The sequence below is a fragment of the Herpailurus yagouaroundi genome, unplaced genomic scaffold (assembly GCF_014898765.1).
Source record: "Herpailurus yagouaroundi ecotype Mexico unplaced genomic scaffold, PumYag 250, whole genome shotgun sequence".
In the NCBI taxonomy this organism is placed as follows: Eukaryota; Metazoa; Chordata; class Mammalia; order Carnivora; family Felidae; genus Herpailurus; species Herpailurus yagouaroundi.
The window spans coordinates 23459779-23603957 of record NW_024412467.1 but is presented as its reverse complement, the minus strand read 5'-3'; the positions used below and the strand labels follow the sequence as shown (position 1 = coordinate 23603957).

Below are 144179 nucleotides of genomic sequence, written 5' to 3'. Positions count from 1 at the left end.
TAGGCTTCTCAGGACCCAGCGAGTGACTTGGCCACTGTTGATTTCTAAATAGAATATTCCTGAATAGATCCAGGTCCGACAGCAATTGCACTGGAGGTGGAGAAACTTAGGTGTTGCGACAGGGTAGGATCAGGGAAAGGTGATCAGCTTTAAAGTTACTCAAAAGCCCTTCTGGATACAGTCCCCTTGCCTGGCTCCTGGCAAAGCAGGTCTATCTACCAAATGCTCTTTCCTCCCCAAAAGATTGAAAGGCTTGCTCCCAGAAGAGAATGTTCCTGAACAGATCAAGGGAAACCCATGGGCTCACAGAAAAGAAGTGCTCACTATCTTAGGTTTATTCTTCTCTGCCTACTATGAATATGGCAGTTTAAAAAGGTATATAAAGAATTTTCATTGTTAATCTCCAGGAAATGGCTCTTAGCTTCTAGAGCAGAAGCCACTTTAATTTTTAAGGATCTATAAAACAATGGCTGAAACTCTTGCATCTCTTCACAACTTCTAGGAATCTTGCACAGGAGAGCAAGATCCACACCCTTCTCTAAAGTTGGAAGCTACTTCAAGCCATTGCGCAGAGGCAACGTCCTTACAAAAAAAGGAAAGGCAGGCTGGAGTGAGGGCCAAATCCCTGTGCTTGGGCATTTTCTCTGTGTTCTTTACCTCAACCTCATACCTGCTTCAGAGAGAGGATTCAGTTTGTGATTTCCTTGATGAGGAAACAGGTTCTCAGACAATGTAAGGCACTTTCAAAGTCAAACAACTCCTGCCCTTCCTGCTGTGCCTGGAGCCCCTGGAGAGCTGGATTTTGCAGGAGTGAGGGTGGCATGTGCAGTGGGAGTGTTAAAGGGACTTTAACCCTTTTGTGTTTGTGAATGAAGTCAAGTCAGGCTGTGCATTCTTCCCCAGTAGTCTAAGAATTTCTTTTGAGAAATAAAATATTTTATGTTATGCTTTTTGATAGCCTGTGTGGGATAAAGTTAAAAGAGAAAGTTAGGCTTTACTGTTATTTTCCCAGAAATGGTCATTCTGTGATTTTCAGGATCCAAATCCAACTGGCCTTCCTTGAAAGACAGTGAGGGCCTCAAGCACCCGCGGCTGCCACAACCCCCCTCCCCACCTTGTGAAGCACCAGGTGGCTCCATGTGACCAAATCCAGCAGGTAGAATGCTCCCGTGCTCAACAAGCTCTCTCTGTGCTCCCAGCCATGGGCAATGAGAGATGGGGCACTGTGTCTCCTTTGATGCACATGCAAAATGAGATTCAGAGAGGTTAGCAGATTCCCCCCAGTACTTAGACTTTGGCCCCAGTGGCCTGATGGCAGGTTTCCATGGCAGAGAGTGGTACAGTAGGAACAGGTCACCTGTCATCTAATGGGGCCACCAGGGGGCTGGTTGAATGAGAGACCTGGGACCCCCTGGGTCTCTGTCCAAGGCCTGGCCAAGGCAGATTCTTCTTTCCTGTTTTCCAAAGAAAGGCTGAGTGCCACTTCCCTGATTTTACCAGGTGACTTAGGGCTGAGGTGGGGGTCCCAAGGAGGCTGTAAAATTAGACCCTTCTGACAAGGTGAATATGATGTACTCACATTTTCTCAAGGTGAAAACTCACACCCAGGAGGCAGCGGTGGCAGTCTTTACCCCTGGAAATTCTATTAATGTTGAAGTATGAAATGCAATGAATATATACCATGGTGTCTTTTTGTTTGATAAAAAAAAAAGGGCAAAAACAAATCTCAGCTCCAAACTATTCCAGCAATATAGGACTTCTCTGAAACAATCTCCAAAAGAGCATCCCCCTCACCACCAAGATCATTTCTCTTCCTGATCATGAATTGCAAAGAAAAGAAGCAAATAGGAGAAAGAAGAGGGAAGCATTTCAGATTGTACAGACAGGTTTCTGGTTCAGCCTTTTTAACAAGGAAGTCCATACAAAAACAAACAAAACAAAATGCAAATTAAAATGCAACCTTGAGAGCTGTGTGTTTATTCTAAATTTGTCACGATTTGCATTACTGTTTGATATATCTTTGCAACATCTTGAGGCTCTAATTGTGACTTTCTTTTTTCCCAGTTAGATTTTCTGCTCTTTTGAAGTTAGGAAATGTCAGTGGTTTCTTTCAAGCATCTTTGGGCAAGACTTTTTTTTTTTTTTTTTTTAGCGTCAGAGCAGGAAAAGGCCATTCAGCTTATCTTGTTCACTTCCTGAAATCCAAACAAGCTCTCAGAAAACCACATCTCACCCTATCCATTCAGCAAGAGTCTCTGCACTTGGACAGGATATTTCAGAGCCATTTCAACCTTATAAAAACTTTTAGAACTGGTTTGAAAAGTCTCCAAAGATTTTGAGAAATAACTTAGAAAGTTTGAGACTAAAATTGGTGTGGTTATTTCTCTCCTAAGGAAATGATTCAGAAAAATCCTTTCTTTCCTCAGAGAATTCCATTCCAGTTGGCTGTCCAAAGCCCTCCAGTGGACTGATGGCTAATATTTTCAAACTCTTGTCTTAATTCTATTCAGCCATCGAGTGGAGGATGCCTCCAGCTATTCTTGTAACACCCCTCATCCTGACTGAGAAATGGGTTTTGAGATTTGCATGTGATAGAAATGAAGCATTTTGAATGAATCTACTTGCCCTCATCCAGTAGTATCTATTTAAGACTAATTTGCAAAAAAAAAAAAAAAAAAAAAAAGACTCATTTGCAGAACAGAGGGGTTTTCACTATACAAGAACTCCCCCCCAAAAAAAACAAAAAAAAAAAACCCACAAAAGATATGAATTCCAGCTCAAACTCTGCATCTTATTTTGCCAAAAAAAGATTTAAAACTGCCTGTCCTTAAAAAACAGTTACAGGGAGGGTCAGTGGTCAGTACAAATCAACTAAATTTCCAAACACAGCGCCACCTCTTGGCCAATAATCTGTAGTCCTCCTATTTTAATGTGGAATCAAATTACTCCTATTTTAATGTAAAAAAGCAGAAATGTCAAGTAAAATATATTACTAAGGACCAGAAGCAAGCAATGTCCAACCTTCTCAATTGAAATAACAAAGCTCCTTATAATGTACCTGGAGTGGTCTTGGGAACATGACAGCATGGGTTTGTGTGAGTGAGCTCTTAATGCAGTGGCTATTATGGCTACAATTGACTTTAAATGGTGGTGTCTCTGAATAAAAGCAGTTACTCCCAGGGGCCCATGAGGGTTATGTGTGTTTAGGGCTGGCCACCAGGAATCTGTTCGTTGTTATCAATGCAGACAGTAAATGTATTCATCCATCAACCCCAGATGCTCATGTGGAAGCCCTAAACTAACACTCATCAGAGGAGCCAGGCTGGGCTCAGGCCATAGAATGAGCCCAGCCATAGAATGCAAGTTATTATTTTTTTTAAGTTCCATTATCACACCACAAGATTTGTAATCATATTTCATTGTGAGTTAAAAATAAAATCCAGTCCCCAAAATCACAACATTCAATTCTATTAGAACATGATTGCTTGCTATTTTTAAACTAATCCCAGTGACATCATATACATCCAGCTTCTTTGATAAAAGAGAGACAATTCATGAGTGAATCATCAAGATAGATTTTGCTTATCCTTTTAAGCAGCACATTTTTATTTTTAATCATAACCATTTTGGTTACATTTTTTCCCAAAACATATCACAAACTTCCCAGCCTTCTTAATAACTGAGTATTTTCATTGTGGTAAAATATACACAACATAATTTGCCATTCTACCCATTTTAAGTGCAGTTCACTTTTAAGTGCACAGTATTTAAATAGTGTGAAATACATCCAAAAGGTTGTGTGCAACCATCACCACCACCCATAAGAACCAATTATTTTTAACATAAATGAACCTTGTTTTGATGATTCTGACATCATTATAAATATCCAGCATTATTCTGTGTTGTAATATTACTCACGGGGACAAATGAAGGGTTTATGGTTGTTTACCCCATATATTAGACAACCTCCAGTTGCTAAAGTATTGAGGCCTTGAGATAGCATTTTAATTGCTTTCGTTTTTGTTGTTCTTTGTCTTTTCCCATTCGGGTGCGAACCGTCATTTGCTTGTGACACCCACTCTTCCTTAACTTTCTGCGGGGAAAGCCAATAATCACACTTGGTAACTGCTACATACGCATCCTGTGAATGGACTTCATGGTGTGCATTTTTGTGCTTTGGAAAACATTTTTGTTTCTCTCAGGTTCTTAACTTTGTCTTAGATTGCATGATTGACATATATCTGACCTGTAAATAAGGAAAGACCCTTATTCTTGTGAATCTTGGTTGCCTGAAGCTCCCCTTCACATCAAAAGGCAAAATGCAATAATAACATCTGGAAGCCTAGTCCCCACTGTGAAAGCAAAAGAGAAAATTCAATTAAGGAGACAGAAAAATTTAAGTAAAACTCCCTTTTAGGTTATTATCATTTCCTGCCATAGAAATAAAAGACAGATTCTGCCTATATTTGCTCTCAATTTGTCTTGACCATACATTTTGACTTATGGAATTGTTCCTCCTAAATATAGTAAGAAAAGAAATAAACTTTGGCCAAAATCTGAAAATTTAGAGCAACCAGAAATCAGGCAACTCTGGTAAGGATAAATCAGGTGGGAAGGTGATGTTTCCAAATACCTATTTCCTTTCTGCTTCAGTATGTGCTGGGTGGATGAATAAGTACTTTCTCTGAAAGTATCTGCTACAGTTTTGTTTTTGTTTCTGTTTTTTTGTTTTTTCAGTTAAATCAGTGGTTCTCACCTGTTGGTGATTTTTCCCCCAGAGACATTTGGCAAGGTCTGGAGACATTTTTGGTTGTCACAGCTGGGGAGGAGATGCTACTGGCACCCAGTGGGTAGAGGCCAGGGAGGCTGCTAGACATTCTACAGTGCACAGGAGAGTTCCCATAGCACAGAATTATTCAGTCCCAGTATCAATAGTGCTGAGGCTGAGAGCCCTGAATTAAGCAAATCAGAACATAATAGAAGAGATGGTTGCCACAGGGAAAGGCCACAGAGAGGAAAGCAGTAACTATAAGTAGGTCACATAAATGCTGCACGTGTCATGAAATATTTGTGGGTTCCTAAAAATTGATTTTTAAACTTGGAGGACTATTGATTATTTGAGTTTGATCCTACAAAACGTGAATAATCCTCCTAAGAAGTGGAAGCTGTCCGGGCCCCTGGGTGGCTCAGTTGGTTAGGCTACCAACTTCAGCTCAGGTCATGATCTCACAGTCTGTGGATTCGAGCCCCGCATTGGGCTCTGTGCTGACAGCTCAGAGCCTGGATCCTGCTTCAGATTCTGTGTCTCCCTCTCTCTCTGCCCCTCCTCCACTCACACTGTCTCTCTTTCTCTCTCAAAAATTAATAAACATTAAGCAAAACACACACACACACTTTAGTTAGAAGAAGAAGAAGAAGAAGAAGAAGAAGAAGAAGAAGAAGAAGAAGAAGAAAGAAGAAGAAAAGTCAGGATGAGCCAACCTGAGCATTTGGAGAATTGTTATAATTGTATCTGCCTCTAAAGGGAGAGGACAGAGTTGCCTCAGGTCTGGAAAAAGGACCTGACTCTAGCTTAATCTATGTGATTCTCAGAAGAAACATAATTATTTAATAATAATTGAAGAAATGCTCAAACCCCTCATAATCAGGAAAATGCAAGTTAAGAAAATGGAATGCCCTCTTTCACCCTTCAAATAGCTACACTTGAAAAGTATGACAATATAGACTTTTGTTCCTTGTACTTCTATATTGTTATGCATATTTCACTAAGAGTGTGTACTTATATATTACCAAAACAATCATAATTTTTATTTAAAGAATCAAATTCATGTCACAAATATAAAATGACAGGACAAACTATATTTTGTGGCCTATTTGAAGGCATTTTTTGGATGGGATTAACATTTAAATCAATAAACTTTGAGTAAAGCAGATTGTCCTCCATAATATGGATTGTGCCTATAATGTGGGTGGGCCTCATCCAATCGGTTGAAGGTCTAAGAAAAAGACTGACCTCCCTCAAGGAAGAGGGAATTCTGTCAGCCTTTGGACTTGAACTGCAACTTTTCCTTGGGTCTCCAGCCTACTGATGTACCCTGCAAATTTTGGACTTGCCAGCCTCCAAAATCAGGTGTGTCAATTCCCTAAAATAATTCCCTCCCTCTTTCTCTCAATATATATATTGAGATATATTTCTATGTAACTACAGATATATCTGTATAGGTACAGATAGACATATAGAGAGTTGCTTTACACACACACACACACACACACACACACACACACATCCTATTGGTTCTGTTTCTCTGAAGAACCATAACACTAACTAGTTTATAAGAAACAAGTTTGAAGACAATTTAAATTCCCAACATTATTGGAGTCAATAGATTAAAAGCACCATATTCGTATAATGGAATTAAAAATATTCATTAAAATGAATAATTATGTTTATGTCTTTCCACTTGAACAGCTCTTGAACACAAAATGTTGAATATACAAAATAGTATTAAGATGCCACTAATGTAAATTGTAAAAATATAAAACACTACTATCCTTTTATTATGGAAAATATAAGTGTAATGAAAATATAAAAAATGTGATTGGGGAGGATATACATAAAATTACTGAGTTGTGGGTCTGTGGAGGGAGAGGATGAGGAAAGGCAGAATGTGACAAGAAATGGGACTGCGAAGGGCTCAAAGAAAACTCCCATTTCATTAGTAATGTTTGGGGGGGTTGGGTTTTTTTGTTTTTTTTTTTTTTTTTTTGAGAGACAGAGACAGAGCGTGAGCATCAGAGAGAGAGAGGGACAGAGGATCCAAAGAGGAAGTGGGCTTTGTGCTGACAGCAACAAGCCCGATGCAGGGTTTGAACTCAAAACCATGAGATCATGACCTGAGCCGAATTCAGACACTCAACTGACTAGCCACCTAGGCATCCCATGTTTAGTTTTTTTAATAAAAAATACCTGGGGCATATGAAAAGATGTTAGATGGTGCTTGTAGGGTTTGATTTATGCCCCCACACACAAGAGATAGAGATTGAGAGAGAGAGAGAGAGAGAGAGAGAGAGAGAGAAACAGAGAGACAGAGAGACAGAGAGGGAGAGAGAGAGAGAAAGTAAAGAACATACACCCATAACCTATTAATGTGACATTCTTTGGAAAGAAATCTTTGCAGATGTAATCGAGTTAAAGATCTTGAGATGAGATCATCCCAGAGTAGGGTGGGTCCTAAATCTAATGACAAGTTCTTACCATCACAGACTTCAATTCTGCTTCCAAAATTCTGTAACTATTATCCAAAAATATGTTGATATATCTGAGATACATACATCAGGTAAAAGTATGAAGATTAGATCCAATTAGCACAGCAGCACCTAACCAGTTCTTGTCCTTCTTGAGGTGGTACAACACTCTAATTCCAGCATTAGAATATGGTCTTAAAAGCTTCCCACCTGCCCTCTGGCCCTCTCTTCCTCACCTTGGCAATCTTGGGAGCCATGTGCTCCAGATGGCATAGTGACAAGATGTAAGCCTGGATCCCTGCACAACTTTGGGAAGAGATCTGCATTGAAAGCCGCCTGATCTGGATTTTGATAAGCACAAAGCAAACTTCGATTGAGTTACTAAGACCTTGGGGTTAGCTTTTGCAGCACGAGCAGTTTTCCCAACAAATACAAGCCCCAGAAGCATCAATCTCATTATTTAGTCTTTGACCTCCTTGAACAACCGCATTTACAGATCCTTCCATCACTATTATTCCATTAATTATTATGGCTCACTTAGTTCTCTTTTGGATTATTAAACGATTAGTAAACATGCATTAAAATAAATGTATAGCCTGTCCCACTGGAATTTCATAAATACCATTTAATAGCCAAATACTTTACCTCCCACCCCATCTGACTCTGAAGAGCATATTGTAATTAGAACACTATTTGCACAATAATAAAAACAAAGCAGCTTTATGGATTGTGCTGGATACCCGATGTGGTTAAGCCATTCAACTTTGAGTTCTGACAGGCTCAGATTGTTTGTTTAGACCCTTTTCAAAAAGAAAGAGATACGCCATGTGCTATACAAGGTGTGTATGTGCGCATATGTTTGTTACCAATTAAGCCTTGCTTAGTCTTCGTTCTTCCTGACCAAAAATTGGCATTTTTCTATAGATCTCTCTCACACAAGATGTCTCACATGTGATAGAGATGTGACTTAAGGAAGCAGTGAAATGTAGTGAACACAGGCTTTGAAGTTCAGGAGACCTGGGTTCAAATTCTGACATTTACCAGCTATGTATGCTTGAGCAACTCACTCAACTTCTTGATTTCCTCATGTAGAAAATGGGCTAACAGTATTGCCTTGTGGCATTTGTCATGAGTTTTAAAAATCCTTAACAGAGGGGAGCCTGGGTGGCTCAATCAGCTAAGCCTCCGACTTCAGCTCAGGTCATTAATGATCTCCCTGTTAGTGAGTTCGAGTCCCGCATCAGGTTCTGTGCTGACAGCTCAGAGTCTGGAGCCTGCTTCAGATTCTGTGTCTCTCTGTCTCCGCCTGCCCCTCCCCCACTCATTCTCTCTCCCTTTCTCTCTCTCTCTCTCAAAAATAAATAAACTCAAAAAAAAAAAAAAAAAACAAAACAACCCTTAACAGAGAGCTTGTCCAGTCTAAGCCCAGGTTGAATGGTATCTTTTACTGTAGCCCTACTGTCCAGAGGAAATTCCCAAAGGTCCCTTGCCTGGAAGATCAAGGAAGAATACAGGAGATACCCATTGTGATCTCCACCACCATGTCCATGGAATCCTGCCCCCTAGAGGCAGAAGGTGTAATATTACCTATCTTAGAAGCAGACCAAGATGCAGCGCCTGGTGGCTCAGTGGGTTGAGGGTCCTACTCTTGGTTTCTACTCAGGTCATGATCTCTGGGTGGGTTCAAGCCCCGAGTTAGGCTCCACTCAGATGGTGTGGATTCTCTCTCTCTCTCTTGCTCTCGCTCTCTCTGCCCCTCCCTCACTCGTGAGTGTGCGCGCTCTCTCTCTCTCTCTCTCTCAAAAATAAATAAACTTTAAAAAAGAGAAGACGCTGACCAAGTTGACATTGGGGGAATTCGAGGACACCGTTAGGAGCTGATGAAGCACAGGCATTAGAACCAAGCCTTTACAGAGGCGGAGGAGCAGACACCAGGGGTTGGGGGTGAGGAAATTCTGCAGCCAGGAAGGCACTCCCCTTGACAAAAAACAGAGGCCCACCCAGTTAGACAAATCTGAAGACCAAAAGCCACCTGCTTTGACTCAATTCATTGTGTTGTGACCAATTTTCAAGTAGGAATAGCCTGAGTATTGACAAACTTGTCTTAAAATTAAAGCAAAAGACAGATGTCTTGAAGGATACTTATTAAAATGTTTCTGGTCATCCTTGGATGGTGGTACTTGAGGTGATTTCTCACACTTTATTTTACAAAACCTATAAAGCCATTTTCAATAAGAACAGGAACAACAACAATAAACATAGTGGGAATGAGGAAGAGGTACCCAGGGTTCTAGGTTAAAGAACTAACTTCAAATGCCAAATCTACCACCACCAGCTGGAACCTTGAGTGAATCACATAGAACTACCGAGGGCCTCAGTTTCCACATCTGCATGATGGGGATAATGGTATCTACCTCCTAGGATTCTTTGAAGCTTAAAGTAGGTAAGTTATGATATGCGAAACATCTAGAATAGGGCTCAGAAAGCAGTAATTTTTTTTTTTATTTTAACACTGTAAAACAACTTGTTTGGGTCAAGTCATTTTTCATGGAAGGTGTTGACTTTACTGGAAACTGACCATCCCCTTCATCACAATTTTCCACAGGAAGGTCAGAGAAGGGGGACTTTCTACCTCACGTCTTAATGCCTCCAAGACACCGGCAGGGGGAGAAAGGGAAAGGGAAGGGGACTGTGAAAAGCACAGCTGTTGAAATCAGAGGATAATGTCAGTATCCACCCATTCAGATTTTAGCTATCACAGCCAAACTGAGAGTCAGCCCCTAGAGAAGGTGTTTGAAGCCACAGCAACTCTGCAGACCCCCACCCATGCGACCTCACCCCAGGCCTGGCCATCTAGCCCACAGTGTACCCAAGCCAGAGGCAGCAGTGACTCAAACCCATCTCCATTTTAACTTGGCATCCTGGAGTTTTTGAACAGGTTACACAAATGTGTGTGACAAAAATAGGCCAGCATGCCCTGCTCTGCCAGGGGGTCATTGTTGAGGGATGATGTTGGGGAGAGTCAAAACCAGGAACCCAGGCTCAGCACAGGACCCTCTACCTCTACAGTGGGCGTCCTCTCTTTGTTCTTTACTTGTTCCTCTTCTCCATTCATTGTAATCCATCTTTTTCCAAAAGTTGGCAGGTTAGCTGGAGACAAATCCCCCTGGTCAGCTTTTCTGTCTTTTCCATCTTTAGTTTAGATTTCTCCTGAGAGCTGCTAATCCACTCTCGGCTCATCAATAACTTCATCAGCAAATCCTTCCAGATCTTCCTCGCCTCCTTCCCCTACTCAGCTAAGCCGAGAATATGACCTGGCTGCCCTGGGGGTTCCAGCCTCTCCATCTTCCCATCTCCTTCCTCCCAGGGCCTCAATCTTTCTCTCCTTGTTTGCATCCTATGCTCACCATTTACCACTGCAATGAACATGCAGTTGTTTTACCGTGACATCAACCAGTTAGGGACTTTTCCCAGGACTTACAATTTTGTAGCAGAGAGGGATTTTCTACCCGAAGCAGAATGTTGGTCTTGTTTTTAAACATAACAATAACCTGAGGCATGCCAGGGTGGCTCAGTAGGTTGAGCATCTGATTCTTGATTTCAGCTCGGGTCATGGGATTGAGTCCCGAGTCAGGCTCCGAGGTAAGGGTGGAGCTTGCTTGGGTTTCTCTTCCTCTCTCTCTCTCTCTCACACACACACACAATCTCTCTCTCTCTCTCTCTCTCTCTCTCCCTCTGCCCCTCCCCCCCACTCATGTGCACTCTCTGTATTTAAAATAAAAAATAAAAATACATTAAAAGATAAATAAATAAAAATAACAATAAACTGAAAGAACAAGTTACTCTAAAGGTATTTGGCCCAAGGCAGTCATGTCCAGAGAAGCATTTTTCCTATCTATTAATTTGTTCCCTTTCCTTAACCAAATGTGCACACTGCTGTCGGGCCTTGTGACAATAGCTTGTGACCTTCCTCCAAGGGAATGTGTACTTAAAAAGGATCTCCTCTCTGCCCCTCTGGGCTGTGGCTTCTCAAACCACCCTCCACGCCCAAAGGCAGGGTGCTGTAAGAAGGTGAAGAGTAAGCTGGAGGAGACTCACCTGGCCCAGTGTCTTACCCACAGCCTGACGCCACAGTCTGCTACACTCTGAACTGCCAGAAGACCAGCTCTGGGTGCCTCTCTCCTCTCAGCTGGCAGGAACACTTGTTGGATAAAGGCAACATCCTTTTGAGGTTCTGTGTGGACATGCTCGCTCACTTCTCTGGATGCACATGCATCCGGTTTTTCTTAGGAAGCCAGCAAAGTATAGCAATTGGACCTGGTCAGTCTGAGAGCTGCAGGGCTTTGCCCCGCTCTGGTATTTATCTCACTGGCCATGTGACCCTGAATATCTGACCTTCAATTTCTTCCTCTGTAGAATGGTGAACACAATGCCTACTTTGCTAGAATGTTGGGAGAACTGCTTAAAACAAAATAGGTACCAACCAGCATATTTGATGAACCAAGAGTCTTAAAATAAGCATGTGCTCAGGCTGTCCTAGAGATGCACAGGCACCTGCCAGCTCTTGCCGTTTTGCTGTGGCCCTTGCACTCCATGAGCCGTGTCATTTGTATCAAGGTTCTTTATTTTTGTTGCCATCTCATCAACACCCTCCTGTCTGAGTTGCCCCATTAATGATGTCCCCCCTTTCCAATATCCCGGTACAAGATATTTTATCGTTTCTTTCAGCTATTCTTACACCAAGGCTCCATCTGTAACCTCAGCCCTGTTCAGAGTGCTCTCTCAAGGCTCAGCAGTTCCCAGAGTCTGCTCCCAGCGTCCCTGGTCCCAACTCAGGGAGTTCATCTGCATCAGTTCCCTAAACAATGAGAAGCACATTTAGCTCCCTGCAGATTGAGGCAGATTGAGCTGGGCTCTTCCGTTGCCAGTCACAGCGCTGGACTGACAACAAGGACTGATTCAGGCCCAGCAGGTCTTGGCTTGGAATGTTTTGATTGCTAATGTCCAAAGTTGGTCTTCACTCTTTTATGGGAACAAATTCATGCATGCGCCCCAGTGGATAGAGCTGTTTTCCCTGCTTGCTGTGGACACGTGTCACCCTGCTGCTGACCTCCGGCCCCCCATCCCCTGGCCAGTGCCTTTGCCACCAGGGCCCTACTGTCAACAGATTTCTTTCCAGATGTTCACCTGCGTGCCTCTATCAGACCACCTTACACTTTGCAGGGGTTGCTCTCCTTGCTCGTTAATGCTTCTGAGAGCTTTCTCTGAAGCAGCTGGGGTGGGAGGGGAGAATCTGCGGAGAAATGGCGCTTTATAAATCAAAAAATAATAATGGAGTGCATGCTAAGCACTGGAGGCTGGAAAGGGTCTGGCAACCCCAGAGGGCGCGGGAGCAAAGGGGCGCGCTACTAGTGAATGACGACACTGCCCTCTGGTGGCCAGTCTGAACTAGAACCCGGAAAGTGACTGCAATCTCTGGAGCAAGCCCGGCTGGGTTTCCACACAGTGCGGATGAGTTTTCCCACTAACCCCGTAGATACCAAACCATAATTGTACAATGAAAAGAATTCCCCAGGAAACATTAAATCCAGGAGGAAGCATAGTAGAAAAACCTCATTTTTGTACTGTTTCAATTTGTGTGTGTATGTGTGTGTGTGTGTGTGTGTTTGTCCCCAGATAGTAGAACTTCTGAGTAGTTCAGAGCTCACCAAAGAAGCCCAAACTTTCTAGAGTATTTTAAAACGTTGCTTTTCATAAACAAAATATTTAAGCCATTTCTATCACTGTTGTTGAGGGTTACTACTGACCAAAAACGCTTGTGAAACCCCCTAAAAAGAATGGAAGTTTGTACCTCTTTCGCATTAAGTAAAAATGCCAGTTTTCATGTTTAATTTATTCAGACTCTGAACTTCATATATAATATAAACTCAGAATTTAGCTTCTCTCCAAGCCAGAAACCTGGTTTCTGCACTCATCCACATACTGCTTGAGAATGGCATGCTTGAAGTTGAACATAGAAGCCAAGTTTGATGAAGTTGTCTTTAACAGGGCATTTCATTAAAATTTCAATCACTTGCTGTAAATATCTCCAGTCTAGACTGAGGAAAACGCTGTAGCATACTTGAAAGTTGGGGTGGAGTATTGTAGTCCAGGAAGGCATATTCCTTTTGGTATTTCCACCCCCTGGCTGTGTAATCTCAAAACTTTGACTCTATTTCTTCATAACTGAAAGATCCTAGTGTTTTCATTCTACCCCATAATTGTGTGGAAAAGAGGTTAATACGATAGTTTTTATAAAGCACTTTGAACCCCAAGGGAACAGCTTTATGAAAGTTACCTCAGTGAAGTAGAAAAAAATAGACTTACATTTAGATATGATGATCCAAAGTTGGAAGTTCTCAGAAGATTATAGATCAAATCTACCCCTCCCCCAAATGATTAAACTTTGGGCAAACATTAAACTGGTTTTGTGTGTTTATGTTATGGTACTTGAGTGCCTGATGAATAGAAATATTGGTCTGAAGAAAGTGTTGTTTTCTAATAGAGTTATAAGTATCACAGTTAGGAAAACTGAAACCCAAACAAATACACAAAGAAATCATAAGCAAAGGCCTTAACCCGTGCTCTGCAAACTGGGCACTACTCCCACCTTGGATCCTACAGAATACTTACCAGAGGCCCCACCCATATGAAGAAGGATCGATCACGGTGATTAAAGGTTGGAGTGACTCTATGAAGCAGAGGAACAGTAGCAGGGTACCCCAGTTCAGTGGGAAATGATCTCCACATTGAGAGCTCATCTTTCACTAGTTTTCAAGCTGCATTCTTTAAAAAAAAATTGTGGTAAATACACCAACATAAGATTTATCAGCTTAAGCATTTTTAAGTGTATGGTCCAATGGCATTAAGTACATTCACATTGCTGTGCAACTATTACCACTATCCAACCACAGAATCCTTTTCATCTTGCAAATCTGAAGCTCTGTACCTATCAAACAAGCCTTTTCAGCCCCTGGCAGCCACCGTTCTCCTTCCTGTTTCTACTCTAGGGAACTCATCCAGTATTTGCCCTTTTTTGACTGGCTTATTTCACTTAGCTTGATGTCCTCAAAGTTCATCCATTGTCTGGCATGTGTCAGAATTACCTTTTTAAGCCTGAGTAACATTCCGTATGTGTATACACCACGTTTTCATCTGTCAGTGGACACTGGGGTGCTTTCACTTTTTGGCTATTGTGAATAATGCTGCTATGAGCATGACTTACAAATATCTCTTCAAGTCCTTGCTTTCAATTCTTTTGGGTGTATACCTCAAAGTGGAATTGCTAGATCGTCTAGAAATACTATGTTTAATTTATTTTCCATAAGAGCTGCACCATCTCCCATTCCCACCAACAGTGCACGAGGGCTCCAATTTCTCTGCCTCCTTGCCAACACTTATTTTCTGGTTTTTTGACAGAAGCCATCGTGATGGGCATATGAGGTGATAGAGCTACCTTCTTTTGATTAGTGTGATAATTACAATCTCTGGGAGTTTTACAGAAAGATGATTTATTTTCATTTCTTAGACAAGAATAATTTAGTTAGTCAAGATCTACTCAGCACAGTCTTATAACAGGGCCTAGCCTCCATGGGGATTCTCCATTTCTCCTGGCCCACCCATCCCCCAATCTCCTAACCCTGCCCACCTAACCATACAGTAAGAATTGGTGGAGGGAGGGAAGGAGGATACCCAAGACTTGAGGAAACTTGGAGCCCATGTGACCCAGTGCCTGGGTGGCATCTGGAGGGCAACAGCCTCCAGACAAGACCTCACAACTACCTCACACAGCCCAGACACCCTAAACTCATTAGTCTTGAGGTCCAGTGTCCGGTAGCCGCCTGGTTGGCTGGAGCTGTATGCTGATGTGCAACCACACAGTGGTTTCCAAGGGAGCCTGGGAAAAGGGCTGGACCCCAGATTATAAGGGAACAAGACCCTGATAGACAAAAATGACCAAGTGGGAAGCCGCTGTGGCCCTGACCAGGTCTGGGAATGAGTTGGGATGGAAAGTCATCTAAATATAGCCTGTTTATAGCCAGTGATCTGACTTCCTCAGGCACTGCTTATATGACAGTGGTGACTATAGCACAATTATTCTAAACTGGTCATTTTTATCACTGACTTTTTATTTGTACTTGAGCTGATTTTATTGTAGGTAGCAGAGAATTATAACCCCAGACTATTGCTGTGGTTAGAAGATATGCACAGCTTCTCTGGAAAGCTTGGTGTTGAGCCTGTATTGGTGTTTGAATATTTAAAACAAGATAAAAATAATACAAAGGGATCACATCTTTTTTCACATCTCAACATTCATCTTACTTACTTAGTTTCCTACAGAAAAATCCATATTAACTCCTTACTTGTGCAAAGAGTTGCAAATATAAACTTCAGTTATGGGTCCCACTCGAGGGGCTGTGAATGAGAACTCCAGGACCAAGGATCCTGTAAGCATGGGAACTGTCTTCTTAGGGACAGTGTGGAATTCCAGATGTGGTTAGAGCTTCCCCATCTGTAAGCCATAAGAGTGGACTCAGTAAAAACCGCCTGAGTAATAAACTGAGTAATGTTACTCTGTAAAAACCAAGTTACTCAGTAGAAAAAAAACAAAAAACAATCCCATTCCTTCTGGCAGTGAGTAGTCCCCAACCTTGCTACATATGAGAATCGCTTGGGGAGATTTTGGAGAGCTCAGTGCCCAGGCTGCATCCCAGACAGACTGGATGGGATGGGAACCACCAGGTGGGACCTGGGAAGCATCTGTTAGCTGACTCTTGCATGCACATGAGGTACACGATCACTGCCCGGCAAATGCATGGCACCTGGCACTCCAGGGCTGATCTGATATGCAGCGGGAACAGCAACAAGACATTTCAAAAGGAAATAATGGATCAAAGATTCTTTGATTAGGTGCAGTGAGCAGCTGACCTATGAAGAGAATTGTGACTTTTTAGGCAGTGTGAAAGTAAAGAAAAACACAAAACACATCAACAAACAACCGACACCATTACAAAGTAGAGACTTGTGAGCCCCCTTTCACCCAAATACTTCCTTCCCTCACACACTCATTAAAAATCCTCTTAAGGTATGGATTTAAATAATTTTTTTTTCACATTTATTTATTTTTGAGAGACAGAGCACAAGTCGGGGAGGGGCAGAGCTAGAAGGAGACACAGAATCCAAAGCAGGCTCCAGGCTCCAAACTGTCAGCACAGAACCCAATGCGGAGCTCGAACACACAAACTGCGAGATCATGACCTGAGCCAAAGTCCAACGCTTAACCAACTGAGCCACCCAGGCGCCCCTTAAGGTATGGATTTAATCAATTCTCTCCGTAGAGTAAATGATTGTGGAAAACCAAAAGGATGCCCTTGGCTGGAGCACTCAACTTGATCCCTCCTCCCCACAACCCCCAACACACCGGCACACGTGTGCATCTAGACATACTTGCAAATACACATACCCACACATGCTCACACACACAAACACACATGCATGCACGCATGACCACACCCACACGTGCAAACTAATCACTATTTTATGAATCTCCATGTTTATTCGAATCTTAGAAGATTAGGAAGTTCTTCTGCCTTTTAAAAATCCCTTTCCCAGGGCTTCTGGGTTGCTCAGTAGGTTAAATGTCTGACTCTTGGTTTCAACTCAGGTCATGATCTCACGGCTCGTGGGTTCAAGCCCTGCATTAGGCTCTGTGCTGACAGCCCAGAGCCTGGAGCCTCCTTCAGATTATGTGTCTCCCTCTCTCTGTTCCTCCCCGATGCATCCTCTGTCTCTCTCTCCTTCAAAAATAAATAAACATTTTAAAAAATAGTTAAAAAAAAACTTTCCCTAAAATTTGCTAATTCCCAGAGCCCATCTCCTACACTGCTCCTAAAATTAAATCTATACATCTTTTTGATTTTAGGGAATTTCATTTTTAAAAATAGTGAAATAGACGAGGTTATAGAATTAACAAGCACAGGAGATAACAGAGAATCAAAAAATATAGAAAATTATGGAGCCATGGTTCCAACGCTCCTAATTGCCTTTTCTGGGAGATCTGGAACATTCTATCTCTAACTTCTATATGTTTTTCCCAGTGGCTGGCCAGAGAAGCCCAAGAGCTTCAGGTCTTTGCTTTTATTCCTGAGGGTAAAACCCACACCTCACCCCCACCACCATCCTCCTCCAACACTTATCCCTAAGTCCTGAAGGATTCCCTGTCACTAGATCCCCTTTATAGAATCTCTGCCAGCAGGCATATATTAGGCATTTTCTCCCACTGGGCTCTAAGCGCTAAGTTCAAAGACCACCTCTCCCAGAGCAGAAAGTATTTGAGGCATCAGGGAACAAGGAAGGGAAAATTGAGTGACATGGGGTCTTTGCCTCCTGCTCCCTAGACCCTGAGAAGATAAATGGAAGGCTTCCTTCCTGCAAACCCCAAATGGGCCAAGCTGATGGAGGAGAATACTTCACAGCAAAATAACTTTCAGCACTTACTAATTAAGCATGTGACATTGCCATTTATTAAATCTAGTAGAAATTGTTAGAAGTACAAGAGCTAAAAAGAACAAAATACTTGGCAAATGTTGAATTGCTAATGTCAGCTATTAATGTCAAAATATGACAAAATATTGTCAAAATGTGCCACTAGCCTGCCAAAATTTCAGGTTGCTAATGTATCTGCAAGGTCCTTTAATAACAGTTGTTCCAAACATTTGAGCGCATGTGGCCTAGTAGAGAACGCACAATTCTAGGAAGCCTCACTTCCAATTCTGCCAGAAGTAACTTAGGTTGTTCATGCAGCCACTATAGACCTCAGATCTTCATTTGGAAATGAGTGGTAATAACATCTGCCTTAGGCTTGGTGCATCCCCTAAGAATATCTGAGCACTTGTTGAATAGCAACACTATCTGGACTATACTCACATAACAATGTGCTCAACATTATTATCCATCAAGGAAATGCAAATGTGAACCACACTGAGGTAGCACTATGCTCCCACTGAAATGGCTGAAGTAAATAAGGTTGAGCACACCACAAGTTTGTGAGGATAGGGAGCATCTAGAACTCTTATACACCACTAGCGGGGGTGCAAAGTGGTACAACCATTTTGAGACCCATGTGGCAGTTATGGTACTTCCATATGACCCAGCAATCCCATGCCTGGGTATTTACCCAAAGAGATGAATCACATGTCCACACAAAGACTCAAATGCCAACATTCACAGCAGCATTATTCAGATAACAAAGACCTGGAACAACTTAAATACCCTTCAGTTGCTAAAAATAAATAAATAAATAAACAAAGCCTGGAATATCCATAGGATAAAAATTACTGAGCAATCGAAAGGAACAAAATACTTACCCAAGGAGAAACATGAAAGGATCACAAAACATTCTGCTAAATGAAGAAAGTTGACTTCTTTCCCCAAAAAATTATATATTATTTGATTCCATGGATATGAAAGTGTACAAAAGGCAAAACTATAGTGACATAAGGTATCAGTAGTTGTCAGGGGTTGGGATCAGGAGAGGGGATTAAATGTAAGGGGACACAAGGACATTTTGGGGGTAATAGAAATGTTCCATATCTTTATTATGGTGATGGCTGCTATATGAAAGTACCAAATTCATCATACTGTAGTCTACAGTGTGTATGATGTATGCAGTGCGTGCACTTAAAATGCTTGAATTTTATTGTATGTAAATAATGCCTCATTTAAGCTAGAAAAAAATTAAGTCTTCCATGCAACATCCATTTTAATACTATCATTACAGCATTATCCTTGGGGCAAGCAAGTGTTTGCTGGTTCCCACCATGGCCAGTATCACCCACTTGTGGGGCAGATGGCCAAGGTTAAGGATCAGCCTTGGTTCAACTCTACCACCTCTGCACATTCTAAGGGGATAACTGTTTATTTCACTGGCCCACAGGGCAATTACATTGTGAGAACTTTCTGTTTTCAGCAGGAGAACCAAACAAGTGCAGGAGTAAAGTGTGCCGCCCTTTGGGACAGAGTTCAGGGACCAGATGCTGCTGGCACAGAGGTTTCCAGATGCTCCATGCTGTTCTCAGAAAGCTCTGACCTCTACATGGGGTGGAGGAGCCTTACAGGGAGAGAAAGTGCAAGCTGCACAAAAGGAGCAGGTCCTGGGGGCACCTGGGTGGCTCATTCAGTTAAGCGACTGACTTCGACTCAGGTCATGATCTTATGGTTTGTGAGCTCAAGCCTGAGCCCCGCATCGGGCTCCCTACTGTTAGCACAGAGTCGGCTTTGGGTCCTCTGTCCCCCACTCTCTCTCTCTGCCCCTCCCCCCCTTTCTCTCAAAAATAAATATTTAAAAAACGTGTGTGTGTGGAGGGGGTTAAGTCCTGAGTAAGAAAGAATCCTGGAGGAGGTTTCAAATCCAATGCAGGAACATGTAGTAGGGAAAAGCATTCATGAGAAGCAGCATACAGGCTCCTGTTGTGTGAAAACCAAATACAATTCATTCAAAAAACCGAAAGCAAATTCATTCAAGTAACCAAATAGATTGTTTATTTAAATAAACTGACCTTCTCTTCCACTTTATTGAGTAGTGGAGAATTAGTTGTAATGACCTAGCCAACTAATTGGTCATTTTGTTCCCGTGTAGACTTAAACTTAAGGACGTTAGGATGACAGCTGAGTTTGAGTTATTTTGAAAGCAGAACCTGAGGGGCGCTGGGTGGTTCAGTCAAACATCTGACTTTGGCTCAGGTCATGATCTCACGGTTTGTGAGTTCAAGCCCCGTGTCAGGCTCTGCACTGACAACTAGAAGCCTGGAACCTACTTCAGATTCTGTCTCCCTCTCTCTGCCCCTCCCCTGCTCTCTCCCAGAGAGATTCTGTCTCTTGCTCTCTCTCTCTTGCTCTCTCAAATAAATAAATAAATAAATAAACATTGAAGAAGAAGAAGAAGAAGAAGAAGAAGAAGAAGAAGACAAGCAAGCAGAGCCTGAGACAGAGTTTGGATGCAGGTATTTTATAGAGAAAATAGTCAGCAGAGTGAAGGATGGAGAGAGGAAGACCAAAAGAGAAGAAAAGTCCATCAAGACTGTGTTACTGAACTGGCTAATGCAGTGGGAAACTGGGCTCAACTCCCCTGGAGTTCTGAGGAACTGGGAAGAATGTGCCCTAGCATCCTCTCTCCAAAGGAGAGGAAGTTGGGGATTTCTCATGGACTTCCATCTCCCATAGGTGGAAGGTCCCCAGGGGGATTTTGCTCCAGGGCTGAGTGTACCTAGACAAAGCCACTTTCTGTGGTTTAGGAAGAGTCCTGCAGCTGAAAAGGAGCAAGCCAGCTGGAGCATACATTTGCACAGACTTGGAACTGCCCACTGCAGTTGCACTGAATTTAGGTGAGTTGAGGGATGTGGTGCCAGACAGTAAAAGCGTGGGGCAGACACACTCATCCTAAAACTTAGACTAAGTCATCACAAAAACCAAACATGTAGACAAGGTTTAATGGTTTCACTTTAATGGCATCCAATTCCTCCAAGGCAAGCCAGGGGCACACTTCCTGTCCCCAGCCTTGCACTTGCAGTGAAAGCTCCAGATCTAAATGGAAGACAAGATGTACTGGAGGTAATCTGATATTCTAGCCTTATTCCTGAAGTAAGTGGACAGAATATGCACATGTGTAATAAGAGCTCCAGGGGTGACCAGATACTTGCCAAATGACCTGGGGGATTCTCTGTGCTTTTTGAACTTTTCTTTGGAGATAATGAGCAGGTTTCTGCCATTTTTGAAATATCAACTGTATGTGCTCTGCCTTTTCTATGGAGGTCACTTTACCCTAAAGCTTTGAGGAAATGTCTCAGTTCTCCAAAAAGCTTAGATCCTGAACAAACTCTTGTCCTACCAAAAGAGGAGAACCAATCCCCAAGCAGCTCACAGATGGGAAATCAGAAGGCAAGAGAAGTGATTTCAGATAAGCTCTTAATAACGAAACCTTTTATTAGCAATGGTGTTTCCCTATATCACAAATTCCCAGGACCTGGCTAAACACTTTGGGTAACTGAGAGGCCAGCCTATCCCCAGAGAGTATTTGACAATAAAAAGAGCTGCACTAATTTAAACAGTTTCAGAACGGCTGACAAATATGAACAAAGCTCTAGACTAAAGAGTAAAAATGTAAAGGAGCATTTTCATTTTGAGTGGCCAGATTGACTTTAAAACAGAAATAACAGATAAGAGCATCCAATAAATCAAGCTCATAGACACATTTACAATGAAACAATTATCTGGTAAATACTGACCTAGCCTAAGAAAAAGTCTGGGATATCAGATTATCCGAAATGTGCTTCTTTGTTTTCCACTTAGATTTGTGTCTATTCATGGCAGGTGCTGTAAACAGCATGCAGGAAACTCTAAGTGTGTGTGTGTATTTTTAAACAAATTTCTATCTTAAGCCAACTCTTCTGTACTCTGATGTTTTAATATGAATTCATGATCATTTAGTTTAACCTTTGTTAAATGTTTCCCCGAGGCTAAAACACTACATGTATATGTATGTGTGTGTATGTAAGTGTGTGTGAATTCATAGAGAATAGAAAATAATGCCAAAAAAAGAAAGAAAAGAATGCCAGTGAAGATAGGCATAAAGAGAGTTTCCTTATGATACCATAAGTGCTACATATGTGCTGACTACCTTTATGACCACAGCTAGTATCACTGCAATCATATGTGTCAAAACACCATCTCTTCAGTAACCCCAAAGGAGAAGATGCATTTTTCACAAGGGAGAGAATTTCAAAGTTTTCCAAATGGGCTCTCTTACAATGTTTCTCCCCTAACCCAATGACTTGGTGCCATCCTCACCAGACCAATATCCATGTAGCCAGGACATGCTTATGAACTGGCATTAGAGACAATGTGATAGACTATTTCACTGATTCTTTTGGTTTAGAAAGACCATAGGGTAAACTCCAGCCTGGCCACTGAATGACCTTCAACAAGTTACCTAACTGTAGAAGACAGTTATATGGAAAAATCAGTATTATAGCAGGACACATTTCACACTGACTACTATGGAGATTAAATTAGATAATGAGGGTAAATCTCTTAGCACAATTCCAGGCACAAAATATCTGCTCAATTAATAATGACAGCTATGAACATGGTATGCCAGGTAACTTTTCATACACGTAAGCACCAATGCTTGAAAACCTCCTTGATCTGTCTCTGTCTTAGAGCCAGTCTGCTTCTTTGGGCAGCATATTGGAACCTTATTTTACTTTATTTTATTTTACTTTATTTTATTTTATTTTATTTTAATTATTTTCATCTTTATTTATTTTTGAGAGAGAGAGACAGTGTGTGAGCAGGGGAGGAGCAGAGACAGAGGGAGTCACAGAATGTGAAGCAGGCTCCAGGCTCTGAGCTGCCAGCACAGAGCCTGACGCGGGGCTCAAACCCACAAACCATGAGATCATGACCTGAGCCGAAGTCGGACGCTTAACCGACTGAGCCAACCAGGCGCCCTGGAACTTCATTTTAAAATAGCACATGACAGCATAAAACTTAGTAACCCTAATATTCCATGGATTATATCCAAGGAAGCATAGCTATGAGGGAGTTAATGCAGTTTTGCCTGAAAGAATATCCCATGGAATGGATCCTATATACAATGCTATCAGGAAACTGCTGGATATTTTATTTTACAACACAAGCTGAGAAGCTTCTAATTTGTATCACAAACCTCTTTGGGGTTATGGCTAAAGCAGCAGATAAGGAAATTATTAATATTACGTGCCTATATTGGAAAAGAAGGAATATTTCAAATCAATGACTTAAGCTTCCTTCTCAAGAAATTGGGGGCAGAGGGAAGCAAACTGAACCCAAAGTAAAGAAAAGAAAGAAAATAATGAAGATAATAAAAGAAATAAATGAAATAGAAAATAGAAAATGAATAGAGAAAGCCAATGAAACAAAAGCTGGTTCTTTGAGAAGATCAATAAAATTGATAAACATCAAGTCAGTATGATCAGAAAAAAAAGAAAGAAGACACAAATCAAGAATGAGAAAGGTAAAATCATCATAGATTCCAAAGATGTTAAAAGGATCATAGGGAATATTATTAACAACTTTATGCCAACAAAATTAGATGAAATAGGCAAATTCTTTGAAAAACATTAACTTCCAACATTAACTCAGGAAGAAATAAAACTCTGAATAGTCCTATATCTATTACAGAAATTGAATTGAATTTGAAGTTAAAAACCTTCTCACAAAGAAAACTCCAAGAAAGATGGCTTAATTGGTGAATTCTACCAAATATTTAAGTAATATTTTATACAAACTCTTCCAGAATATAGAAATGAAGAAATTCTACCCAGTTTGTTCTATGAAGCCAGAATCTCTCTGAAGCCAAAAGACATTATAACAAAACTAAAGAATAATAATTCTATAAACATAGATGCAAAAATTCTAAATAAAGGTTTAAGTTTTTTATTTGAAACAGAGAGACAGTGGGGGAAAGGCATAGAAAGAGAGAGAGAGAGAGAGAGAGAGAGAGAATCCAAGCAGGCTCCATGCTGTCAATGCAGAGCCCAGCATGGGCTCAAACTTACGAACTGTGAGGTTATGACCAGAGCCAAAACCAAGAGTTGGGCGCTTAACTGACTGAGCTACCCAAGTGCCCCTAAATAATGTTTTAACAAATTAATTCCAAGAATATATACAAGGATAATAAATTATGACCAAGTTGGGTTTATTTGGGGAATGCATATTTGGCTAATAAATGGATCAGTGTAATTCACCTGTTAATAATCTAAAAAGGAAAAGCCACATGATCATATAAATACTTGAACGTATTTAACAAAATCCAATATCCATTCTTGATGAAAACTCTTATAAAACTAGTAGTAGAAGGAAACTTTCTTAACCTGATAAAGGGTATATATGAAGAACTTACACCTATCATTACATTTAATATTGAAAACTTGAATGCTTTTTTTCCTAAGACCAGGAACTAGACAATGTTGTCTGCTCTCACCACTTCTATTGAATATTGTACTAGAGGTTTTAGCCAGTACAATAAGATATGAAAAGAAATAAAAGATACCCAGATTGGATAAGAAGAAGTAAAATTATTTTTATTTGCAGACAGCATGATTGGTTATGCAGAAAATTCAATGGATAATACAAAAATCTATGATAATTGTTGAGTTCACTAAGGTTGCAGGATATAAGATCAATATGCAAAATCAATTTTATTTTTAGAGTAGCAATAAACAATCAGAAACTAAATATTTACAAATGCATTTACAATAGCTTCAAGAAACATGAAATACTTAGGGATAAAATCTGACAAGAGTGAGACCTGAACACTGAAAACCATAAAACATTGATAAAAGAAATTAAAGAAGATATAATTACATGCATAAATACACTATATTCGTGTGTTAGAAGACTCAGTGTTTTTTTTATTTTTTAATGTTATTTATTTTTGAGAGAGAGTGAATGAGAGAGAGAGAGCATGAGCAGGGAAGGGAAAGAGAGAGGGGGAAACAGAAAATCTCAAGCAGGCTCTGCACTGACAGCAGGAAGCTCAACATGGGGCTCACAAACCCTAAGATCATGACCTGAACTGAAGTCGGGCACTTAACTGACTGAGCCACCCAGGTGCCCGGCTTAGTGTTTTTAAGATGTCAATTCTCTCCAAGTTAATTTATAGGTTCAGTGAAATTTCAATTAAAATCCAAGTGGAATTTCTTTGTAGAAATTAACAAACACATTAAAAATTCTTGTGGAAATGTAAAGAATCCAGAATAACCAAAACAATTTGAGAAAGAAAAAAAAAGGACAAATAATACCCAATTTTTGTACTTAATTATAAAACTCCAGTGATCAAAATAACATGGTCTTGAACTCAAGATAGACAAATAGATCAATGAGACAGAATAGAGTCCAAACTACACATATATGTTCATCTGACTTAAGACAAAGACATAAAGTCAGTCCAATGCAAAAGGGATTTTTCCTCCAACAAATAGTGCGGGAACAATTGGTATCCATAGGCAATCAAACAAACTTTTACCCATCCTTGCACCATATGCAAAAATTAACCCCAAAGGCATTATTAACCTAATGAAAAGTTTAAAATAATAAAACTTACAGAAGAAAATAAAAAAGAAAATCTTTGTGACTTTGGGTTAGACAAAGATATATTGGATATGACATTAGAAGAATGATCTATATAAGAACAAATTGATGAACTACAAAATAAAATTTCTGCCATTTGAAAGACACTGTCAAGAGAATAAAAAGGCAAGTCATAGACTAAGATAAAATATTTGCAAATTGTATATCTGACTGAGGACCTGCATTCAAAATATACAAGAACTCACAAAACTCGATGATAAGAAAACAAATGACCTAATAAAAAGGGGCAAGAAATCTAATCAGGTACTTCACCAAAGATATACAGGCTAAAATTAAAAGGTCTAGCCATACCAAGCCTTAGCAAAGATTTAGAGGAACTGGTGAGAATGTCAAATGGCATAATTAATGCAAAAAACAGTTTGGTAGTTTCTTAGTAAGTTAAATATTCTTCTGCCATATGATTCAGCCATTCTACTCCAAGGTAGACACACATACACACACACACACACACACTCACACACACACACACACACACACACACACACACACAAAGAAATTTGATGTCCATTGAAAGGCTTGTACAGTACATGAGTGTTCATAGCAGCTTTATTTGTAATAGGCAAAATTTGGATATAACCCAAATGATTATCAACAGATGACTGCACAAAATGGATTAGTGCTCAACAATACAAATAAATGAACTATTCATATAACATGGATGAATCTTAAAGTAATTGTGTTGCATGAAAAAATCCAGACAAAATGACATATACTGTATTTATATGGAATTCTAAAAAATGCAAACTAATTAGCCTTTAGATCTCTTAGAAAACAGATCAAAGTTTGTATTGGAATGTGGGAGTGAGATTATGGTGATAGTTTCACAGGTATAGGCATGTGTCAAAACTTATCAAAGTGTACACTTTAGTTTTGTGGAATTGTATGTTAATTATATATCGATAAATCTGCTAAAATTATGAGTATATTAGCTATTTTCTATACTAATTGCCAATATATACCTTTTCAATGAAGAATGTGTATAGATTTTTGTAACTGTCTTCTTTTTATTTGATTTATATTTATTAAAGTCTAATCTTACATGTCTTGAGTCTAACAATGAAAAATTAAGGCCTGTATTTTTAATGTTTTGTTTCTATTTCATTTTATTAGTAATTTTTCATTGAACTTCACAAAAGTACCAATTTGAAATGGATTGAAAATCGGGGTGCCTGGGTGGCTCAGTGGGTTGAGCGTCTGACTTCGGCTCAGGTCATGATTTCCCAGTCTGTGAGTTCGAGCCCCACGTCAGGCTCTGTGCTGACAGCTTGGAGCCTGGAGCCTGCTTCAGATTCTGTGTCTCCCTCTCTCTCTCTGCTCCTCCCCTGCTCATGCTCTGTCTCTCTCTGTCTCAGAAATTTAAAAAAAAGTGTTGAAATGGATTGAAAATTAAAACTAACAATTCTAAACACCTGGTGTTTCTTGACCTGTAGATTGAGAAACACTTCTCTGGCATAATTCCTGTCTATTAATCAGGATCAGATCACATGGTCATGCCCTAACAGTAAGACAGTCTGGGAAAGAAAGGAGAGCTACCAACTTTTGTCACATCTGAGGTCACAATATCAAAATGTGTATAGCCCAGAATCGTGGAATAAGGGACCTCTGGAAATCCACTGCTCCATTAAAAACATGAAACAAAACAATAAAACAAAACAAAACTGACAAAAATGTCCAAATCAACCTTTTTTAGAACTCTAGAAATTAAAGGTTTACAACAATCTGAGGAATATTTATTCAAGAATGGATTAATATCATAATTACAGTTAGCTTTACAACATTTAACTTGCCCAATTTTTATTGCCTCCTCCCAAGTTCTGTGGTAGTCTTGAAAATCAGCAGCTTAGCAGTCATTAGGGAGTGTATGCTAGTTTGGAAATTCCCCAAAAAGTTTCATCCTGAGAGCATTGTATTAGACCTGTGTGACAGCTTCCTGAGAAATCCCCATTTTCAAGGCTTGTTATTTAAACTGACTCAGATCTTGTTCAGTGGGAAAAGTTCTATCCCAAGGGCATGTGTCAAAAACAACCAATGAGAATTGTTTAAAATCTCAGTTGCCTCAGTCGGCATCACCACTTGGGACAATCAAGAGCTTGGCCAAAAACTTAAAAGAAAGACCTGGAGAATGAGATATTCATGGGAGTTTGGGGAAACTCTGACATATTTCTGGGAATTTAGAAGGCCATGCACATGTGCAGGGCTATGTGCATGCCCAGGAAAGAACTGAGAAAACTCTAATCTATCAACCTCTGACTGACTTTGAGGCCCTGTGCAAAGCAGGAAATGAAGACTAAGGCAGAGTTCTAAACTTCTGTTGCATTAAAGAAGTGCCCCAACACACAAAGAGAGTCCATCAGCTTTATGTTGGAATCACGTATAAAAATCACTATCTAATTATGAACTCATCACTAAGCTTACATTGAATAGAGACTTCAGCAGCCACTTCATAACAGGGAATACAGATTTTATAAAATTAGTCCACGAATGTGACTAAACAAGATCATCATCATCAACAACAATAATAACAAAGCAACAATGGCAAAGTACAGGGAGAGAAGAATCTGATTTCCAGAGTAACTACATTATGTTATTTAAAATGTCCAATTTTGGGGGCTCAGTCAGTGAAGCATCCAACTTCAGTTCAGGTCATGATCTCACTGTTAGCGAGTTCAAGCCCAAGCCCCATGTTGGGCTCCGTGCTGACAGCTCAGAGCCTGGAGCCTGCTTCAGATTCTTGTCTCCCTTTCTCTGCTCTCTACCCCCCCAAAAAAAATAAACACTAAAAAATTTTTTAAATAATTAAAAACGAAATGTCCAATTTTCAACAAAAAATCATGAGACACTGAAAGAAAAAGGGAAGTATGGCACATATAAAGGAAAAAAAGTAATCAATAGAAATTTTCTGAATTTCTGAAAAAGCAAAATTTTAGAGCTTACTAAAAATTTTTTTTAATAGCTATCACAAATTTATACAAAGAATTAAAGGAAATCATGTTTAAAGAATTAAAGGAACATATGAAAGTAATGACTCACCAAGCAGAGAATATCAACAAGAGACATCAAAAGAGATGGAAATTATGTTTAAAAATTAGTAATTCTATGGTTAAAAAGTTACAACTGAAGTGAATATTTCACTAGAAGGGCTCAATAGCAGATTTAATTTGTAGAAGAAAGAATCAGTAAAAGTGAAAATAGATTAATTTCATTATCTAAGTTTGTGACAAAAAAAATGAAGAAAAATGAGCAGAGTTTCAGATACCTGTGGGATACCATTAAGCATGCCATCATATACTCAGTGGGAGACCCAGAGGGAGAGATGAGACAGAGAAAGGGGAGGGGGGGGGGCAGAAAAAAATATATTTGAAGGAATAATGACCAAACACTTCCCAAATTTGATGAAAAACATCAAGATGCTCAACAGACTTCAAGTAGAATAAACTAAAAGAAGTCCACACCTAGAAACAGAGTCCAACTTCTAAAAGACAAAGAATCTTGACAACAGCAAGGGAAATCAACTTTTTGTGTACAAATGATCCTCAATAAGTTCAGCTGACTTCTGGTCAGAAACCATAGAGGACAGGAAGCAGTGGAATGGTGTATCTAAAGGGCTGAAGAAAAAAGGCTGTTGGCCAAGAATTCTATACGTAGAAAACTATACTTCAAAAATAAAAGGAAAAGCAATTCCAAGATAAACAAAAATTGAAAGAATACGTTTATAGCTAACCTTCCCTACAAGAAATAGTAAAGGAAATCCATGTGTATGTCAATAAAGTAAAATACATATCTCAATAAAGTAATTTAGATAATAATATGAATCATTTAGGCTGAAATGGACAACAGAGAGTAACTTAAGTCCGTATGAAGAGAGAAAGAGCACCAGTAGAGGAACATAGGTAAATATAACATCTTTTGTCTGACCTAAAAGACACTACTGCATAGAGCAATAATTATAAAACTGTGTTGATGGCAAGATAATATATAAAAATATAATTTGTATGATAATAAGAGCACAAAGAAGGAAGAAAGAATAGGGTTATTTTGTAGAAAATCTTTATATATTACTTAAATTAAGTTGGTATTAATACAAAGTAGATTGTTTTAACTTAACATGTTAATTGTAATCCCCAGGAAAATCTCTAAGAAAATAACTAAAAACCATAGTTAAAAAAAAAAACAAGAGAATTAAAATGGCACACTAGAAAATACTTTTTAACACAAAATAAAAGAATGAAAGAGGAATAGAGGGGAAGAAAGACATGACATATAGAAAACAAATAGCCTAAAGACATGCATAAATCCTACTTGATCAATAGTTACATTAAATGCAACTGGGTTAAATACTCCAATTAAAAAGCAGATACTGGCAGAATTAATTTTTTTTTAAGCCACAACATAACTACATAGTACCTACAAGTGACAAACATTGGGTTCAAAGTTAGTTTGCATGGAAAAAGATAGACCAGGAGAGCTGGAGTGGCTATGCTAATATCACATTATACAGACTTCAAGGCAAAAAATATTACCAGCAACAAAGAAAGACACTGTTTAAATGAAAAAAGAGACAATTCATCAGGAAGTCAAAAATTATAAACATATGTGCCTAAGAATAGAGTCCCAAAATACATGAAGCATAAACTTACAAAATTGAAAGGAGAAATAGATAATTCACAGTAACAGTTGGAGAGTTCAATATACCCCTTTTAGTAATGAATAGATCAAAATGGAAAGAGAAGAATTGAGAATGTGTGAACCAACTACACCTAACAAACACGTATAGAACACCTGTTACTGAACTGGGCCCTTGGGCTCTCTAAACAATGGAAATTGACAAGAGGCCGAACAGGAGTTCCAGGCAAGGCTTTATTGGGGCTTATGCTCAAGCACAAGAGAGAGAGCACAGAGGAAAAGTCCTTCAGGCTGGCCCCCAAGGAGAGGTGGGGGAGAGCTTTAAAGAGGCCCAGGTGGGAAAAGGGTGACATTTAAGCATGAAGAGGTGGAGATTTCGTGGCTCCTGTGCACTTAAACGTCGTGCTTCTTCATGTGTCGCGTGTCTAACCGGCAGGTTAATCTCCACCCTTGGGTACGACTTTTAGTATTGTAACAAGGGTACAAGTCAGTGAAAGGCCAGTGCGGGGGGCCATCTTGGCATAGACCGGTTTCATTCTGTCTTCTCCAGTCTTCATAGTAGAGTCCCTCCTTTCACTAAGTCCCTCCTGTTTCCTCATTCCTGCAAGATACGCTACCCAGGAGGCATAGAGCATTAGCTTTACTTTTTATGAGGACAGCCAAGGAATCCTGTATTTTGCAGTTAGAATTGAAGGGACTTTAGTCCAGTCTCTGCTCTGTCTCACACCCAATCACAGCAAAATATACACTCTATACTAATTGTATAGAATGCCCACAGAACATTCTCTAAGATAGACCATAAGTTAGGTCATAAAACAAGTCCTCAATAAATTTCTAAGAAGTAAAATTATACAAACTATGTTCTCTGATCACAATGGCATTAAATTAGGAATCAGTAACAGAAATTTGGGAAACTCACAAATATGTGGAAATTAAGAAACAAACTCTTAAATGACCAATAAGTCAAGAAGAAATCACAAATAAAATCAGAAAATACTTTATGATGAATGAAATTAAAACACAACATACCAAATCTTGGGGATCCAGGAAAAGCAGTGCTTATACCTAACTTATATAACTGTTAACATTTACATTACAGGTGGGTCTGGTCACTATCACAGAAGTAACTTGAGAGTTACACCTATCCAATTGTACCAGCATATCTTAAAACCATTTTAGAACTTTTATGGAATAATTTCTAGGGTACCTATTATGGTTTTTAAAAAAATATCTTCAATGATAGCAATTCTTTGAATTTAAAGGTATTACATAATTTTTGAAAACAGAAGTCATATTAGTGAATAAATTGAGTGGTGAGGCTAAAGATTCCATTGTTGGTCTAAAGAAGTGATACTATTTTGATGAAGGCATTTTCAAAACAGGACAGTGGGTGGTTCCTGAAGAGGAATTCCAAACATGCATGAAGCAAAAAAAAAAAAAAAAAAGGAAAAAAGAAAGATTGGAATAAATGCATAACTATAGAGGACGACTGTTTTGAGTACAACAGTTATTTAAATGTATGCTTTAGGGCACATTTCTAATATAAGTATCCTCAGTGCCTCATTACTTGAAGTATCTCACCATTTCCAAGTGGTTATCATTATATCTGCCCCTGTTTTGTTGGTTCCAAGAGAAATTAGAAATGGTGAATAGACAAATATTGGCCTAGGAGTTTGGTCTTCTAAGTTAAGTTTGTATTGACTAAATGAGTTCCTATTTGATCTTAATTTGATTTTTCCATTGTTTTGACAATTGAACATGTGTTCACAAGTCTAGAGATATGTGCACATGTGGAGATATACCCATACAGAACACAATAGACTATTTTTAAAGCCAGAAAGTCTGTGTGCTATATATACCCATATTTATAAACCTATTTTTTTTTATTTCCCTAGCTGTCTCTGTAGGCTACCAATACCACATAGTAACTGCCAATAACTAATAAAAATAACTATTAAGTTATATGCAATATAAACTACTATATAAAGGCTAAACAGTAAACACTATTTACAGCTTACTATGAGAAAATGGAAACCTCATTGTGCCAATATGAACAAGATCTCCTCTTATCCTGTAATTCAAAGGCTATTACTTTGAAAATTATGAGTCCCAATTGATTGCCATACTAGAAACAATTATTATCTGATCTGTTCTTCTTTATAGTATTAGTAACGTCCTAATATTCTAAAGGACCTTAATCAAACATTCAATGTTTTAAGAAATATCTGGATGTTAGCCAAATTTGTAAGATAGCACAAGCTAGAGCAAAAGAGGTGGTGAGAGGGACATAAGGGAAGTGAAAGCTATTGCAGAAAAACTGACTAGAACCGTGGAATCTGATTATAGGGAGCTTAGAAGGTAGGCTTGGCAGGGGAACAAAGCCGTGTTTCACCTTGGAAAGCCGTGAGGCACTGCACATGACAAAAGCTGCTAATTATGAATGATAAGATTTAGGACAAATAGGAAGCTTTTAGGCAAAAGGATTTTTTAAAAATTCTGTTAAAGTGTGTATAAAAGCAAACCATACATTGTCTTTTGAAACCTTTGGGAAACTTCATAATTTTTAAAATGTAAAGTTCACTTTTATTAAACATATGGGTAAGTTTGAAATTATTCAGAATATTAAAATTAATTTGAAAATAATTAAAATTCAGAAAAACCTCAGGTGTACATCCAAGTTCTGGGCAATATTAACATGTTATAAAAATTGCTCAGGCAATTTACAGTGAACAGGTGTGTGAAGTAATTGACAGGGGAAAAAGTTCAGACATTAATTAGCAAGAATTATGAATATCCTTGTTGAATTGTTTTCTCTCCATTGACATATTTTTAAGCATATGTGTAGAGGAAATTTTTTTCATTATGAATACGCATGGAAAATGAACTCTTACTTATTCATAATACTCAATGCTTTTGCCATTAATTGCTTGATGAGACATGGAAGGAACACAAAAAGAAAAATGCTCTAAACCAAAAGAAAAATGTTATAAATATTTTTGAAAGTTTATTCAGTCTTGCTAATAATGTTGAAATGTCTACTTCCAAATCCAACAAAATAAGGATTCATGCACTCAAAGAGTATCTCTGTTGAAACTTGGAGAGAAAAAAATAATTATGTCAAAAATAGGACCCAAGTCCTACCTTAAGAAGCTTCCAGGAGGAGGGAAGCCAGAACAGAAAAGCAGAATGTTAGAAAATAATATGAGAACTACCATGAGAAACATAGAGGATGGGATAAGGACTCTGCCCTGGAGGAGGAAGGATGGTAGGATTTGGCTTTGAATCAGGTAGTCAAGATTAGAGGCAAACATTGTACTATTTTTTTTAATGTTTTTATTCATTTGTGAGGGACAGAACATGAGTGGGGGAGGGACAGAGAAAGAGGAAGACACAGAATCTGAAGCAGGCTCCAGGCTTGAGCTGTCAGCACAGAGCCTGACACAGGGCTCGAACTCACAAACCACGACCTGAGCCAAAGTCAGACACTTAACCCACTGAGCCACACAGGTGCCCCATAGGGACAAACATTTTAGACAGAGATGGGGTTGTGTAAAGCTGCAGATTTCTAAGGAAGCCTATTGTGCTGGTGCTGTCCAGACACTGTAGGACAGTATGGTAACAAACACCTGGAAGGTGGGAGAGGCTTTGGAAGCAGGTCATGGCAAGAAGCTGGGAAGACTCTGGGGAGAGTGTGAATTTGAAAGCTTGAAGAGCCTGCAAGAGTGTTTCATGAAATCCTAATGACCTTTGAGATGCTTGTGAGTGACGGCCTGAGGAGGAAAGTGAAGAAAATGTTATTTGAAACTGGAGGAAAATGATCTTTTTTATATAGTGGCAGAAATTTAGCAACACTATCACTTGATATAGTAAGTAGAAAACTTATGGAATGAACTGTGTGATCTTAGCTAAGGAGATTTCCAGATACTGTTGAGAGTATTTCTTGGTTTCTTCTTGCTGCTTATGATAAATGTGAGAAAAGAAAGGTAACTAAAGAAGGGACTTCTAAACAAAGAAGAACTTAAAAATTTCAGCCTCTCCAGAAAATAAATGGTACTACAATTAAGAAATGGCTGGGGCATGGGACTCTTGATCTCAAGGTTGTGAGTTCAAGCCCCATGTTGGGTGTAGAGATCACTTTAAAAAATAAAATCTGAAAGAAAGAAGAAAGAAAAGAAAGAAAGAAAGAAAGAAAGAAAGAAAGAAAGAAAGGAAGAAAGAAGAAAGAAAGAAGAAAGAAGGAAGGAAGGAAGGAAGGAAGGGAGGAAGGAAGGAAGAAAGGGAAAGAAAGGAAGAGGAAAGAAAAAGATCAAATCCAGGACACTCTGAAGAAAACATGGTCCAATCATGAAGCCAAATGTTTAAAATCCTCTGTTAAGACCTCAGAAATATTGAAGACAGTACATCAGAGAATCATTCAGTCAAATAATAGGGCTTTTAAGAAGCTTGAGAGTGTTGTTCCTCAAAAGGCTCAGCAGAAGTCCAAGGCAGAGAAGAGTGATTCTCGAAGAGATCTGTGGGGGTGGTTTTTTCTAATGGAGTCAATCCCAATAAAAATTCACAGGTGACCTATACAATTTTTAAAAGATTCACGTCACCAGGTGCACCACCAGCTTGGACTAAGATGGGCAGAGGGAGCACAAAGAGGTAAGGGATTTGAATTCTCAAACTTCTCTGGGCAGGAACTAGGTTGAGGAACCATCTAATAGTCGGCTTATGGGGGAGAAGACTTCTGCCTTCACTTATCTTTACCTATTGGAAGCTTGTAAGAGTTCCCAAGAAGATCCCGATAGCTGTGGTGACTAGGCTTTAGTTGTGACAGCTTAGGTCTGTCCCAGCACGAAGCATGAGACTGACAGGGCACTGAACATTTTCTTCACTTTCATGACACTGTGCACATAGTGTTCATGTGATGGGGTCTCCAGGTACTTGGAGAGCTGGCCTCTTGCGGGAAGCCTGGAGGCAGCACTTGGCAGGAGCAGCTGTTTCAGGGTGGGCTGGAGCAGCAGCAGGGAGGTACCCTCAGGTGGTGTCCTGCCAGGAGAGGCCACTCTCCCTGACATACCATTTCTAAACTTGTGTAAGAATACTTTAGAAGTCTCTACAAATAACTGGGTGAGTTTGAGGGGGTTCAGAGGACCTAAGCTCTGCAGTTGAGGCCATGAGCCAACTAAATACAGATTAGTACCTTTCATGAGACCCTATTTGTACCTGCAACAATGCCTGTGGAACATAAATTAAAAGCTCTTGGAGAAGCCCTGTATGAGGAGCAGGAGAAATAAGTTACTGAAGGAGGAGCATCAGGAACCACTTATCCTCCTGGTGGGTGTGGATCATGAGGTGGGGTTGGTGTCCCCTTTCAGAGCAAGGAGTGCTCAAACGAAAAGATGAAGTGGGTTTCAGTGCCCTCCCTTTGTGCAGGAAGTGAGGGAGATTGACCCACTCAGTTTACTTCAGGAGAGGGCAAGGAGAGGTGGGAATATGATTGGTTCCTATCTCTGAGTCCCAGGCCCTGAAACTCTAGCACTGAGGATTTATTTTTGTAAAAGGGTGGAGATGTCCATTGGGACCTATATTGTTCCAATATTGGAGGGTAAAGGAAAACTGTATCTCTACTCATACCATTTCTGACACTGAATGTGTGGAGGTTTTCCTCATATTAAACAATTCTAGCACAAACTACTTGGAGTTTGCACATACCTCACAGGTTAAAAGCTCAGTCCCACAAGACTGCCCCTAGTTCAGGGGCCAATCACAGGTGATGAGTCCCCAGGTTACCCCCCACTTCTGTATGACATGACTACAAATCTAAGCTCCCTGTGACCCCTTCCTAAGACTCAATAATTTGCTACAATGGTTCACAGAATCCAGGGGAAAACTTCACTCACTATTACCAATTTATTATAAAGGGCATTATAAAGGATACAAATGAACAGCCAGATGAGAAGGTCCATAGGGCAAGGTCCAGAAGGGTCATAAGCACAGAAACTTCTGTCCCTCTGGAGTTTGGGGAAAACCACTCCCCTGGCACATGGATGTGTTCTTGTTCACCAGCTCAGAAACTCTCCAAACCTCTTTGTGTGGGGTTTTTATAGACGTTCCATTATATAGGCATGACAGATAAAATCATTGGCCGTTGGTGATTAACTCAGTCCCCAGCTCCTTTCCCCTCCCTGGAGGTGGAGAAGGGAGGCTGGAAGTTCCAACCTTCAATCACCTGGCTGGTTCCTCTGGCAACTGACCCCATCCTCCAAGAATGACCTCAGTGGCCATAAACTCAGGTATGGTTAGAAGGGGCTGATCATGAATAACAAAAGATACTCACTCTTCTCATCCTTGCTACTCAGGAAATTCCAAGGGTTTTAGGAGCTCTGTGCCAGGAACCAGGGATAAGACCAAATATATATTTATTAAAATATTACAATATCACAAATGATCAATGAGGTTTCCCCACTTTGGGGAAGAAGTCAGAATACCTCACCTAGAGGTCAGAGTGGGGAAAAACCTGGGGCTCATTCTAAAGAGAGGGATAGGATTGTTTTGTGTGAGACAATAGAAAATTCAGTGGGTCTGTCTCAAGCCAGGTAAAGGTGGGCGGTTTTGTTGACACTGAGTATCTCAGTGTTGATCACTGCTGGGCTAACATGTGAATGTTGACATGGGTGTGAATGTTGACATGGGTGTGAATGTCATCCTCAGGCACAAAGGCATGCTTGATGCTGAAGAGTCTCAGCAGCATTTCCGGCCAATGCTGCCCCCAGAAAGCAATGTGGCTGCTGATGACTGGGTGGCCATTATATACTGAAATATTTCAGTGGCAGATTTTCTGAAGCAGGTGCCTTACAAGCATCTGAGGAATATTCACTAAGATACATTAAAGGGATTGAATTGCTAATTGCCTTAATTTATTAAACAGTGTTCTGATGCTAGACACTTTACATATATCTTAGTCAATGTTTTCTATTCGTAGGGAATAAAAATCCTAAATCTTTGTGGGTACATTGCAATCACCATGTTTTCAACTGGGAGAGTTGTTTTCTCCACCTTGGGGCTGGCCAGTGTGCAAATGGATCTGGAGCCCCAAATAAATAGCATGGCATCATTCTTTTAAGGTATGGGTTCTTAATGTCATGGGACTTTTAACGTGTCAGAACTTGTCATAAAAAAGAGTTTGTATTGCATTTACCAAGTCCACTTATTTGAATAATTTAGCTCATCAACCAAAGGATAAATAAAGTCCATGTTTATTTGTCAATATAATACATATATATGACTGTTATACATCTTTATAAGGCAAAGAAATACAGCTGAATTAAACTATGTTCAGAAATAAAAAATATACATGACAAATGCAATCACCACATTGTGAATCCATTTTTATTTCTTATCTACACTACTAAACTTCATCGAAAGGACTCACTGACATCTATCGGATGGGACAAGTACAAAATACATACAATTCAAGATCAGAACACTCAGGTATTAGATGTTCTCTGCTCTCTTGAATAAGTAGTGGTTGAGTTATAAGCCTTCATGGAAGGTGAAACTACACACATAAAGATCACTTATGGAAAGTACACCTGACTGAAATGTATCTAGGAGACATACATAGACCTTCAAATGTGAGAAACTGTTGACTTCGTGCAAGGCAAGGAAGTTGCCTTCATCTGGAAATTGAGCATCTGATAGTCTGATAGTCCAGCTTCAAGTTTCCTTTAGGACAGCAAGCCATTTGCCTTTTGGAAATATAATTTTCATCCCAAAAAGGCTTCAGGGGAGCATTATGATGGATAAGAAGATGGACTTTGATTCTAACTGAAGAAAAAGAGAAAGAAGTAAAAAAAAAAAAATCAAAACAAAGCAAAAGCAAAATAGGGAGCATCACAGCTATTGAGAAGTGAGCCATGCAGCCTAGACCCATGCTGAACTTGCCAGCGGATAGAGAGCTGAACTGAGTTCACTGGGCATGCCTGCTCAGACCCTTGCTTTGCCCTCTTGCCTCACTTGCACAGATGAACTTTCCAAATGAGGTTCCCTCAGGTGGCCTGTAATCCTAACTAAGCAAGCACATGTAGGCATCCTGACACCATTTGCCTAATGCCTAGGGTGGGGGTACCGGGAGCAGAAGGAAGAATAAAGGAATGAAATAAAGAATAAGACCCTCATTTCCCTAATATCAAATACATATTTGGATTTTAAAACAAGAAAAAAATTCTACTCTAGTTTCCATAAAAATAGTGAAAATGTAATAATTCACGTATCTTTCAAAACACATTCACATCCAAGTATGCCACAACAATAGCAGCATGCCTATTTACATTTTTGAGGAAAGAAAGCAAAATAATGTCAAGTCAGACAAAAACTAACTAAAAAACAAACATGAGAATTACCCAATTTTGACTTGGAAATCTTTCCCCAAGGTAGTCCAGGTGAGAATCCATTTCAGATGCTTTTATGTAACAAATTAGGGCATGAGCTCTTTTCTCCCTGATTTTTTGAAATAGCAACAGGTTGTGGGTAAGTGTTGGTGTCTTACAAATTACAAAAGGGGCATGCTTTTTCTTTAATCCTTTGTGAGGTTTGTTTCTCTCTAGGCAGTGGGAAGTGCCACATCAGTGCTTTAATTTCCTCTATTTTCTAAAGCAATGGCTACTGCCTAATGCGAGTGAGTGAAGCCATAACGTCCATTAAGTGGGTGGGGGAGAAGTACAGCCTATCAAATCCTAATGACTTCTTGGAAAAATTGATCACAATAGCCCAAGTCTCGCCAGACTCAGCTTCTCTGGTCCATGCTTGCATCTGGTTTGATTCCTCTGCTGTGCAAAGCCCCCTTTCCCATCAAAGTGGCAATCTACCAAGTTACCAGTGCTTGCTGGAGCAGCCACACATGGGTGTGGAGGGAGGGAACAGGATGAGCAGGAGACCGAAAATCTCCCATTTCACTGTAACTGTAGACTGTAATAATCAACTCTGCGATGCAAACTATACTCAGCTCTCATATAAAAGGCACCCCGCTGGCACGGGGATACCTCCCCATCCAAATGTGGAAATTCAACTCCAAATTCAAAGGAGATTCGTTTTTAAAGTAGAGTCTCCTTTCTAAACCTCTTTTAAAAAAAAAAATCACACCCACTGACTGCAGGGTCATTAGTGGATTAATTTGTCAAAGAAATCGTTCCTTCATTTGGCCTAAGCTGCCGGTCCCACGTGTGTTGGGGTCTGGTGAAAGTTCTCTGCCAGCATGAGTCAGGATGAGAGTTGGATGCAAAAGATCTCCTGCTCTATCTGGTAGAGATTCCACACCACAGGACAGAAAACGCCCTTCCATGAGGGGTTTCAAATCAGACCCTTGCGTCTTATTTAGCATTTGAGTGAATGCCAGCTCTCTGTGGTCTGAGTATTAATGCATGCACTGACTTGTATTTTTCCAGCCTCAGTGAATACCATCAGCTAAAGATAGCACAGTAATATAACACTTCAGTCACAAGGCTTTGTTGTGTTTGTGTGTGTGTGTGTGTGTGTGTGTGTACGTGTTTGTTTGTTTGTTTTTTAAGGAAACCAAATTAACCATTTTAAGCACAGTCACATAACAGGAACAGGAGAAAACCAACCTTGGATAAATGCATAGGCCAAAGGAAAAAAGAAATGCATCATAATGTAAGAGCAAAGCTAGAAAGGAGTCAGTTTTATAGCTAGCATGACCACTAAATTGGCATATGGTCCTAACTAAATTACACATTTTCTTCTGTCTCTACTTCCCTTTTACCTTACACATGAGAATAAGAACATTGCACATTTAGTTATTCATGGGCATGCTATAAGCATCCACTAGGTGCATATGAGCAATAATGGAGAAAAGTCAATGCCAGTTAAAACTGCCCTCACTAACATGGCCATCAAGTCATTCTTATTTCATGTCACTGCTATTGTGACTACCAGAGCCTAGAATGATTTACAGCTAAAAATAAAGACATTATTATAGCTGATCTCAACACAGGAGTTATTTGGAAATAGGAAATATGAGGAAAACTTAAGAGGCTGAATAGTGAGCTTGATGATGGATGTGTAATAGGAATTTAGTGTGGCTTTGCGTGGCCTCCTCTTCGTAAAGAAATGACGCACATGTTTCACCCTTGAGAGGCCCGATGCCCTTCTGTGCTGTATACAGTCAGGCTCATGTCCATTATTAAATATCTGTAATGAAATGCCACATGAGCTCCGGAGCAAGAAGAAGCTTCCAACTGGAAGTTATTCTCATATCCAAAGACTGAGCAGCAGTGTTCCCCTCACCGTTGATTTCTGGATGTTCTTTCTTCACAACCACTGAGCCATGTGAGACTCCACATAGGTGAGATTACCGGTCTTCAGAAATGCTGGAATTTACCTGGAAGCCTGAGTGCTATTTCCCAAGTCATTGCAACACTGGAAGCAAAGCACTGTCCTTCCTTGGCATGCACACGGCCCATGTCTCATTGGTAATGGCAGCATGAGGAAAGTTCTTGTGACTATCAACATTTTTCCAAAGGTTGTAATTCCAAAGACTAACCATAAACAGATACCTCTTGCTCCACCTGTGAAAACCAGAGCATTCATGCAAGCAAATGTACAATCAGAAGACAGCAGGGAGTGTCTTGTGAAATGCACGTCACGCATTTGAAAGTAGAATCAGCTACTCAGAAGAAATTGATGAACTTGGAGAAAGTTCAGGATATATGGAAGATATAACGTCTGATGCCTCTTGCCTCGGGATTCAAAAACAGTTTGTGTTCCAGAAAGTAAATTATTTATCAGTTGGATTCACCTGATTTCAGACCAAATAAAAATAATAGAGTCTGAGAAACTAAATGCTCAAGGGTGTAAAAGACAGAGTTTTTTTCTGGCGATATGATGGCCCCCTTTGAAAGGCATAGTTTAAGGACTGGAAGCAGTTTTCTCCCTCTAAATGTATCCTCCAGATTTAAATGTCTCAAATAAATGTCCGGTATGATTGCTCTAATAAGCTGAGAAAGAGAAGAAATAACGTACCCCCTGCCCCAGTGTCTAAAATCAAAAATTAAAAATTGAAAACTCAAGATGGCAGGGAAGCATCTTTCCCGTTGTGCACTACCATGGGGTCTGGGGAGTTGAGGAAAGGGATGCAGGGCTTGTCTGCACCCCCTGGGACCACAGGACTAGGTGTCCCCCTTAACTGGGTGCTCAGAGTTCAAGTGCAGCGGCTCCACCGCCCCCCCAGGGCCACCCGTCATCACAGGGGTCAAGGCATCAGAACTGCTGATTTTTCCAAAAATCTTCTCAAAGCAGCAGCAACCGCAGCAGTTTTCCTGCAAAGCAAACAAAATATGACTCTTGTTAATTCAGCAGTGCTTTTAAAATTGTAATTAGTTGGTTGTGCGCCTTAGGAAAACCACACATGATTTTTTTATAATGTATGTGTGCATGTGAGAGAAAAAAAGAAACCCCTTGCAGGATTCCACTGCTTACCCGAGTTGGGTTTTTTTTTTTTTCAGTTTATGCAAGATATTTTCGTACTATTTGCAAGATCGAAGGACAAGGCCTCTTTGTTTCATGTGAGGCACAGCCAGCTCCCCAGCTGCTACCACACCATCCATTCTGTCAGCCTGACCCCGCATCAAAGTAAGGCCACAGATTGCGCGTGGGAAAGATTTTCATTTGCTTTATGACCACGTTTGACATAGGCCCGCACAGGTTTGCTGCCCTACATCAAACTCTGAGAAGGTGTCCTAAATTCATGACTCTGAGAAAGTGTCCTAAATTCATAGTTCACGGGTTGGCAAAAGATGGAACGGAAACACAAACGAAATGCCACCAGGTTGATTTTTAGAGTATTTCCTCAATGCATCAAAAAACCTCTAACAAATTGCAGGAGATTTATATGCCTCAATCGACATGATGGATCCTGCCTTATTCACAGGGCCTGGAAGTCATTCTTTTTCCACAGGAATAATCTTCAACCACCAGATTTTAAAAATCAATATTATCACAAAGTTGGTTTTACTCACTAGTAAAGCTTGCCAAAAACCCCATCTTATCCTGGCAGGAAATACTATAAAAAATGACTTAAAAAAAATTCTTTTCAAATGAGGCTGCTCTCAGAGTTAATGTCTTAAGCTTACATTTTAATTTGAAAAAAAGAAAGAGTAAAAAAAGTAAACTGGGAGGCACCCACATCCCATGGACCTTAAACAATGCTTCCTAGGCCTGCAGTGCAACCAAGTTGAAATTCTGTGGCCCACTGGAGCTGAGGTCCCCAGAGAGGAAGGCAGCCAGCCCAAGGGACCGTCTGGAGGCAGACCTGACCACGCTCAAAGGTCTCATCAAGCAATTCAACAAAGACAGTAGCTAACTGTGCCAGTGTCATCAGCTCCAATGTTTTGTCCTCCACATAACTGTCACTGCTTGGGCTGCTACTGGCCTACATTGCCTTGGGTTCAAAGGATCAATGTGGCATGGAAGGATTCTACTGCCTCCCACTACCATTTCTTCCTCTTTCTCTCCCTGCCAGCCCCTGGTGACAGGCATGCCTTGCAGTGCAACCTCCAGTCACCCAATGAATTCATTCCTACCAGGCCTCAAAAGTGACTCCAGTGCTTAGGGTGGGAAGGCAGTTTGTGGCAAACCCTTGAGGTTTGTGGTCACCAGAGACAAAATTGCTGGGGGATGGAGGGAAGGAGAGTTCCCCGCAGACTCTGGTGCCCACCACTCACGGGTGAAGGCCAGGCGGTACCTCAGTAAGCCTGACCACCCAGGCCTGGGAGCAGGGAGCGTCCTTCCTTTCTCCACATTATCACAAGGCACACAGCTACCTTCTACTCTTCCAAAAACTTTACCGTCCTTGCTATCTTTGACCCATGATAGTGGCCTTTGTAAGTAGGAAGCACAAGCCTTCCTGCTGATGTTTCATAGATTTCTACATAAGTGGTAGACTGGGAAGGAATGACCCTTACACCAAAGGCTGAGTGCTTTCCTAACTCTGGCCTGGGACTTTTATTATGATATACTGACTTATTTCTACCCGATCTTATTCTACAAAAGATTTCAAGGCAGCTTGTAAGAATATAGAGTCAAACAGACAAACAAAACCCTCAGGACCAGAGTAAATACAAATGAGAATAAAAGAGTAAGACCAGCAGGCAGCAAGAATGCAGACTCACAAGTCATCAGTCCTACACATTTGTTAAAATTGAGCGGTAACAGTGGCCATGGACTTACTGCCCCAAGTGAGAGAACTGGCTTGCTGGAGGGTAAATGGCCCCCCAACAAGGACATATATGTTGAGATTTCTAAAAGTTCTCTGTAATAAGTGCAAGGCTTTAGGCTTCTCCTTTAGGGCATAAATCAAGCTAGCTTTTGATTCAATCAAAAGTATTCATGTGTAAATCCATCTCTTAATAATTCTGACAAAATTCTAAGCAGGGTACAGGCTGTGTATGAAGTGGTATGGTTCCTCCAGCTCCAAGACTGGGCCAATACCAGGAAGCAGTTCAGGAAAGAAAAACAAGCATGGGCTTTAAATTCAGGGACACCTGAGAAGTCATGCTGTACCATTTACGTGACTTTGGGGGAGTTATTTAGTGTGTGGGTCTCGAGACTGGTTTCCCCATCAACACAAAAAAGGTATTACTTCTTCTGATCCCAATTGTAAGGACTACCAGAGATGGTTTTGTTCAATTACTGGCACCTACTGAGATAATTATCAAGTACCTACTATGTGCCAGGCTCTGGTATCCAGGCTTTGCATGGATTATCTTGTTGGAGCCACTCAACAAGCATAGGAAGTAAGACTATCCCCAACCCACAAAACAGGAAATTGAGGTTTCTGTGCTAGAAAATGGCAGAGCCAGGCTGCACACACAGCAGTCCAAAATTGGAGCCCTCCCCCTCAGTAGAAACACTGCCCTGCTTCCCACATAGTCAGTGCAACACACATTTGGTTTCTTTCTTGCTACTCCCTCTTAAGGCTTGCACAACATCTCTTCAGAAAGACCTGAGACCAACCTTTCAAATGGGCACCTTCCATGGACTATTTGGTCACAAGGTCCTTCGCATTAGAGCAGCAATTCTTCTTCTTCTAGGGAAATCACAAGACATTTGAAGAAGAATTAGAACTTTAGAATTAGAATATATATATATATATATATATATATATATATATATATATATAAAATTTCATTCCTCACTTCTGATATGAGAACACCTGAAGAGTCAATAACTTCCTACTGGTTGAAAATGCTCTTCAAGAGATGTTCTAGAAGCCTAAACTGTTCATGACCCTCCAACAGATGCATTGAACCACCTTCAGGGACCAGCTTGAGCATTCCCCACTTTCCCCTGTCATCACTACCTTTCCTCTCAGAGTCAGAAACAAAGAGCTGAGCACCTAATGACACTTCATTTTTATGTGTGTGTTTGGTCAAAACTCCCTTCCACAAATATTCATGTTGACAAAGCTTGAGGTTCAAGACTGAGACCAGATGAGGACAAAAATGAGTCAGATACAACTTTTGCTTCTTCCAAAAGTTTTCAAGCATTATTTAAGTGCCACAAGAGAGGTTCAAGAAGACAAAAAAAGCACCTCCAGTGTGGGGGTTGAGAAGAACCATCTTAAAGGAGGTGGCATTTAAAGTAGGTCTCAGGCACTCACTAGGATTTGGGCTGATCTGGAAGCAGTAGCAAAGACAGGATGGGACACCTGATAGCAGGGCATGTCAGAGCAGGCTGGACGGTTGGGTGTGTTAGTTTGGTGTGCACGATGGGGAATACTGGAAGAATTTATGGTGTGGGAGTAATATGATCAGAGTTGTCATTAATGAAATAATGATTTGGTGAATTAGAAAAGAGATGGGTAGATATGGAATATCAGCTCCTACAGTATTTTATTAGTTCAGCATATTGGAAAAAAGGCAAGAGCTGAGGTTGTAACACTGGGATTGGGAAGGAAAGGTAGAGGCTTATTAGTTCTGGCAGAAAAGAAACAATGTCATATTTGTTCATTTTTCTTTCCTCCAGGCCCAACACATTTATTAAGCCTGCAGTAGGTGCTTGATGGGTTCTAATAGATATGTAATTTGGGAATGCTTTGTTCCACTCAAGCTGAGAGCTGTTTCTGATGGAAGGTGGTTTATGTATGGATGGTTGGCAATGTAAGAGCATAATACAGAAGGCAGAGAGCTACAGGGCTTTAATTCCTAAGGAAAAATCCTTTTTAAATTTACTGACTGATTATAAGCATGTTTAGTGGTTAATAAATTGTAAGTGTTTTAAGCATGAAACAATTAAAAGAGATAAATAAAAGTTTATAAAAGGCTTTTAATATTTTAAATATTATTATTAAATATTATTTAAATATTTAAATATTATTAAATATTATTATTTAAATATTTTAATATTTCAATTTGAATAGTAAATAGTTTGGGGTAAGAGTTAAATGTTCAACATAAAGTTACATTCTGATTTTATAAAACATATCAGAACCAAGATTATTCCAAAAATGAATCTTCTGGAAAAATCTAGTCTCAATATTTCTTTAAAAATAAAATACACTAAGCTTGAATACTGGCTTTCAAGAACACCAAAAATGTACTGTACAGGAAGAGTTCTGGAAATATCATCAGGCCTCCTTTGCCCAGAAGCCCATTATCCAGCAGGATAGTAGAGTAGTGAAGCTCTGCCCAGGTTCCAGAGCCTGCCTGTGTACACTGGGGAGCTAGCTCCATCACTTCCTCCTGGTGAGATCCTGGACAAGTACCCCTGTCTTCGGTTTCTTTACCTATATGAGGATAATAACAACACCTGTTTCAGAGAACTGGTATGTGGATTAAATGAATTATTTTTTGTAAAGCAGTGAGAACAGTGTCTGGCACAGTGCCATATAATTATAACTTTAATGATAACTGACTAGATTTATACAGTGGAATTTGTAATTTTTTTTCAAATCTCCATCGTTCTTGAAATATCAATTTACCTAGGTACCAACAGTTGGATAGAATAACAAAAAGGTGATTTTTGCTGTTGTTATATGGTTTAAAAAATATTTTAAGCACTTTTTAAACTATATAATGTCATTAATTATCTGTTGTGGTTTCCATATTGTCCTACCACGTCAAAGTGTTATTTGGACACCAATAAGCTTGGATAAAAATACATTGGTGGAAAATTGTCCCAAAATAGGTTGGTAACCCTAATAAGCAGTTTATGTAGTCTGGGTGAGGTACCAACTAGGTAAAAAGTCTATTTTTACTTGACATCAGTACCAATTATCAAGGAAAGGTATATTCAGACACAAATAAAACTCAGTACTGATGCTGAATTTAGAAGTAAAGTTAATTTCAATAAAAACTGGATGTGGAAAAAATGAGTACCTGAAGCATAGTCATTCCAAGGTTTTTTGGTCACTGAAAAAGCTCCATTCCAAAACCCTGAGGAGTAGGGAGGATGGGGTGCAGAGATGGAGGAAATGAAAGTGTATCAAACGCATATGACTCCAGGGCATGACGGCAGCTATCTTAACCATGCTTACATCAGACCTTCCCTGATAAGGCCTGAAGGCACACATTGCTTCTTGCCTCTCCCTACATCTTGGCCAGGTAAACATCCTAAATGTTTACTTGAGTTACTTAAATGTTACACTTTTGCTTCTGTGTTGTTTGTATAATCCACAGGGATGTGGGTGGAGAAAGTCTGGAGGAGGCTGTTGTAGTAATTCAGATGAGGGGTGTCATGGGCCAGGATAACAAACGGGATGAACAAGGTTAGACAGATTCTAGAAGTAATTAGGGAAAATAATGTACAGAACTTGGATATAAATCAAATATGAGATGGGAGGATTGAGGGACAGGAAGGAAACAACAAAAATGCCCTCAGGTTTGGTTTAGGTCATTCAGTGGGGGGCCATTCTGGGAGAATGGTGGAGGAAGAAGTGAGATGGAAAAGATGAGATCAGTTTAGGACGGAGGAGATCCAAGTGGAAATGTCAAGTGGATATATGCATCTGAAGCTTAGGGAAGGAATCTGTGCCAAAGGGACAGATGAGTTCTTGGACATAAATAGGAATTAAGGCAATAAGTAGATTAGGAATCTTATTGTATGAAGTTATCACAGAGTGTGGGCTCAATTTTTGTCAACAAGTACTTAGGAAAAAAGGGAAAAAAGAGACAAACCTGGAAACATATTCTTAACTATAGAGATCCAACTGAGGGTTGCTGGAAAGGAGATGGGTGGGGGGAGGGTTAAATGAATGATGGGAATTAAGGAGGGCACTTGGGATGAGCACGGGCTGTTATATGTAAGTGATGAATCACTAAACTCTACTCCTGAAACTAATATTCCACTGTATGTTAACTAACTGGAATTTAAATAGAAACTTGAGGAGAAAAAAGATTAAAAACAACAACAACACACCAGTACTTAGGTCATCTTCATTCAGTCTTTGGTAAGAATCTCCTTCACATAGATTTACATTGCTCTCTGGATCAACCTGAGTAGAACAGTTTTTTGGTTCCCAGAGCATACTGAACCAGGTAAACACAAAAGTTAAAAATCTGAGTTCTGAATTAAGGAGCACTATTTATCCTGAATATACACTAACATGTATTTTCCAAAACATTATTTGTTTATATATTCTAGACTATGTATATAAGTATGTGTGCATAGTACAGTGATGTAATTTATTTTATAATAAGTATAATGATTGAATAATAAACACAATAGTTATGCTGAAAGTAATACTCTCCTAAACATCATATTTGACAAAACACAAACTGCTTAATAAAAGCATTTTAAGCAATTCAACACTAGCCAAGATTTGAAGGCTGTGAGAAATGGAATGAGACAGAAACCCATATAAGGCTGGGATGCTTCTAGCCTCGGATTATCCAAAGATTGAGGTCAGTTAGAAAAGGAGAGGAAAAGCAACAAACCTTGGTTACCTGTGAAATGAGTCTGGAGTGGAGCTTGTGGTCTGACAGCCAGGGGTGCTTGAGAGCCTCACTTGCACTTATTCTCCAACTAAAGGGAGATTCAGAAGGCTGTTAGCAGAGATATACCAAATGAGGCCTGAATCTGCCATTCAACTTCAGCTCTGGCCATTCCCTTTGGGAGACCAGATGGCCAAACGTCAAATTCACAGGCAATTCTACTTTCTCTGGAACTATCATTGATGATTGTAGGTTACCATCAAACCAGTCAGGGTAACAACAGTGGTTAGACAAGTGAGACAAATTATTCAAAATTCTTGTTATTAATTGAACATCTACTTTCAAATACAAGTAACCATTTTTCATGCAATGTTTGAGCTTCATGGATTGAGTTTCTATCAGTCAATAGAAGAATAAATGTATACATACTACTACAAGAGCAAAATGCTACAAGGATTCTTGATAATTGCAAGAGCAATTTATATATTAAAACTTTTGAATAATATGTAGCACTAATTTTTGAATTAAGACATTTTAAAGACTTAAATAGAGAGTTAATATAAGTACTGAGACAGAGTACATTAGATACCTTTACAAAGAAACTATATCCTTTTGAGACAGCAAACATTTATACAGCTTAAAAAAACAACATGAGAAAGAATTATAGAGATTATATTATATTCTAATTCTAAATTTGGTAAACTTGTCTTGTGTGCTAATGTTTATCACATTAAACTAAATAACCTTTCAACATAAAAACTACAACAGAGTGTAACAATCTGGAGTCTACTTCTGAAATTGTATCAAGAAAATAATTTCAAGCAGTCATGGAGCTTCAGTTTGTAGATTGCTTCAATAAAATTGTTTCATCAGATAACAAATATTTAAGTATAAGATTTGAAGAGATGATAAATCTTTACCATGAAAGAAAGTTTAATAACTTGGTGAGAGTGTCACCATTGGCAGGACCCGAAGCAGGCAGATGTAATGTTTCTTAAAACTCTTGACCTCTACCAACCTCAGAGGGAAGTGCTATTTTGTTGAATATTATACATTTTCAGTACTGGACCCCCAGAAGCATTCCAATAGCTGATAGTGCCCAAAAAATTATTATTTCTGCACTGTAATGTCAAACTTGTTAAAGTTGACTATTAAAAAGTTAACAATAACACAGTACTAATAATTAAATTCTTAATACATTTCAAGTTTATTTTTGTACATGGAAATGTATTCTATGAGAGTGGTATCAGGTGTTGGCCTTAGTTTCATCCAATAATAATCAGCCAGTTGTCATTCTGCCCAAATGTGCAATTGTCCCTCCCATGGTATTAATGTGACCCTCAGACTGAAGGAGGGGGCAGGACATGGTGCTGGAGGCCAAAAGGCCTCGCTCTAACTCTGCACTGAACTAGCTGTGTGATTGCTTCACTGCTCTCAGCCTCAATTTCCTCATTTAATCCAGAGGATTAAATCAGTAACACATAAAAATATATCTGTAAAATAGATTCTTAGTTAATGTGGATCTTAGCCACCAAAAACTTGACAGAGTTGACACCTTCTATCTGTTCACTGCCTGGTGTTCAGTCATCTACAAATAATAATAGTAACAACAGCTTTGTGCCTTTCCATTAAAGATAAAACCAATGTATTTTCATTACCCCTGTCCTCATACTGACACCACCAGCCTGGCTAAGTTCTCCTTATCCTTTAGGACTCAGTCCTGACCCTTTTCAATATACTCTAACTTTGCATTAACTGCATTGGGTTATATCTTTTTTAAAAATACCTATCTCTTAGATCATGTGTTACCTAAAGGCAGGGACTGGACTTTATACATCTGTTCTCAATGCCCCAGACACATTTCCTGGCGGATTATACATAAAATGCCTCCTTTGTGTCAGGCGCTTTTCCAGACCCAATGCCCATGATACTTCTTTAATCCCGTCTCCCCAAATACACCCTCCTATCTGTTCATGGTCATGTTTATTAATAACTTAAAAGCAGTAGAGATAATAAAACAAGGAAACAAGTATTGTTGGCTTTGAAAATCTTAAATACTATTTACTAGTATATATTTTCGATACAAAACCATCTAGGGGCACCTGAGTGGCTCAGTCAGTTAAGCATCTCACTCATGATTTTGGCTCAGGTCATGATCTCATCATTTGCGAGTTCAAGCCCCACATCGGGCTCAACGCTGACAGTGCAGAGCCTGATTGGGATTCTCTCTCTCTCTGATTCTCTCTCTCTCTCTCTCTCTCTCTCTCTCTCTCTCTCTCTGCCCCTGCTGTGCTCTTTCTCTCTCCCTCTTTCAAAATAAATAAAATAAACTTAAAAAAATCTGAAAGAGTGATTTTGACTAGTTAATCACAATGTCCTTCCCCAACCATAATTCTAAAATGCAAGCACCTATATTTCAAAATCACTCTTCTTCATCCTCTGAATTTTGAATTAATGTGGTTTGATCATGACAGAAAATATGAGGCCATGTTATATATCACAGTTAAATGTACAGCCTTAGGGGAAGGTTGACATGACTATCAGTTCTGCCAATTACTGGCCATATGATCTTAGGAAAACTACTTAGAGTCTTATCCATAAAACAGTAATGACAATTCCAGCATCTTGGAGATGGATGGAGGTTAAAAAACATGTCTAGGGGCACCTGGGTGGCTCAGTTAGTCAAGCATCCGACCCTTGATTTTGGCTCAGGTCATGATCTCACGGACATGGGATCAAGCCCTTTCTTGGGCTTTGCACTGACAGTAAAGAGCCTGACTGGGATTCTCTCTCTCTTCTCTATCTCTGCCCTTTCCCCATGTTCTCTCTCTCTCTCTCAAAATAAATAAATAAATAAACTTTAAAAAAAAAAAAGGCATGTCTATAAAGCACTTGGCACAGTCTGGCCCACAGTAGGTTCTCAAATGAAATGATAGTTAAGTGTTCACCTACACAGAGCCAGATACATGCTTTGTAGATGTGAAAGGGGTTATGGAAATAACTTATTCCAAACCCTTCATTTTGAGGCCTAGCAAGAGCCCCTAATTGCTACAGCCTCACTGAAAAAGGCAGAAGGAGGGAAGTTTTTGTAGCCCCTTTCAAGCCTCAGGACCAAACCAGTCCCAGACCTCAGTAAATGAGATTAAGAGCATCAAATTCCTTCCATTTACAACTTTGCACAGGCATCGGAGATGTCACTAAGGGAATTCGGGGATTATCTCACATGAATTGTGGTGGCATGTGCTTCCCTATTATCCCTCCTTCTTCCAGAGCCCGGAACAAACTTGGATTACCTCTTCTCCTTTATCAGAAGCTTGGAGATAAACTCTCTGGCTTCCTCTGAGATGTCCTGAAATTCTTCATCCTGTAAGTCCCACCTGCAGGCCAGGATGTTGTTCAGGGTCTCAGCATCATTGTCACCCAGGAAGGGGGACAATCCACTCAGTCTGTAAGACACAGGATCCAGAGTGGGCATTGTTTAAATAGCTTCAAATCCTTTACAGATAGTTGCTTTTTTGGGCTCTGTCATTTAAAACTGAGAGAAGGCAAATAACCTGATAATTAAACATAATTCTGTAATGTATTTTTGCAATCAAGAAAATGCTTACTCCCCCCACCCCAGCTCCTAATTCAACACCTGCAGCAATGGAGTCAGCAGCTACACTGAAATATGAATCTCTAAGGACAGCACAACTTCCTTTTTAAAGCATTTACAGCTGCTAAAGTCTGCCACACATTCAGAGGGCAAACACCAGAGCGTCACCCCCGAGGAATAAGGCTAGCATTAGTCATTTAGGAAATCAGGACACACGTTGTTTTTTAATGTTTTTTAATTACTTTTATGGCATTAGGTGGTGTCCTAAGAGTTAAAGTGATTACAAGTAGACATACATTTACTTTTTCAGGTGATGTGCAGGAAAAGAATTTACTCCTTTCACCCACAGGATCCACAGAGCCTAGAAAATGACTCAATATGGCACGATGCTATTTACTTTTAAAAGGCCTAATTTAAGGTTTTTATTCATATTTGTGAGTGTCAGAGAGACTGGAGAACTGCTTACAGCATATAGGCAATGACGCCCACACTCCACATGTCAGTGGGAAAGGAAACAAAATCATAGTTCACAACTTCAGGAGCAAGAAATTCTGGGGTTCCAAAATTCACCTTCAGCTTCTCTCTGGGTTTGTATCTAGAATTTAGGAAACAAAGTGGAGGGATGGAGAAGGTCAATCAAAAGTCAACAATCATAGAAACTGAAAAGATGCAGTCTGTTAGACAAAATAACTTCAGCCAAACAGCAAATTTAAAATACACAGACTTTAAAGGAAATCACATATTTAAGAAATAGTGTTAAAAAATTGTAAAAAAAAATTCCAGTAGTTTAAGAGTAATAATTCATACTCTAAAGCCTTAATAATCTAAAACAGTGGTGAGAAAAGCCAGTCAGAATAATTAGAACACCTGAATTATAACAAAAGGAAAACTGATAAAATCTTTGACATGTCAATGGCTTGAATAAGCCCATATTAATGAAAAAATGAAATGCAATAATTTACAATCATTTTATATTCAACATTAATGTGCTGAAGTTTACGTAAACTCTTTGTTCACTTAAGAAGCTTATGTATACCAGAAACTTTTGCCATCTTGTGTACACTACCTATTTTTTAAAGTAAATCTTCTCTTTACAGATAGAACAATTATAAAAGACTAAGAGAAAATTACAAATTCTAAATTAACGTCTTCAAATTTAATAACTTTACTGTATTAGATTTTAAGTTTTTTATATTTTTTTCTTAGATGCACTGTAGAAACCTCTAAACATTCCAATTCCAAAATCAGCAAGGTAAGGCTGGGATATAATTTTTGTTAAGTTAATTCTAAATAACAGTATAAAACCAAGAGGTATATCAGATTTATCTTTGCAAAGAAAGGGCATCCATCATGCTCCCTACCTTCATTCATGTACCTATGTCCAAATACACATACCTTCTGGCCAATCCAAAATCAATAATTTTTATTTGTTTAGCATCCCGATTCACACACAGGATATTCTCAGGCTGCCAGGAGAAAGAGACACATTAGCAATGAAAACAACCATCATTCACTCAAATTGTCCTCGAACCACAACTAAAAATACAACGATGCTCAGGAAAAACATATCAGGCCTTTCACTTTGGGGCTGGCTTGTCTGTGTGGGTATTTTCTCCTTTAATTATGTGGTGGATGAGGTTGTGGGTGCCCTGCCAACCTTGCATTACCCTGCCTGTCCCTCTCCCTGGTTCTGCAGTTTACCATAATGTGTGAGTTCAGTCAGAGGCCTCCTTGAGGAAAGAAAGACAAGGGGGCTGCTTCAGTACCTTTCAAATGGACTGGTGGAGGCTGTCTCAGACTTGACATCTGCCCCCCCTAAAATTATTAAGTATGAATTTCCCCTTCTTGGAGGAATATCTTTCCCAAGGATTTATGAGTTCCAGGAGAAATGGCCTGATTCATTTAAACAGCCACACTGAGTATGCAATATAACGTGAACGCTCCTGACCTCCAGAATTTCCCTTTGTGCTTACTCTTTGAGAAAGTCATGTGTAAGAGAAAGGCTTCCCCCCCATTCATTCTTCATTCTCAGCAATTCCAAAGTTTTGCTGAGTTTTTTCTCAATGCCTAAACCCTTGACTAAGTGTTCCCTTGGAGTTTGACTCTGGATAGACTTTGCTCTGCCAATCCAACTGTCTTGGGTGAAGAGGGAGAAGCGTAGATAGTAGCACTGCATGGAACTCAGCGTTTATCGAATGTCTTACAAGTGTGTCTGTATTTGTTAAGTCTGGAAAACTGAGGTCTGAGAAAAATAAGGAATTTCATTTAAAGTCAAGGTCAGCCAGGGTGCCTGGGAAGCTCAGTCAGTTAAGCATCTGATTTCAGCTCAGTTCATGATCTCATGGTTCATCAGTTGAAGCCCACATCAGGCTCTGTGCTGACAATGTGGAACCTGCTTAGGATTCTCTCTTTCTCTGCCCCTCCTGTGCTCCTTCTCTCTCTTTCTCTCTTTCTCAAAGTAAATAAACTTCTAAAAAATTAAAAAAGTAATAAAGTCAAGGTCATCCATAAAAAAAGAAATAAAGTGTTCAAAGAATTGCCTGGAACTCTCAAGGTCTAATTCCAACTCTTTCCTAAGAGCTGGGGTGCATTAGCTGAGTTGCTGAATCCCCCAGATCCTATGTCCTTTTAGGTGGCATCATGGCTGTCCCTCCCCTGTTTGTCTGGGTGGAGAGTAGGTTCAAATGAGATCAGAAACTAAGCACTTTATGAAATGATGTAGTAGTGTCTCCTTATCAATATTCAATGGTCCGTTTGGTTGGCATAATGTCTTTGGAGGCCCTTTTCTAGAATATCTCTAAAACTGATGTCTACAAGTAAAAGCTATTTATAGAGAATGGATGCTACATAAGAACATTTGGTTTCATGCTCAAATAACTGATCAATCATGTATAAAGCTGTTTAGTTGTCAAAGAATACTGTGACATAAAAATATGTTTGCTGAATGTAATAAAACAGTTTTGAGGATACTTCAAAAAGTTAAATTTTTTCTAATTATTAAATTAAAGCATATTCATTGAATGAGATTTGTGAAACACAGAAAAATATAAAGAAGACCATTTTTAAGTCACCTTTAATCTCTCCTCCATGGTAACAAGAATTCTTAATATTTTTGGCCATTTTCCTTCCACGGAGACTTCTGCAAGGGATGAGTGGTCCTTAATGACCCACCCAGCTTTTGCCTTTACTATTATCTTTACCTACAAGCCATAACTAAAATTGCCCATTGCAAGTCCTCAATCAATGTTATGAAGCCACATACAGAGCTGTTTGACTTATGATAGGTCAAGTCCTAGTTTCAGTTGCCAATCAAATCCCTTTAGGGATATCTGCAGAATATCTATACTCATTGAAAATGCTTCATGAAAATACACATTACAGAACTCAGTTTGTAGCCAAGGGCTTTGCTAATGATTTTTAACCTATGACATTGTCTTATAGACCACTTCCTCCTGCCCTGTGAATAGGAGAGGTAGTGCACATAAATCAAGACAGTGAGGGAAGCCAAATTATAAGAGAGGACCATGGAAGCCGACTTAAGGAAGTTAGATTTGTTTAGCTCTACAATCCCCTATGACTTGCAATAGATGGTATGTTCTATAGAATATGTATTTTATATCATGGTCATGTTGTGCAAACAGGGAAATGAGAAAATGATTGAACCACACAAGAAGAAGCAACTTATGATACTTAGCCCCAATATTAGAACTGATCAGAGTTATTGAGCTTGGGTCTTTCACTGGTTGTAACTATGTATAGTCCAATACTAGGCACTTCATAATAGGAGAGAGATCAAAAGGGAAGGGTCATTAAATAAAAGAAGAAAGGAAGGTGGCTTGGCTCCCTGCTGCTCACATAGGCTCCCCACTATGTCCATCATAATGCCACCAGCCTTCTCTGCTCCTTAGCGTTTTAGTTCTACCCTTCTGGCTGCCCTGTATCCCACTCTGCCATAGGTTTCAACCCAGTGCTCTACCATGCCCACAAGAAAACAAATCCCTAACGTTCAGAACCTCCTAAAAATTTGTGAGACTGCTAGGGATGCTTGGGGAGATAGAAAGTTTGGCTACCACTAGTGAATTCTGAGTTAGCTAAAATCCTCCCACCTACTTATTCTAAAAATGAGAGGGACACAACAAGGAGACCATGGTGGTGGTGGTGGTGGTTTTAGTTCTAAACTTTCAGGGAAAGCATCTCCCATATGGATTCCTTTAACACAAGCAAGTTATAAGAATCTGGATAATAGTTCCTAAAGATGCAGACATGAAAATATTAGGGGGTGACAAAAGTTGGAAATGAGGAGATGATATTAAGAATCCAGATTTTTATTAATTCCCAAACATAACACTTCATACCAGCATGGATTTCCCAAGCTGGCATATAGTATCTGACAGGGCCCACTGATCCAGAGGAGGAAGGGGAGGGAGGGGTTTACATTTCATACCATACAAAATATGTTCTACCTTCAGATCCAAATGGAGAATGTACATCTGATGCATGTGTCTTATGCCCTCACATATTTGCTTGATGAACAGGATGGTGTCAAACTCGGTCAGATTGTAGTTGTCATCGATGATGCGATCAAACAGCTCCCCTCCATCCACGCTGAAGAGGGAAGAGGAACAAAGTCCTGAGTCATGAGTCCTACAGCCATTGCTTATAGTGGCAGCCCGGTGTTTAAGCTCCCATAACTCTTCCAAGGAATGTGTGCACAGAGTGATTTCTTCACCTCTGTCACTCTCTCAGTTAGATGATGCTTAGGCTGAAGACCTTAACTTTAGCTATCATCAATTTCACAACTAGAAAGTCTTAAGGTCTCTGTCATCCAGTGGCTGCAGCTCTGGGGTGAGTCCACATCTGCCATTCTTTAACACATAGAAGATAAAGAAGACTCTACAAAGGCAGGGAGAGGAATCCCAAATACCAAACGAAGGTCAAACAGGGTCTTCTCAGACTAATTTCAGTGTTAAAGTGTTTCTATGTGCTTCTGATGCTGGACTTTTTATTATCCAAAATTTCTACTGTACAATGATAAAGAAACCCCAAGCAGAGGAAAGAATGAACCGAATCACAATACTAATTCAGTGTTAGTTAAAGCTACTCATTTTCTAACTAAATACCTATTAATTTTCTATAAAAGTGATTTAAATGAAACTATCTTAACCCTAATTATTAAGAATTTGATGTGAACTTTGCATTAATGATTAAGTCGAAAATAAAATGTAGGTCAAAGGTCATGTTCCTCCAGGTTAACCAGAATAATATTTAAGCTGGATATTTGACAGTATAACTTCGATATAAAACTACATCTATGCTGTCATTCTACTTCATCTCAGTAAAGTCACACATGGAGATGTGTATTCCTAAGTAATTTTCCTTCCGAAACTGATGGAATTGTCTAATATACACCAATCAGAATCAAAGGTGCACCAAGCATGGATCTAATGACTTCTGAAGCAGGAAAGAGCTACAGCCGCATAGTCATGGGTTCTGTGGGATGATCTGGATGGGTGCATGCATTGGTTCAGGGGAGGGAGGGGTAAGGAGAACACTCACTACTCCATGACCAGCACAATGTCATTCTTAGACTCAAAGGCATCATAGAGCTGAATGAGGTTCACATGATCCAGCTGGTTCATGATGTTGATCTCGTTCTTTACTTCATCCTAAGAAGAAGGAAAGGTGCTTTAGTGAGGCGAAGATGAGGGTAAGGAGAGATCCACGTTGCACGGCCTTTACCTTATCCTTTGTGCCTCTGGTCTTGATGATCTTAGCTGCCAGCTTCAGACCTGTTGCTTTCTCTTCACACTTGTGTACCTGGCCAAAGCGCCCCCTGCCAGAGAAGAGCACGTGTATAGCATGAGGTAGGGCCAAGTGGAAGATGGGGTTGTCAGGGCATTTCTCCTTTGGGGTTTGAATGAGCAAATCTATTAGTGCATCTACTGCAGCCAATAAACTTCTAAAACAATGTCAACGTGTGTCTATCAGTCATGGTCATTGAATCTGCTGAGGGGTTTCCCAGTCCTACCCAGAACTATTGAGGCAAGAATACAGGGTGAGGCCCCAGAATCTATATTTTCACAACATTCCTTGGGTGATTCAAATGCCCCCTAGAATTTAACAACTTGTGTTATAGAAAAAAATAGAATCTTTCTGAATACATATGAATGTAATAAGCTAGGCTTTGTAAGCATATGAATAATACAGGCTATAGGCGAGGATTGTAAAATTATTCTTGGAAACTGCATATAAATAAAATAATAACAATATTGCATATAGATAAATATAATAAAAATTCATATTGCATAATCACCTATAAAATGTTCAACAGTTTAGCTTGGATATAAATTTATATATACTATGAAAGACAGCTTCTTACAAATGTGATCACATACAGAAATACACAATCATTAACAATTTTAAAATGTGACTTCTTGGATTGTCTGGGTGGCTCAGTCAGTTAAGCATCTGACTCTGGATTTTGGCTCAGGTCATGATCTCACAGTTCGTGAGATCGAGCCTCACATCGGGCTCTGTGCTGACAGTGTGGGGCCTGCTTAGGATTCTCTCTCCCTCTCTCTCTGCCCCTCCCCCTCTCACATGCACACGTGCTTTCTCTCTCTCCCTCTCTCTCTCAAAATAAATAAACATTTTTTTTTTTAATTTGACTTCTTGCTTTGATTCCTGAGTTAGTAAAATAGAGCACAGGTGCCTGCTTGTGCAATGTGGCTATCATGGCAGGGTAGAAAGGGGAAGCTTCCTGAACAACACTGTGAACCTAAGGTCCACCACAGTCCTGGAGAACTGCAGAGGTGAGGGTGGTGGCAATAACTGACAAGGTAGGGTGGTGACTACCACCACATCCCACTCAACTTAGCCACACACCTGTGCAGAAACAGATGGGTCTTAGAGAATGACATTACTGTAAACAAAACCAAGTGATGACTTTAATTCCAACTACTTTTCCAGATGCAGTCTCTTTAATGGAGCACATAAACACAGCCCCAGGCACCTCACATATGGCTACTGATTAAGAAAATGCCTTGGGAATTGTTGCAAAGCCTCTTCTGCAAAAAACTTTTCTCCTTCAGAGAAACAGTTGCTGGCTTGCCATTAATGTCCCCGAAGACCAAAATGAGCTGCTATGTGGAGTAATGCTAAAGACTCCCATGGCACCTATTCACATGTTAGAATTCCCTTTGCTCTCTCTGCCCTCCCTCACAGTCTTGAGGGGCGTTCTCTCTAATCAACAGGCTGAGGAGTAAAACATTCAGGTGGTTCCTCATGGTGGAGGGCAGAAAAAATATGGAACAGAAAGAGGAAGAAGGGACTTCACAAATATTGACCACACCCCCACTGACCAATGCAGAAACATGCACGATAGTTGCTATGCATATTTTCCATGTGTTGGTAAGGAAATTTGGGGCCTATTAGTAAAAATGGTCTGCTTCCTCTTGCTATTTCACATAGATATGCTGAGGGCAGTAAACTTTATACTTTAGACTTTAAATGACAAAACATCAAAGGGGGGTTGTGATTGACATCGAAGAGGAATATCTCCTAGGAATAAACTTGGTCTCTGATGGGCTTTACTCTTTCTTCCTTCTTCAGGGAGAGAGTGTACATTTAGATGTCCTTCAAATAAATTCTTCAGTGAGGGAAGTAATCAATTGAAGTGGATAATAATAATTAATCCAGTAAAAACCTAAATGGAAAACCAACAACAGTGATAAAAAAGATATATGCCACAAGAAATACACTGTGTTCACTCATTTCTACATTTAGTGTCTCCGTTTTCAAGTTTTGGACAGCTTCTAAACCTTCTGGTGACTCACATGGGGTTTGTCCCACTTTCAGACATTACAACATGGGAAGTAAAGCAGATAATAAATGTGGAGTTTAGTCACTGTCCCCACATCAATCTTTCTGACATCAGTGGCGATTTTCAGAAATGGTTAAAATCTCTTAAAATGTTTGTTTATGATGTTTCTGGTTCTCAGGTCAAGACTAGCAAACACTTTATGAAATCTTCAGAATCTGTCTCTTTGAAAACGCTCTTCTTTTGTTGAAAGAGGATTAAATTGAGCATTACTTACCCTCCTAAAATTTCAGTTCTGCTCACAGTGTAAAAACTGTTGACTGCTGCTTGCTTGGCTGTCACAATACGGTGATTAAAGGGGGCAGGAGGAGCTGGGACATCATCTAGAAGATAAGAGGAAAAGAAGGGCCACTTGTTAAGCAGTCAGACCTCTTTCCAGCACCACGATTGGGTCTCAGAATAAAATGTTGCAAAGGGCGCCTGGATGGCTCAGTTGGTTAAGTGCCTCCCTTCAGCTCAGGTCATGATCTCATGGTTCATGGATTTGAACCCCACATCGGGTTCAGTGCGTCAGCTCAGAGACTAGAGCCTATTTCCAATTCTGTGTCTCCCTCTCTCTCTCTCTGCCCCTTCCTCACTCTGCCTTTCAGAAATGAATAAATGTTTTAAAAAATTAGAATAAAATGTTGCTCATTTAATAATAAAATAAATGATCCATTTATTTTATTCCTAATAATCCTGAGAATATATGCTTTTATTTCATATTATGATCTGTAATTCATGTAGGTGATACCTGACATCTTTGAGAAAGAATGTCGGGACCACAAAACTATGGTTTATACCATCTTCAGAACAACTTTTAGAAATGTCACAGTAGTTGAAAATCTCCAACTACAATATGGTTCACATAGGTGATCCTCCCAAGCCCAAAATGAAAATTCGAACATGAGAAACTGACCACGAAAAAAAAGGCACCATTGATAATATCCATTATTTTGATTAAAGCAAAGAGAGAAAGATGAAAAGTTTTTTTTCATGTCATTGAAATGTTTGATATTATTATATATTACTTTCCAAAATATTTTAACCTTTATTTAAGGTACATTAAAAGCACAAAGATGAATTTTTCTTGGCTGGAAATAAAAGAACCAGTAAAGCTGGCTAAGGACGTATTATACAGCTCTCAAATTTCCCCTAAGTGTTTAAACTCTAGTCCACACCCCGATTGGTTCTAAAACACATACTCAGTAATATTGCAGTATTCTTTCTACTTTTCCATGGCTTGCTTTCCGTGAACCTATTCATTTCCCCATTTATTACTTATTTAAGCGTCTACCACAGGCAGCTTCTTACATGCACACAAAGGATAAAAAGGGAGGTGAGTAAATAATAACTTTGCCTTCAGAACTTTAAATTTATTCAACGTATAATTCTCGAGCACTTATCTTGTGCTAGGCACTCTGCCAAGTGTTAATATTTTTAAAAATTCAGATAATAGAAGTCTCCAGGAAACTGACTTGATATAGACATTCATCTCTCACATCGTAAAAATGCTGGAAACTAAAGAAGTCATGAAAGAATTCTCTTGGTGGCATTCATCTCTTCAGACAAAAAAAAAAAAAGGTGATTGAGTTACAAACACAAATGGCATCAGTATGGCATTATGTCTCCTTCAGGCTGTTAGGCTAAGTGAAATTTAGTTGGAAATGCTTGCTGGAAAAAGGTTAAGAAGCTTCAAAAGACTGAAACAAAAGCCATTTCCTACCCAATGGGGTCACCAGATCTTGCTGTCTGGAGGTCTTAATTCCAGCAGATTCCAGGGGGTTGCCTTGTAAGCTCCCCTGGGCTTGTCTGGTTTCCTGTGTCCTAAATGCATGTCCTTCACCTGTACTTGCTACATCTATTCTGCTCTTTTTGTTGTCCTCTTTGATGAAGCACTCCTCCATCACCCGCCGCTTGCTGCTGCCAATATGCTTTGCTTGCTCAGCATTCTGGAAAATGGGTGCTATTGCTGAATTTTCCGGGATTCGTGATGTAGAAATGGCTTTTACATTGCTGATACACCTGGAAAATAAAATCCAGCTGCAGCTCTCAAAGATTCAAGGAGATAACTTTCAGATGGTCAAAATTCTTAGAACTAAAGCTTCCTTAACAGGGTGTTTTGGTGAAGGGTCATAAGCTTCATGATAGAGAGTTGGCTGTTTCAGCATTTGGGATAAAATAGAGCAGTATGCTTCCCCATCAAACTAAGCAGCACAAGAACAGGTATAGATAACTACGATCCCAGAAACTCTCCCTGATGACCTCATTGTGCCCCGCAAGTTGTCCACTAGCCCTTTACAAGAGTAGTCATTTTATGAATACCTAGCTAATTCGATCTTCATTTTTTTCACTTCCTTTTCTTATAGAAGAGAGAAATTACTAAATTAAAGTATAATAAAGGATGCAATCATCTCTCTGAATATTAACAGAGAGATGTAAACCTTTATTGATGAAAGAATTGAACTAACTTCAGTTTTTTAACAGCTCTAGACCTTACCAAGCACATCTTTGCAGTGATGGATTTTCTTAATAAACAATAGTCTTTATGTTTAATTCTTACAAAATTAGATTTTTCTCCATAATTAGGTGTCAAATACATTATTAATAAATGAAATAAAAATTATATTGTAATTCCCTAAAAAACTCACATATAATTTGGACACTCTGTCCAGATAGATTCTGTGATCCATTATAACACAGAGTAGTTCATTATAATTCGCTGAATAATTCTGCATTTATATGTGAAACTTTGTAGTTGAGGAAGAGTCATTCAATAATCTACTTCTTACTCAATCCTCAAAATATTCTAGAAAACAGACAATTTATCATCTATAATGGGGTGGGTAAACTTTTTAAGAATTAGCTTTTTAACTTACAGATAAATCTGATCACTATTCAATTCCTGATCTTAGAAAGGATGTGCTCCATATTGCTGAAAATAAGAACTTTTTATTTGATCTCTAGAAAATATTGATTGATAAAAATCATTATCTTTGCCTATCAGTTGGTAGGAGAAAACAATAAAAATGCCTGAAAATTTCACGGGCAAGAAGAAAAAGTAATAGCAAGAGAACATGGCCAAGAAAAACCCACAGAAGCTGGGAAACCGTTTTCTAAACCATTGCTTTAAAAACTCACTTCAGTTATTCTTTTGATATGGCCTTAAGTTTCAACAGCACATAGATCTACCAAAAACATCAGTTGTAGGTGTGTGATGCTTTAAGCCCTACCTTTCATAGAATTGATCACCATTAGTTTTATCAACATACTGCTTTTTATTTGAACACTTGTCCAACACTGTTTCATTTGCAATTGCTGGTCCTTTTTTCTCAACTTCTCTTTCACTAGTGTCTTCCTTAGAACGAAGCCCATTTTTCTCTCCTTTGAACACTGGAAGCTCATTTTTATCCACAGAGGCTTGTTTATCATCTCCAGCACTAATCTTTTCTTGTCTGTTCAGTCTCTCTGTGCTTGAAATGTCTCTTGTGTGTATATTTTCTCTTGACTCTATGGAATTTCTTAGGGCAAAATCTTCTACCTCGTCTTGAGGTCTTTCTGTATGAAATGTGACAAAACTTCTCTGAGCTAGAGAGGCATTGGTCTTCTCAGAATTTTTCTTGTTGAGTTTATTAACCTTTTCCTTCTCAGAGGAGAGCTGGTTCTTCTGGGAAGATCTCTCTAAAAGCCACAAAATATTTTAATGGAGGACGCATGTGATCAGTATAATTTTGTCTTCACATAATGGCATTTCTATTCATGTTTCTTTTTATCAGAAGATATAAGCTTTTGAAAAGCAAAGTGGAAGTGAACATGACCAATTGACTGACAGCTGGGTTCCCAAAGATTTTCTAGTTAGTAATTAGTAGGACCCAAAGCCAATCAGATAAAGATATTCAAACAGCACTTCTCCCGACAAAGGGCTTTATGAACATGTGACTCCCTCTGAATAAGAAGAATGACAACAGGACTGTCATACCAGAGCTTTCTTGATCCATAAATATCTAGTCTTCTAAAGATGTTACCTGTGAGGGCCAATGTCCTTTTGCCTTTGACAGGTGCCGTTTCCTTCAGCCCAGGGTGTGACTGTGCCTTCTCCTTACCCTGTAGATACACAATTGAGTAATTGAAGTCACATATTAATTACATCAGGGTTTCTCAACCTCAGCACTACTGACACATGGGGTGGGTAATTCTTGGTCGTGGAAAATGTTATGAGAATTATAGAATGTTTAGCAGCATCTCTGTCCTCTACCCACCAGATGACGATGATACCTTCCCTCCCAGCTATAATATCCAAAAATGTCTCCAGAAATTGCTAGTGTCCCCCAGGACAAAATCATCCCAGACTGAAAACCACTGTATTACATGATTCAAATACGGAAAAAAAAAAAACCCACTAAAAGTAATAGTAATTTAGAGAGCAGGACAGTCTGAATTAATGAAACCCTTCATTTCATGTATAGACTACAATATTTGGAAACAAATGGACTCACTATTTTGAAAAAAAATTCTGTTAAACTCTGGCATTGTTTGTAAAAGAAGGCCCATCTTCGTGAATAGATTAAAGGATGTTGATAATGTATGTGTCACTTGTGACCTCTGCTTGTATTGTCTTGATATGGTTCACATATAAATCAAATGAAAATGAGAGGATATATCTGAATAGGTTTTATAAACCAGAAAGCAGAAGACTAAAGTAAGTAAGCTTTCATAAATGAGCTTTCACACTGCTTAAAACAGATGGCCCCTTTCCTAAGCAGATAAACATCCTTCTCAGAGTCCTGGCTTCTCTGAATTTGCTTAGCAAACTTTTCTTAAATGCCATATAAAAGGTAAATATTAGCCCCATCCACCCAAATAATCACAAAATTCTGAAGTTATGCAATGTAAATTAATGAAATTATATGAATGCCCAAAGAATCAGTCTTCTTTTCTTTGGAAAGAGCAAAATTTGCCTTCGGGTGACTTGCAAGCATGAAACGCTGTGTAAGCGCAGCTTGGAGTCTTCAAGACAAACTGCAAATGTACTTTTAAATAATCCAAGGGACAATACCATAGGTTCAGAGCATTTCCATTTTTCATATAGAGACCTGGAAACACAGAGATATGTTTAGTAAATCTGTGTAAAACCAAAATTAGAGATGAGAACCTCGGAGTCTGTAACTTCTTTTAAGTGAAAGTGCAGGAAAAATGTTCTTCCACTTGCTCAGGCAAAGCCAGTTGCTCTCTTCTCTGCACACAGCACTCAGTTTATGTGCCCATCCCAGAATCACTTCCAACACTTTTAAACATTTTTTTTCCTGTCAGTTTCCCACTAGCTTGTGGGCCTTAAATGGGCAAATAGACTGATTCATCTCTGAGTCCTTGGCACTTAGCCCAGACACTGAAATATAGTGATTGATGGTGATGATGGTGGTGGTGATGATGTCGATGATGATGATGGTGGTAGTGATGATGTCGATGATGATGATAGTGGTGGTGATGATGATGATGATGATGACGACAATGATAATGATAGTGGTGATGATTTTGATGATGATGATGGCTAATATACACTAAGCCCTGTCTTCATACTAGGCATATTTCTAAGCATGTTATTAACTCTGTTGATTCTCATAGCAACCCTTTGGGATAGAGACACTATTAGCCCCATTTTATAATGATATTGGGTAATTTCTGAGGGTTATATAGTTCAGAAATGATTTAACCAAGATTATTAATCAGTTGTCTACTTCATTCTGTGCTCTTTCATTTTTTTTTAATTTTTTTAATGTTTATTTATTTTTGAGAGAGAGAGAAAGAGACAAAGCATGAGTGGGGGAGGGGAATAAAGATGGAGACACAGAATCTGAAGCAGGCTCCAGGCTCTGAGCTGTCAGCACAGAGCCCAACACGGAGCTCAAACTCAGAAGCCGTGAGACCATGACCTGATCCAAAGTCGGCCACTTAGCCAACTGTATTCTGTGCTCTTTCTTAATTACTACATTGTACTGTCACTTATTAAAAAAAGATAGAGGATTATAGGCAAGATACGTTGTTAGTATTTACTGAATATCTATCACACAGCACATAACACAAGAGATAAGAAAGAAGATTAAGAGACAAGGGTGTAAAATTGAAAGAAATTAGTAGAGTGAAGAAATAAATATGTGTCAGTCAAAAGATTGGAATTAACATAAAAGAGAGGCAAGAGAGAGATAGAATTTAAGTCCAACTTAGAAAATAAGTCAATTGGTCAAATAAGGTAGTTTAACAACTATCTTATCTATGTTTAAGATATTGTATAATTTTGTCTTTTAGTGTCTTTCGGTGTTTCTCTTTTGAAATGAAAACTCCTGGTGGATAAGCATTGTGCTTCTGAATTTATTCTTGATGACATGAACATAGGTAGACTTAATAGTGAAAACTGGTATGTATCAATCAATTTCAGTTCATCAAAATATGTAAAATTGAGAATTTGATGGTAAGACTCCATGGAGTGCCAAATCGATGAACATTTGCCTCTAAGGTCATCGAAGTGTTGGTGGCAAATGACCACCAGTTGTGCCAACATTCTTTGGGTGGAGCAGTCTGAGGTGACCAACAGGAGAAGCTGTCGATTCTGAGGAATATTAGAAACTAGCTTCCAAATGAGGCTGTTATTTTTCTTTGTCAATTACATATCACATATGTTTTACCATTTAAATAAGGTAAGAAGGTCTTTATTCATTGCCATAGGCTATTATATTTTCATTTCTCTATGTAATACTGACATCTAGAGGAACTTTGAACTGAAGCGTTTCCAAAACACAGAGGTTGTATTTCTCCTTTTCTGTTTCTGGGCAGCAACTTCAGTACAAAGAATTTTCACTTTGTGTTTCCCTATTACACACAGAAGTTGCTAAAATAGGAAGCACAAGTCTGTAGATACAACTTATTCAAAGATGAACATATTTTCTACTGATGAGAGAGGACATAACAGTGCTATCAAGCATGATATTTCTGTAAGGATTAATATCACCCTCTGTTAATGGATAAAAATCGTATCAGAGACTACGTTCCTCTGCTAAATTCACACTGATTACCAAGATGAGCAAGAGGGCCTCATTTCACACAAATTCACTTACTGCTTCACTTAATAAATACTTCTATATCTGCATATGGATTCCTTTTATAATAATCCATCGATGCATTTAGAATGACATAGGGAAGAAAGGGGACCCAAAATGGGCAAGTATTAAAAACGTAGTTTTGCTCTCTCCACTCTGTACGGTTTTCTAGGCTGGTGTCCTGAGTGCAGAGTATGTACCCAGAGTGCATCCAAAATAGTCTTCAGGGAATGTAAAGGAAACGTTAGAACTCATTTCTATTTGTTTTCCATTCTTTTAAAATTTATACTTTACATATTTTTTAAAACATGTGTTAATAAAATTGAACACATATATAATTTATAAGTATCAGTAATATATGTAAATATAAATGTAAATATATGTATAAATGTATAAATATGTATATATGCACAAATGTATAAATGTATAAATATATTTTATATGTATACAAATATATTTATATATATTTGTATACATATAAAATATATATAAAATACATATAAATACATAAAATACATATAAATATATATGTATAAATGTATAAATAAATGTAAATATATTTATATTTATATGTAAATATAAATGTAAATCAGTAATATATTAAATTTACTCATAAAAATAAATATACATGTACTGCTTATCAATGTACATAATTTATAAATAAACCTATTGGGATACACTTAAATGTATGTTACTGATAACAGTGCAAAATCAAAATAATTTGGAGACCATTTACCAGATAACACTATTCCTTACATTCTGATTTCCTGAAATATGTGTTTTATTTTATTTTTTAAATTTTTTTAATGTTTATTTATTTTTGACAGAGTGAGAGACAGAGAGAGAGAGAGAGAGAGAGAGAGAGAGAGAGAGCATGAGCGGGGGAGGGGCAGAGAGAGAGGGAGGCACAGAATCTGAAGCAAGCTCCAGGCTCTGAGCTGTCAGCACAGAGCCCAATGCGGGGCTCGAACTCACAGACTGCAAGATCATGACCTGGGCCGAAGTCGGACGCTCAACCGATTCAGCCACCCAGGCGCCCCTTGAAATATGTGTTTTAGAGAAGAATTATTCTTTTTTTAAATTTTTTTTTATTTTTTTATTTTTTCAATATATGAAATTTATTGTCAAATTGGTTTCCATACAACACCCAGTGCTCATCCCAAAAGGTGCCCTCCTCAATACCCATCATCCACCCTCCCCTTCCTCCCACCCCCCATCAACCCTCAGTTTGTTCTCAGTTTTTAAGAGTCTCTTATGCTTTGGCTCTCTCCCACTCTAACCTCTTTTTTTTTTTTCCTTCCCCTCCCCCATGGGTTTCTGTTAAGTTTCTCAGGATCCACATAAGAGTGAAAACATATGGTATCTGTCTTTCTCTGTATGGCTTATTTCACTTAGCATCACACTCTCCAGTTCCATCCACGTTGCTACAAAGAGCCATATTTCATTCTTTCTCATTGCCACATAGTACTCCATTGTGTATATAAACCACAATTTCTTTACCCATTCATCAGTTGATGGACATTTAGGCTCTTTCCATAATTTGGCTATTGTTGAGAGTGCTGCTATGAACATTGGGGTACAAGTGCCCCTATGCATCAGTATTCCTGTATCCCTTGGGTAAATTCTTAGCAGTGCTATTGCTGGGTCATAGGGTAGGTCTATTTTTAATTTTCTGAGGAACTCCACACTATTTTCCAGAGTGGCTGCACCAATTTGCATTCCCACCAACAGTGCAAGAGGGTTCCCATTTCTCCACATCCTCTCCAGCATCTATAGTCTCCTGATTTGTTCATTTTGGCCACTCTGACTGGCGTGAGGTGATATCTGAGTTTGGTTTTGATTTGTATTTCCCTGATAAGGAGCGACATTGAGCATCTTTTCATGTGCCTGTTGGCCATCCAGATGTCTTCTTTCGAGAAGTGTCTATTCATGTTTTCTGCCCATTTTAGAGAAGAATTATTCTAATGAGCAGGTACAAGGACAAGTACATAACTAGAATGATCAGTTCATTTCTTGCAAACTACTTTCTAGAGGTCAAGATTCATTGCTTAATGACCATTTTCACAATTTTGACCAATTGTATGCACTTTGTACTCTTGTCTTCATGCAGTTTCACTGACTGCCATAGAATCAAGAGCTGAGCAGGAAGGCAACATCCACCTAGAAGCATGTGCCCACCTACCTGGGTACACTCCCAGGTGCAGGGTCCTTCACTCCCGCCGCGGACCACAAGCCTGTCCCAGTTGTACCCTACAACTCTCCCTCCCCTCAAAGTTGTGGGAAACCAAAAGGAAAATTAGTTCACGTGAACAACTTTGCCTCATTCTTCTTCCATTTCCATTCAATAAAAATCAACTTTAAATAATCTTTCTGAGGGGCGCCTTGGTGGCTCAGTCAGTTAAGCATCCAACTCTTGATCCTCAGCTCAGGTCTTGATCTCAGGGTCATGAGTTCAAGCCCCATATGGGGCTCTGCACTGGGCATGAAGCCTACTTAAAAAAAAAATCCAGGGCACGTGAGTGGCTCAGTTGGGTAAGCGACCCACTCTTGATTCTGGCTCAGGTCATGATCTCATGGTTCCTGAGTTCAAGCCCCACATCAGGTTCTGTGCTGGCAGTGCAGACCCTGCTTGGGATTCTCTACCCCTCTCTCTGTCTCTCTGCCCCCCACCACTTGTTCTCTCACTCTCTCTCTTGCAAAATAAATAAACTAAAAAAATAAAAATAAAAAGATCTTTTTAAAAAATCTATCCTAAAGTGGATTTAACTTTAAAAGAACAGAAAGGCGAAATAGCTGTAGCCTCCTCTGGACGTCCACAATGCAGTGATCATTTTCCAGGTTACTGTATGTCACTTGACAGGCCTGTCCCCCTACTGGGGCATGGACCCTTCTCTTCACCTTTTTTCCCCCAGCACCACACGGGGGTAAGATTCTGAATATGCTTGGTGAACCCATGTGCAGTAAAGGAAAGAAGTGCCTGCAGGACCAGTGTACCCTCAGTCTGAGAACATTCTTTAATCAGGCTGCGTCACTGAAAAGCCTGACTACCCTAGGCACCATCTGAAATGCATCCCTGTCACTGATGCTCATATCCTTTTGCATCACTTAACTGATGGTGAGTGATATCCACAGCCCTGCATTTGGGGATTACGGTTGCCATGGAAAACTGTTTTCTTAACATCACAATGGCACATGACTACACTAACTGCATACCCTGAGCTGAGGGCTTTTCATCTCACTGCTTGTGGATATGCTGAGATGAACACTTTTTGGTAATTTTAACCTAATGCCTAGAAATACAAAAACAAAATTTTAACAATTTATAATGACTTTGTTAAACTTTTTTTAAGTTTATTTATTTATTTTGAGAGAGAGAGAGAGAGAGAGAGAGAGAGAGTGGGGAGGGGCAGAGAGAGAGAGAGAGAGGGAGAGAGAGAATCCCAAGCAGGCTCTGCCCTATGCGGGTATCGAACTCACAAATAGTGAGATCAAGACCTGAGCTGAAACCAAGAGTCAGATGCTTAACTGACTGAGCCATCCAGGTACCCCAACTTTGTTAAACTTTGATCAGGTTCATTATCAGGGAGAGGAAAAAAAACAGAGACAAAAAGAAATACAAAGGAATGTTCATAGGAAATATCAAAACTACATATCCTTGCTTGAGTATGGAAGATAATTTTAAAGTTCATTTGTAAAATAAATCTATTTCTTTTCATCTTCAGGGCATGCTCAAATTCTTGCACTAAATGAGAAAACTCCCTAAAGTCCCTGACTGATTAAAGGAATGTTAACAAAGCAATAACCTGTTTCATGGTCCATAGGGACTGGCATGGAATAAGGCAGGACAGAATGCAATTGACTGAATCCAGGAAGGGAAAGTGTTAACCTCAGCCTCAGAACCTCCCTGTGCTACTGAGAACATCAGAGATAATCAAATAGTCACCTGAGAAAATAACCCTGCCAGGAAAATTAAAGTCTTCTGATGTATCCACTGACATGGACAGTGCTTCATTCAGAAATCGAGTAAATAAAATTCCTCGAAGATATATATCCAAAAAAGGGCCTGAAATTAAAGATTCATTCAGGAAAGTCTAATTGGGCCATCTTTTCAGTTGAAGATACGTAGGTTATTTTACTTTATGATCTGTTGAGCAGTACTATATTAAAAAAAAAAAAAAGTGTGCTACCACATTTAACTGTCTCCTCTAACAGGAAAAGACTGAATAGGGAATAGCAATGGTCAAAGGAACTGTATGAAGTTATTCTTTATTGACTACAGACTTCCCTTAATTTAAATACACTTTCAGGTTTTCTTATTCCAATAACCCCCTTGTTCTGGCAAGACCATGCGGGCCTTATGTTCAGTCCTGAACAAGTGTACAAAGACCAGCAGGTCAGGGAGTGGCAGACCCCTAATATTTGCCCCGCCATCCCAGCGGCCAGGCTATGGATGGAGCTACAAATCAGTAAAAAAAAATCGCTCTCTTCCATTCTATTCAGCCTGCCTCTGTCAATTTCTGAAGAACCAGTTCAAACAAGTTAAGAATCTTCACCTAAATATTTAGTCACATTAAGCACTTTGATCAAATAGATTGTGCTTCTTCCTCATTTTATGCCTGATGGATAAGCTTACCAAAAACATCTTATAAATAGACTCATGTTTTTTTTAATTTCCCTTTCATTGCCAACTTTCTGTCCTCCCCAGACAGAAAATGCTGAGCCCTCTGACTTAAAACTGCTCATTTTTCCCAAACTACCAACATGACTTTGGCTGGCCACACATGCCATCCCCCACCTTCCAGGCCCAACCCCTCCTTTGCTCTTACAAGGTCAAAACTTTGAGGGAATTAGGTGTTTGAAAATATTTGATGCCTGGGTCCTGCCCCTATAGAGGGGGTAGGGATGGACACTTGGGTTTTTTAATATCCTCCCCGGCCCCAGCCCCACAATCACAGACACACCCCCCAGTGACTCCAACGTTCTGCAGGTGTTGGGAGCCATTGCCTCTGTGTACTCCAGCCCAGCTCCCCTCTGGGTTATTTTTTTTTCTCCTGAGTCCTTCTTGCCACCCAGGCTGCTGTGCCACAGTTTTGAATGATAGTAATAACCCCGGAGATGTGGTGTTCCTCTAACTCCCAGATCCTTCCACCCACCAGCAATGGTCTTTGATCCTCTCCCCCACGGATTATCCAGCAAACCACTGCCTCTTCCTTGCCAACCACCCAGGGACACATGTGTGGAAATTAGCCTCAGGTAGACTGCCCCGGAGACCACAAAACCTCCCCTCCAAAAGTGATATCAGGGGCATCCAGGGAGGGCAAGCAAATAAAAAAAAAAAAAGCCAGCATTTCCAACCACACCTGAAATCCTCTGCCTTGCTTCCTGCTCAGAGTTTAGTAATTGAAAGTGATTTAATTCCTCCACCAAAACGGAGGTGAGCAGAAGAGGAGAGGACTTGGGTTAAGTGGAGAATCACCACTTCACAGGGTGTAGAATTATTTATACCACTTTACACAAAAGCATATCTGAAACCATAAATGGTGGCATACCTCTGCCTTCTTGGGATTCTGCCACCAGAAAACCAAGCACCTGAGCATTTCAAAAACTGTGCAGCGAGGTTCCTAAGAAAGTGCAACAGTGTGTGTGTTTGTGTGTGTGCGTGCGCGCGCACCTACACGTGAGACACACAGAAAGAGAATAACCAATTTGAAATCCAGGTATAAATGGGATTATAGCTCCTTGATATTCATTTGATTAAAACGAGTCTTACCAAGTTTCCTCTTTTATATAAACTACACAAGACTCAACCTTGGAATGTTTTCACATGAAGTTTACAGTGTTTTTTCATCACCTAATAAAACTCTTCTATTTCTTCCTGCCGCAGACAGTTTTACAAGCATTCATTTCACATGGTGTTCTCAGTGTGCTTTTTAATTTTTATTTTAGGTTCACTTTTATCACTCCATCTCCTGTCTCCTGCTCTGAGTAAGCAATCTACGTTTTTGTGCAGCCTCTGGCCACAGGCTGGCTCATGGAGGTGTGTCTGCTGGCAGAGGCTCCCAGGAGCTCAGTGCTCCTCAGGTGAGTTGATGTGTGGTCCCACGGGTTGTTAAGGAAGTTCAGCGATCTGAACTTAGATTCGCGGAGCAAAATATTTTACCTCCTCGTAGTCTGCCTTTCCATATCTTGCCCCTCACGGCAAATTTGGCAAGCACGCTACAAAGTGGCTTTAAAAAGCTGTCTCTGAAAAGCAATGAGAAGCTGCAAAGCTCTTAAAAAGTCTCTGAATTTGGGATATGTAATCCAAATTCAGTAGCTATAAACTAAGCAGCCATGACTATCCCCAAACATTTCGTCTAGTCTGTCCCACTCAAAGTAGGTCCACGCACAACAGCAACATGGGAGCTTTTCAGAAATGGAACTGCTCAGCCCCTCCCTCCATTTATCCAATTAGAACCTGTGCTTCACCACTCCCCAGGTGATTTCCATGCACGTTCAAATTTGAAAAGCATTGGCCCAGGTAGCATCCTTAATGACTTTGTGGCATCCTTAATGACTTGGAAGAAATATTTCACAAAATATTCGTCATGGCCGCTTGTATTTGAATCTTGCCTCCATCCACCAAAAGACAATGTCATACTTTGTTAAGCTCTCGAGGGAGGATCATGGAGACAGCAGGAAGGAGCCAACAAATACTCAGCTGGTCTTGAGGGCAGTGGCCAGCAGAAGTCCAGGACTGTGTAGAATATCAGTGGGCTTTGGGGCGCCTGGGTGGCTCAGTCGGTTAAGCCTCCAACTTCAGCTCAGGTCATGATCTCACAGTTCATGAGTTCAATTCCCTCCTCAGGCTCTCTGCTGTCAACACTGATTCAGATCCTCTGTCCCCCTCACACTCTGCCCTCTCCCACTTGTGCTGTCTCTCTCAAAAATAAACATTAAAAAATATTTTTAAAAAAAGAATATCAGCTTTGAAGAAGGTCCAGAATATTGACACTGACCCAGGAGTCCTGGCAGGGACTCAGAAGAGTATGCAAGGCTTGATATCATGTGTCTAGAATGTTCCACTAACCTCTGGGGTCTCTGCCAAACTTAGGCCTCACAGAAAAGCAGCATTAAGGTGTAAAGGTTCTGTTATGGGCTGTTTGTGTCCCTCCTAAATTCATATATTGAAGCCCTAACTTCCGGTAGCATAGTGTTAGGAGGCGGGGCCTTTAGGTAATAATTAGGTATAGATGATGTCATGAGGGTAGAATCTCTATGATGAAACCAGTGTCTTTAGAAGGAGAGGATGAGACTAGGGCCTTCCTCTGTCTCTCTGCCATGGGAGGATACAGGAAGAATGCAGCTGTCTGCAAGACAGGGAGAGGGTTCTCATCAGAACGAGACCATGCTGGCATCCTGATCTCACACTTGTAGCCTCTAAAACCGTGAGAAAGAAATTGCTGTGTAAGTCACACAGTCTGCAGTATTTTGTTACAACCACCTGAACTAAGGTACAAAGGTAAACTCTAGAGAATCAGGAATATATTCTGATCAGCTCCAAAATGAGAAGAACACAGTAAGAATTATTAATAGAAGTGCTAATAACTTGGTTGCTGTAAAGAGGACTATCAACTTTAAAAGGAACAGAAGTAATTTTATTTAGCCCTGTTCTTGCAAAAGAAAGATAGTACATAACCTCTGATACCATCTTAAACCCTCAATTTATGCAGAACATAAACACCTTACTGAACTCTTCATGTTTTATCTCATTCTTTTGTTTTATTATGTACATATAGGAGAATATTCAGCTGGCACACTGGTACCATACCAGTTATTAAAATAGGGAAATACTTCCATACTGGTTGGTAAATAGTGGGTGTCCCCAAACCTCCAGGAGCCCCCTCTCCCAACTCCTGACATAACCACCCTCAGGACCCTCATGCAATAACTTGAGGGTCAATATTTGGCATGGCAGAGAACTTCAGTTCTCCATCCATCCATTCCAGTGCAGTCTGATCTGAAAGGTAAGTGACCATGGACTCCCAGGTATGAAATTCAGTTCTACACCAATGAACATGAATATAAAATGAGAGCACTTGACCATAATAGTAGACGCATAGCCATGTAATTTTTAATATTGGATTAAAAACTTTTAAAATTATCTGTGCTACCCCTGAAAGCTAATTATTAGTAGGAATTGAAAATGTGCCTTGACACTCAAGGATAAAGCAATGGCTGATGAGTCAAAAGGAGGTAGTGGAGCCTCTACCAACAACAGCTTTGCCCACCTTAGACCTTGGGACAGTGGTCCTGAAGTTTACAAATCTCCTGCCCCAGAGATTCTTAGCCAATAGGTCTGGGCTGGAGCCCAAGACCATTTTTCATAAGCTTTGGATGTCGTTCTATTGTAAGTGCTCCAGGGTTCATACTTTCAGAAATGTATGAAATTCTTACTTGTTATGCAAGCCCCTACCTTAAGAAGTTTCCCTTTGTGAATTCTTCCTTGAAACACTCTGGTCCCACATCCTTCTACCAAAAGAAGAGTCTATCTTTCTTCCACCTTTATTAACCATGCATCCGTCAGGTATTTATCATACTGTGTTGGCATTATTTGTTTGCAAGCCTGACTCTGCCTGGATATCTTGGTATCTCTGGCATCTAACTCAGCATATGGCAAACACTAATTGATACACTGGTTGATTAGAAAGTAGGGGTAGGGGCTGATGCTGGGCAATATTTACTGAGCATCTCAACCAATTATATAAAATGTTTCCTTAAGGGGTGCTATAGCACACCCTTTATGATATCTTCCTCAGTATCAGACTTTGTGGTCTCACCCTCAGGCTCCTGTGGCACCTAGAAGTTCTCACTTTCATGTAGAGAAACTTGTTGGCCTGAACCTCTAGGAGAAAGCTTAGAGTCTTCTTAGACCTTTGAGTAAAGTTTTAAAGGTTTGTTTTACCAGTAACATCTGAGACTCCACCCTCAGTGTAGGTTATTGAGGTAATTTACCATTTGATTACCTTCTCAATAAATATCTTATAGCTAATAAAAATCAGAACATGTACTATAAACATTCATTTCTTAAAGCATATATTTAAGATCCATTATTCATAAAACTACAACTATAACTTTTTAAATATGCTTTAACACATTAGCACACAGAGACACTTGAATACTTTTTTTTAAAAAAAGATTTTATTATTTTTAAGTAATCTCTACAAGCAACGTGGGGCTCGAACTTAACAACCCTGAGATCAAGAATGGTATGCTGTACTGACTGAGCCAGCCAAGTGCCCCCAGGAGACACTTAATGAATACTTTTGATGCTAGAAATGAAAAAAGGTTAGATATTGTTATTGCCACATTTTACTTCATTATGATTATGGAACTTAATTTTGCCACAAGAGTAAGCAGTAGCTATTTCCTTTGACATGTCTGATTGAACTTCTTTGTATATCACCTAACTCAACATTAAAATAGGTATTAAATAAATGCCTTTGCATTTTACAACTGAAGCCTTCACAATATTTCTAATGGTGATTAAGTAGCGGGTCTAATTATACATCACATCCATTACTCTAATGTTCCTTTAGCTCTAAAGCTCTATGATGCCACAGAATCAAGAACAAAGCTTGGCACAGTTAAAGAGCACACTCTGAAGCTTCACATGCTGGCAAGAGACTGCTTCTCAGGTGCTTTTCCAAGTAGCTTCACTCTCAGCATCTATTTTCTGTTGTGATGATGATTTAGTAATAGCCAGTGTCTTTATGGCAGATCATGGAAAAAAAAGTAATGTGTGTTTGTTTGGTTTGCGCTGTTTATTTAGGTCTCCAATTCTCCAATTCTCTCCCAAAGCAGGTGAGGGCTTTGCTTCAACCACAGTAGTCATGGTCAACATGGAAGGAGTTCTCTTGGGGATTTTATCAACAAACTTTCCAATTTGCCTTACTAACTTACTAACAAGGAGAAGGCAGTGTGATGGGAGTACTGCCCCAGTTCTACTGTGTCTTCTTAAGCACTGCTCCGAGGTAGTAACAAGGGATGTGGGGGATGGGTTTGTAAGACAAGCCCCTCCAGTTCCCTTTCAAATTCATGGTCTCAGGCAGCTTTGGTAGTGTTTAAATAGGGACCTTCATTTGCTGACTCATATAAGAACGATATTCTTATTCTCAAAGGCAAGAGATTGCTATTTCAAGAAACAAAGGCAAAACAAAGCAAAAAAAAAAAAAAGGCAGGTTTTTTTTGTTGTGGAAATCAGTTATTTATTAGCCATGATGGCTAATGGCAGGACGGAAAGGAATCTGAAAGACCACCTTAGATTTTACATCACAGATTTAAATTATATTTTAGAAAGAAATTAATGGAACGAGTTTGCCTCACAATCCAGTGAGTTAGATACATAACTGTTTCATATTCCCAGTCACACAATTCACCACACACACAAAAAAAGACAATATTCTAAGTGTTCCAAATAAGACAACAAAATAGAAAACTTACTAAATCATAAAATCCATTTTGAATTTGGCGAGACCTTAAAGAGCATTGTGGTATGTGTTACGGATACCTAACTCACAATCAGAGACAGGAAGTCATGAAGGGAGAGCTGTCACACACACCCTACTCATTGCAGCTTACATAGTCCAGCAGGAAGAAGGAAGATTTCCTCTCAACCTGGCAACTGCCCTCACCTGCAGCCAATAAGAGGCCACCTCCACTTCTAAACTTTCTCCTCTCTATAAAAGGACACTCCTCCTGTGTTCTCTGTATTTACAATGAACTTGGAAAAACCACTCTCCAAACTGGAAATGAATCTCTGTCCTGATATTGGAGCTACACTTTAGATGTTCAACCTCACTACCATTAGTTTTTTCATGTTCTTTTATTTATTTTTATTTATATTTTAGTTAGTTAATATACAGGGCAATATTGGCTTCAGAAGTAAAATTCAGTGATTCACAACCTCACCACCATTAAACAGCCCCTACCTCAGAGTACTAAAACAGTTCAAATAGTGAAGGTCTCCAATAAACCTCAACAGGTTTCCTTCTGCTTAGACCCTCAAAGATATACCACCTTTCCTCCTTAGTTCCTCCACCATATTGATTTATTTGGGCCAAGATTTTTTAAAAAATATATCATGCTAGAAGTTCTTTCTCCTGAAAAGGAGAAATAGTTCTAGAATTTCAGAGCAGCAACCAAAATAGCCAACTAGGTAAATCCCATGACCCTCAGTATCTTTTATTTGCTCTGACCCTGATGGCCCTTAGAACTAATTCCAAGAACAGTAACCATTTGTCCCCTTTGGATGAGCTACCACCCTCCTTATGGGTAAATCCTCAGCTGATATTGACAGAATCCAGTGTACCTCCTACTAAGATCCAAATAGATCCCTCAAAAGCTCTCCCCATAATTTATTAATAAAGAGGCCTCTCAAGACATTAAGCAATAATAAAAGACCATAAGGGTCAGAGCCCCATTATCCCCTGTACCTATCCCTGCAACACTTGTATTTTACCTGTGAAGAAACCAAAGGGCCATAGATAGAGGCTTGTCCAGGGCTTCCAAGCTATAAACATTATTAGAATCCCTCACCATTCTATTGTCCCCAACTCTCACACTTTATTAACCCCCAACCCTACTGAGAGCAATTTTTTTTTCATGACTGATTTATGTAGTGCTTTCTTTAGTGTTGCAGTAGATAAAGCTAGTCAATATCTTCTTGCTTTTACTTGGGAAGGATAGCAAAGCTACTGAGCAGTAATGCCAGGGTTTCATGGAAAGTCCTTATTTCTCACAAACATTAAAGGCTGATATCAAGTTCCCTGGAGGCTCCACTTTAATACAATATGTGGATGACTTCTCTGCTTCTCTTTCCAAGCCTCCTCACAAGAAGATAGCATCTATGTGCTAAAACTCCTAGCCAAAAAGGGATACACCATCTCTAAGGAGACATTACAATTTGTTCAAACTGAAGTTCAATATTTAGGACATCTAATCTCAGAACAAGGACTTCATTTGGATCCAGACAATTTTCACGGCATCCTGAACTTCCCAAAGCCTCAAACCAAATGTCAACTGTGAGGTTTTCTTGAATTGACAGATTATTATTGCAACTGTATCCCAAACTTCTCCTTATGGCCCAACCTTTATACACCTGACCCTATCATCTAGGAAGATCCAGATGACGTAACTTTCCAATGTCAAAAGAAAGTTTAATAAAGCCCCTTGCTCTTGAACATCCAAATTATCAGCTCCCTTTCTTCCTTTTTGCATACAAAAAAGAAAGGAATGCCTGAAGCCTGGGCATATGCCCTCCCCATGCCTCCCAGCTTCACCTGCTACTTACTGTCTTTTTTTGTGAAGGCCACTGAGAAAACAGTCTTTGCATCCCCTTTGCTGTGAAAGCTCTCCTTACCTTTCGTCACACTCAGTTTCTTTCTATAGGCTATCTCACCTCCTATGAAATTCTACTGTGTACCGCCCCTTATGTTACTTTTGCTTGTTGTAATAACCTTAACCCTGACACTCTTCTCACCTCCTCTACCAATTAAACCACCCATAACTGCTTAATACTGACAGATCACCTTCTTGCCCACATGATGACTTACAGGAAACTTCTTTGGATAACGGTTGACTTTTCATTGTTCACTGATGGTTCTTAGTTAAAAGATGAAAATGGCAAATACTGTGTTGGGTATGCAACATCAACTCCTTCTGAAGTAACTGAAGCAGCACCCTTGCCTTTGGCTACTTCATCCTAACAAGGAACTACAATCACACACATGGGTCTATGTTCCAGCCAAAGGCAAAACTGCCAGCATTTACACCAACAGTATATATGCTTTTGGAGTGGCTCCCAATTTTGGAATGTTATGGAAACAATGTGGCTTCTTTACTTCCAGTGAAGATAAAATTAAAAGCAGCCCTTACATTCAGGAATTACTGGATGTCATACTCTTACCTGCTGCTTCGGCTATTATTAAAATCCTGGAGCATTATAAACTTGACTTTCTGGAAGCTAAAGGAAAACATCTCACTGACATTTCCATTTAAAAATGCTATCCTCAAAGGCTCTAGAAGTCAAATCGCTGTCATGGTGCAAAGGAACTCACGTCCAGAGGATAATCTGGAGAAACTGACTAGAGACACCCAACAGTAAAACAAGATTGGCAATCAAATGGTTGTTAGTATGATAAGAAGAGAAACTTCTCCAAATACCTTGGCCAAAAGTATTGCCATTGGGCCTTCTAAATCTCAGATCCACTCCCTTTAACTCATAAACTCTCACCCTTTGAGACAAATACTGGGTTCCTGATGCATCTAGCTTCTCCCTTTTCTGATCTGCATGTAATAAAGGAGACATATGTTACTGTTGCAAAGCTCTAATTACATCCCTTAAAAATAATCATACTCTAGTAGGGCAATCTTTTCACAGCGCACTCCCAGGAGTCAAAGACATCAAACACCACACTCTGCAACCTAGGAATTTTGCTTATAGGAAGAGACATCTCAAAAAACCTCTTTTCAAGCACACTGGAAAGGCCCTTACCAAGTGTTACTAACCAATCCTCATGCCACCAAACTGCAAGGAGTTGACTCTTGGATCAATGTTCTTCATCTAAAGAAAGCCCCTGGGGGCGCCTGGGTGGCGCAGTCGGTTAAGCGTCCGACTTCAGCCAGGTCACGATCTCGCGGTCCGGGAGTTCGAGCCCCGCGTCAGGCTCTGGGCTGATGGCTCAGAGCCTGGAGCCTGTTTCCGATTCTGTGTCTCCCTCTCTCTCTGCCCCTCCCCCGTTCATGCTCTGTCTTTCTCTGTCCCAAAAATAAAAAAAATAAACGTTGAAAAAAAAATATTAAAGAAAGCCCCTGACTAGAACTACACACCAACTGGTGACCTCAAATTAAAGATTTCCAGGAACTTAAGCAGACAGCTTTCCCAAGATGACAGGATCAGACCTGTTCTCCTTTCTGCTTTTTCTCACCTTGTTTTCTCTTTCTCTGTCCTGGAAAGACATTTCCCTTGCTTTCATTTCCCAATCCATCGCAGAAGGAGGAAACTTTTCTGATTGTTCGGAAAACCCTGATCTGGCCATGACAGACGTGATCCTTTAGTCTTCCCCATAGCAAACTTTTCCTTCATTCCCAATGTGACCTCTAATAATACCTGCACCCCTCCAGGTGTTTCTTACTGAGTCAAACCTCAACAACCATGTTCTCCTATGCCTTGCTTTGACCACTCCCCATTATAACTCCCAATGCAACTAACTGTACCTATTCCACCCATACAGTTTCCCATTCTCCCTAATACCTCAGGTCTGTGTGCAGTAGCAAAAGAACTTCCCTCTGTACAGCCATCAAGAATAAAGTCCACATAACAGAACGGTTTCTCCTTAATTATTCCCCAAACACCACTGACCCTTGACTTGGAAGAACCAATCAAGTAATTCCAAGTAATGGCACTATTAGTAATCAGCCCCCAATAGGAATTTTATGTGCACCACCTGGTTTAATCGTTGCATGTGGTGAATTGGCCTCTAAATGGGCCTGTGAATATACTGGAAGATTTTATTCTAACTGTTCCTGTGGCCATCCACAATAAATTGGAAGCCTCCCATGGTCCTCCATTGGTCTTTTCCATTAAGCTTTTATCACCACCTCAAATGGGAATTCATAGGACGTATACATGACTCTGTATTTGCCTCCTTTGGAAGGGCACTTATCCCTTCTGTGCATGTTCACGCCAATGAACAAATAATTAGAAATCTCTTTCTGGAATTGGGAAAACTTACTTATTCTACCACTATGGCAATAACGGGCCAACAATGATCACTTAGCTCATAAGTCAAAGTAGTTTTAAACAATTGCATAGCACTTGATTACCTACTTGCTGAACAGGGAGGCATTTGTGTGATAACAAACATGGCCTGTTGCACATGGATAAATTCCTTCAATTACATAATATTAGAGGAACAAGCACATTGGCCACAAAAAATTCCACCTGATGATCTATGGTACTTTGATCTCTTTAGCTGGCTTGGGCTTCTGGTTTAGGACTATAATACAAGCTGGGGTCACTATTCTGCTCCTCATCTTATTTTGTATAAACATTGTTAAAGCTTTGTACCTGTTGCCTGTTGAACCTTTGTAGTAACAAAGAACCCAATACGGTGATGCTGACTCAGTGCTTCCAGATGATCCCCAACACTTACAACTTTGATAAGATGTAGACCTTGGATGGGAAATGCCAGAAAGCTCTCCCTCCCCACCCTTGCTTGTTTTCAAAATATGGCCTCAGTGTCTTCCAGTCTATGTACTTTCCTTCCAGCATGGGATGTGACATCTGGAAAAGGTCCTTCCTGGCACCAAGGGACAAAAACGATTCCAATAAGGAATAGATGATCCAGAGAAAGATCTTTATCAAAAGGGGGAAATATGAAAATGTGTTAAGGAAAACCTAACTCAAAATTGGAGCCAGGAAGCCTGTAAGGGGGTAGTTCTCATGCTCATGGCACTTGTCACAGCTTGCAAAATCCAGCAAGATGAAGACTTCCTCTCCACTAGCAATAGCAAGCTGCCCTCACCTCCAGCCAATGAAGGGCCACCACTTCAATTGCCTGCAACCAATGAAAAGTTGCCACTACTTTAAACTCATCTTTCTCCAATGAACTTTTGTTCAAAACAACCCCTTCCTAACTTCCTCCTTTCCTCTATGAAGAGACACTTTTCTCCTTTGTTCTCTGGACTTGTCTATGGTTTGCCACAGTTTGCTTGTCCTGAATTGCAATTCTTCTGCTTTTCCCAAATAAACTAGATTTTGCTGGCTGAATCCTTTCCCTTTCCCTTTTAAAAGATTGACAGACAGCATGTAGCCCAGTCAGCTCAACTAGAGATGAGAAATGAGATTCTACCCAATTTCACCTAATTATAGGAGATTTTAATAATGTTAAAATGTTTCTGCTAAAAGGAAAAGTTGTTGATATTACTGGTGATTTTTTCCACAACACCTTCATCCTTAAAAATGTAGAGGTGGCTCAGTTGGCTAAGCGAGTCTGACTTTGGCTCTGTTCATGATCTCGCAGTTCGTGAGTTCAAACCCTGTGTCGGGCTCTGTGCTGGCAGCTGGGAGCCTGGAACCTGCTTCAGATTCTGCATCTTCTGCCCTCTCCGCCCCTCCCCCACTCGTGCTCTGTCTCTCGCTCTCTCTCTCTCTCTCCAAAATAAACATTAAGAAAAATTGGGCGGGGGAGGGGGGAACCCCTGAGTGGCTCAGTCAGTTAAGCGTCCGACTTCAGCCCAGGTCATGATCTCATGGTTCATGAGTTCAAACCTTGCGATGGGTTCTGTGCTGACAGTTCGAGCCTGGAGCCTGCTTTGGATTCTGTGTCTCCCTCTCTCTTCCCTTCCCCCACTCATGCTCTGTCTTTCAAAAATGAATAAACCTTAAAAAAAAATGTTTTTAAATGTAAAAGGACATTGTGGCACACAGTCTCAGTCTTTATTTTCTCTCATTAAAAATCTACCACCACCAATAAATTTTTTGAATGTACACATAGTCTCAGCATTTCATTTGTTGTTGCATACCAGTTTTCTATGATGTTTAAAAGTAGTAGGCAACTATAGATTATGTTAGGTATTGGCATAAGCATTAATCTATGTTTTCTTATTAGACTGCTATCATGAGAAGTACATAGTTAGGTCAAGTAAGTTTTAAAGTGACTACTTTTGTCTGGAGGAAAAAAATCCCTGTCAAATAAGACATAATGATGGATGGGATTAAGAAAACTCTTCAGCCTTAGACTAGACATCCCCTGAGAATAGGGAGCGGCCATTCTTTACTTTCCTTGGCTTGTGAAGAGTCCCTCTTGGAATTCTGTGTGAGGGGAGAGGTGAGCACTATCATGCACACCATATATTTCCATAGGAAGCAAAAAACAATTGCAGACTTGCTCTTCTGCCTTCCTGGAGACTGTAGGCTAGACTACACCCAGATAACAATACATAAATAAATGCCTATGATGAGGTGACAGCTGGTCTCTATGGCAGAAATGCATAATCAGTGTTGGAAAGTTCAAGTGTGGGTATTCCAAGAACAGGATTAAAGTCTGTTTTCAGTTAGGAACCTCATATAAAAGTGTGCTCCATCTGTGTTTACTACATGCAGCTGCACCTCTCTCCAAGGGCGTAATGAACTTTTTCTTCTTTGTGAACACTGACTTACACTCAAATGTAACAACCTTAAGTAATTATCACTAGGAAAATACTTGTGTGAGACAACATAGACCAATACATGTGTGCTCTTCCCCCATTTATTGAAAGGTACTGCATACTTCATATTCATGCGCCCGGCTACTTAATCAGATTCCAGAAAATAAATCTAAACTGTGAAATGAGAAACTGCTAAGAGAAAAAAAAATAGAAGTAACTTTTTCCAACTATTCTGATCATATCTCATTATGTTCATGTATTAAAATTTAGGCAATAGTCTAAATATACTTGAATTTCACATTTAATGAGATCAGTTCAATTTGGCACTTAACAATCACTATAAAAATTTTCATTTTGATTTAGTTCAGTTACAAGCAATATAGTTTTCAAACTGACCTCATTACTGGTGGAATACATTTACACAAATATATAATGTACCAGCAAAATCGGTCAACTCTGAACATGAAAAGTTCTTCACATGCTATTACTTTGCTGTTGTTCATTTTCTGTTCACTCCCACAAAATTACTCATATTGGCACCAATTTCTCCTATCTAACAGAGAAGTAGTGTTATTTAAAAATAAGTAAGTTCCAGGTAGATGTTATAATAGCATTAAGTACATTTTATGAATTTTACTTATAGAATCACCTCAAAATTTTCTCTACTAAAAGTTGTTACAATAAATATCAGTCAGATTCAGTTTTTCCTTTGAATTTTAAAGAGAATTAACCAGAGGAGAGTTACCACTCTATGAAAATCTACATTCTATAAAATGGAGACTCACCTGCAAAAAATCCTCAATTCAAAATCCTAAAATGTGTATTTTTTTCAAGTGGTTAAATAACTAAGACTAGTTTATTATATAATACTGAAATAATTTTAATTAAATAGCATACCATTCATATACAGTTCATAATCATCCATATTTTTATTAAATATTGTTTCCATCAATAGTGATTTAACCAAATTAATGTCTGCAGAGTATACATAGCCTTTCCCCCTAGATGATCTAATATCTTTATTAAAACTTAAAAATAGGAATTGTGATAGAATTAATCCTACCCTAATATCTAAATAATGTTTTATTTTTATAATTAACAATGTTAGAATAAGTTCCCTTCCTAAGTTCAAGTTCTAATCAAACAACACCAGCTCCAAACTAGAACCTGAAAAAGTTGACAGTGAATATATAAACATACTTGTGCTTAGAAATAATAGAAGTGTATGCTTACAATGGATATTGCTGAATGAAAACTCCATTTTTAAAAATTTGCCTTTAAGCATTATATTTTGCTACATTCTCCTTCAATGATTTTATGGATCATTTTTCAGACAATATGAAAGAGTTGACTTCTACTTATCATTTAACTTCAAAAACTTGCCATATAATGTAGGCTTCATTGTCATAAATTTTGGCTATGGGGAAAAAAAAAATCATGGCTCACCCTTCCATTTCCTCTGCTAACACAACAGAAGCAATTATCCAATCTCAAAAAGTATCCTTGCTTTGACTTAAGCCATTAGTCTCATTAGCCTTAGGGAGCTCAGGGGTAAATTGGCTACTCCTCACCCACTTAGGGATTCTGGCAGCTCTCAGCTCCTCACAGGGGTTGTTGTTTTGTTTATGCCCAGGACTATATGTTCCAGTCCACTTAATCTTTTGGCCTGTTACTTTGTACTCCAACTCATAACCACAAGTTCTGATTTCCTCCCCACATGGTTCCCTCAGCGCTGCAGTCTTTATATTATAGGAAGGCCTGGGTTCACCTTCTGGCTTCTACACCTCTGTATATTTTCCTGCATAGCACATAACCTTGAAAACACTATCTGGTTTCTTTCTAAATGAGCAACTCTCATATGGCACTTTTAAAAATATCTTAAAACTTTAATATCTCTTGGTAAGCCATGTACCTATTAGGTTTCTGATGGTTCCTGTTCTCTTAGAAGAAAGATCCTTTGGTTTCTTCAGCTTAGACCTACTCCCATTAACCGTACTTATTATTTATGCATAATCAGAAACTGATATCTGTGTGACATTTTTTCCCACTTTGGCCATCAAAACACTCTTACCAGTCTTTTCATCTACTGGTATATTTGACATCTAAAATAAAAGCTGCCCTAAGGAATAGCAGAGACGGTCCAGGCAGCCTAGCAGTTCTTACTTTACCCCAAGCCTATGGATCCACAGCCCACTTGAAACAGAGGTAAATTATACACTTGTAAGTCATGGGAACAAGGTTCAAAACTGAAACACATATTATAGGGCAGTGACCCTCTATCCTAGCTGCATAATAGAATTACCTGGAGAGTCTTTGAAAAATAGCAATACTGGTTTTTCATGCCAGACTAATTGTATCCAAAACTCTGGAGGGAGGCCCACACTTTGGTATTTTCTAAAGGCTTACAGTTGTCCGATTTAGCAAATGAAAACATAGGTGCCCAGTTAAATTTAAATTTCAGATAAAAAAAAAAACACTTTTTTTAGTATAAGTATGACCCATACAATATTCTTATACTAGAAAAAATCATTATTTACCTGAAATTCTATTTTAACTTGTACCTTGTGTATTTTCTCTGGCAACCTATGTGACTGTAATGAGCAGTCAAGAGTTGGAAACAATTGTCCTAGGGTTAGCTTTCTAGGGTGCTATCCCTCTAATTTGCCATGTTTGTCTTGGTGGAAAGTGAATTCTGTTGCCCCATTCAAGACTCATCTTTCAGATTTGGTTAACTATGGATTAATTTACCACACTTTAGTAGTATGTGTTGCAGACATGCTAGGATTTGACAACAGAGAAATAAACAATATACTGTCCCTGTCCTCAAAAGACCATTCCAGAGGTGAAATCAAACCTTCCATACTTGAACCTATATTTGATTAAAATAAGAAATAATTTTTTAAAAATATTTACCTAAATAGTAATTGTGTTGACATTTCTGTTTATAAGAAAAGTCCATTTGGAGCAAGACTTACAGGAAAACGATTCTTTAGAGTTATCAAAAGTACATTCTTAAAAATGAACTTTTAAACACTGGTTTAAAGTTTCCCTCATCTATAGGTTTTCTGGCACTGATAGCCAATTCCAGTGTTAAATGATGCCTTCCTTCTCCAGGCTGCTTTCAGCTTTGGTGCTGTTACAAGCTCTCAAGCCATGCAGCTCCTTAGAAGATTTGAAGCACATTTTTTAGTATTTTTTAAAATTGGTGTTTAAAATGTTGAACAGGATGAGATCAAGAGACAAAGAGCCACGTATTTTGTAATAGCATCACAGCTGGTATCTTAACAGCATGACAAATAATTTGTTACCGACAATGTCCAAGGTATGGAAATCTGCAAGCCTTTTATTTTCCAAATCAGAGTGGTAAATTTATTCTCATATCTTGCACTAACTCATCTCCAGGTGTGTGTTCTTGAGTGGGACAGATAGGCTGGACTTGCGGCCAGTCTGCTGGACTATGCGTAACTGCACACAAGCATGTACACGGGTCTAAGACAGGACCCGTCACCCTCCATGTGAGCCACAACAGAGAACATGCTGAAAGCCACAGGTCTACGTTGGTATAGATCTGTCCATTCACACATATGGAGTATTGTTTTGTAATTAACCACAACTTCAGCCAGCTCTTCTGTTACCCAGTTTACATGCCTCTGAATTTCCCACAAGACATGGCAAGAAACTCAATTGCAGAAGTTTATCTATATCATGGCATTCCCACACCAGCTAGTAACTCAGGAGAAAAAGGAATAAAACGAGTTTAGCATGACATTTTCTTGATGAATGCAAGTTACAGATTTTCATTAGTGTTTTGATATGTTGGCAAACCCCTACCTTTACCCCCAGATGGTACTATATACCAAATATTCTTAACTACCAGTTACTCCCAAATGTTTCATTAATTTCTCTTCCATATGTCTCAGTATAGATGAAATAAAATGAGAGGGAAGAGTCTCTTTTTATTTTCAAACTGTGTGTTAGTATGATGCAGGAGGAAAATTTTCTGGTTGTCATGCATGAGATTTTCTGGGGGGGGGGGGTGGCGCTCAGCCCCATGGAATGAACATAATTGGGTATGAATAAACTTTAACAGGGTGGTATTCTCTGAAAAGCTATGAGGTGAAAAAATGCATCTGAGACAGACATTCAACATGTAACATTATCCACTAATTAAAAACAGTTTTTAAGTAATGCTTAAAGTTGAGTATCTTTGGTTTAAAAAAAAATAAGCAAATTTTAAGGTATTTAATTTTAAAGTAGGCTCTGAGGATTTTGTTACACAGAGCAAGATACTAACATACTTGTTTCTCACACTAACTAATGCTCTTCTGTCCAATCACAGTATCCTTGACAAAAGGTACTTCTGTACCAATATAATTAATAAAAACAAAGATTATATATTATGAATGGGAATATGTATCAGAATACATATCAGAATTGGCCAGTATGAACTAAGTTTTTCTCATCTTTTTTTTTAATTTCTTTCAAATGTTTGTTTATTTTTGAGAGAGAGACAGAGTGAGTGGGCAAGGGGCAGAGAAAGAGGGAGACACAGAGTCCAAGGTAGGCTCTAGGCTCTGAGCCGTTAGCAGAGGGCCCAATACAGGGCTCAAACTCACAACCCGCGAGATCATGACCTGAGCTGAAGTCAGATGCTTAACCAACTGAGCCACCCAGGCGCACCATATCTTTTCTTTTAAAGCAGAAGAGGGACTGCTGTTAACTGATTTATTTAAAGAAACTATCACCATATTCTCATCTAATACTCACCGTAATCTAAAACCATCAAGCACTGATATTACTCTCACTGTAACAACAGCTTCATCATGTTCTGGGGCTCATATTCATCAGAGGCCACCTGAGCTGATGGATGACCTCTGTGGAGAGAAGTCTTAAGTCTCAGCTGGTCCCCTTTTGTCCATCAATGGTGTTCACCTGCTGTGTTCATAAGTATCCATGTGCTCTTTCTGACACGTAGGTCTCATTGGTCTCAAGTTGGCAAATTCCAGAAGAGGGACCATTTATGCGTAGGCTTGCATATTTGCAAATAGCCTGATGAGCTCCGCCCAGACCTGTGTGTCTACTTCAGGCCATTTAAAATCCAGTAGGAAGCCACCAGTTAGTCAAAGCACATCATCAGTGATATAAAATTTCAAGTGATCTCTGACTTGAGCTAAGCAGAACAACAACAAAAACCTAGAATATTCATTAGTCTAGGATATTCATATTTTGAGAAGTTGATTTTAATGATCACGAAAATCATAAGCAATGGTTTCAAACTTAATTTAAGCAGAATTAACCAAACCTGATTTCTAAGGGTTTCGAGGAGTACTAAGTGGTACCCTGAGGTGAAGAAGGCCCCACTGAGGTATGCTTGTCTTCATGGAGTCAGATTTCTACTCCCTTAACACCAAGACTTTATGGCAAAAGGGCCAGATATAAGCTACTCTGCCACTGCTCAACAGAGTACCTTGCTTCAAGTCATAAACAGTCCTGAAGAAAGCAAGCTATTCAAATCCATGAAATTTTAACTCCTAGATGAGGTCATCTCCATCAAAATCGATTATTGATCTATAGCCAGGATGCTGGGTTCTAGTCCCATTTCTGCTCACCAACTGTGTGCCCTGAGGAAGGCATTTAATATCTCAAAGACCATGTTTCTCTCTGCCAAATGGGCTTACTTTCTACTTTCTAGATCCAAAGATTACTGTGAGACTAAGATACAGTGACAAATGTGTGTTTTTGGAAAAAGAAAAGCAACAAAAACACTAACTCAATTTAGTTTTCCTCAAACAAGCATTTTCAAGTGTCTGCACAAACTGTGTTTGCTCTGAATCCTCTCTCTACTGCCAAAGGGGAAGTTTCTGTGTGTCTCTACATCTAGTCTGTCACCACTGCTGAAATAGAAGGAGTGTCCATGCATGACCCTGACACTTGGAAGAACACTCTTCCTTTTACATAAGAGTTCGTACAAAGCTGCCACTGGCATTATGTTAGAGAGGGGGAGTTCCCCACCCCAAGAGTCAGGACAAGCTTTAACTGTCAGGAATCCCCTGGGGAGGTCACCAAGGACCAGCACAGCCAGGTGGTGCAGGGTTTCCCAGCCAGTACTTTTTAAAGGTCGTATTCCATATTTAGGCCCAAGGATAGGCTGGCAAATGTGCCCTGAGCTACAACTCAATAGAGAACTTTGTGTGTCTTCAAAAGAAAAATAAGTCACTGCCACTCCCACCCGAACCTAGAATAAAGAATGATTTTTTTTCGAGTGAAAAGTAATAAAAGCCAAAACCACCATGAGATACCACTCATCAGGATGGCTACTATCAAAAACAAGAATGGACAAACAAAAACCAGTGTTGGTGAGAATGTGGAGAAATTGGAACCTTTGGGCCCTGTTGGTAGAAATGTAAAATGGTGCAGCTGTTGTGGAAAATGGTGTAGCAGTTTCTCAAAAAATAAACATAGAATTACCATATGATCCAGCAATTCCATTTCTGGGTATATACCAAAATAATTAAAAGCAAAGACTCAAAGAGATATTTGTATATTCATGTTCTCAGCAGCATTATTCACAATAGCCAAAAGGTGGAAGCAATTCAAGGATCCATTTACAGATGAATAGATAAACAAAGCATGGTCTATACAGACAATGGGAATATTGTTCAGCCTTAAAAAGGAGGGAAATTCTGACAGAGGCTACAACATGGATGAACCTTGAAAACTTGCTCAGTGAAATGAGCCCATCACAAAAGGACAAATAGTATATGGTTCCACATATACAAGGTACCTAGAAGAGTCAGATTCATAGAAACAGAAAATAGAAGGATGGTTACTGGGAGCTGGAGGACGGGGAAATGGGGAGTTAGTGTTTCATGGATTCAAAAGTTTCAGTTTTGCAAGATGAAAAAGTTCTGGAGGGGCGCCTGGGTGACTCAGTCAGTTAAGCATCCGACTTCAGCTCAGGTCATGATCTCACGGTTCATGAGTTCAAGCCCCGTGTCAGGCTCTGTGCTGACAGTTCGGAACCTGGGGCCTGCTTCAGATTCTGTCTCTCCCTCTCTCTCTGCTCCTCCCCCAGTCATGCTCTGTCTCTCCTTCAAAAATAAATAAAAACATTAAAAAAAATTTTTTTTAAAGTTCTGGAGATGGATGGTGGTGATAGTGGCACAACAATGTAAATGTACTTAAAAGCCACAGAGCTGTACCCTTGAAAATGGTTAAGGTAGTATATTTTATATTTTACCATTATTTTTTTAAATCATAAAAGCTAATATATGTTCTGCTGTTTGGGAATTTTCTGAAAGAAAGTAGGCTAACCAGACAATTGTGGACAGAGAAAAGGGCTATTAAGGCTGTAAAGGCATGTTAAGGTGTCCTGGCTCCATTAGAGGTCCGAGCCCAGGAGAGTTTATCTGCTCAAGGAAAAGGAGTATATCCCTACTGGGCATCTGTCAAAGCTTTCTGCTGAGCTAGTCCTGCGTCAAGCTCCCAGTCTATAGTTAAGGATCAAGATCACAAATACATTGTTCTTCTCTGGTTCACCTTTGCAGAAATTCATGTTCTCTTTCCATTTCTGCAAGAGGTACATGTTTGCACCGTATGGAAAATGAAGATGTTTTCCCTGCCAGAGAAGGAGATGTTTGCACAGTAGAAGAACTCAGAGCATGTGTGAAACTAAAGTTCCTTGGCAAATCCAAGATTTATGGAAACTTTTCTCTACTAGCCAGGAGCCCATGGTTTGTAATGCACACCCACTGCCCAGGCTCCCATGACTGACTCCTGCCACCATGAATTTTAGAGACTTCACACTCTGCTCAAAGGTCTCAGTTCCCCAGCTCCATTTCTAAACAAAGAAACAAACAAAAACCCCTCTAGTAAATGCTTCTTTGTAAATGCAGAATAACAGAAATGAAAGGATTCTAAGTAAGCACTGTTGATAAGTGGATTGCTTAAGCTAGATAATTATCTTTTTCCATATTTCTTTTCTTCTTTCCCAAAAGATTTGAGGTCATTACCACGTAGTTAGAACATTTTAAAAGTTGGATTTGGTGTTATGGTCAATAATTTTAAATGACAACAGGTTTTTTTTATTTTTTATTTATTATTTTTGAGAGAGTAAGCGGGGAAGGGGCGAAGGGACGTTGGGGAAGAGAGGATCTGAAGCGGCCTCTGTGCTGACAGCAGACTGCCCAATGAGGGGCTCAAATTCATGAACTATGAGATCTTGATCTGGGCCAAAGCCAGATGCTCAACCCACTGAGCCACCCAGGTGCCCCAAATGACAACAGTTTTTATGGAAACTAAGTCTGTGGATGCCTTTTCAAGGCATCATAATCAAAATATCATGAATCACCTCTTCTTTGGTTTTTCTTTTTTTTTTTTTTAAGTTGAAAATAGACTTGTACATACTAGCAAGGATGTGTTTAAGCATGATCCTTTTTGGATAAATCTTTAAAGCATTTGCATATGTGCTGAAATGTGCATAAAAACTTCTAGAAGAAAGCACAAGAAATGACTAACAGTGTTAACTGCATAGACAGAAACATGAATTGGGCCCACAGAGTAATCTCTGTCCATTTTAGAGTTTTCTGTACAGTTTGAATTTGTTATCCCAAGCTAGCACGTGTACACATATATATTCATTCATTCAAGATAAAATGTTGGGTATGCTCAGAGGAATAAGACAGAGCCCCTGACAGAAAACTCTTTGTAACCTAGTAAGGGACACTGATAATAAGTACATTATTAAATAATTATCATGTATGTGCTATAATTGTTTAAGAGCCTGGGCTCAGGGGTGCCTGAGTGGCTCAGTTGGTTAAGCAATCGACTTCGGCTCAAGTCAAGATCTCACCATCTGTGAGTTCAAGCCCCGCATCCGGCTCTGTGCTGACAGCTTGGAGCCTGGAGCCTGCTTCGGATTCTGTGTCTCCCTCTCTCTCTCCCCTCCCCCATCCATGGTCTGTCTCTCTCTGTCTCAAAAATAAAATAAAACATTTAAAAAAAATTTAAAAAAAAAGAACCTGGGTTCAAATTCTGACTTGGCCATTTTCTAGCTATGTGATTTTGGGTAAACTACTTAATCTTTCTGTGCCTCAGTTTTCATCTGGAATAGGATAATAATAGTTGCTACTTCGTCAAGTTTTTATGAGCATTAAATGAATGAGCATATGTAAAGCACTTAGGACAGTGCTGGGCTTATGGTAAGCTCTCAATAAACCCCTAATATTATTATGGGAAAGACGCAAGATAGGCAATACACCAACCAGCACAGTGAAAAGAGGAACTTCTTCTGCCTGGGTCCTGGGTACCAAGGTTTTGAGGTGAAGATGCTGCTTAAATGAGGCCCTAAAAGATAAATAGGTTTTTGCCAGGGGAATAGGAGGAAAAGAACATTTTGGGGAAAGAGAACAGTGTGAGAAAGGGCAGGGAGGTGTGGCTGCCTGGACAGCAGCCCAAAATAGGCAATTTGAACTCCTGAACTTTCCTTCCAGGAGTGTCTCAAGGAAATGAAAAAGAAAGGGCAACTTTGTTCGTTTTTAAAGTCCAGTACGTAATATGTGTAAAGTCTGACCCTTCATATGGCATTTCAGACTCACTTGTTAAATTGCTTTTTTATAGTCTTCTTGGTAGAAGTTCACACCTGATCAAACATCTGTAAATTAACTAGTATAAAAAATGAAAATCGTGAAATATAAAGCAGATACCTATGCAGACCTCCAGAGCACAGATACGCAGGATAGAGCGGGCCTCACACCTCTGCAATCCAATTTACACCTGCTTCTGGGGTCGAGTCATTTGAGACACACTGTTTGGTATTGGGAAACAGACCCCTGACAGGTCCACCTCAGCACCCACTAAGTGGTATTCAAGGCAGAGGTCCAGCACATCACACTCCCCCAGTTGTCCCCAACTCTGAGTTTGGACCATGACCTTGCACTCCTCAACTCAAAGTCACATTGACTGGGCACCTACGTGTGCAAGACTCTGCACTAAGGGGTTTCTTAATATCTCAGTCAATCCTCACAAGGAGCCTCTGGGAAAACATTTCTGATTTCCTTCTTGGAGGGGAAAACTGAGCTTTTGAGAAGTTAAGCAATTTTCCCCAGTTCCTGGCCAATAGTTAGGATTTGTATCCATGTCTTCTTAATCTACATTCGGTGCTCTTTTCGCTATCTGCTTCCGCCTCAGAGAAATGCCCTAAGCTCAGCATGCCAAGATGTCATAGAATTAAAGAGAGTTAGAGATGGAAGAAATCCTGGACATCTAGCCCACACACTGAGAACTCCCTTGCTGCCCATGATTCCAGATGCACTCTCAGCATTGTCTACAGCCTGTGTCATAGATTGCCCAGGCAACATCCCTCTCCCATCTTCTAACAGAGACTTGTGCTCTTAGATAATGTGCTGCATTCTTCAACCTCCTTTGGGGTAGCCACTGAGATATAAGCATAAAAGAATAAAAATCTTGCAAGAAATGTTTTTGCCATTCCATTGTCTTTCTTTCCTCAAGCTTCAAGAAAAGCAGATATCATGTCAGGAGCTCCAGCAACCACTTTGGGACCATGAAGGAAAGGCCAGAGAATTTCAGAGATCTTGGCTATAAACCAACACATATGGGCTTCTTTATCATGAAGGTCTAAATCTTTATGTGTTTAATCCACCATAGCTAGAGCTGTGTTTCTAAAAACTACATAAAATTCCTAAGTGATATAGTGGCTAAAAATTAGCATGAACTCAATGCGTGCGTGACTATTGTTCAAATGTTTGTTTATACTGGTGTGGTTGGTAAAATTCAGACTTACTTGAAAGAATCGCTGAATAAAAATAGCTTTCAGTCATGTATTTTCTCAACAGGAAATAACAGAAGTATAGTTGCTATTATGAGTCTGTGAACTTTTTTCTTTTACATTAATAAGGTTGGAAGTCACTAATCTCATTAGGCCTTAAAGTGACTTTGTAAGGCTACTTGGCATTCTCTTTGCACCATTCCACCAGCATCACTTTGGATTGGTATTGCAGACAGATCTTACTAGTAAGGAGTGAGCAAAAGTGGGAAGTTAATTTTGAGCAAAAGTCTTGGGGCTTCTTAGGGAAAGCCAGAACTCCTCACAAAGAAGACTCTTCAAAGGGCAGGAAGTGCAGCTAAATCTTGGGTTATATCCTAGAGTCACACCCATCCACAAGGGAGAAAACACTCTAGTCAATTTTGTTCATAAAAATCAGCACATTGAATGTTCATCATTGAAGAATGAAAGAAGGGAGGGAGGGAGGAAGCAAAGAAAGGAGGAAAGGGGGAAAGGAGAGAGGGTGGAAGGAAGAAAGAAAAGAAAGAATAGAGGGAGGAAAGAAAAGACCAATGGGTAGTATTAAAAAGAAATAAAAGAATACTCTGTGAACTGGAAGACTGAGGCACAATTTCCCCATCTTTTATAGTAGTCCCTGAGAGTATGAAAAGAAGGCCACCATTTCACAGGTAAAATTGTGAATTTGAAAGCAATTAAATATAGTAATTTTTCCCACCTAGCTACAGAATTGAATGTGCCAAATAATTAAGTATTAATTGACTGTGAAAATGCATGGCATTTTATAGCCCTTAAATTTCTTGCCTGTGTTTAGTGATTTATTAATTATAAATGACATGTTATATTTCGCAGTTTGTCTTTCTGTTATTTTCATTAGAGTAAGTTCTTAACAATTCCAGGTTCAGGTACCTGGGAAGTCTATTAAAAAAAAAGTATGAAATTTGTTTAAAAAGAAGTGCAAATTTAATCCAGTTCTTTTAATTCAGTAATACAAATTAATAGCTAATAAAGTATGGTTCAAGTACATGCATATCAGATTCACATCAACAAGCAGCATTTGTAATCAGAAGAACTAGTTTGTCTTTCCACATGTAAGTTCTAATAATATCTTTGAATATTTTCTCTCTTACCTAGGTTGCTAATCTACAATCTTGTTTACACTAATTTTTTAAATCAAATCCTCTCTCTGCCAAGTAGAACAAAAGTAAACTTTAACCAAGTCCATTATCACCAATTATTGGTTAGCAAAGTTTGACTACATGAGGTTTTACTGTGTAACTGACTATATGACAGTGCTGTCATATTTAATGAAAATTTGGGTTATTTTTGAACTAGTAACCCCTTATTAGAATAAGAAGTGAAATCACTGCTAATATACCTGAAAATATATCAATAGGACCTTTCCAGTTCAAAACTCACCTTTTCAACATACTCTTTCCTAAACTCCACACTCTGCTCCTTCCTTAAACTCCATTAAAATAACAGTAAAGGGATTTGTGAAATGGCAAATACACAAACACACAGTAAAAAAAAAAAAAGAAAGATAACACTGATAGAATTTTGGAAGCTGGAGGCATAAGCAGGAAAGCTGAATCTTAAGACAAAAGAGGAAAACATTGAGAAGTATCTTAAATTGTCCCACAAAATCCCATAACATCACCTGGAATGCTTCACATATATTGATCTCTAAGTCCTATTCCCAAAGATTATGGTGTAATTGGTCTGGCATGTGGCCTAGATTTTGGAAGTTTTTCAGATTTCCTAGGTGATTCTAATATGCAGACAAGTTTTGGGATCCCTGCCCTAACATGAAAAACAGAGATTTTAAACTAATGAAACAAAGCAATTAGAGGAAACAGAGATTATGCAGAGAAAAAAAATTCCTAAAAAACTCACCAATATCCTCAGAGAAATAACAGAATGTATAAAATCTATGTAACAAGAACAGGATTCATAAAAAAGAAACACTCAGAATTAAAAAGAGTTCTTGGAAATTAATACCATACAGGAGACAAGAAAAATTTTAAAAAGTTTCCACAATAAGGAAGTAATGTTGAAAGCAGAGCAGCCAGATATATAAAATAAAAATGAAAGGAAAAGATAAGAAATTTAGAAGCCTAGACTAGGAGATCCAACATTCAAATAATAGGATCTCCAGAACAAGAACAAAGAAACATGAAATTGTCCAAGAAAGTTTCCAAGATTGAAAGATGTAAGAGTCCAGCAAATATCCTGCACAGTGGATGAATAACATGTACAAGGTCTATCATTATGAAATTTCTGAATATCAGGGACAAATAGAGAGTCTCACAGATGCTAGAGAGAAAAATATATGCCTCATACAAAATATCAGAATTCTGAACTTACTTGGACATTTCCATAGAAATATGAAAGCTAGAAGACAAACTATAATGCCTTCCAAATCCTGAAAAGAAATTATTTCTAATCTAGAATTATATGCCCGATAAACTATTATCCAAGTGCTTATGTAAAATAAGGCATTTTCAGACATGTAAGATCTCAAAAATATTAAATCCCTCCATCACTTCTCAGGAAACTACTAGAAGATGTGTTCTATCTAAACAAAGTCATAAAACAAGAAAGAAAAACAAAGCATAACTACCAGATGATACCCAATATAAGAGACAGGATCTCTCTACACTGATGGGGAGTAGACATCCTAGGATATCAACTGTTCTTCAGGTTTGGAGGGCAACCAGTGTAGAATGGATTAAAGTTCAGATTGATCAGAAGTCTCTGGGAGAAATTCCTTTAAGAAGATAAAATTGATAGGATAACTAATATATATGAAGATTTGTAGAAAAGGTTTAGAAAGTTAAGTTTGGTTTTGATACATAATACATTTTTTTAAATAAGCAAATTTTTAAATCAAGGCAACCAATAACTCCAGGAAAAAGAAAAGGCTGAGCAAGAAATGAAAATACACAATGAAGCTCTACATTTCTCTGTCATGAATAGAATTTTCAAAATCACAATAATTGAAACACTGAAATTTTATTTAACCAAAAATTATAATTATATTGGGAGAAAAGGTGTGTGTGTGTGTGTGTGTGTGTGTGTGTTGGTATGTGTGTTGGAAGTGGGAGACGAAAGAGACTTAATCCTTGTCTTTCTACAGCATTCAATGAAAGAAGTCTAACTATGAAATGAAAAAATAACATATACATGTTATTTAGACATATGAAAGTAAGTAACAAAAGAATCAACTAAAACAAATGAAAATGCTTACCTCTGATGAGGAGGAAATGGGGACAATAATGGTAAGGACTGCTGTTTCTCACCAAAAACATTATATAACTTTATGACTTATGGGAATGTATAATAAATATTTTAAAATATATGAAAAATATGAAGATTTTATGTAAAAATATTCTATGTATCTTATATATAAAACATTTTAACTCTGAGTGAGCCACCCCAGTTTTAGCATGACAACTTGACACCCTGTTATATAACCTTAATAATTCACTTTTACATTTAATAATTCACATTTTTTTCAATGATATACCAACTCCTATTTTTGCTTCTCTAATTAAAAAAATAAAAGTTATGTGATATCTGATAATTCTTAAGATGACAAAGTAAAGTTTTAAATGTAAGCTTTCTTATCTCTGTGGAGCATCAAAAAGAGCATATATTAAAGCTTGAAGTGAATTTGCTCAAGCAATTCAGCATTCAAATATTTGGAAGTACAAAAGATGCAAAGATCTCAATAAAATTGGATGACTGCCCTCATCCTGGGCTATCTTGAGGTTTTCTTTCTCACTGGCACTCTACAGTTTGCATTTTTTTTATTTAGAATCAATTTTCCATAGTTCTTCATTCATGGCTTAGTCAAAACACCTCATAAAGTGTGGAATTTTTGCATCCTCAAGAAGAGCTCAAATAGAAGTGGTTGGGCTATGGGTGACTCTGGCTCCAGACATATCTGGCTAGACAGACATCTTTCGTTAAGTTGTTAGCATTCAAGGGAACCTGGCTATTTCTGGGCCTTTCTACACAAATTTAATTTTGACATTCCTGATATTCTTTACACTGGCTTTCTGCTCATTTTAAAGATGACTTTATCCTACTTTAGTCTCCCTGTAGCCAAGAATGATGCTTCTCCTTCTCACCTAACACCTGTGCTGGTGAGCTAGCCACAGAAGGGACCAAACCCCCGGATCCTGATGTTCCTGCTCCTAAGGGTCCAGTGGGGGGTTGTTTTCTGTTAGGATTATGTTAAGGAAAAACAACAGAAATCCCAGAAGGTTTGGATTTATAGGAGCTATGAAGGGGTGCTCTGACTTTGAACCAGCTGAGAAGAAACCAAGCAGAAAGACATTTATAGATCCTTAGTCACCCTGTGCTGAGGAACAAAAGTGTGAAGGATCACTGAGAGCCATAAGGGAAATTATGGAGGAAAGAATAAAGTTTTTTTTTTTCTTTTGCCAAGTAAACTCACACGACAGAAATCCATCCTTTAGACCTTTATGGTCAGTTGCTAAGTAATACAAGACATTTTAACCCACTCCACAGTTCATTATTTTCTGGAGATCTGGAAGGAATCCATGTCATGGAGTGAACACATGTAGAACAATCTGGTCTGCCTAACTTTCTAAGTACAGTATGTAGCACAGCACCAGAGAAATGAAAAATTCGTTAATATCTTGATGATGATAAAGACTAACAGGGAAATATCCTCATGGAGAGTCCTCATATTCTATTAAGAAACATAATTTTTCAAGTTAAAGTTCATGACACAACTCAAGCTTACTAAAACTATATATAAAATTTTAAATATACTGTGTAGCTAAGTGAGATATTGGACTTAACATCTTTTGAATTAAATCTTGATATGCAAAGTACTTTTAAAAATAATCTCATGTGTACTGGGGGAATATAAATCAGAATTCAACATATCTCAGGATTCAATATTTTAAAAAATCAAAGAGTTTTATAGTTTGTGACTGTGTCTCATTCAAACCCTTTTTATAATATCACTGACAAATGTTTGTACAGCTACAGGTTCATGATTTCATGATCATGTTGCAGTATGGAATGACCTCAGTGTTTGGAAGGTCTACTCTTACATACCATGGTCAACATTTCTGGTCTCATCTTCAAGACACTGACATAGAGTTTACCAAGTAGCAAACAATGGCCATGGGTGCTGGGCTGCCTTCTTTTGGCTGACTTCTTATCCTTATTGGTTGCACATACTACCAAATGTTTCAAAGAGTTAAGGGGCACTAAAGCATTTCTAACAAGACTAGGAAAAAAATCAGCATCTCCAGTGTATTTAGGAAACGTATCTTTTAAAAGTCCAAAAATGGTACTGAGGCTCTACAACTATAGAATTGCAGAAAAGTACAATGTTTCAAGTTACAGACAGCTGTAATAAAAAGCAGAGAAGATGTAGGAGGTGAGAGGAAGGAAGGAGCTCTGGGCACACAAAGCCATAGCCATTTGCCAGGAAATAGTTGCAAGTGTTTCAAGACTGTAGGTGAGTGGTTTTCGTGAAACCAGATCTCAGTGTTAGGTGTCTGCTTAAGTAAATTCCATCCTCAGTGCACTCTCCTAGCCACTGAGAAAATACTTGCTCCAACTTAGAGGACACAAAAGCCCTATGCAGAATTGTAAGGATATTACAACAGATGAGAAAGCACATTGAAAAGTAGGAGTGAGTAGCTCAAAGGAACCCGAGACCAAAGTAGACCTCACACCCCTGGCTTTTCTTTACTATATAATTAACCAAATGATAACTCAAGCGAAAACAAAATTCTATGTAAATATCTTAAAACTGGATTATTACCTTACAGCAGGAAAGACCAATTTTGTGGTATATGATACTTGGGAATTATAAATATGTGTCAGATTCTGTTACCTGAAATGTGGCTCTAGTAAAGTCCACTGTGTGGTTTCAGAGAGCATAGATGCAGGCAGATGGGTGGAACCCCAAGGACATGAAGAATTTGGCAATCTTTATTAATCTTAAAGAACTGGCCCCATTAACTAAATCAAAGGCAATTGCTGCTACTCTTTAAAACAAAATACAGTAGGGGCGCCTGGGTGGCGCAGTCGGTTAAGCGTCCGACTTCAGCCAGGTCACGATCTCGCGGTCTGTGAGTTCGAGCCCCGCGTCGGGCTCTGGGCTGATGGCTCAGAGCCTGGAGCCTGTTTCCGATTCTGTGTCTCCCTCTCTCTCTGCCCCTCCCCCGTTCATGCTCTGTCTCTCTCTGTCCCAAAAATAAATAAACGTTGAAAAAAAAAATACAGTAGATCCAGTGTTCTGCCTCAAACACAAAAACTTTGTATTCTACTACTCCAAGAGTCTAGACACAAAGAAGGAGCAAGACACCGGGAAGCCCTTTTGGGGTAAAAATGGAAATTGAGAAGAGTGGGGAGCATGTCAGGGAAAGAGGCTGCCCTAGAGCTGGTGGCAAGGAGGCACTAGAAAGTTCCTCTTCTCCTTCAGAGTCTCAGGGACACAACCTACACTATAAGTAGGTGGGAAGCCCCCCAAGGACAGGCATTTTTTCATAGAAAACAAAAGTCAGTGTTTCTAAAAGTTTAGAATACCTAAGAATCACTAGATTCTTAAACATAAGGATCAGAAATTTTTCACGTGTCTGGGATAGAGCTCAGAAATTTAAAAAAAAAAAAAGTGACCTGGTTGCTTCATATATTCTTCTCCTTTTTTTTCTTGTTGTTGTTGTTGCTATTATTATTATCCAGCATTTACTGAGGACTCAACAATGGCCTGACACTGCCCTTGTTCAAGCCACCCCAACCTTTTAAATGTTCATTTTTTTTCCATTCCACACACAAGTAAACTGAGGCACAGAAAAGTTAAGTCATGACTCCAAGGCAACTTGGGTAGTAATTAGCAGAGCTGATACCTCTATTTTTAAAAGTTACCCAAGTGCCACAGTTCAAAACACAAAGTCCTAGCAAGTGGCATCAGACAGTGGAGGGCAAATCCTGCTGCAACATGCTTTGTTTCTTCCTATTTGTTTCAAGGTTGTTTTTCGTAGGTAAGACACAGGTGGTGCAATGAAATCTTACTCTTTTCTGTACAGTGGGAGGTTTGTACCTTTCCCCTCTCACACCTGTATTTTCTTGATCTTCAATTAGTCGAGCCCCCACCTTCCAATCAGTAGACTCTCTGGCTTCCTCCACCCATACACACCCAGTTCCAATGAGAGAGAAATGGAGAACATTCGCAGTGCACATAGTTGCAGGTTACTGCCCCTCTGCCTTCTGTAGCTGCCTCCCCATTGGGCTAGTACAGTGCCCAGCATGACAATCAAGTCATTGCTGGTCCCCCATTGGTGCCTTCGAGCAATGGGTCCTCGGTGCCCCCACACCCTCCTGTGGTCCACTCCACCAACTGCCCTCACACCTGGGCTCTCCAGGCTCCAGGGCCTTCCGTTCACAGCCACAGTCACAAAGCACATCATGTGTAGCCTTACTTACGGGCCACACCCCATGACTGTGCAAATAAAAGTACAGGAAGCCCAGAGAAATTTGAATTTCAGATAAGCAATGAGTAACTTTGGGGTATAAGTATGTCTCAAATAGCACATGAACATACTTATACTAAAAATGATGCATTGTTTATCTGAAATTCAAATTTCACTGGGGGCCTGAACTTTATTTGGCAACCCTACCCCAGCCTCTGCCTACAGCAGTGGGCCAGACCCCCTCAAGGAGAGGTTCTCTTTCGGCCTCCTTGGATAATTTCCAGACTGGAGATTTCAGGTCATCAGATGTGTTTTAATAACTTTGGGGAGAAAAGCAAAGGTCTCATTTTGTTTCTTTCTAGGAGGCTCCTCCTCAGGGGCATTTTTCAGCATTTACCCACCAAGACCATTGGGAGAGAAGTTTTTGACCGACTACAAAGGAACTCGTTGAAACCTATCCTAGAGGCAGTGGTTTCTGTGATGTTTTTTTTATTATTTACATAACCCAGAAGGGGTTACTCAAGCAATTCTCCCAGCAGGACCACTGGGCCCAAGACAACTTTTTACCTCCATCCAGATGGAGATGCATTTGGCAAATGCTAACTTTTCTTCTCCCTAAAGCACTGCCTTACCAGGAAACCCAAAGCTTTTGCAAATGCATGATTTAGATTCTCAAGAATGAACTCTTAGCAGTTCAACAAGAATGAACGGACAGCAGACTAAGAACAGGTTCTACATTCCAGCAAGACATCCACGTTCAGTGAGTGGTTCACACACCGAACAAAGTTGCCCTTCGAGGAGGCAAATGGACTGAAAGCCAGTGTGTTCCCTTGGCTGAGCCTAAGGAAGAGATGCCTTTTTCTTCTCTCATAAGTGAGGTCACATGACCAAGATGTCAGCTCAAGGGGCACATAGAAGAATGTTCCTGCAAATCTACTGCCCTAGAGGGAACACTTGTTAAAATTTTGCACACAGGTACTTTTCCAGCTTGGAGTGACTGCCTGTTTGAGGAGAATTGCCCAGCACAGGGGAAGAAAGAAGGAGAAAATATGGATAGGAGGCAAGTCTCAAAAACCCAGTTTTGCTTAGTTGCAACATTGAATAAAGGACTCCAAATAGCCACAGGAGCAAGTCCTTATGTGGTTAAAGGCTCTGGCGTTTGCTTAAGAGCCTAATTTTCAGTCCACATTCTCTTACTCAGCACTTTTAATCAAAATAATCAGTCCAGTGTCTGAGGAGGAGCAGGGAATGAATAGGGCAGTGTAAGAATCCCTTGTTGCTAATGAAATATTTAAAAATCCAGGACAGGGATGGCCTGTACTATTTAAGACAGAGGAGACTCTTACCATGCCCCTCCATACCCTGTTTTTTTATTTGCAAGAGGAAAAAAATAGAATTTATGCACCTTAAAAAAATATGAAGTGAAAAATTATCCATTAGCACAGCAAAGACCTATTTCCAGGAAACAGGTTTTAAAAGAAAATTCTTGACGTCCTGAGGTTAAAACCAGGAGGTGTCATGACTTTGAAAGTGAACGATGAAAGAGCCACTGTGTCCAGGTGCAGTGCAGGCTTGCCTCGTTTCATCTGTTAAGGGAGGCTGGTTAAATCCCTGGTTGTGGTCCAAAAATATCCTGGCAGTTAGCATCTTACATTAAAATTTATAAACCACGAAAGACCTTTTCTTAAAGAAAAGTTAATTCAGACTGGATAGCCTGGAAAAAAAAAGCATTTAAAAGGGGTAGTCATCAGAAGTGGTTATATGGAAAACTAGAGGTAAGTAATGCTTTTTACTCCTCTAAAACATACTAAAAATATAGCAATAGTAATTTCAGAAGGAAGGGAAATGGCACCAAGTATAATTTCATTTCTAAGAAGTCCCAGGAATGAGCCCTGGAACTGCCAGAATTAACTTTTAGGGGTGACAAAATAATGGTAGGGATATTAGCAGGAAATCAGACTTGTCAAAAGGATGGAAACAGGCTACCCTCTGGTATCTCCACTCAAGCCAGCTAAGGGGTTCTACTCTAAGATCTTGGTTAGGCAGGTCTGGAAGGGCACTCAGCCTTTCCCCTCCAACTCTTTCTGCTATGCCTCCTTCTTTAATTCACCTTTATTGACCACCTCCTGTGTGCTGCCCTGCTCTATGTATGCTTGCTCATCCTACAGGTGCAAACTGAAAAGCACCACACGCTCAAAGAGACCTTCATGAATTACCTACATATTAGGTAAAATCCCCCATCTGTGCTTCTCTCCACCCTCAGCACTCTTTTTAATGGCCTGACTTCCCTGTGAGATTGTGGGAGTGGAGGGGAGACTTTCTTTTACTCACCACATAACTACACTCTCCATCACCCGCCCAACACCCACCCATTGGGGTGCCCAGTGAAGACTGGCAAAATGAATAAACTCCAGTTTCATAGGCCTATTTTATCTGTTTTCATTCCAAAAGGACTTGGAGATTCAGCTCCTGAGTTGGAGTTTTAAGGGGGATTGGTAAAGTAGAGAAAGTGACAGCAAGGGGAGGGTAATCATAACAATACATGGCCATGACATGGTCCCTTCTACGTGGTAGTGAGCTTGTCAACAGGGAATCTAACCCATGGCCTGTGGGTGACTCCATCTCTGCATAAACCCAAGTGAGGGGAGAGAAAGCCCTAAACAACAGCCCCCTGCAGGTTCATCCAGCAAGAGGTCAGCCTGGACCAGCCTGCTGGCTCCACTTGGAGAATTACAGTCCCCAACACCATGCATGAATTTCCCAATCTTGTTTTCTTCCTGATTCATATAATCAGACATTTCAACCCCAACTAAATGATCAGCTTCTACAGTAACAGTAACAACAACATTAACATTAGCTACCACTTAGTGAGTACTCACATATCAGGCATAGTGCTAAGTGTTTCATACACAGTCCCTACATATTCTGCATAGCAGCCAGCATGAGAGCAATATTATTAACCCCATATTTCAAATACCTACTCAGCAAGCTACAGGAATTGATAGAGGTCCAACAGCTAATCATGATGGGTACTGTAAATCCCATTTCTTTGGCCTCCTCTATAGATCCTAGCAGGTATCTGGGCACTTGGGAAGCATTTCATAAATCTTTTCCAGTTGGCCTGAGCAGAACGGTACATTTCCTTACATTTCTGGTGACAGTAGTTCCCACGTGGGCCCACACACAGCCAGAATCCGTCTGAGCTGGACTCTGGTCTTGACAGAGTTTATTGGACAGCTCCACAGTGACCCTAGGAATGCTGTTCTGTGCCAGGCCATGTGGAGTGAACCCTGAAGCTGCTGGAGCTTTGGGAAGAGGTGGAATCAACATTCTGGGAGGTGGGTGGAACCTTTACTATTAATGCCTTAAAACTGAAAATCTAGAGGGTTTTGCAGGAATGGCCAAAGGGACTGCACTGGTGCTTTATTTCTGCTGAGAGTGACCTCACACTGAAGAAGGTTTGAGCTTCACTCCACCTGACCTTGGCTGTTCCTCCCAAACATTCTTTCACATGCAACCTTCCTTGACCCTCTGTCCCCAACTGCTCTCTTGATCTATTTGTGGATATGTTTAGGGCTAATAACCCTGGGGTTGAATTTCATTCAGTGTCTCAAGTACATTCAAAGAAGGCTTGCTTTATTATAATTATTTAGACAGGGACAGGTCCCTCTACCAGCTTGCACATCATGCAAAACGATTCTCAATTCTTCTTTAAACCTTTTATTATATCTTTCTTCTTTTCACATTATTTTTAATCTGTTCATTTTATCCTGAATGAATCCTCTTTTGCTACCTTAACTACCTATTGCATCTTCTACCAAACTGTGAAGAAGCCAGACTTCTCTCTTCTCTCACTGGATATGAGAGAACCAAATTTTTATTTTTTTTTTATTTTTTTTTTTATTTTTTTTTCAACGTTTATTTATTTTTGGGACAGAGAGAGACAGAGCATGAACGGGGGAGGGGCAGAGAGAGAGGGAGACACAGAATCGGAAACAGGCTCCAGGCTCTGAGCCATCAGCCCAGAGCCTGACGCGGGGCTCGAACTCACGGACCGCGAGATCGTGACCTGGCTGAAGTCGGACGCTTAACCGACTGCGCCACCCAGGCGCCCCGAGAACCAAATTTTTAATCCTACAAAATATTTTTTAATCTTAGTCTTGATGTGACTAATATAAAGACATAAGAGTTATGGTGGAATGGTAATACATATGTAAATTATATATATATTTTCCATGAATTCATAATCCCCAGAGACCAAGATACCTGAGAGACTTAACAAGCAACAGAGGGGTCAAGAAACTCAATAATATCAGCTGACATTTATGTAACATTGATTCAGAGCAAAAATCAACTGTATGTATAATTTCCAGCTTATTCTATAGAAATGGAAACTCAGGTGGTCACAACACTAACTTAAGAGGTAGGCATGATGAATACTCAAGCTAGATATTTCTTTTTTTTTATTTCATCTTTAGATAGAGTGAGCATGAGTTGGGGGGAGGGGCAGAAGAAGAGAGAGAGAGAATCTTAAGCAGGCTCCACACTCAGCATGGAGCCCAATGCAGGGCTCAATCCCACAACCCTGGGATCATGACCAAAGCCAAAATCAAGAGTCAGATGCTCAACCCACTGAGCCACCCAGGCATCTCTAGATATTTCAAAGTTTAGTATCTTTTTATGGTCTAACCAACCCGCAGCAATGACACAACATCACCTTCTTTGTTGCCACTTGGCATTTCCTGATATAAACAAATTTAGGAATTGAAGAAGGGAAGTGAGCTGGATATTAATCAAATGGCTTCCCTAGAACAGTGCTAACCACACTTCTTACAAGAATCCCCTGGAGAGTTATTAGAAACACAGATTCCCAAGCTCCACTCATGGAGATTCTGGCCCAATAGTTTTAGGGGGGCTAGGCATCTGTCCATTCACCAAGAATCCTAGGTGATTCCCATCTTCCAAAGAGTTAGAGAAATGCTGCCTTCAAACAGTGGTTGTCATCCCAGACAAACAAATATCAGAGAGTTACATAACGTGCTCAGAGTCAAGGTCACTTATCTAACATGAATGGCAAAGCTCAGATGGACCGACAAACTCCAGATACCAATGACCTTTTCACTTGACCCTGAGAGCTTCTGAACCGTAAGCTATCCTAAAACTGGCAACAGCAGAAGGGGATGGATCCAGTCACTCCACACCACACGTGCTCATGGTTACGTGCTAGAAAGCACCTGCAGAAGTAACTCAGTTATCAGATAGATTCTCACGGATTAGTCCTTTACTCAGCACATATGTGGCTTTCAATTATACTGCCTGCTGCTTTGCCGACAAGAGCAGACTAAGGAATTTCCATGACGCAGAGTCTCATCAGAGGGCTACAACCTCTCAAATGGGCAAGGAACTTGATGTCCACACCCGTCTCTGAGAGGACCAATGTGACCTTCACAGGGAAGGCAGACCATGCCTGGCACTTCACATGCTCTCTCACCCAGCTAATCTCACTGGACAGAGTGCAAGTTTTGTGTTTTGTCTGCCTGGGAAATCAAATGGAAAGAACTATTATTAGACATATTTATTTTATCAAGGAAAATATGCTCTTAAGATGTTCAGGAAAGGATATTGCCTGGTTCCCAAGAAACAGCCGGAGAGACCCCTTGGAGGATACACACATATACACATGTGTCCTGAATAGATATGCATGTATGCATATGTAACATACATATCTGCTACCTAGGTAAACATATACTCATAAGTGCAATAGTAAATGTTTATTTCAGCAATTTTTTACAGTAAACTTTAATTAACCCTTCATTTTTCAATTGCAGGAGGTAACGAATATTCTAGTGCTTCTCAAACTTTGATGTGTATGTGCATGTGCATCCAGAGACCTTAGTAAAATGGAGATTCCTATTCAGTAGGTGCAAGTTGGCCCTAACAGTCTGCATCCTAACAAGTTCCCTGGAGATGCTGATGAGTCATGGATCACGTTTTAGGTAGTAAGATTCTGGTTTGTGGTGAATGACTATCTTCATCATACATAAAATAGCACAACTGTCAAAGGTTAGAATATATAAAATAAATGAAAACAATAAAAATAAAAACTATATTCACGGGCGCCTAGGTGGCTCAGTCGGTTAAGTCAGGTCATAATCTCACAGTTCGTGGGTTTGAGCCCTGAGTCCGGCTCTGTGCTGACAGTTCAGAGCATGGAGCCTGCTTTGGTTTCTGTGTCTCCCTCTCTCACTTCCCCTCCTCTATTCTTGCTCTGTCTGTCTCTGCCTCTCAAAAATAAATAAGCGTTAAAAAATATTTTTAATTTATCTTAAAAACTATATTCAAATTAACTTTTTTGGATAATTAATTCCAAAATGGGCTTCAGAATCTATGAAATGTCCCTTGGATATAATTATACACAATTTTCACCCAATTTTATTAGAGCAATTTCAGAGTACAAGTTGATAGACACTTTCAACTTGAGAGAAAGAGGTGGCAGATAGCCTTCTTCTCCAGAAGGAGGCAGCAAGCACCAGAACTCCTGGTATTCTCTTATCTCAGACATTCTGATCTGTGGGTAATGAAGAATGCTGCAGTACATCAGATCATGCTGACCTCTCAAAATTGGTTCTGCCAGTCTAGAAATGATTAAAATTCCATTCAAACACATCCTCTTAGATCTTTTTGAGAAAATGTCCAACACCAATATTATTCCAAATATTCTGCAATTTGGAGGTTGACTCTACTCATTACTTTGTTTAAATATTTGAAATAAGGATATTAATAATTATCTTCACTTCTAAGGCTTAAAATATGAAATTGTTCCTAAAATGTGTTGAGCACATTTTAGCACTAGAGCACAAATGAAAATGGACGTGCATCGCACAGTTGCTATGAAGGATACAAAGAAATCTAAGGAATGATCCCCACAGGCAAGGAGCCCCAGCTTTTTTACAAGCAGAGGCCCAACCTATGAAATAATTATTGCCAGAAAAGACACCAAAAATATCCACACAAATGGCACGGGTTGTGATGTAGTCAGTGCATACTTGGTGGGGGTGGGGAGGAAGTAAGATGTCAGATAAGAATCAATTGTGGGAGGATTTGAATCTAACCTTGAAGGACACGAAGGATTTCAAAAGGCATAGAAGAGAAAGAATGAGGCAAGGTGTGGTGAAAATAAAGAAGTGGGAACAGATATTAAATATGGAGGCCACATCTCTGTGCCAGGCACCAAACCATTTGCTAACAGATTAGCTAATTTAATCCTCCCAATTATTCTGCAAGGTTGGCATTCCGACCCATTTTGATGAACGAAGGACAGAGATTCAGGTTAAATAACTAAGGTCACACAGCTGGTAAGGGGTCCCTTAGGGATTTGAATCGGGGCCTATTTAATACCAGAGTCAATAATGAATCGTCTCTAAACCAGTATTCCCCAAGGTACATCTTAGGGCACCCTAAAACATGAACGTGAGTCAGGAAACAGAAGAGTTCAGTGGTCAGATCAGTTTTGAAAGCTCTTAGGATAAATTAGAATGCTAATGTTTCAGATATGACCTAACATTTATTGAATGCATCCCATGTGCCTGGTTAAAATGGTTTTGTTGTTTTAACAAGGGACTGCTCAGAGCCTTTAATACTGTAGGTGCATCCGAGAATTTCCAACATTATGTGTTGGGGAATAATACTAATAAGCCCACAGAAGATGATATGATCATGCAAACACAGTATTAAAATAGAATGATTGGAAATAGATTGATAGGCTTCAATTAGAAGTCATTACCTTCTGGTGCACAAGATTAAGAGTTAGATATTGTTCCTGGTGACTTTCCATTCTTCCCTTTATCCCCTTTAACCCCCCAATAACTTCACTGTAATATACAGCTCTGTTCGTAAACTGTGTGGCCTTCTGAGCTTGGGACCAGGGATGGTCTCAGGGTTGAAGACTGGACAGGTGGAGAATGCAGCTTGTCCTGTGGTATCGGACAGCTAGGTAAGACAGTTATTGTCACTCACCATTTGAAGTATCAAGAGACAAGGGTGCTGGACAGCACACCAGTAGAGTCTCTCCTGCCCCTTTTGTCATAGGGGTGATAGTACTTGTTGTAATTTGAGAGTTTGTAAATCTTTGTAAATTGTATCTGTGTCAGGCTTGACGGAGTCACACATTGCCTGTCTCCTGTGGCATACTGAGTAATGTGTCCAATCAAATAAATGGGCTCTGTCTTCTCTCATGTCCTAGTAAGCCCATGTTACTAAATCCTTCTGTATGTCAAATACAGTTGACCCTAGAACAATGTGGGGTTGGGGCTGCTGATGCCCTGACAACTGAAAATCCACATATAACTTTTAACTCTACAAAAAATTAACTACCAATAGACTACAGTTGACCAGAAGCCTTACCAATAATATAAACATCCAATTAACACATATTTTGTATATTATGTACTATATTCTTACAATAAAGTAAGCTAATTTAGTTTATGATTTTCCAACCTTACTATATGTTTGAGAATAATACTTCCAATGTATTCTCTCTCCCAGCTTCCACTGTGTTCATGAACCAACGCCTGACAATGGCTGACTGCAGCCACAAGACAGTTTCTTCTGATCATAGGATCAGAAGGATTAGCCTCAAGTGCTGTTAACGTCACTGCACTGCCGCAGTGACTTTTGCAACTTCTCTCCACTGGAGGCCACTGTTACATCACAGTTCCAGAAAAAAAGCTTGACTCATGCAAAAGAAAGTGGATCATTTTTTATCCATCAAGTCTGACTGTGTTTGCATAAATAGAACAAACAAGCAAAACAGTCATCAAATGTGAACTATATTTCAGATAATGTGAGGATAATACAAACTGCCCTTAGAAAATTCATCAGAGACCATTTGTTTTCAAATACTTCATGTTTAATTTTTTAAAAATTAATTCCAGTTAAATTTTCTACAAATATAATTTTCCTTTTCATATTATTGGGAAAGCTAACCCATCCACGGGATATCATGGTATATAGTTGCATAACTTTGGGCAAGTACCTGACGTCATTAAGCCTCAATTTACTTTTCTCTAAAACAGAGGTAACAATTATACTAAATCCATTGGACCATTGAGATTTAACTGAGATGCTCTATGACAAGTGCTTAACACAGTGCCTGGGACACAATAAACATAACATAAATGGTAGCACTCATTATTATTATCCATACAGCCAAACAGGGTAGTGCCTATAAGCCTTAAATGAGTCCTTATTTATTTGTAAACAGCTTAGAACAGGGTCTGGTACACATGTAAGGGCCACTTTCATACTTGTTAAATAAAATAAGTAAGTAAATAAATAGACCCAAGTTAAAGTATAAATCCTAAATTGGCAAATGCAAACACAGCCTTAAGAATGGAGAAACTAGGGGCGCCTGGGTGGCTTGGTCTGGTAAGCATCCGGTTTCAACTCAGGTCATGATTTTGCAGTGCATGAGTTCAAGCCCCATATCGGGCTCTGTGCTGACAGCTCAGAGCCTGGATCCTGCCTTGGATTCTGTGCCTCCCTCTATCTCTGCCTCTCCCCCACTCGCACTCTCTCAAAAATAAATGGACATTTTAAAATATTTTTAAAAAGAATGGAGAAACTTACCTATGTTATCATATTAATTCAACATACCTATTCTAGAAGGTTGGGAAGAAAGTAAGACCTAACACAGGTCACCATTCATGTTTAAATTTCCAAATAGCTGGAGATTTCCAAGTGGTCTAAGGAAGATCCTAATATCTCTAATATGTGGAGTTCAGACTGAACAGAAAAGAGCCCTTTGCAACCTAAATGCATATCTTATGAATGATCTTGTTTCATCAGTTTCTGCCTCTTTTTGATACCATCAACCATCAGTAAGTGAAACTATGTGTGTCTTTGAGTTTCAGGTATCTTCCCTCCAAACCAGAACCATATCCTGCAACGATTTGGGGACAGTCCCCACAGAATCAACAGGGTGTCTTCATGCAGTAGAAACTCAGCGATTCTTTTTTTTTTTTTTTAATTTTTTTTCACGTTTATTTATTTTTGAGACAGAGAGAGACAGAGCATGAATGGGCAAGGGGCAGAGAGAGAGAGGGAGACACAGAATCGGAAGCAGGCTCCAGGCTCTGAGCCATCAGCCCAGAGCCTGACGTGGGGCTCGAACTCATGGATCGTGAGATCGTGACCTGAGCTGAAGTCGGACACTTAACCAACTGAGCCACCCAGGCGCCCCTCAGCAATTCTTTATTGAGTAAAGTAAAACAGTATATACGCACGAAGATCTAAATGACTTTGATACAGGCTGATTAAATACATTTACATTCCTGTTTCATCAAGTACATTTTTAAGGAAGACTGGCTCTTTACAAAACAAAACAAAAAATTCAAGTGTCTGGTGGTGAAAAATGCTATGATTACTGGGACACTTTGGTGCCACTGCCTTATTTTGTGCTGAGGTGCTAGCAGTTTTACCCACCACAGCCTTTTCATCATCAGTGCAAATGTCAATGCAGTGAAAAAGGCACAAATATTCAAGTTATTATGAAAATAGTTTTGAACTTGCAGACCTCTGAAAGAGTCTTAGGGACCCTAGGGAGGCCCAGGAATTTCACTTTGAGAACTGCTGGCCTAGTGGATGATGTTCCAGTGAAAGACAGTGCCAAACAGTGTAGACTCATCATGTGTTCCCCTTGCCTGTTCCATCCCCTTGCTTCTCTTCCTTGGGCACCGTGGCTTCTAGGACCTTCCTTAGGGGAGAGGCTGGAATGGGGGGATGAGCACTTTCTGAAGCCACACCTGAGACACTTTCTAAAGCCCTCTCCAGAGAACTGAAGGGACTTGAGTGATTCAGGGACATGCAAAGGCCTCTGGCAGAGTCTAGGAGACTCAGAAACTCCAAATAAAATATTCAGCTCTTATTTCCTCCTCTCTTCTTGTGTCTAAGGGAGCTCAAAATCCCTTTCAGAATCTGGAACCATCCTGTAGACCAAATATATGCTAGAGACAAAGATATCCAACCCGGAAGTGGGCCCCAAGAATGACAGATGCTCTGGAATTGAGAAGACAGCAATTCTTGCCAGAAGTTGCTTATTATGGTCCACATATAAGAACTCTGCAGTTAAAAATTCCAGTGGTATACCTGCAGGCTGGCACTCCAAAAACAGCAGAGCAAAACTCAACTTAGAATTGAATGGCTGGATGTGGGAAATACTATTATAACACTTGTATATTGCACAGAAGGTAGAGTCATTTCTTTTTTTTTTTTTTTTTTTACATTTATTTATTTTTGAGAGACAGAGTGAGACAGAGCACGAGCAGAGGAGGGGCAGAGAGAGGAGACACAGAATCTGAAGTAGGCTCCAGGCTCTGAACAAGCAATCAGCACAAAGCCCGATGTGAGGCTTGAACTCACAAACCATGAGATCATGACCTGAGCCGAAGTCGGATGCTTAACTCACTGAGCCACCCAGGCACCCCAAAGTCATTTCTTAAGGACACAAGAAAAAAACACTTAGAAATTAACATCTTGTCTCTATAATTCATCTTGGTACTCACCCCTCACCCCAATTAGGTTCAGATAAGCCCTAAACCTTATATAAAGTGGAACAACAGGAAAAGTTTACAACCCTGTTCACTGCTTACACTTAGAATGCCCAATTCTAGAAGCTAGAGGTCTAGTAGACAAATCAGAGGTTGGGCTCACACACCACTCATTCTAGCTTGCTCACTGCCTTGTTTTAGAATTTCCTGACACCTGGCCACTGACAGGAGCATTAAACCTGCTCTGTCACAACCTGAATCCTCTTTATTATTATTATTATTATTATTATTATTATTATTTTCACATTTATTCCTTTTTGAGAGACAGAGCATGAGCAGGAGTGGGGCAGAGAGAGGGAGACACAGAATCCAAAGCAGGCTCCAGGCTCTGAGCTGTCAGTACAAAGCCCGGCATGGGGCTCAAACCCACGAACCCTGAAATCATGACCTGAGCCAAAGTCCAATGCTTGACTGAGCCACCCAGGTGCCCCACAACCTGAGTCTTCTAATTGGGCTCCTTGCTGCTCAGATTCCTGGCTCCTGAGCTGAAGCTTTGGGAGAATTGTTCATAGAGGGAGAGCCTGAGGCACTGGAAAATTAAGAAGCAGGATGCTCCTGCCTAGAAAGAGGTGGCGCCAAGACAAGATGCCAGCAGGCCTGGCTGATGGCCAGCCATCCTTCGAGGCAGGCCTGCAGGAGTCGACACGCTGCCTTGCTCTGGGCCGGCTGACCCGGGTAGCTGCTGTGCTGTGTCCACGTTGGAAATGGCCAAGAGGGAACCTTAGCAGCAACCATGCAAAGTGCTGCCCACCCTCTCTGAAAAAAAGCTGGCTCAAATAAAACAAAATGTGTAAAGAGCAGCATGGAAAACACAGTTGGAAGGTAATTCTGGTTTTAAGAAAGAATTGGCCCTCCACGTACTGAATCTTGGGCAAGTCCATTTTACCTCTCTTAGACTTTGAGTCCCCCTTTCAAAGAAGGATTTGGATGAGCTGACTGCCAAGATCCCTTAAGAACTATGTTTCTAGAGAGCAAACTGAGGGTTGTTGGGGGGTGGGAGGGAGGAGAGGGTGGGTGATGGGTATTGAGGAGGGCACCTTTTGGGATGAGCACTGGGTGTTGTATGGAAACCAATTTGACAATAAATTTCATATATAAATAAAAAAAATAAATAAACAAATGGATATAAATTAAAAAAAAAAAAAAAAAAAGAACTATGTTTCTAGGTCCCTAATCTTTGAGACACTGACTCCATACTAGAGCACAGGTCTTTAGTGTCCCATTCATTATGGAAATACCACAATAACCTGCACTCATTAGAACCCTCAAGTAGGCAGAGCCAGGATTGTGCTGGTATCCAAATGAGCACGAATCACGTCCACGCAATCAATGGACTAGCAAATCAGACACTTTTCCTGAAGTCAAAGTTGTAAGTGAGGTTGAAGCATTGTGTGGGATGTCCCCTGAGAACCAACAATCACCTACGTGCATGCAACTGAAAGTGCTAGGATTTTAGTCACCCCATGTGACAGCTCTTGACCAGTGGGGATGGCCCAGTGCATCAATGCTCCCCACGCCCCAGTCCTACCAGTGGGCAGCTCTGAGGTCATCCAGCCCGTCAGTGGTCAGCTTGTCAATGTGAACTTTTTAGGTCTTCTTTGCTTATCTATTTCACACTCTCCAGGCCCCTACACTTAGTTGCTGAAGTCAATTCCAAAAATAAACCATCTATCTACATGCTCTTGTCTTAGCTTTGCTTTCTGATGGGATCTCAAGACTGACAATGTGGAGAACATGGGTCCAAGCACAGAAAAAATGCTACATAAACTTTACCTATGACCAATTCTCTGTGTATCCACTATCTAGAGGAAAGACTTTGGATTTCTCTTCTCTCCATGCTGTCCACTCATTACCAGTTTCCCTGGTCTTTGTTATTGTTACTGCATGCTGGGGAGAAAATAAGAAATAGAGTAGAAAGTACAAAGTGGCACAGGGCAAAGATGTGGAAATAGCTTCTTGAGTCCAGGTGTCCAGAGACTGACTTGGGATCATGTCATTGCTAGGGATTTGGGGTGATTTAGGTTGTAAACTAACAAACCATTTTTTAAAGTTTATCTGTGTGCATTATTGTATATCTGAATATCTAAACCATAATTTCACTCTAAAATTTTTGCTAAACATTTTAAATGATTTGATATTGTGAACATATTAATTGATAGGGGTTAAAGTAGTATGCAGATATGGCAAAACCCATGAAGGTGTATGTGAAAAACTGAAGTCCTGGAAACACTAATAGATAAATATGCTTTTTACAGCTATAGTGTTTTAGATAAATGGATAAGGACATATTCTGATCAATTATATTTAGGAATTTCTCTATCAATATGTTACGCATTTTCTTACTTAGGAACACAGACTTGATTTGCAATATTTATATTTTTTACTATATTGCTATAACTTTTAGAGAAAATAAGATTTTTTTCTCATATTACACCAAATAACATAAAACTATCATAATTTTAATTATTCTGAGAACCTGAAATGACACAAACAATATGAATCATCTGTGTGTTTGGTCCAGGACACCCAGAATTTTACATGGGCAAGTATCTGTACCTAATGTGTTGGAAAAAAAAACTTTCAACTGTTTTATGTTCTGAATGGAGACAGAGTACATTAACATCACAAATAGGATTCTCTGATGCCCCTATAAAAGGCAGTTTCTAGAACTTCTGTGTTTGTAGAAATTTCTAAGACAATAGGTTGTCCACATTTCTAAATAACCATTAGCAATGCAAAAAAAAGTAAGAGGATATATTATAAAATCTGACTTAAAAGACATTTTCTTTACAGTTCAAAAGTTACAAAAACTTTGAAATACATACCCATATCACTCCCAATTAGCCCATATATCTTATTGACCTTGTCATTGGGAAATACTATGAGGGCTACTTTCTCAGAGCTTGGGTGAATAACTCATTCTTTTCCATATTGAAGATGAAAGCCCTCATGGTATTTCCCATAGGAATCTGTTAAGCAGCCAAAAATGAGTAATGTTTGGACAACAGTGACCAAGTCTGAAAACGCAAACCTAACAGTGCTATTAGGTCAGAACTAAAGAGACTTATAATGTTTTATGATGTCTTACTTTAAAAAAAAAAAAAGTCTATTCCTGTCTATCCATCTTTCTCCCATCTCTTTTACCTTGTCCTCAACTAAGATATATCAGATAATAAACTATTCCAAGGTTTGGCAATTCCTCTGAAAGTGAACTTAATGGTCCCCGAAATACTTACTGTGTCAGGGTCCCACGGAAAAAGGCTCAGGGCCATTATGAAAGCCTGACACCTGGTGCTCTGCATCCTCCAACCCCACAGGTTACTGAGTTGGTGGTTTCTTATTGAATAAATAAATATAAAGAAGGCATTTGCATACAGGTATACGGATATATTGCCCAACTCCCCTGGAGACATTTTTTTTTAACTATAAATCATGCGTTCGTAATGAGGGTGTAAAAATTGGTTGTTTAGGTAGGGTGAAAAAAAACCTTATTCTTTTTATGTATAAAACAGGTTGACCTATAATATGTAAACAGGTAACAGTGTACCTGTGTGGTTCAGATTTCATGGGAAGGGTTCCACCAGGGGGAGAAAAGTCTGAAATCTCTGCAAAAGGAGTAGATGGTAATGAAACAAAGCTGAGAGACGCCACTATAAGTCCCCTTCCTATGATTCAGGCTGGTTTCTACATTATCTTCCAAACTGTTTTACACTGAATTGAAAATAACGTATCTTATGCTAATTGACAGAAGAATTACATCCGTGGAAAAAGCTGTTTCCCCAGCTACAGATACCCTCTCTTGGGAAGTGCTAAAATCCTTAGAATCTGAATTATTTGTCTTCTTTCAGAATTGTACTGTTCTCCTGGCTGAATTCCATTCCTGGAATAGCTGCGGCATCACGTGAAAGGCATTATCGGGCAACAGTTCAAAAGAAAGAGCATATAGACTGTGCTAGCTAGCTCTCCCAGGGGAGGTGGTCACTCTTCAGATGCTGGTTTTGCCATAGACATGATGAGGGGGATGGACGTGTTGCTTTTGTGTTATTTTATTTTCGTTATTAAGTCATATAATAGTAGAGTAATGAAGAGATGTTGACATTATTCAGCTCTCAAAACAAAAATAGATCACCAACTTTCATATGGGCCAGGAATGGCTGCTTTGAGGTTCCCCGAAAGTTGGGGCAAGTGTTTGGAATGTTGAAATGTGCCACATGCCACTATTATTATCCCAACCCCTCCTAAGGCAGTAGTAGTCTCAGGCAAGGATTAAGACGGGACATGCATTCCGTCTCCTCTGGCAAGCACCACTCCCTGGTTGGAAATAGAACAGTAAATAGAACAGCAAAATGAATCTGTCGTAGTTAAAAGTGATGTTACTACCTGTGTGTCCTCAAGAGCAGGAGACTGTCTGTGACCTCCCCGTGTCATCATGGACCGGAACACACGCCAGAGTAGGGAAGATGAGATAAGGCACACACTACCTACAATCCAGATGTCTTTTCTTCTAAGGGCTAAGTCCATTCTCTGGGAGCAGCTATAGAAGTCACTTGGCTTATATGTTCCTTCCCTCCCCTGATCTAGCATAAGCACGTTTCCAAGCACATGCTTATTACATGCTCTGTTCTGAGGAGTAGGCGTTGCCGAATTGCAGAAGGTTCTTGCAGGGTCCTGCGATACGTGTTTCCAGTTACGTGATCAACAGATAATCTGCCTCTTTAAAAGGAAAAATATGATGACCTGTGTGACAGATCTGAAACAGGTGCAGGGGCAGAGAGAGACCCGCTGGTGACAGTTGACACCAACTCGAATTCTCTTGTCCCCAGTTCAAGGACGATTAGCACCACAGAAACTGGCATCTGCCTTGATGGCTGGGCTACTGCCAAGGAGCTTTCTCCTGCCCTTACGGGCGAGGAGCAAAGAGATGGGGGTGGGGAAATGCAACCTTAAAAATCACAAAACCTCCACCCTCAGCTATGTTATTTTGATATCTAAGTAATTCATTATGAACACTACTGATGGTACAATTTCACAGTGGTTAGTCAGGAAATGCCACCTGCTATTTAGCACACCAACTGCAATCAAAATAGGGAGATCCACACTTTGCTCCCACCCACTCTATCCCCTTCACATCCTGTCAATAAACATTTTATTTTGTTTGTTCTTTGGAGCATTTGCACCAGGCATTTAAACATTCTGCCTCTGCTAGGGTTATCCTTATTTTCTACCCCCACATCTTTGCCTTCCTCTCCTGGTTGGGACAAAGCCTTTCAGATGGAGGATTGGAACCAGGGTTATTCAGGAGGGTAGGGGCAAACCAAAGGACAAGGATGTGAGCATAGATAATCTTAGGCATAAAAAGTAGGTATGTGTACAATAAATAGGGGCAGGCAAAGGGAGACAGACAGAACCAAATGGAAGAGTGGAACTCTGCTTGGTGGGCCCTTTTGTCTTTTACTAAACAAATAAAGTCTGTGTGTGTGTGTGTGTGTGTGTGTGTGCACGCACGCGCGTGCACACACACACACTGAACAGTAAATTATATCTTAGGGAAATATAGCAGGGGCTATTTATATGGGTAACAGAGAACTCACAAAAGAAGAAAACTTGAATTTGATTACATATAATCAAATTATATGTAATCAAATTTGATTACAAATAATCAAATTACTAATAATACTAATTAGAGTTATGGGAGTCATTTATCATTCGTGAGTTCATGTTATATACACAATAGCTAGTAAGCTCATCACTCATTTTTTTGTTTTACTTAATTTCAACGCCGTATTATATAGGCTTAGAACAGACTTATTATGGCATATCTGCTAAAAGTTTTTAAAATTCAGGGGCGTCTGGGTAGCTCAGTTAGTTGAGCGTCCAAGTTAGCTCAGGTCATGATCTCACAGCTGGTGAGTTCGAGCCCCACGTCGGGTTCTGTGCTGACAGCTCAGAGCCTGGAGCCTGCTTCAGATTCTGTGTCTCCCTCTCTCTCTGCCCCTAACCCACTCACATTCTGTCTCTGTCTCTCTCAAAAATAAATAAACATTAAAAAAATTTTCAATAAACAAATAAAATTTTTTAAAATTCTACATTATCTAAGTGATTTTGAATACCCTCTAGAACATAATACAACAAGAAAAGTCATTAGAAAACAGAATAAGAAGGGAAGTAGAAAAATAAAGTGAACAAAACATAGTAGGAAAGTAGAAGATGTGGTACTTAACAACTTCAACAAAAAATAGAGGAAAAGAAAGAAAATAGTCAAAATTAGTCTAGTGGAGGAAAAATAAGTGAAATAGAAAAACCTGGTTAAGTGCAAGAAAAGAGAATGAACCTGAGCTTAACCAACCTAGACTAAGGAGTAAAGACTCTTCTAGAAAGAAATTGCATCTCAAGCCTTTAAAACAAAGCTCCCACTTCACTAGAGTATCTGAAATTCAGAGTGAATTCTTTTTAATGCACCACAGTGAAGTTTTCTACTATGATCAGCAATGCTAAGCTTCTCAAAAAGAGAAAGAATAAAAGAAAATAGGTCTTCTCCACTTATGGAAAATTACGACAGGTATTTTTTATATAGTCCCTGGAGAGAAAAGACTGCTATTGCAAAGATTTACTGAGGCTGCAGCAGAAGATGGAGACATGTCAATCTAGCTCTGTCTACATACCTGCAGACATCTGAGCTGCTCGAATGCCCTTCTCCACCCACCCACTGCCAAAACCTGCTCCTGGCCCTGGCACCCACTGACTGGGCAAGCCAGAGCCCTCCAACACTGCAGCCTTGGCAGCCACAGAAAGAAGAAGAGCTCTGTGTCTCCCATTTGTGTCCCATCCCTCCTCCACAAGGCAAGAGAGAGAGGCAGGCAAATTTATTGCTGACATCTCTGGGCTCTCAGCCATTTACAAAGAAGAAACTGAATGGGACATAGGGAGCAACCAGTCATTCCTTTCCACCTTCTGAACAGCATCCACTGCAGAAGCGAAACCAGGAGGCCCACATCACATGGGATATCAGAATAGGTGCGAAATATGTTGTTTTAGGGTTTCTGAAAAGCAACATTCTCAGTCTTGTCCTCAAAAATATCCTAAAATATTTAATTTTCAAATCATGTGATATCTAATATTCTGGAGCAGTTTATCATGAAAACAATTCTTCCTAACAATGTTTCTGTTCCAGCTTAGCACCATCTCACTCTTTAAAGATATTTCCTACCTGTAAAAATTATAGCACAGAACCCAGAGAAAAACAGTACTAGAAAAAATAATCAACTTCTTATAAATTATTACCAGTAGTTGGTTATTTCAAAGTTATCCAAGAAGATTGTTTTGTCTTCTCTGTCCTACCAGAGTTAATGAACATAAAAAAGAATGCTTCTGTTTAATTATTTGTGTTTTAACAGCCCTAAGGAGGAAGTTCTTCATATGCGGCTTCAATTTTGTCTGCGGAAATTTCTTTTTGGTGTATACTGAACAAGATATTAACTCATAGGGAAAGTGGAGTTCTCAGAAAACCTAAGCTTCAGCCCAACTCATTTCTTCTCTCTGGCACATTCTATCATTCCATATTCACTGACAATGAAAAGACTCATCTGCCCTGTATACCTAACAGCCCTATTCATTGTCCACGGCACAGTTAGAAATGTCCTTCCTACCCGAACAGTGCTTTTCAGAACAGTAGCTGAACAAAGAAGGATGTTTCCCAATCCTGCCTAATAAGAATCACCTGCTCTGGTTTTTAAAAATAATCATTCCTAGCCTTCAATCAGAATGCAGAATTCACCTCTATAGATCTGTTCATTCTACAGACATTTTGGGGACCTATTCTGTGCTAGTTACCAGGACAGTAACTAAGAGTCCAAGTATGAGTGATTCAAGGTCTTGACCTTGAAGAGTGGTGTCTAGAGAAAAGTGACAGACGTTCAGAACAATTGCATGTACTAGAATAAGACACAGACAACATGCTGAAAGGCCAATGCTGGGCCAGGAGCTGCACTTCCATGGACCCATGAGTGGCAATTACTGAGTCAAGGTAGAGAGCAGATTGTTGCTGGAATGCATTTCTAGAATGCTTACCATGGTGACAGATACTGTGCTACATGCTTTATATACATTATCACATGTAACTTCCTCAACAGACATCATCCCATTACTCTGATGAGGCAGCCTCTTCTTGATCACCAAAGATCAAGCAGCCCGAATCAGGCTCATAGCCTCATTGTGCACAAATGAGGACACAGGCATAACCTTCAGGGAAGGCTTGCTTGTCCCCATCTCTGACTGTCACTGTCAACAGCTATGTCACCTATACTGTGAGGAGCTCATGGTCTTAAGGAAATTAGAAACTTCTGCAGAGTGATTGTGCCCCTCATAATGCTTCTCTGAATTTCATGCCCAAAGCAATCCTTTTAAATGATCCTTTTCAAGAAAGATGTGTTTCCATAAGTTCAATTTCAAAATATCAAAGCCACTAACCACAACGAGGAGTATCCAGCTAGTAGAGATGCATATTCAAAGGCCTCTCAACTATTTACCAAACTCAGTCATATAATCTACAACACATTATCTTCAGTGAAACAAAATGAAAATTTCTTACCCATAAATGTTCGATAATTCTTCACACAAGTAACAAAAATAAAATTTGTTACTGATTCATAGAAGAATAGATAAAGTAGCACTGATACTTTTTACAAGACGAAATTAGCACGTAATTACCTCATTCTTTCCAGATCTTGAATCCTGTTCACTAGAACTTTCTTCCAGAAAACATTTCACTTTCTCAACCTTTTCCATGCAGTGGAAAAAGGCCATTTTCTCCAGTTTGTTACTGTTATAACATGTGTTGATTTCTTCCAGCCTCTTCACTTTTAACATCTTGGTGGTGAGACCGATTAAGTTACTGTCTGGAGTGTGGTTTTCATCTCCCTCTGTCTCTGATTTGTAAATTAAGACGCAATCATGAGCTTTGAGAGTGCCTTCCTCTTGACTGAAGAAAGAAAGAAAGAAAGAAAGAAAGAAAGAAAGAAAGAAAGAAAAGAAACAAAAGTTCTCATCAGTTATTCACATATTTGACTTTTGGGGAAAATGACCAGTGAGAATTTTGAAGTCCCTTCTATTTAAACTGGAGAGGAGATCAAAAATTAGGAAGAGAAATGCTAATGTTAATATCAAATTTCAAATGCTAGGACTTAGAAAGAAAAAAGGATTCTCCCCCACCTTTTCCTATAGAAGCAAACAGTAAGAAGCAAACTTCATTTTCACTGGGTGACTAAATATTTCCCTCATTGCATAAAATAAGATTTATGTCAAGTGACCAGGTTAAATATAGAATATAAAGTTTCACTGAGGTTAATTGGTATTGCAGCCCACCCCCTGAGAGGGAAGGGCTTCTTCCTGTAGGAGGATTCTCTCGTGTTCCTGGGAATTTTGTCCCCCTCTGGGGAGTGATCTCCACCAAATGAGCCATTTCCAGAGCTGTTCTCTGCCTACACCAGAAAAGTTTGGTGTTTATTTTTAAAAAGAAATTTCCTGGGGCACCTGGTTGGCTCAGTTGGTTAAGCGTTGAAGTCCAACTCTTGATTTCGGCTCAGGTCATGATCTCACAGTTCATGAGATGGAGCCCCCTCCTGGCATGGTGACAGCAAGGAGCCTGTTGGGATTCTCTTTCTCTCTCCCTCTCTCTCCGCTCCTCCCCCTGACCCTAAATAAATAAATAAATAAATAAATAAATAAATAAATAAACATTTAAAAAAAATAAATTTCCTTGCAGCCCTCTCACGCAGATAACATAGATAGATATCCAGATAGCTTTCTTTGCATTGTCATTAACTGCTAGTTATCAAGAAGTTCAAATCCTCGTGCTTTCCTTGAAATACTTTCATTACAAATTAAGTAGTTCACCTAGTACTGCTCTGATACTACAGATCTACACTTAGGTATGTGTCCACACACTTGATAGTGGGGGACTTGGGGAGAAAGATTGATTTGAATTTACCGCTGGTACCCCACTGCTGACTGCTGAGGCCCCCTGCTGGAGATGTTCTGAAAATTGCTTCCAGCTTTTGCTCCAATTAACATCATCTGCACTCATCTCCACAAGACTTCATTTTTTATTTTCTCAACTCATATAGTAAAACTCATACATACCTCGAGTTCCAAATTATTAAAAATAGATGCTCTACAAAATTCTACTTCACTACACAAACACCTTACTTCAAACATTAAAATGTGAATAGTATCAACCAGAGTTCAATACTACCTAGATCAATAGTAGCATTCCTTCAAATTGCCCTGAAACAAGTCATTAAAATAAGGATAAAGATACATAGTTATTTCTAAGGCAAACTATGACTTAAATATAATATATAATTGCAGATGGTACCCACATTGGATCAGGAAGCCACATAAAATTAACATATTAAAAAGAAAACAGGTCCAAGATATAATAATTTTGCAAAGAAATATTAAATGCTAAATACATGGAGTTTGGAAATATTAAATGCTAAATAACATACAACTTGTTATTTAAGGCAACATAGAAATAGAAGTAAGTGTGAGAGGTTACAACAATGTTTTAAAATAGAGTAATTACCATTTATAGGAGGACATCCTAGGGTTTGGACCACTTCAAGTGCAGAGTATGATTTCCAGCAGATAACGGGAAGTTTCTCAGAGTTCAGAAAGACTACAAAGTTCTCTGGTAAAGGTCTTTATTCTCAGTCAGTATAAGTCTTCTGAAAAGACAAGCATCCACTCTGAAAGGAAGTATCCTCTCTCTCAAATGCCACTTTGAGCCCCTGTTTAAACTAATATGGTCCTTGATCTCATGTTGCTCAGCTGTTGCCTTCTTAGTCAGATGGGGAAGAACATTAATTTTAGACACTAGGCTTTTCAAGGCCAATGGCTCCATTTCAGAGGTCAGGTAAGGAGAGGATGTACTGGGAACAGTGGATGAAATATCACCTTCAACTTTTCTTCTCATCAGTGTGGTAATATTCTCAGAATTACCAAGCTGCATTTGCCTTTGGCCCTGTTCTTCTGCCCCTTTTAGACGCATGATGATTTAAGTGCTCATTCCCAGCCAAGAAGATTCTGGGTGTGAGAATCCCACAGCCACCTTTGTTTGCCCATGTGACACTTTGAACATACACAACTAGAATATGAGAGATCTTTTGAAACCTTGACTGCTTAAAAAAACAAAGCTAGTAATACAGACAATCACACAATTCATCAAGACCTGGAAACTTTTCACCTCTTTGGAGGCTTAGCTGATCCCTCCACTCCTCACCCCAACACCAGCCTCTAGTGCTCTCTTACTTTTCCAAAAGAAAAAAAGTTATTATTCTTAATTCAGATCCATGTGTTCCATAATATAAAAATATATGTTTCCATTTTGAGTAGCATATAAAAATTATAGCAAAATCTTTATAAAGTAAAACTTAGGTGTTTTTCTAGGATTGGAGAACTATCCTTTAGGAGGAGTAACTAAGCAAAATTAGACATTTTTTAAAGATAGATTATTTAATAAGGTGGTTATGAAAAGACAACAGATTTGAGGTTATCAATTTTTCCCAGAATAAATTGTGAAAAAGTGATAAACTGATAAAATGACAAATCTCCTGCCAAAGAAAACAACACATGTGGCCTTCAGCTGATTTGACTGTAATTTTCACCTAGACCATCCAAACAACAGGATCAGATTTTCCATCCCCTCTGTTCCAGCAAACCAGCCACAGGCTCCAATGAACCAGAAAACAACAAAATCTTCACCTTTGCTTTTTTTTCTTAATAAGTTGTTTTATTTTAGAGTAGTTTTAGATCTACAGAAAAGGTGAAAAGTGAAAATATAGTACAGAAAGTTTCCTAATGCCCTGTACCCAATTTCCCCTATTTTTAACACCTACACTGGTCACAATTAATGAACTAATGCTGATATTAAACTCCACACTTCACTAAGAGTCTATGAGGGTTTGTATTTTTTTTTTTTTGTCCCTAATTTCGCTTTTCTGTGCAAGAATCTCATCCAGGATTTCAGATTCCATTTAGAACCACTAGAATTTGTGATGAATTGGGTCTGGGGTGTGAAAGAAAAAGGATATAGACAAGGGTGACTTTCCAAATTTTTTGCTGAGTATTTGAAGGAGGGAGTTGACATTAACTGAGATGGAAGAGGATGTGAGAGGGAGCAACTTTTCTTGGGTGGGAAGGGGGGAGGAATCAGGAGCTCAGTTTTTGATACGTCCATTGGACATTCAAGTTGAATAAGTTGTGAAATAGAAATCTAGACTTCAGGGAAGAAGTCCAGATTGGAGATAAAAATTTGGAAGCCATCACATGTAAATAGTTCCATGCACAATATGTATTGAATAAATATTTGTTGATTAATTACTAGAGGGAAGCTTTTTACTTGTGTCTATTTGTTATAAAAAAGAAAAACCAATTAATATAATCCATGCTACTTGCCTTCTAAAATTAGATGACAGTAGTCCACTTATGCTATGTCATACTGTCTCCAGCTTCTGATAGCACAGAGGACAAGCAACCTGGTATAATACTTGACCACCAAAACAGAACAAAACAAGACAAAAAACCAGGTAATATATGCATGTCCATTATGATCTATCTGCCTAATCTTAGCACCCTAAGTCCATACCCATAAAATAATTGGAATCTCTTAAAGATACTCCTATGCTTGAGAAAGTTCACAGTAAGGCTATCAGCAGATTCAGTGATACGTTTCCTGGATAGCCCTGATATTTTGAAGATATAAACCCTTAAAAAAAAAAAACCAACCTCAGAAAAACCATATTCCACAGAGTCATGGGAACTGCAATTCTTTTCAAGGGACATTTTCATTAACTAGCAAGAAACTATCAGAAAAGCCACACAAAGCCACACAAAGTCACACAATGACTATGTTCTGGTTGGCATTCAAACAAGGCTAGATAATGCTTATCACTTCTATTTGTACACAGCATTATGAATATTTCCAGAACAACAAAGCCTCTTGAACATGTATCCATAAAAGTGGAGCAATCTTCACAAATACCAAAATGCAAACAAAAGACTTCCCTGTTATCCACATAACTATTGAATTTTCTTCCTTTCAAAAACCACCATTGAGAATGACCCATAAAAGCAAAAATGGATAAGTTGCACTTCATTGAAATTCAAAATTTGCTCTTCAAAAGGCAGCATAGGAAAATGAAAAGACAAATTACAGACCTAGAGAAAATACTGTGAAGTCACACATTTGATAAAGGACTTGCATCCTGAATATACAACAAACTCTTACAAATCAACAATATAATAACAATCCAATTGTTTAAAATGGACAACTGGGGGTGCCTGGGTGGCGCAGTCGGTTAAGCGTCCGACTTCAGCCAGGTCACGATCTCGCGGTCCGTGAGTTCGAGCCCCGCGTCAGGCCCTGGGCTGATGGCTCAGAGCCTGGAGCCTGTTTCCGATTCTGTGTCTCCCTCTCTCTCTGCCCCTCCCCCGTTCATGCTCTGTCTCTCTCTGTCCCAAAAATAAATAAACGTTGAAAAAAAAATTTTTTTTTTAAATAATAAAATGGACAACTGATTGGAAAGACATCTCATCAAAGAAGATATATAAATGAATGGTCACAAAGCACACAAAAAAATGCTCAAAGTCAGTCATTAAGGAGATGCAAATTAAAATCACAATGAAAACATTTTACACCCACTAGAAGAGCTATAATTAAAAAGACAGACAAGAGTAAATGTTAGCAAGGATTTGGAGTGCCCAGTACCCTCATCATACATGTTGGTGGGAAAGTAAAGTGGTACAGGGTGTTTTGGAAAACAGTTTAGCAGTTTCTTTAAAAATTATCTCCCATGTGACCTTACAACTCTTTTTCTGGATATCTACCCAAGAGAAATGAAAACAGGCACACTCAAGGCTTTGCTCATGAATGTTCATAGCAGCAGTATTCACAACAGCCAAAAATCGGCAGCTACCCAAATATCCATCAAATTGGTCCAATGAATAGAAAGAGATGATGTGATACATCCATTCAAATGGAATACTACTCAATAATAAAAAGGAATGAAGTACCAATCCCTGCTACAATATGGATAAACAAAAATATTGTACTAAGCAAAAAAAGCCAGAAATGAAGGCCACATACTATATAGTTTCATTTGTTTGAAATGTCCAGGGAAGACAAATCTAGACACAAAAAGTAGATTAGTAGTTGCCTGGGTCTGAAAGCAGGAACAGGGATTAACTGTAAGCAAAATCTTATTAGGGCGATAAAAATGTTAAAAAAAAAAAAAAAAAAACCACTGTTCTGTGGTGGTAATTGTCCAACTCATGAAGCTTCCTAAAACATGGCTGGATTGTATACTTAGAGTGGGTGAATGTTATATGCAAGTTATACTTCAATAAATTAATTTAGAAAAAAGAAAGCCTAGTAATACGATAAATAAAAAGTAAACTTGTTCAAAGAAAAAAGAACAAAGCACTGCTGAACATTTATGGTAACCAAGTTTTCCAGGTGACTGGAATCCAATTATACCCAAACTTGTTGGGTTATCTGGAGCCAAAGAAAGGGAAAGGGGAATGGTGAGTGGGGAAAAGTCAAGACTCTTACTCTTCTGGGATGAACACCACATAATGCATGGTTTTGTAATTAATAGAAAAATCAATGGCAATTTAAAACTAAATTCTATCTCATTTTATCTCAGAATACTTGAAAGGCTAATGATGTTAGAGAACATCACGATGTATTTACAACCCAGTTTGATATTAGGCTCTTAATATTTCCAAGTGACAGTGAATAAGTAGCTAAATTCTGTGCACTAAAAAATAAGAGGGTTTAAAAAAACTAGATAAAAATATAAATGGAGCCATTTAAAAATTAATCTCCTCCAAAATATTAAGTAATGTTTTAGTTCATTACTTCTGTAATGGTTTCACAATTTGTTCATCTAGTTATATCCTTTTTTTACTTTCATATAAAATGTAAATGCACGTCACTGAGTAAATATACTGTGGATAAAATAATACGTGTGAAATTCAATAGGAACAAAGTACATTGTGAAAATACTATTCATAAACAAATTTCCAAGGCTGACATGACTTTCATATAATTTTTGTTAAATATTTTTCCCTTTCTCTGACTTATTTATTACAACTTAAAATTCTCTACAGAGAATTTACATGACTAGAACAATGAATCTCCATATACCCTTCACAGAGATTCACTAAATGTTACACTTAATGTACTATATTTGCTGTGTCTCTTTTCTGAGAGTAAGTTACAGACCACATGAACCTTTATCCCTAAATACATTAGCATATGTCTCCTGAGAATAAAGACACTTTCTCACATAACGGGATCCATTCACAAATTACACAGCACATTTAGCTGGCATGTCTTTTTAGTCTACTTTTATATATTCAAGAAACAATCACGCAGTCTTTTTTTGTTTTTTAACCCTTCATGACATTGACATTTTTGGAGACTCCAGAACACTTTCTTCACAAAATATCTCTCAATTTGAATTGCCTCATTGTTTCTTCATGTTTGAAACTGGGCAAACCATTGAGCACGAAAACCACACAAGTGATGTGTCTTTCTCAGAACGTCACAACAGGTGGTACATGGTGCAGCTTGTAGTATGATCGGTTATGTTAAATTTGGTGGTCTGATTAAGGCGGCATCTGCCAGTTTTCTCCAATGTAAACTTACCCTTTTTCTTTTTGTAATTAATAAGTAACTCTGAAAATTTATGGATATCCTATTCTCCAATAGTCTATCATCCTAAGAGTTTAGTGTTTACTCTTGCCTATGTCAATTATTCCCACAGGAATTATTAAGTGGTGATTTTCTAATTCTATCGTTTCTTCTACATTTATTACTTGGTATTCACCAAGAGAACAGCTCCCCAACTCTATCCTGGTCCCCTTTGCTTATTAGTGTCACCATGAACTTGTGGATTTTTAAAAATGAATATATGTCCCCTATATTATTCATTTTGATGCTCAAAGTTTTCCAGATTTGGTCCATTCAGGGCACATCTGAGTGAGGTCCTTGTACTTCTGACATGCCACCATTATTTTTTGAGTATTTGCTTACTTTCTGGCATAACAAGTTGTTCAAAGCTCACATTGTATATTTCCAACTCTATTTCTATAATCTGCCATTTCTCAAAGGAGTCCTGGTTCCCTTTACAGAATGGTATTTAGAAATTAAGAGAAAGACAATGGGAATGTTCTTTGATACTGGGATGTCATTGCTTCTAGCTGGTTCAGGGACAGAGCTAGGAAATATAACTTTTTAAAAATCATGAGTTCATACCTGTATATTTCTAATTCCAACTCAACACTATAGGATTCTTTCTTCCCCTTCCCTCATTCCTTATATGTATCTCCCTCTCATTATTTGGCCCTGAAAATGAAAAAACACAATAAAATGCTTGCTACAAGGTAAAATTCATGCTACTGTGTGACTATTCTAAACAATGAGGACAAGTCTAAGAGTGTTCACACCCAATTTTTAAAAACTCCATTCTACAGCATGAATCATCATTTTCTTAGTTTTTGGAATTGGAGGAAGGGTATATTTATGTTTACATTCTTGGGAATGCTCTTCTGCCTTCTAAATTAGAAGTGAATTTCAGGAGCTAGAAGAAGCTTATGATAGTAACAGGGCATGAAATTACAGAAGTGCAAAGCCTAAGTCATGCTCTTCTGACCAAATGTTGGCCTGCTTTTCCCAAGAGAGTAAGGTTCAGGCAAGGAATTTTCCATAGGGAAAAATACTTCAGTACAGAGGGTACTAGTGGCTGATGGGGAGATGGCTGAAAACTTCACATACTTTTAGGGATGTGTTATTTCCTGTTAAAAATAAAACTTGTATTTTTAGGTAGAAAATAGATAGCTATTATGTAATGGTTCATAACAGGTTCTTAGATTTTATGCTATATGCTCAAAAGCATTGAATTTGTGTGTGTGTGTGTGTGTGTGTGTGTGTGTGTGTGCAAAAGGACCATAGCAGCTGGCAAAATGGTAAAATGGCATTATACAGAAACATTTTCTGGGTGGGCATAGAAGGATGAATACCCTCATATACTTCTGATTGGAATGGAAATTGCTATAATCCTTATGGAAGGTAATTTGGCCATATCCTCTGACTCACAATTGCATTCCTAAGAATTTTGCCCCAAAGAAATAGAGTTGTAAACAAAAAAAATCTTTGAAATCATCCATGATGATGACATTATTTATTATATTTCAAACCCTAAAAGAGAAGTACAAGTTGGTTAAGTAGATATGGTACTTCCATGAGAAAGAATATTATGCTTTCATTAAGTCACATGTAGAAGAATGTTTAACAATATGAGAAAAGATGAATGCGAAGGGAGGAGGGGGCAGATTATAGAATAGTATATGAATGAGATTCCAGTCTTGACTAAAAAAAGATACTCTATAAATATATAGATGAATGCTAATACAGATAGACACAGTTTGGAAAAATGGGTAAGGTTGCTACACCCAAATATTAACAATGGTTATCTCTAGAGTAGGGATGAGAATTAGGTTTACACTTTTCAAGAATTGCAAGTTTTTCTAAAAACATGTATTTTCTTTTTAATCTGAAAAAAATTCTATTAAAATAATAAATGCCATAATAAAGAGACATCCTAGTGGGTAAAGCTTGTGCTTTGAAAACAGCTTAGGCTTGCATTTGAGATTTACTTGCTGTGTGAACTCAGAAAAATTGCTCTGTTTTCCTGAAGCCAGGTTTTTTTCATCTGTTAAATGAAAATAACATTTACCTTACAGGGTCACTTAGATATAAGAACTGAGATAAAAATAGCTGATGCATCAGAGAGACTTGATAAAATATCAGCCTTTATCGTTATCATTGGTAATATCATTGTTATTAATATTATCAAATCTCATTTAAAAATAAAAGCTATCAATTGAAAAACTTGAAATTTAAAGTCTAAGGAAGAAAAATACTCCCAAGTATCTCAATTTTCTTAACCACAGTATAAGATCACTTACTGTTACTGTATGCCAGGGCCTTTTCAGCCTATGGCTACAAACTTGAAATATATTTTTCATTCATTGGAATACACACATTTAGAAAGTACATACAACTATACATACAGCTAAGAAATAATTATAAACCACCACCAGAACTAGAATATTACCAGCATCCCCAAATCCCATTCCTTTGTCCTCTTTCTTGAATTAACCACTAATTTGAGTTTTTTATAATTATTTCTTTGATTTTCTTTGTAGTTTTGCCACTTACATATGCACACTAAATACATCGTTTTGTTTTGCCAGTTTGGGATTTGTATGTAAATATATTCATACTCTTTGTATCTTTTCGTCAGTTAAAGCTTTCTGTGATTCGTCATATTATTGAGCGTAGCTGTCTTTGTCATTTTTCATTGCTGTGCAATATATCAGGTATAAATACTATAAAATTTATACATGTACCCTACTAATGATGAACATTTTGGATATTTTCGGTGTGGGACTTGTATGAATATTATTATGTATACATGATGTATATGTATATTTTCAATGTATACACCAGCATAAACTCCTGCCAACACTATAAGAATGTTTCTGTTGCTCCATATCTTTAACAATAACTCTTTTTTTAATTGTTTTAAATATATTTATTTTTGAGAGAGAGAGAGATGAACCGAGACAAAAAGTGAGCTAGGAAGGAGCAGAGAGAGCGAGGGAGACACAGAATCCGAAGCAGGCTCCAGGCTCTGAACTGTCAGCACAGACCCTGACATGGGGCTCGAACTCAGGAACCGTAAGATCATGACCTGAGCCGAAATCGGACACTTAACCGACTGAGCCACCCAGGTGCCCCATCTTTAACAATAACTCTTACTGATCTAGTGGATGTACAATAATACATTATTTTTTGTTTATATTGCACTTCTGTCTACTGAAGGCCTGAGAACACTTTCATGTATGTATATAATTTGGTTTTTGTCTTTTATTAAGTGCATATTTCTTTGCTCACTTTTTATTCAGTTTACTATATTTTTATTACCATGTATTTTTAATGTATTTTATTATTACTATTAATTAAATTTAAATATTTTTAAATAATTTTTTAATAATATAAAAACTGTGCTTGACAGTAATGTATATTACAGATATCTTCTCCCTAGAAGGCTTATAAAGTCAGAGAAAGAAATAAAGGGTGTGAGGATTTTTTGGAAAAAGAGAGAAGGTCAATATCACTCAATAACCACATAACGTTGATGGTGTGCATAACCATGAACATAGATGTAACACTGAGTAGAAATGATGATAGCAGACATCCTGCTTCTGTTCCTGATTTCAAAAGGAAAGGTTTCTCCATTTCACAGTTAAGATTAATATTCGCTGTAGAATTTTTGTGGATTCTCATTATCATATTAAGAAAATTCCCTTTTAGTTTTCTAAGAGTTTTTAAATGAATGGATGTTAAATTTTATTAAGTGCTTTTATTTTTGTGAGTCTTTTGAGATGATTGCATGATTTTCTCCTTTATTCCATCAATGTGGCTATTTATATTATTGATCTTCTAGTGTAAATCAACCTTCAGTTTTTGGAATAAATCAACTTGGTTATTCGTTATTATCCTTTTCATATATTACTGAATGAGATTTGTTAATATTTTATTTTTAAGATTTTTCCACCTATAGTTCTTGAGTAGGATTAGGCTGCAATTTTTCTTTTAAAAAAAGTCCTCATGGGATTTTCAGCCTTCTTTCCCTTTTAATATATGCATTTAAGGCTACAAATTTATCTCTGAATATTGTTTTAGGCACATTTCTCAGGCTTTGAAATGTAATATTTTTGTATCCTTGAGCTCAAAATATATTCTTATTTCCATTCTGATTTCTTCTTTGACTCATGGGTTATCCAAAATGTGTTTCTTTCTCTAAAGAAGGTCTCTCTGTCCTTTTGCCAAGCCCTGGGAGCACTTCTCAGAAATTCAGGACTTAACAAATTTTCGGCTTGAGGCTCAACCCAGGAATGCATGACCAGGCTGCAAATTTCTCACAAAACTGAGCCTGCTGGCACATTACTCAAAGATAGGCACTTTTAACATTATTGTCTCTGTGCTCTTGCTCAGTGCCAAGGCAACCTTCTCCAAGGTCTCACCGGAGTAGTTATGGGGAGCTGGATTTACTTCTCATTTACTGTTAGCATCAGGGTATTGCACTTTGGAGGGTGCCAGCTTAATGGAGGAAGGTCTAGTAGACCCCTCAGCTTGGGCAGACCCCAAGCATGCCTACTGTCATCCTCACCATGAAATCACAGTCTATGCTCTTTTGTGTCTGGCTTTTTTCACTCAACATGATGCTTGTGAAAGTCTCGTATGTTGTTGCATATATCAGTAGTTCATTTTGTTCTATTACAAGGTAGTATTGCACTGTGGGAATTGACCACAGTTTGTTTATCCCTTCACCTACTGATTTACATTGTTTCTAGGTGTTTTTTGTTTTAGTTTGGTTTCGAGTTTTTGCTGTGAAGAATAAAGATTCTATAAACGTTCTTCTACAAGTTTTCTTGTGGACAGGTTTTCATCTGTTTTCAGTAAATACCTAGGAGTACAAGTGCTAGGTCACAGGATGAGTGTATGTTTAATTTTATAAGAAACCAAGAAGTTTTTCAAAGTGCTTGTACCATTTATGCTTCTACCAGCAACGTACTACCAACGAGTGAGAGTTCCAGTTGCTCTACATCCTCACTAACATTTGGTATTGTCAGTCATTTGAATTTTAGTCATTCTCATGGTCATGAAATAGGATTTCACCATATTTTTAAAAATCAACATTGTTGAGATAAAATTTACATAAATAGACTGCACTCATTTTAAGGGTACAGTTTTATGGGGCGCCTGGGTGGCTCAGTCCGTTGTGTCCAATTCTTGATTTTGGGTCAGGTCATGATCCCAGGGTCATGGGATTGAGCCCTGCATCAGGAACCCGCTTAAAATTCTCTCCCCACTCTCCCCTGTGCGCTCTCTCTCAAAACAAAAAAACAAAACAGGACAGTTTGATGTTTTTATAAATATATACACCTGTGTAATCATCTCCTCAATCAATATACACCATGTTGCTATTGATATCCCCCCAAATCCCTAATATTCTGTCACCATTAGTAATCCCCACCTCTCTGCCCCAGATAGCCACTGATATAATTTCTATCACTAAAGATTCGTTTTGCCTGGTTTAGAATTTCACATAATTGGAATCATACAATATATACTCTTTTGTGTCTGGCTTCTCTTTTATTCAGCATATGTTTCTGAGACTTATTTATCTTGTTGTATATATTGGCAGTTTATTTTTTTACTGAGTAGAATTGCATTGTGTGACTAAACCAAATTTTGTTTTTCCATTCATCTCTTGATGGGCATTTGGGGTATTTCCAGTTTAGGGCTATTATGAATAAATCTGCTATAACCATTTGCACACAAGTCATTTTGTGGACATGTTGTAGACATTTTTTCATTTCTCTTGGGTAAATTTCTTAGTAATGGCATCAATGGGTCATGGGGCAAGGGTATGTTTCACTTTTTAAGAAAATTGCCAAATGATTTTCCAAAATGTTTGTACCATTTCATACTCTTATAAGCAATACATGAGAGTACCAATTGTTCCTTGTCTTCTAACGCTCAGTATTGTCCGTCTTTTTTTTTATTTTCAGTCATTCTATCAGGAATGTAGTGGTATTTCACTGCCATTTTATTTTGCATGTCCCTGTGCATGTATCATGTGTTTTTTTGACAATTCACGTATGTATTTTTGTGAAGTATTCTTTTATACCTTTTCCCCATTTAAAAACTGGGGTGTTTTGTCTTAGTATTGAATTGTAATAATTCTTCATATATTCTGTATGTAAGTCCAGTTCAGATATTTATGTATTGAAATATTTTCTCTCAGTCTGTGGCTTGTGTTTTTACTTTCCTAAAGGTATCTTTTGACAAGCAGATGTTTTAAAATTTTGATGAAGTCCAATTTATATATACATATATTTTTAAATAACTAGTGTTGTTTGTGTTCTCCCAAAAAATCTTTGCCCCAAAGTCATGAAGGTATTTTTCTATGTTTTCTTGTTGAAGTTTTATTCTTTATTCTATTCTTTTATTCTTTCTTATTAAAGTTTTAGCTTTTACGTCAAGGCCTGTGATCCACCTTGAATTAATTTTTGCCTGTGGTGTAAGGTAGAAGCCAAAGTTCATTTTTTCTCTTTTGTTTAATCACATTTTGACAGGATCATTTGTGACCTTCACATTAATCTTTAATGCCCTTTTTTAAAGGTCTCTGAGATTCTTCTTTGCAATGCCTCACTCTACCAACCAGTCACTCACTAAGCAGCTCCCAATGTATCCCTTACTTATTTCTGAAAATTCCTCAAAGAGTTCCTTAAATGTGCTACAATCTGTTCTGTCTGCTGCAGTCATCATGTTGTGCCTGCAGGGCTCTACTATCCTCGCATAGTGAAGGCCAATCAAAGCTCAGGAGCCTCCTTAAAGAAATCTGACTGCTGGCACTGCTCATGGTATCCATGGTGCAGACATCAAAGTCTGTGCTGTGAGTGCTGTCCACAGTTCTCCTTAAGGTGTTCCTTAAGCTGCCCATCCACAGGGGCCAGAGCAGAGCTGGGGAATATGGCCTCCTCTCCAACTCAGTGATGCTGGGTCTTCTAGCTCCCAAAGAAGCACCATTTATGCCCAGAACATTCAGTTTCTCACAAACAGTTTGCTCATCTTCTGGTCTTCACCCTTCTCACCATAAGGTTTCAAATGCAGTTTGATTGGCAAGAAAGAAACAGATGTCATGGTATATCCTCCACGTTCTCTTCTGTCTTCCATTAACAATCCATGTCTCCTGGGGTGCCTGGGTTGCTCAGTCGGTTGAGCGTCCAACTTCGGCTCAGGTCATGATCTCACAGTCCGTGAGTTCGAGCCCCACGTCGGGCTCTGTGCTGACCACTCAGAGCCTGGAGCCTGTTTCAGATTCTGTGTCTCCCTCTCTCTCTGAACCACCCCCATTCATGCTCTCTCTCTGTCTCAAAAATCAATAAAGGTTAAAAAAATTAAAAAAAAAAATCCATGTCTCCCAAAAGCAAGTTAGTCTTACTTCCCAGTGGCAATTCTCCACTGTTCTAGGTGATCATCTTATTTTCAACCTGAGAAAAAGAAGTATCTTTTTTCTTTATGGAAGTTTGTCTAAATACCTCCACATCAGCAGAAAGTCTTCACCAAGACTTTCCATACCTAAAAACCTACCCAGGTGATTTTTTTTTTAATGTTTATTTATTTTGAGAGAAAGAGCACAAGCAGAGGAGGGGCAGAGAAAGAGAATCCTAAGCAGGCTCTGCACTGTCAGCACAGAATTCGATTCAGGGCTTGATCCCATGAACTACGAGATCATGACTTAAGCCAAAATCAAGAGTCGAACACTTAACCAACTGAGCCACCCAGGCACCCCTAGTCAGGCCCCTAGTCTTTTTACAAAAGAACCAGAATGCTCCAAATGTGAACCTTAGGAGAAAAGAGTTAAGTCTGTACTTTAAGCCTGCCTGATTGGTTTTATTCATGGATTCCATTCAAGTACATTCTTAGTGTCTACTACATGTCAGGCATGGGGCCTGGCCCTAAGTGTGCAAGGTGAAAAACTCTATCTTATAATGGAAGCACAAACAGGATGCAAAGAGACATGTAAATGGGCAATTATAATGCTATGAGGTATCCATTATAATAGACAAGGTGTCAAAGGGCACCAAAGCATATGGCAAAGAGCATCAAAGCAATCTGGAGGGTCAGGGCAAGTTAACAGGACTTATTTAAACTGAGGAGTAAATAGTAACCCGGATATAGCAATAGGCTAGAAGGAAACCCTAGGGTGAGGAAGATACATATGTGTGAAAACATGATGAATATCTTTAGTGTTTTTACCATTAAACATAACAATGGCTGCTAGTTTGTGGCAAAAAAAAAAAAAGCTTTTTAAGGAGGCATATTTCTCTATTTTATTGGAAGTTTTTTTTAATCAGGTATTAAATTAGAATTTTGCCTATGTTACTTCAAATTTCACTTTAGAAGATTAAGAGACCTGCTTTCTCCATTAATTTAATAATAGCTAGTACTGGCTAATGTAATTCAAAAAGAAAACAAAATAATAGATAAACGTATTGAAAAGAGACAAGAGTATTGTTCTGACATCAATTCTCTGACACCAACTGGGTGTCCTGTAATTCTTTTTACTTTATTTTATTTTAAATGTTTATTTACTTTTGAGAGAGACAGAGCATGAGTTGGGGAGGGGCAGACAGAGAGGGAGAGAATCAGATGCAGGCTCCAGGCTCTGAACTGTCAGCACAGAGCCTGATGCGGGGTTTGAACCCACAGACTGCAAGATCATGACCTGAGACATCAGATGCTTAACAAACTGAGCCACCCAGGCACGCCAGGTGTTCTGTAATTCAATTCAATTCTGACAACCATTAACCAGGTTAGTATCAGACACCACAGGCTAAGGGAAAGTTCTCCACAAGACTGCCCTCACTTCAGACACCACCATCAATCTCAGGAGTTGCACTCCTGACCAACTGAATACAAATCTGAGGGTTCCCATGATCCCCTCAGTTTTGGTAAATCACTAGAACAAATCACAGAACTCAGCAAAAGCACTCTACATGATTACAGTTTGTTGGTAAAGGATATACATAATGCAACGTCTGGAGGGCACCAGATGCAGAGCTTCCATGCCCTCTCCTACAGGGACAGGGCTCATCACACTCCCTGCCCATCAGTATGTTCACCAACCAAGAAATTCAACTGGGCCTTTGTGTCCAAAGTTTTTACTGGAGTTTCATTATGTAGGCATTATTGACTGAATCCCTAGACACATGATTGAAAATCTCCAATGTCCTCCTTCTCAGGTCAGTCTGAATGTCTAATTATGTGTTTGGCCTTTCTGGTGACCAGCCACATTCCTGAAGCTATGTAGGAACCCATCAGAGGCAACTTCATTGGCACAATAAAGACTCCCCTGTCATTCAGGAGATTCCAAGCATTTTTGAAGCTCTGTATCAGGAACTAGGGACAAAGTTCAGATATATCATTTTTATATTATATCCATAGAAAAATCACTTAAAACTAATAAAAGGGATTCAAAAAAGGCCAAATATGAAATGAATTAATAAAACTCAATGCATTTCTTTTATACCAATAAGACCAGTCAGAAAATAGAACAATCCAAAGGCCTTATTACAATATCAGGAAAATGTATACAATTTATCAGAATAAATTTAATAAAAGATGCGGCATACATTCCAGAGGATACGGGGGAATGTCAAGAAAAGAAAGGAGCATGAGGTTGGGTTAAGGGAGAGGAATTACAAAGCAGAAAGAACAGATAACCATAAGGCTCACTTCTAGGATGGTGAGTAAAGGTGTCAGGGATGTTTCACGGTGGGATTAACGGGATTCGGAATGTCCAATGTACCTTGGGTATGAATATGAGGAGGCAAGATGAAGAAGTTCAATAATACTTGTGGCTGCTGAATAGAGGGCTTATTTGATGGGAATACATCATTCCCATACTGACTCTGGAGAAGGGGGACAGGGAAGATGGTTACACTGCTCAAAGTAGACTGACAAGGCCAGTTGAAAATAATAAAGTTAAGCAGTGGGTTATTAAAAGAGAAAATTTAAGCCTGGCTTTTATTGCTTTACAATGTTCTCATTTCCTGCAACCTTATAATACAGTTCAAATTTATCTGTATCTATGCTGATTTTAAAAGAAAGTTTAAATTTGGTTAGAAAAGTTGGTATGGTAGATTCATTTTATTTTTCTACCATCACCATCTAGTGGAGAAAACTTTGAACTTCAGACAGAATGAGCTAGGGTTCAGGAAAAGAAAGAATAGAGGCATTGTGTGTCAGGTACTACACTACACACTTTATATTTATAAAGTCATCTAATTCTCAACTGCAGGTCATGTAGTGCCTCATGGAGGTAGGCATTGTTGTTCCTCTTTTAGATTTGGAAACTCAGTCTGAGAAGTTGAGTACCTTGCCCAAGGTCACACTGTGGCCAGCTCAAACCCACATTCCTGAAGTCCAAGTCAAGTGCCATTTTCACCTCACAGTACATCCAAATAGCTCAGTTTTATTCATGGAAGTAAAATATACAAACACATATGGAGAATTCTGTCTTTTCTTTATATTTTTCCCTCTTTCTTATTATTTCTTATATACATATGTCAATATATAACATATATGAGCAAAGTATATATGTTAAAAGAAAATAAAATTATACTATAGAGTTTTGTAGCTTCTAATTTTTACTCCATATTACATATTTTCCCATTACAATAAATACTTTAGATTTACTCATATATACATACTAGGTAACAATAAAGACAGACCATATGTAATCATATGTAATGTAAATATACAGTGTAATCTTGAAATGCATTTCAAAAGACTGGTAGAAGCTGCTAAAATATTAATAAAGCTGATCTATGAGTAGATATTTCTATAATATGTATTATTTCTAAAAACAAAAACAAAAAGAAACATTTTAAGCCTTACAGTTACCAAAAGGAAAGAGAGTCGAGAAACTTCACAGTTGTCTAGTTTATTGTCATTATTTAAAAATAATTTGCCTGTGTTAGGGGTGACCATATATGCCTATCTTTCTATAATTGTTTAAAATTAAGATACCATATTACATTTCCATCTTTAGGAATACTTTTCTCACAATCTGTTTTGAAAGCAGCCCTACAACCTGAAGGGTAGCAGGATTTGCCACACAAAAATATACCACTTTGGCAGAAGGATTACAGTTGACCCTTGAACAACAAGGGCCTGGACAGGGTGAGTTCATTTACATACGACTGGTATGTGGAATTTAAGAAACAAAACAAATAAACAAAGGGGGGGGGGAGGAGAGAAGCAAACCAAGAAACAGACCCTTAACTCTAGAGAACAACTGATAGTTATCAGAGGGGAGGTGGGTGGAGGATGGGTTAAATAGGTGATGGGGATTAACAAGGGTACTTATGACAAGCACAGGGTGCTGTATGGAAGTGTTGAAATCACAATACTGTACTATACTGTAAATGGATTTTCTCTTCCTTATGATTTTCTCAAAAACATTTCTCTAGCTTACTTTATTGCAAGAATACAGTATATAATATATACAACATATAAAATGTGTGCTAATCCACTGTTTATGTTACTGATAAGGCTTCCCATCAACAGTAGGCTATTAGTTAAGTTAACTTAACTAATAACAGTAGGCTATTAGTTAAGTTAAGAGGAGTCAAATGTTATGCATGGATTTTCGACTGGAGTGGGAGTGGGGTGCTCCACTGCCCCTAACACTGCAATTGTTCGAGGGTCAACTAAGTGTATTTTGAGGTGAAGGCAACTAAGAAGCAGCATATACAAGAAAACTCTCTACTCTCCCTGCTATTTGCCTAAAAGCAGAACAAAAATTTGTAAAGGTGCTCCCCGTTTCCCTCTTTACCAGAAAGGACACACAGTATATTAGTTACCATAGATAACTCTAGACCCTTATCAGCCCACAGACGGCATGAGAGGATCTACATAACAAACTTTACTTACTGGTCCTTATCTTCAATTAGTTTCCCATATATTGACCTCCCCACAATTTGCCACTCTTGAAACAGTCCTTTTCCTTTGTCTTGTCACTCCTCTACAAATTTATTATTCTTTTAAGATGCTATATAAGCCCAAGTTCATCACTAAGTACTTCATGTGTATGAGTGCTGTACATGTTAATACATTTGTTTTTCTCTTTCTTTTTTAAACTGGAATATGAATGTATTTATTAGGATGCTCACAAGAATGGCACACTAGCACTGTCCTTCTGATGTGATAAAGAATACATACATCTGACCCATATTGTGACAGGGAGGGGTAAAGGCTCTCAGAACTGGTACCAACTATCCACTGAAGACATCTCCATTCACCAGAGAGGATGCTTCTTGAATCCGAACATATCTGCTGTAGCTTCCACTCAGGTCTCCATGACTTGCCCAGACTGCATTCCAGCATCAGTTGACTCTCTTTACTCTTGCCACTTTGGAATCCTTCAAGACCTAGGTCAACTTCCCCATGTCTAACTGGCCCAGGTGCAGCCTCTGGAATTCTGCAGCACATCTTTGGTAGGCTGCTGCCCTGGCACCCTCAGGGGCATGTTTAGGAGTTGGAAGGAGAGATGGAGGAAACACATTACCAAAGCAAATGGGGCAGATTAGCAAATGACACTTGGACATACACCTAACAATCTCACAGGATACATGCTTTGTCCCCAAATGATACATAATCCCCATAGAGAGCAAACGTGTATGGAATGATTTTGCACACCAGGCACAGAGGATAGAAGTGAATGGTGTTTACATCCATCATGTCCTACACACAAAAGGAAGTTAGTGCCTGAAAACTGGAACCAGATCTCTATCCTGGCTCTTCCCTGCCTTTGAATGGTGTCACCACTATGTTTCTGCCTGTGCTCGGCATTAGTTCATTTTTCAAAGGAAGGATAAGACGGCACACAGAGTAGAATAGGAGATTGGGCTGGGGTTAATACATGCATAATAACCTATAAAACAAAAATAATACAAAAAAGCAAAAACCATATTTAGTACTATAATGCAACAAGAGAAGGTAGCTGGAGATACTACATGCTAACACAGACACTATGACACATGTCCCCAAGGGAAGAACTCAGTGTGGAAGGAGCAGAGGCCACCGTTTTAGACTGAGTCTTTCAATGGACAGCTGAACGGACTGGATTTGCTGCTTCAGCTGTGAGCCTTCTTTGATGGTAACAGAAGAGGTGATGATAGTCCTGGAGAGCCCACAGGCCCACCCCAGGGCCCGCTTAGAGCGCACAAACATGTAGGGCACGTTCTTATCCTCATATAGCAGTGGAAGGTGCAGGATCATCTCCAGCGGCTCAGCATCTGCAGCCATTACGATGAACTCAGAGTTGCCTCTGCTGAGGGTTCTGGTGGCTTCATTAGCTCCTTTCCAAAGCTGTTTGTAGTTACATGACTGCTGAACAAGGCCCAGTAGTTTTCTTGGTGAGGTGGGTGTCTGTGAGGGAGTAGGCCTTTGGATTTATCTCAGCCTCAGTCACTGCAACTCCCAGGTCCTGCCACCCATCTGGGAGAGCAGACACATCAGAGCAGCAGCATGAGCCTAGGCGCTGTTTTTCTCTTTTTAATCTGCCTTTTGTAAATTTAATTTACAGGGGCCAATAAACGTAAGATGGATAGAGGGAAAGACGTTTTCTCTCCTTCAGAACCTTCTTTTCTAAGTACTTGGCTTCTGTGATGTTCCTGTGATGGTTGCTCTGGGGATACGTAAATTTCAGATTATGACCACCAAAGAATAAAGATTCTTAACTCATTTTAGCATACCTTTTCTATTAATCTTATTTTTCCTTTGGGACTAATCTAGTTTGAAAAACCATGAAAAATCAGATCTCACACCTTTGCACAATTACCAGGAAGTTGGGCCACTACACACTTTACAGCCAGAATCAACTGAAACAATGCTTCCTTTACTCTCTCTTTTGATTACCACCTTTTATCTAATTCTGGTTCTTTGTGAGTCATTCCTCTTTTTATCTAATCTGATTACCACCTTTTATCTAATTCTGGTTCTTTGTGAGTCATTTCCTCTATATAAAAGACTTATAAAATCCTTAGGTGTTTGCTTTGGGACAAGTTTCATGGAGATGTTCTTGTGCAGATTAAATAAAAATCCCATACTTGTCAACTTTTAGAAAAGTGCATCCTTTCCTACAATTCATTATTTTTTCATTCATTCCCCCTCAACTTATTCTCTTCCAAATTATAAAAAAAAAAAAAGAAAAATGCATGCTTCTGATACATTTTTGAAGGAGAGCTTTACAGAAAGTAGAAAATCACAAAAAAATGGTAACCCTATCATTCGAAGATACACAATACCACACTTGGATGTTTTAATCTCATTTTTTTTCCATTTATGGTGGGCATTTTCTATCACTGCCTATAATGTAACTTTAACTGGCAATAAAATAACATTTTATTGCTATGGGGGTAAATATGCCTAACTTGACTAACTCACCTCATTTAGAACTAAGTCTAATTTTTAACTATTAAATATAGAAGACAGGAGACAAGCATCTAAGTTTGTGCTTCAGGTAAAAGGCTCGTGGGTAAAAAGGTCAAAAATCTAAAAGAGAGTGAGGTGGAGGATGTTCTCCTTATTTGCATTTCTCTGAGGTAAACATTTTTTTTTTCATACGTGTAGTTGTTGCATTGTTTTCTTTTGTTCCGGTCCTTTGTCCAGTTTTCTTCTGGAGCGGTTTGGTATTTCCCAATTTCCCTTTAATTACCAACAACCTGAGGGGCCTCCTCTCCCCGCCCGGCCGGCCCCACACGCCCGCTGGGTGTCAAAAGCCGCTTTCCCAAGAGCAATCTCGGCGCCTTTTCACCGACTCCTTTCCGGTGTCACCG

The 144179-nt window shown here is 39.1% G+C and overlaps 1 protein-coding gene and 1 pseudogene across 4 annotated transcripts; both read right to left on the bottom strand.

The window, feature by feature from the left end:
• Positions 1-37321: 37321 nt before the first annotated feature.
• On the bottom strand, positions 37322-124369 carry MYLK4 (myosin light chain kinase family member 4). Of its 4 annotated transcripts, none has more exons than XM_040460454.1 (15): positions 124216-124369; positions 122340-122610; positions 63505-63583; positions 62713-63160; positions 61206-61504; positions 59718-59823; positions 57361-57454; positions 57178-57287; positions 56085-56226; positions 53017-53087; positions 52088-52216; positions 51320-51472; positions 48030-48117; positions 44110-44182; positions 37322-41414 (listed from the first exon to the last, which is right to left on the bottom strand). In XM_040460454.1, the coding sequence occupies exons 1-14, from the start codon at positions 124230-124232 to the stop codon at positions 44135-44137; spliced, it is 2055 nt and encodes a 684-aa protein (XP_040316388.1). In that variant the 5' UTR covers positions 124233-124369; the 3' UTR covers positions 37322-41414; positions 44110-44134. The 4 variants fall into 4 exon arrangements, with proteins under 4 accessions (XP_040316388.1, XP_040316389.1, XP_040316390.1 ...); XM_040460455.1 differs by having other exon boundaries at positions 48039-48117; XM_040460456.1 differs by lacking the exons at positions 122340-122610; positions 124216-124369 and adding an exon at positions 118014-118173.
• Positions 124370-142290: 17921 nt separating this feature from the next.
• On the bottom strand, positions 142291-142915 carry LOC121020609 (NHP2-like protein 1; annotated as a pseudogene).
• Positions 142916-144179: the final 1264 nt, after the last annotated feature.

Excerpts from the sequence above, each read along its gene's own strand:
- MYLK4 (XM_040460454.1), bottom strand. Across the intron at positions 53,088-56,084 it reads TTCTCCATTTGGATCTGAAG|CCTGAGAATATCCTGTGTGT; the intron begins GTAGAACATATT and ends TTCTCCTGGCAG. Across the intron at positions 48,118-51,319 it reads CTTCTGATAAAGGAGAAGAG|TTGGAGAATAAGTGCAAGTG; the intron begins GTAATCCAAGTT and ends ATCTCCCTTTAG.